This window comes from Amblyomma maculatum, chromosome 6, assembly GCF_055883805.1.
Source record: "Amblyomma maculatum isolate TAMU_Amacu chromosome 6, ASM5588380v1, whole genome shotgun sequence".
Lineage (NCBI taxonomy): Eukaryota > Metazoa > Arthropoda > Arachnida > Ixodida > Ixodidae > Amblyomma > Amblyomma maculatum.
Window position 1 is genome coordinate 79421755 of NC_139349.1, and position 144179 is coordinate 79565933.

General features: G+C 44.8%; 3 protein-coding genes across 8 annotated transcripts; 2 read left to right on the forward strand and 1 right to left on the reverse strand.

Moving 5' to 3' along the window:
• Nucleotides 1-8740: 8740 nt before the first annotated feature.
• Nucleotides 8741-11581, forward strand: Clp (Cleavage and polyadenylation specificity factor subunit 4). The gene has a single exon (XM_084606999.1). The coding sequence runs from the start codon at nucleotides 8877-8879 to the stop codon at nucleotides 9726-9728; it is 852 nt and encodes a 283-aa protein (XP_084463125.1). The 5' UTR covers nucleotides 8741-8876; the 3' UTR covers nucleotides 9729-11581.
• Nucleotides 11582-18493: 6912 nt separating this feature from the next.
• Nct (Nicastrin) lies at nucleotides 18494-58147 on the forward strand. The gene is made up of 15 exons (XM_084607000.1): nucleotides 18494-18572; nucleotides 18867-18980; nucleotides 19176-19299; nucleotides 19437-19558; nucleotides 20152-20300; nucleotides 25826-25973; nucleotides 26268-26374; nucleotides 26561-26722; nucleotides 27944-28171; nucleotides 30245-30423; nucleotides 35190-35355; nucleotides 39425-39512; nucleotides 48651-48808; nucleotides 50111-50219; nucleotides 53146-58147. The coding sequence occupies exons 1-15, from the start codon at nucleotides 18521-18523 to the stop codon at nucleotides 53349-53351; spliced, it is 2112 nt and encodes a 703-aa protein (XP_084463126.1). The 5' UTR covers nucleotides 18494-18520; the 3' UTR covers nucleotides 53352-58147.
• Nucleotides 58148-64340: 6193 nt separating this feature from the next.
• LOC146186085 (uncharacterized) lies at nucleotides 64341-83419 on the reverse strand. 6 transcript variants are annotated; one of them, XM_084607002.1, is made up of 6 exons: nucleotides 83291-83419; nucleotides 82939-83069; nucleotides 78533-78673; nucleotides 68779-68855; nucleotides 67536-68092; nucleotides 64341-66763 (listed from the first exon to the last, which is right to left on the reverse strand). In XM_084607002.1, exons 5-6 carry the CDS (start codon nucleotides 68053-68055, stop codon nucleotides 65634-65636), a joined length of 1650 nt encoding a protein of 549 aa, XP_084463128.1. In that variant the 5' UTR covers nucleotides 68056-68092; nucleotides 68779-68855; nucleotides 78533-78673; nucleotides 82939-83069; nucleotides 83291-83419; the 3' UTR covers nucleotides 64341-65633. The 6 variants fall into 6 exon arrangements, with proteins under 6 accessions (XP_084463128.1, XP_084463127.1, XP_084463129.1 ...); XM_084607001.1 differs by lacking the exon at nucleotides 78533-78673; XM_084607003.1 differs by lacking the exon at nucleotides 78533-78673 and having other exon boundaries at nucleotides 83267-83419.
• Nucleotides 83420-144179: the final 60760 nt, after the last annotated feature.

The window sequence follows — 144179 nt, forward strand, 5'->3', positions numbered from 1 at the left end:
CAGGGGAGAAAAGCCTGGGGTGGATATGTTAAGCTGAGCTGGAGGTAGAAAGGTATACGGGACTGGAGCTGGCGCCAGGTGATCTGCTCGAGTTTAGAGAGAGATTGGTGTGGGGGCGTGTAAAGTTCGGTGAACTTTCGAGCCATTTGGTTTCTCGCACAGAGCGTACAAAAACCGAGGTAGTAGATACTTTGAAATGTGCACAGCTGTCCCCGGTCGAAGGGTTACCAAATTGGTGGAACCACAACGCACGACGGAGGCGCTGTGGCAGCTCTATTGTTGCCAGCGCAGACCGCTCCTTCTCTTTGTGCAGTGTTCAGTGCTGAATTTCATATCGGAGACCCGTGGAAGTTTTCTTTTGTATGCATTCTCGTATTGCTACGTGCGCGTCTTTCCCTCTGCTCATGTGCGTACTGCCTTTGTGGCGTAGCAGGTGTGTGGTGGCCGACCAGCGCGCGATGAGGCGCAATGGGTCATTGAGCCACAGGTGTTGTTCACGCGGGATACGTTGGTCCCGCATGCGCGTGTGCGAAGGAAAACAAGGGAAGGCAGAGGTTCGGAATGCAGTGATGTCAGTGCCGTTCCTATGTTTGGTTGGGACCTCTCCTTTCCCAAGTGTTTGTTTAGTTAATATCCTTTCCCCAGTTTTTGATTGGTGAGAAAAGTTACCTGATTGCTTATTGGTTGCTGTCCCCGCCAAGGGCGGAGACCGATGGCTTAAAAGTAAGCGCTCTGGGTTAAGCCAGGGCTGATTTCGTCCGACCAACGGGTCAGTCATGTAAATAGTTTTCTCCTTGCTTGTGTCTTCTTGTTTTATTTATATGTAAACAAATAGCTAATCTTTCTGTCGTGCCATTAAGTAACGTGATTGTTGCGAATTTGAATCTTAAATTTATTACCAACATCGATATCATCAAGTGTTTCCTCACCTGGCCACCTGAAGGGGAAACTCAACTGGGCGGATACTGGAGTCGTTGCTCCGTGTAGTGGAGAGTAATTTCGTTATATGTAACCAGGCGTTCGCGTGCACTGCCTAGGTCTGTAGCTGACCCTGCTCGGTTGACGTGCGCTCGAGTTGTGTTGTGGGCAGCTTATTCTCAGGGCTTCCCCGCGTGAGCAGGTACCCATAGGAGTTCAACTGATCTGGTCAAGGGTTGAGTAGAATTGAGAATTTCGAAAGCACGCGTCTAGATCCTACCTCGTGCGAAATTGCGGCCACACGACAGGAGCGATAGTGCACCATCCAAACCTACTTGCCGGAGAAAGTGTGATAGATACTGCGCCTTTCCTTTCCTGCAAACAAATTAAAATTATATGTAGCTCTGCAATGAACGCCAATAAGAGGCAAATGATAGAGGAAGGGCAGGCTTCCGTCATTCTCTTCTTAAAAGACATCTAAGAGACCTTATATATTTTTTTCTTATTTCTGAAGATGCCATCTATCACAAGGACGACATCGACATCGCTGAAATACAAGTGTTCATCATCACATGGATTCCTGGAGCAATCGACCGCAGGAGACGCTGAAGGAGACATCTGGTTGAGTTGCTTTCTCACGCGGCATCTGGAACTGCCAACCATTTAGCACCTTGCCCTGTTCTGTTCTGCGACAATAGCGGTGTCATCTTTCGGAAACCCCACACTCACCAGCCACCTAAATACAGATGCTGCTCCCCTGCATAGCCACTGGGCCTTCCAATGAGCCTGGCAACGGTCACAACTTCCGCACCGGATCTTACTCACACCTCTGGGCCATATATGCGCGCTCTTTTATTACCAAATAAAGAAATCTCATTCACTATATACATATCCGGTTTACTTGTCTTCAGTACATTTTCCAATGAGTTGCACAAACAGCTGTATGCATTTGAATGCCTCCAACCAACGGATGGGTAGGAAAACATGAAACCAGTAAATAAATCCCGATACTAACATTATTCATGCCAGTAAGTAGGCTTGGCTTACAAATATTGCAGTTTCAATGAATTTGAGAGCATGAAAATATTTAGAAGCCAGTGAAACATCGAATTTCAAATATTACGAAGCTGACAAATACGGTTGGGTTGCCAGTATACAACTGTCAATCAACAGGAATACAGTCAAAACTCCTTTTAGTGAAATCCGATTTAACGAAAGTCTCGATTCAATGAAGATGTTCTGATCCCCCGTCAGACGCCCATATGGTCCAATGCTTTGAGAAACTCGAAATAATGAAACCAATTTTACTATCTGTCCCGATTTGACCAACTTTTTGTCGAAAAATGAAGCTCAAGAATTATATTTGTGGTCTATCTTGTTTAAAACACCCGAAAATCTTTTGACTGTGAGCCAAAGGTAACATCGTGGAGAAACTTCGTCCCGCGTTTGCCAAACTGTGCGGAGCAATACAGGAGATTTATTTATCTGAATTCGGGGGATCTTGCAAACGGTAAAAAGCCTGGCCCGGTGTAGGCATGTGGCACCGCTGCTGACACCGGATCAAGTTTTGGATACCCTTGATCTGTCGCGACAGTCTGCCGGAGGAACACACAAAAAAAGCGTGCAGTTCTTTCTTACAAACTACAAGCAAGCGAAGATCAGCCGCTTTGCTAGGAAAGAGGTTTGCAGTCCCTTGGCACCATTCTTGCCGACATACAATTTTCGTTGCTTCCTTTCCCACACGCTAGCTATCAATGTCGGTCTTCTACGTAGGCTGAAATTGCAATATAGCAACCTAGCGTAGTGGACAATCACTGCTATTACATTTCGGAAGAAGTAACGATGCAAATTCCCTGTTTCTTCATATAAGTTGCGCTGTTGCGTCTCTTCAAAACGCAATTTCATTTTTATCTAGCTTGCGCTTCGCAATTATGATGCCGTGGTACTTTCTTGACACCGGTACACCGCATAATAATCGATTTTATCGGATTAAATGGCCGAAGAATGTCCTCCCCGATTTAACGAAATAATACGCGGCTCCCCTTAACTTTAAATCGAGTTTTAACTGTATATATAACTATCGGTTTGAAACTGGAAGACCAGTATCGTAGGCATGCCGGATTTTTCAATGACTAGATATGAGTCCCACATCTGTTTTTAGTCTGGCTATAGTATATTGTAGAATTTGGGTTGAATTCCAAAAACGTTACGTCATTTGAGACATTTTTTTTCCCGATGGTAAGCCGGTATTAGTCCAATGCTGCTGCGCTACTTGGGGCGGCTCATAGGCGCAGGAAATTGATCTTGGAAATAATCAGTGCATGCAGCAGGGACTAACGTGCACGCAGCGCTCGTATGTCCATTGACCTTAGTCCTAGCGTATAAGCGCTGATTATTTCCACAATAAATTGCATCCGACTAGCCCAACTTTTTGTTCTATTGCAGGAAATTGAGTAGACATTGGAAACACTTATATGTTTAGCAACAGGCTTCTCTAAAAAACGTCCCCCCCCCCCTCCCACACATACACACACACAAAAGAAAGAAAAGTTGAAGCCACACGCCGATACTGGTCGTTTGCAAGTAGACCCATCATAAATCTACTGTCTGGAAGTGGATAGAGGCTGAAAGGCGAACGGGATGGATGCTGCCTACCGAAAGCCAAGCAGTCTTTTTTACCCGTCTCATCAATCGTGCTCCATTTTGGGGGTGATTATCGTATTCTGTGAAACCTAATCAGTACGAGTACACTTTACGCTGAGGACAAGCAATCAGCGGATACTGATTAAGTGCGGGTTGTAGAAGTTGCCGGCATAGCCTACAAAATGCGCCTGCAGACAACTGCTGAACACGTGGACAAGCTTGCAGAGAGCTTTATGTGGCTCTGAATTCAAGACTGGTGAAGGTGACACGTTTCCACAAATGCTTCTAACCCTCCCACGTCAGCTTCTCTGCAAGGTTTATTTTCCAGTCACAAAGTCTCGTTACCAGGCGGCAATCGCAGTCTTTGTTGAAATTAAAAGAAGCAGGAACCTTCCCACCTCGGAAATAAAGAGGGGGAGTGGATGGGGGCGCACAGCATGCCGGACCACTCGTCAGTGTACTAGCTGGGCATACTGAAAGGACGAAGGGTGTGGATAGGCGAGTTAGCGTCTTCCTTGGGGCTCCTACCACATCCTAATGCAGCCTACTACAAAACAACTTTAGCATACAAGAAATTCCCTAAGCAGCTTTCCAGTAACGCTACCGCACATGCGCGATACATCCTCGGCAGCCATTTTCTTTCCGGGATCCGGGATGCCAGGCGAAAAGGGGGGAATGATTTCACAGCATGTGCTTATTCAGGAAACAACGTCCCTCGCTTCATCGACGCGACGAACTGATTCATAATCGTTATATTACTTGGAAGCATTTTAGGCCCTCGAAAATGCACGCATTCAGTACACTTACACGAACCCGACAAAAGTATAATCGGGTCTTTTTTTAGAGGGAAAGGACAAAACGTAGAGAAAGAGAGTAAAAGACCAATCATGCGTTTCCCATTCAAAACTCGCTCTTTCTCTCGAATTATCGATTTGACCTGTATCCTATCGATTTCATTTATACAAGCTGTATTGTTCGCGCCTTCCTTAGCATCAAGCGAGAAGACACAGCTAGGTTCACCAGCTTCGTGTTATCATCGGTTAACCTGGGAATGGGGGTGCCAGAGTATGTCCACAGGTTACTGGCTCGTCTTTGCGCAGGCTTGGCGAGATTGCACTCCAGTACTGCTTGGAAAATAAGTCCTCCCGACTATTGGCGAATTGCTGCTGAAAATATGCAAGGAAGCCTCGACAAGTAGTCCTGTGAAACGTCCTTTGCCTGGTGACCGTATTCCGAAAAGTTACGCACGCACAGTAGCACTGCGGCAAGCAGTTGGAAGGTGTGGCCTCTGCGCCTGAGTAGGCGTCCGGTTAAACTGGCATAATATGTCTACGCTAGTAGGTCTCGTATCTGCCAAATCTCTCTCATATTGACACCATGAGGAGTAATCGGTTCCGGCGATTTGCATGGTAAGCTCGCGTTCATCTGTTACACAAAACATTGAGGTATCTCAAGAAAACACCCTTGCAGAATGCCCGAACTTGCAGAACCGTGTTGAATAATCAAGCCAGAGTTCGTCAGCAAAATTTTCGTACGGCAGAAAACGTGAAGCAAAACGAAGCAGCAAGTGCGGGTATGGCCTGTCGAATACACCCGAGAACAAAATTCAGAGCACGTAAGACTTCCCACGCAGAGACCACGTTTCCAACGCAGTGTATTTTGGCGCCTATTCGACGTGTTTACGCACATACCATTGAACACCACATTTTCAGAAAAGCACGGACAAGCCCGGATATCATGTTTGTCCAGTACACACACAACCTGGCTACCACAAGAAAACCTCTGAACCACTCGGCGCAAAAAGGAAATATTGCTTACCGTGAGCGCCTGGAGATCAGGTATCACAATTGGCAGTGCAAAATTTAAGCCACCTAATCGCCCAGGTCACTTTGCCCAAACTTCTGCTGCGTCGTCGTGTTCCCGATGCTGTGGCATGTAATCGATAACGGTTTCTTTTTTTTTTTTTTTTTTTTTTTTTGCGTCACTGCAGCCGATGAGGATCCGTGACCGACTGCTGGCGAGGAACTCCTGGCAGTGGCTACCACTGCAGCTGTCAGCTGAAGAAAATGTGAAGGGAGAAAGATCTACGAAAATCATAGCGGGGGCAGTAAAGAAGGAGGGGGGGGGGGGGGGGGGGGGGGGGGGGGGGGGGGGGGGGGGGAGCACAGAACCCTAGTACACGGCCGGTCTAGAGGGAGAGAGCGCGCGCTCTTTCGAAGAGAGAAACGCGCTCTCCCTCGAGACCGGCCGTGCCTAGTAGCGGAGAGAAGGACGCCCCGCCCCTCGTGTGCGATACCATCCGAGCATTTTCGTGGCATGCTTGCTTCCCTTTCAGAAAAAGAAAAACGGGGTAGGCTAAAGATACACAGTGGCTTAACTGGATAAGCTCCTCTTTCATTACGAAACGATCTGTTCCGGCGAACAGTTGCTTCTCTTGCTTCCACGGGGATTAGCCAATTAGCGTCCTCGCTTCGGTTCGTCCCCTTACTCATTTTTCATACAAAATAAACTAACAGCCGTACGTTGGCTCTACAGTAATAAGCACTAGAATATTTTCCAGCGAGTGTGGTTTTTTAAAGCTTATCAATACTGACAATGATCAAGACCTTTTTCAATCAAACATTAACGTAGTTGCAGACTCGTGGACAAAAGGCTAATGAAAATCAATGGAGGTAAAACTTCTTTTACGAACCAAAAACAGGAAAACGCCTCAAGGAGAGTAGCCGAGTCAGTTGGTTCATGATCACTAAAAAAGAGCGCACTTTCGACAGGACACATGGATGTGTGTTGTCGTGCTGTGTGTCGTCGCGCTCTGTGTTGTCTTACTCCCTGCGTCCTGTCGAAAGTGCGCTTTTTTTTTAAGTGAAGAAAAAACCGTTCCAGTTTACATGAATATACATTAAACCAAGAGAAATTAATGCAGATCAATAATCAATAATTATACTGTGGCATAACCTTTAACAGGAATCTCACTCACGTTAGTCATGTCAGCACAATTTGCCCTGTGGCTTCTAGAAAACGGCTTCTGCGTAGCAAAATAGAGCTTGCTTTGAATTTTTTCAATTTATCAACTTTCAATACTGATATAAGGACTAAACTGAAACATGTCTATGTACCTTGCGGCGCATGTAAAGAAAACATGCATTTTTTTTTTTTTTTTCAATATGGCTAAAGAAAGGCTATCCGGTTCATTACAGTCATCAAAGGAATGTTTCACCTTTCGAACTCATGGCCAGTAACAATTTCAAAGCTTAGTAAAAAAATACCCGAGCAAAACTTTCGCTCTCACGTTTCGACCAAAAGTTTGATTTTAACTCAGGCAGTGACCACCTGCGCCCACGTTTGACCTGGCAGCCTATAATAGGCACACTCACAGCCACAGCGTAACGCCATGCTTCATTTTATTTTTTTTTTTAATTCCTTCTTTATCCACACAATTGGTATTGAAACAGTTAGCCAACTCACATATTTGACGTCCGTGACGATGCCGGTTTATATGAACGCGCGTTTCTTCTTATATAAATTATTTCCCGGCTCCTTTCTTTTGCTGGCACATTTAAAATTTTCGCCATCTTTTTACTTCCTCTTTTTGTTTTTGGTAGTTCTGACTGCCTCAGATATGTGTAGCTATTTTACGCAGCGGCCTACACCTGTCGCTTTCTAGCTTTTCCTCTTTTTTTTTTTTTTTTTGCCTGGAAAAGTGCTTTGTTCAAACGATTTTTTTACCCCTGACTGGGTTCATGTCCATTGTCGTCATGTGCGAGTGGATGGTATCATTCATCGTGATTCATCGTATTTCCATCCCTCTTACCCCGTTTGCGCCTGTATTTGTTTATTTTGACTGATCTTGTTTTCTGCCCACCCGTCTTGCCCTTCGGGCTGCAGCATTCTGTAAAAAAAAAAATAATAATAATAATAAATAAACTAAAATCTCGATCAAAAAATTGTCACTTTTGCGACCCTTGCACTTTCACTTCCAGGAGAGCTGTAGGGAGTGCACCCCAAAACTTCACAACTCCAAAGGAGCTGTCTTCACAGAGGTCGGCGATATCCAGAGCCTTTGCCGCTGCTGTATCTTCACTGAAGCAACTGATATCTATCTACGAGACTGTGAATATGCATGTGCTCTTGCTTGTCGATCTGGCAGCTCTGCCGACGGCACTCATAGCTGTCGAAATTCATGTGACTCACTTTTTAATGGCTGATCCGCACCTTCGTGTCACGGCTGTTCCGAAACAATATCTAAGAAAAATGACTTGTCTGGCAAAAAAAAAAAAAAAAAATTATTGTGGGCCAGCTGGTGGACATGGTAAGGAATAATATACCGCGGAAACGATAGGATAGAGATATCCTGTGTCGTCTGCTTTCTTCTGTTCTGTCGTTTCCGCGGTGTTGTTCCCTACCTTGACTGATCTGACTGACCTGCACCAATTCTTCTTGTAGTTTCATTGGCAAACTCGGGCATCGTTCTCGTTGGGGAGTGGAATACTCTGGGTTCCTCGCCGTTTATTACAACTCACAAGCTATCTTCTCGCGAGCCGTCGTCTGCTGCCAAGGGAACGGCACCTGCGCCATTTCGGCCCTAACCCTTGAGGAGGTGCAGTTTTCCTGAACTGTGTCGTAAAGAGGATGCCTTGTTACACCGCTGAAACGAATGGGGATGTGCACATCCCAATAACTAGTTCATTTAGTGTAGTTGGCCTGACGTATTGATGCGCTCTTACGTTAACAAGCCTCAGCGACCAACTGAAAAGGTGCATCAGATTGTATTCCAAACATTTATTCCGTCAGAAAAGGCAAAATGCAGATGATCCGTGCTAGGCGCATACATTCAGTCCACGGCTGACAGCGGAGTAGTCCATTCGGTGACCCGGGTCTAAACTTCCAGATCTGAGCTGACCAATCTCCCATTGCTCGAGAGTAGGAACTTGTATTAGAGATTCCGGGTGCGGTTCACCTTTACAATTCATAATATGTGATCATAAGTGGGTACTTTACTACAGCTTTTCGCTTCAAAACTTCTATAAAAAACAGGAGACCACCTGGATGCGACTCTAGACTCGATCTTTCATGAATCTTGTCAAAATTCTACCCCAGTGATTACTGCATGACTTGTATTTTCCCGCCACATGTTTAAGCACGTGACCTCCCCTAGAGCCATTCGGCGAGCCAATAATCGAGCAACTAATGGCGGCTTGCGTGTTTGTTGTCTGGAAGACGCCGGAAGGTTTGTGGCCGAGAAAGTGCAACTAAGGTCGTAGTCTGCTTGTTTTTACTATAACTGTTAGCCTTGGCGGCTGTTTTCTACGGTTGTGATGGAGGAAATAGTAGCCAAAGTGGGAAATGTTGTCTTCGAGCTGGAGATCGCCCTGGAGCAGCAGCTCGGCGCGTTGCCGCTGCCGTTCCCTGGCATGGACAAGTCCGGCGCTGCCGTATGCTGTTTTTATGTGCAGGGAAACTGCAGCAAAGCATCTGCATGCCCCTTCCGGCACGTTAAAGGGGACCGAACTGTGGTATGTAAACACTGGCTTCGAGGCCTTTGCAAAAAAGGCGACCAGTGCGAATTCCTTCACGAGTTCGACATGACTAAGATGCCAGAGTGCTACTTTTACTCGCGTTTCAATGCGTGTAGCAACAAGGAGTGCCCATTTCTGCACATAGATCCGGAAGCAAAGATTAAAGATTGCCCGTGGTATGATCGAGGATTTTGCCGTCATGGTCCGAGCTGTCGTCATCGGCACACGCGACGCGTCATGTGCATCAACTACCTTTGCGGATTTTGTCCCGATGGACCCGAGTGCAAATTTATGCATCCCAAGTTCGACTTGCCTATTCAAGATCCTGCACAGCAAGCAAAGAAGGCTAACATTGTGTGTCACTATTGTGGGGAGGCTGGGCACAAGGCAATATCGTGCCACAAAATGCCAGCAGAGTTGAAGGAGGAGCAGCACCACACTCGTATGCAGTTCCATAACCACTATGGCGGCATGCACCGACGTGATCACGATGACGGAGGAGTTGCAAATCCCGGAGGCGGGCAACGCTTCAGGCCGTTGGATCAGGTTACCTGCTACAAGTGTGGAGAAAAAGGGCACTATGCGAATAAGTGCCCAAAGGGACATCTGGCTTTCCTCAGCAGTGCACTTCACAACACACCAAACGTATAGAATTGAAATGCATCTGTGCGTCCAAAGTTTCTCTCATTTTGTCAGTAAACTTCATCTTTTGCTATAAGGTGCATCAGTTCCCACCACAAAAGTGTTTTCTCTGGTCATTAAACCATTGTGTTGTATTTTACGACAAATATTCCTTTCCCTGCCAGCTTATTTTTATAGACATTGCAGTTTAGACTAATCACTATCACTTATCCCTAAAAGACTTAAATGTAGTAGACAAGCAGTAAGATTTTGCCAAGCTTTTGTATGGCACCCTGATATAGCTGCAGCTTATTATGCATCGCAACACTCGGCACAGGAACCGGCCTTTACGTTGTGTACAAATGCACAATTTTCCATTTTGCCATTCAAAGTTCTACAGGCTGGTGTGATTTTAGTGACTGGAAATGGAAACCATCTACTGGTATCTTTAAAAGGATCTTTCATCTCTGTTATCACTATGCTCAGCTTAGACATCACATTGACATGTTTGATTAGCTTGGATGGGGCAAACTACCTTATGTCTAACACTTTATTATACCCTCAAGGTACAGCCCACACCACCCTTGTCCATATTCCACGAGTGGTGGCTACTACTTGCTGTTTGTAGAAGCATGTAAGTAGAGCACATAGACCTAGAAGCAAAGTCTGTATGAGTAATTTGCCAGGAATCCATGAATGTCTTTATAATTTCAGTTTTTCATCTAATGCACACTACTTGAGGACTCTACTTAAGTGTGACACAGGCTATGCAGTTGTAAAAGGATGGAGGCAAAACACAAATCGTATAAACATGAACAAAAGGTACAAAATTTTGAACACAAATAGTTAATATAGTCGAAGAAATGGGCAGAAGCAAACAAAGAGTAGCGCAAAGAAAAAATTGTCTGAGAACTGTTGGATTGTCGAGAAAAATACAGTGCATAGAATATGTCAATTATTACAATGAGCTGTTATCGCAATAAGAGTAAAAAATTATAGGTGGCTGTTGTGCTAGGAAGTGATGTGGATAAGTTTTTGCAACCTTTGGCAGTTCTCCGGAGAACAGTATGTATGGTGTCAGTTGAACTGTAAATAAGAATGTAGATATGAGCTGTGATGAAATATTTAGTAAAAAAAGCGTAGGTGAAATATTTTCATTTGTGTTGATAAAAGCAAGTAGTGCAGGAGTGCATTCAGAATTGGGCTGAGCAGTTTTGTATTGCCTCAGGGGACAGTATGAAGGTGACATGCCTGGCATACCAAACTGGTGGTTGTATTCAAGCTGTGGCCACTTTGATGTGGTACCTAAGGAGAGCATGCCGGAAACTGATACAGTGTTCTTTTGTGCATTTTCAGCAAAACAGCTCACGAGTTCGGTCACTAGAAGCTCATTGGTCTTTAAAACTGAGTGGAAAAATTCAAACTGTAGAGAACACAATGATTGGTGAGTTGATGGGTTTGGCGTTACGGTGTATAAGCAGCTGTGGCTCGTGTGTGCCCAGCAAAGTATCTGAAACATCTCGCTGTCTTTAGGCGCACTACTAGTTTTTAGTGCATTACAGCATTTATACCAATTCCTTCTTTTAGGAACATAACACATTGTAACCTTACTATAGTAATATCTATTTTTCATGCCCCACCTCTAAGCACTGTGTCGCGCCTTTTTTACTCCTCATCAACTAGCTCCCTACTATTATCAAGCAACCTACTGTGTCACAACTTAGTAACACCATGCATGTTTGCTGTTGCGTGTAAGCATGAATGTATCAAAATATACCCCTCCGGGGTGGCGCAGTGGTTACGCCACTCGACTACTGTTCCCAAAAGGACGCGGGATTGAATCCCGGCCTCGGCGGCAGCTTTTCAATGGAGGCGAAAAGCAAGGCACCCGTGTGCTGTGCGATGTAAGTGCACGTTAAAGAACCCCAGGTGGTCGAAATTTCCGGAGTCCTCCACTACGACGTCTCTCATAGCCTGAATTGATTTGGGACGTTAACCCCCCCCCCCCAAACCAAACCAAACCAAACCAAACGTATCAAAAATTCTTCAGAGTTGTACTTGGCTGGGTTGTCATTAGCTGCGACTCAACATCCAAAGCATTTGCTCTGCTTGGCACCACTTAGTAGCCTATGTGTCATTAAACCCCACTAAACTAACTAAACTAACCAGTAGAAGGCGCACAAGGCGTTTGTTCTGCTTGGTACCGTTAGAAGGTGCACAATAAAACACTAATTAATACAAAATCATCAAGGAATATTGTGCATGTAGTGCACAAATTTGCTATGTAATTAGGTTTTATATATCTTAAATCTGATTGATGTGCACTATGTTACGTAAAACAAGTCAGACTCAAACTACATGGTCACTATCGTCAGCAGTAGCGTGAGTGCATTCACAACAAGACAAACATATCTGCTGTATTTCTCCAGTTAAAATGGACTTGTGCCTGCTGTGACTCATAAAAAAAAAAAAAAAAAAGATACATTCTCTGGCCAATTACTACACCCAAGTTAAAATTCACTTGGTAAGAAAGGAAGGACAAAAGTGCTCATCATGGTGTAACAAAAAAAAAAAAAATAGTGGCACTCTGCTTTGTACAAGTTTCAGAACTAAGCAAAGAGAGGTAGAAAAAAGGCAATTTTGGTGAGGTACTGGTTTGCAGCAGTGGTTTACAGAAGAAGGGCACTAAGGTTTTCATCCATCTCAAATGTTCACTACTAGCTTATGAGTTGAAAGCCAAAAAGCCAGAATAGGATTGATGGATGTTCTTATTGGAAAGCATACTACAGCATATGTAGTAGTAACAGTAGTAGAAGACTTTATCGAGGCGCAGCACTTAGGCGCCTAATACATCGATGGCTTGCTGGATGAGCAGGCGCTGTTCTTCTCCACCCTCAGCACCAAGCCAGTCCACTCAGGTCCAGATAGTATGGGAGGAGTTGGGAAACAATCCCGATTGTAATGCAACCGTACATGAAAATAGGCAGTGGGAAAGGTTGGCATAAGGGGAAGGGCAGTTGGGGCATGATGGATCACGACGGAATTTGTAGAGATATAGCCATGCAGGGGTTATGAGTGTATTCAGCTGTATCTTCCGAAGGATATGAGCCTCCTGAATGGAGAGATTAGGATGAGGGTAGGGGTAGAGCTTGCGGTCTAAGCGAGCAGCATTGTAATATTCGCTGATGGTGGTGCGAAGAGACAGTCTCTACCCGCCCTCCAAGGATCTTGGCCAGGGGATGAACGGTGCCTGGTTATGAGTTTCACGGCTCCTCGCGGGTACAGAAGCCAGGTCCTCTTTCATCCTCGGCTATCTACCCCTGTCACACACACTAGCGGCCTCTTTCTCCACCCTCCGGATATTATCTCGCTTGAGGTCCTCTCCATCATTCATGTCATTCAAAGTTTCCATTCTCTCTCACTGGAGCGTTAGTATATTATATACACTGACTCCCAGGCTGCTATCCGTGCCATTCAATCTAATAGTCTAACACATCATTTGTCCGTGAAGCTCGAGGCTGCACTTGTTGCGCTGCAGCCCTGCTCCGTCTTGCTCCGATGGATCCCTGGACACTCGGGGATTGACAGCAATGAACTGGCGAACCAGCATTTGTTGTTCATTCATTTACATACTGTGCTCTACTTTTTCATAGAATGATGCAAGTTTTTTCTAATGTCAGTTCTTTGTGCCATTCATCTCTGCTGCAGTAGCTTTGCGGTTATGGTGTTTTGCTATTAACCATGAGGTGATGAGTTCAATCCCAGATATAGAAATTGTGTATAGATGGTGATGAGGTATAAAAATGATCATGTATTAAGGTTTTTCTTGATTTTGAAGGATTCCAGGCAGGGGAAATTTGCTTGGAGCTAGAAATCAATGCATTTTCTATTCCATGCTTTATAGCTCACCCTTTCACTTGAGTGTTCATATCTGCTCATACAAAACTAATTCTCCCAGGAACCACCACATGAACCTTTCTGCATTCCATAAATGTGCATGCAAACATAATGCATTTAGAAAATGTTTCTATAAGAGCAGATCTGTCCAGTACGGCTTGTAAAATGCTCGAGAATATCATCCTTTAGCACTAGCAAGCTTTTTTAATACTCGCTACTTTTTATCATGAAACGAGCACGGATTCTGCTGAGGACCGTCATCAGTCACACAGCTTATAGACATTTAGCATGATCTAAAACTTAGCATCAATGACTGCAGCCGAACTGATATATAAATTGTACCTTTCAAAAGCATTTGATCATGTGAGTCACAAAATAACAATTTGCAGCTCTATGAGGTTTCAACAGGGATGGGGAAATTTCACACTGAGTTACAGATTTCTTAATAAACTGGAGATATTTCATACTCTGTCAGCATGCCAAATCTGCTGCAGTGTTCATCACATCGGTCGTTCCCCAAGGATCTGCGCTAGAGCACTATTACTTTTAATCTTCATTAACGACATTATCAACAGTATTGATTGTAACATCAAACTCTTTTCCTATGGCTGAATTAAATACAAAACTATTGTCATGGATGAAGATTATGTTTCTCTCAGCGACTCACTGGACAAGCTAACCAAATGATGCAAAAAAGGTAAATGACGATAAATATGGCTAAATAAATTTGCATAGCAATAACAAGAAAACAGCAACCTTAATACTTTTATGCTTGTATAAGTGGCAAATTAATGATGTAGTTGATGTACTTCAAGCTAACTTCTTGCCTTTGATGTGATGTGCCGACTGCTGATGTAACCTCAATAGCAAATTGTTCTTTCTCTGAAGAGGTCTGCGCGTTGCTCCCACGTTAACTAAGCAACTCGCATATACTATTTGGGAAATGCTCAGTGCACACAGATGAGGACAAAGACGAGTGGACAAATGAGCGCTAGCTCACAACTAACCTTTATTGTGAAGGGAAGCACATATATATACAGAGGATCGGCGGATGTGTAAAAAAAAAGCACGCAATGCATACAGGACAAAAGCAGGAGATACAAACCTGGAAAACAATTAGCCATACACACACTGCTATCTGAGCCTTACACACACTGCTATCTGAAAATGCCAAATCATGGATAATCTAAAAAACCTATCTCCTTGTTGCAGAACGTGATCGACGGTGAACATATAACTTTTTTCTTTTCAATAAAAGAATGCTTCCATGATTTCTCGTGTTTACTGATCACAGTGCTGGCACAGTACCCTTGCTTTTCTGAATAATAATAATAATTGGTTCACAGGAAAGGAAAGGTGCAGTATCTGTCTTACTTGTTCTGTGGACACCTGACCGTGCTGTAAGGGAAGAGAAGAAGATGGGAGTGAAAGAGCAAAGATAGAAAGGGGTGCTGTAGTGGAGGGCTCCGGAGTAATTGTGACCACCTGGAGTCTTTAACATGCACTGACATCACACAACACACAGATGCCATTCAGTTTCACCTCCATTGAAATGCAGCTGCCAAGTGTCGGGAACCCGGGTACTCAGGAACAGTATTCAGGTGTCTTACCACTGTACCACCACGATGGGACTAACGCTTTGCACACCTTGTTTTACCATTCACATTTAGTGCAATGTTCTGCGATGCTAGAACACATTGTTTCTGAAGAGAAGTTTTCATGCTTCATGATGCGAATGTTCAGTGTTCTGTCTGACTGGTATACACTTTTTTACACGAAAGTGAGACTTTGTACGCAATGCCGCATATTTCAAATGTGGTGACCTGTGACGCATTGTACGTACATAGGGACTGTCTTTTTCTCTATGTCGTTCTAATCCATCCTTGTTGTTCATTGCGTATAAATATTGCACTTTTCATGGTGCTGTGCAAGTAACGTTGACGTCAAACTTTCTGGCGACATTCCTTAGTTATGCCATGCGGTGTACATAAGGAATTACCAGTTTTTTTTCTTCTTACTGCTCTCTCCTTCATCGCCACCATCTGACTTTGTGGAATAATCTTTCTTTACCCAAACTAAGAAAGTAAATGTAACCTGAAGGCTGCATGATGTTAGTGCATTGTAAACTGAGAGATCAGTAGCATTCCACTTGGAAGAGTGCTTTATATACTAAACTTTACATACTAAAGCCTTTGGTGGGAGAATGGAAGTCACCAGGAGCACTTTAAGGAAGTGATTTTGTGTTGTCTTTGCTTATAGGACACACATGCACGTACCTTACGCATAACTTCGTATACTGAGAAAACAAGACAAACCCCTATGTGATACATGTGGAGATGACCTCATTGTAAACCATCTGTTATACTAGAGTAGAAAATTAAAACAATACTAAGGAAAGAAAATTTTATATTCCTTTTATCCGGCATTGGTGTTAGGTGAAAATGCTGTTGTTAACTTGTCTTGCACATTTAACTTTTTAAGAGGAGCAAATATTTTAAACAAACTGCAGATCGAAACAGTTGCAATACATAAATACAATGAACAGATAATTTGGCGCATGATAGCCTCATTCGCTTATGCACCATTCCTACGCTGTTGAACCACTGAATCTGGAAACCCTGCTCCAGCTAGCCGTACGCTGCACCTGAAAAGAAATGCCTTCAGCGACACAATACGTGCAGGTATTCAAGCTTAGTGCTGATCATGAACATGATGGAGTGACACTAGCTTTTACGAGCTTAGAATCTTATAAAAAAAACTCAAAATGGCCTTTTTTGACCTTGGATTATGGACATATTATGGAGCTTGATTGTTCATGACCCCAAGTGCCATATGAAACTCGTCTTATTCTGGGATACATTTTGTGGTAATGGCCCCTATCTGCAATGATACCACTTGAATTCAAGCCAGCCAGGTCGGTTTGTCTGTTCGTACAGTCCCATCTCACAGGAGCTGCCCCCGTTTGCAGCAGCTAGAGAGAGAGAGAGAGAAAACATTTATTGCTCTAAAAAGTTTCTGGTTTTAGCGGCGGGCCGATGTCTTCATATCTTCGGCCTCTTCACAAGGTCGGCGCCCCTATTCCAGGGCACCGCTGAGTCTTGCTGCTTCGCAGGCGTGCCGCACCAGTGCCCTTTGGGCCGTGAGCTCGCTGCTGGTCAGCAGACCCTCCCATTGTTCCGCACTCGGGTTATTTAGTTTGTGGAAGGCTCTGTTTCGTTCGCATTCCCATGTGATGTGGTATAGTGTGGGGGTTGCCCCGCACCACAGACATGTGTTCCTGTATTGTGTAGGGAACATCTTGTGTAGTATGTATAGATTGTGGAATGTCCCTGCTTGCAGTCTCCGCCAGCAGACTGCCTCGTGCTGTGTTAATGATGTGTGGGGTGGTAGGTATTTGAATCTCCGCCCTCTGTGGCAGTTTAGTATTTCTGTATACGTTGGTTCCACCGTTATGGGGTCCTCCAGGGCTTCTGACTGCCCGGCTCAATTCGTGATCTCGCGAACTAGGCTGTCTACCCTCGAGTTACCCTCTATCCCGGTGTGTGCCGGTATCCAGAAAATCCTGTGTCTTAAGGTCTTATTTGGAAGCCTTGCTTCGAGGAGGATGCTCAGCGCTTCCTTGCTTATTTTGCCCCGTGTGTAGTTCCTGCATGCTGCTTTGGAGTCTGTTAGGATTATGAGAGATTTGTTCCCACGGTAACCTTCGGCGGCCACTAGAGCTACGGCAGCCTCCTCCCCCTCCGTTACCGTACAGTTTCTTAACGTCGCACTGCTGATTGGTTCCCCCATGTGGTCTACCACTGCTGCCGCGACTCTGAACTTTCTGGTCCTGCGGTCCCATGGGTATAGGGCTGCGTCTGTGTATACCGTATTTTCCATTGTGGCTAGGTTCCGCTGCACATAGTCTGCCCTGGCCTGCCTTCTAGCGGCGTGGAGGTTGGGATCCATGTTTCTCGGCAGGGGGCTGACATCCAGTGTTTGACGGACCTCGTCTGGAATGGTGGCTGTTCTATCTACGATCCCTTCTACGTCGTGTCCTAATCTCTCTAGGAGCTTGCGGCCGGTGACTGTCTGTTGGAGCCTGACTATTTGCGCACTTAGCTGGGCGTCCGTTAGTTCTTCGAATGTGTTGTTTAGGCCCATTTGTAGCAGCTTTTCATTTGATGTGTTTTTTGGTAGGTGGAGTGCCGTCTTGTACGCTATTCTTAGCAGCGCCTCCGTCTGTTCTTTGTCTTTCTTGGTCATGCGGTGGTATGGCAACGAGTACGTGACTCTGCTGACTATCAGGCTTTTGACGAGCTTGATCGTGTCGCTTTCCTTCATCCCGCTTCTGTTCTGCGATACCCTCTTTATCATGCGACTAGCCAATTTGATGTCACGTGGTCTCGTGACGTCACTTTATCCTGCCAACTACCACTGCTTTTTTTTTTTTTTTTTTGCACATTGGTGCCTTTAACGCTGTGTTGTTAATAGATAAATTACTAGAACACTATAGAAAAATGGCTCCTCTTCGGGGGACATACCGCTATACATACTATTACATACGATTGGTGGGCAGAGAATGGTTTCTAGAATCTATTCTAGCACACTGTAGTTTCGTGGCGCCCGTTGTCTCTCCTGAATAATAATAAAAGAACACCATTACATGTGGAAGGTAGCGCAAGACAAGAAATTCAAACGTATGTATTTTAAATAAACTGTTCGTGTTTTTTTTTTTTTCTATGAAACCGAAACACTACGATAATAATAAAAATGAAGAACACTACCCCAATTTGTTTATTGCTTAGCATTTTACAGTTTTCTGAAAGTTATTGCTCTGAGTTTTTAAATTTATTGCTATCCTGTTGCTACAACAGCTACAGCAAGGCGTTTTTTTTTTCTTGCTGCCTCCGCTTGAAATTGCCAGACGGCGCTGCTGCCAAAGTATGGCGCTGTCATATCGGCTAAGAATATTTCTAATACAAGTTTTATTTATATGTGAGTACGAGTTTTACATTTTTGACTTGTTCTTTGAGCTGTTGATTCATTAGAGAATCAGTAAACAGAGCGTTGAGTCCCTGCTGCGTAAAGCGGTGTCTAAACAAGACTGCAGCCTACGTTCGCGGCATGACTTTGTGTATTGTGCAGTTGTGTCGATACTACATTTTTTGTATTTAGTGTGGCGGCTCAGCGATGAGCTGTCTTCGACGGTGTGCATTGTATGACGAACAGACGAGCAAAAGTTACTATATTTAGAAGTTTTACTGTTGGTCTCATGCGCTCTCATTTCAGCCCTTCTTGACAAAGTTCTGCCGGATAGGACGAGCCTGAAGATATATCAGCCGCTCCAAGCCGAATTCTACTGTTTCCGAAGACTTAACGGAACTCACGAATTTGGATGTTCGTGTAAGCAGGGTTTTTGTGTTGTTTTTTTCTTTCTGTGGAACCCCGTAAACTAATTTGCTTGCTTTCGTTATCTTCCTATCCGCCTTTCTAATATGGTACTTGATAACATAATTGTTATCAGACGTCGTAATGCCCACCCATCTGGTCTGAATCTTTCACTTTATCATCTTTCATTCGCCCTGTTGTTCTATTCAGCTGAAAGGAGCGGGAACGTTGGAGTAATTCACGTTGTGTCGAGCGAAGATGATGTCCAGTTTATTCTTGATGATGACAGCGGCGTCAAGTACATCGCTGCTCTTCGCGCGGATTTCTTCAACATGTAAGTTGAGTCGGCGCGCATTTGGCATAATATGATTCACTTTTAACTTTAGAGCTCATAACGAGAAAAAGAATGTCGTAAGATGTCATTCATGTATTATTGGATATCCTGTTTTTTTTTTTTCTTTTTTTTTAAAGGGGTAACATGACAAAGCTTCAAGACTCCGGCCGTGTTACTGGTGTGATTGTACTTCGCAGCAGCTTAGACCTTCTAGAACAAGGATTTTCACCGGATAGCACATGCCCAAATGACGGCTTTGGTGAGCATATGCTGCGTTTTCAATACTGTAGCAGCACTGAAGTTTGCTGCCATGCTGAAATATATATTGGCATAATGTGTTGTAAACAGCTGCCGGATAAAAGAGGTACTACCTGTAACAAGCGGAATGTGAAACAGTAGAGCTCTTGCTCACTCCATCTGCTTGTCGTCATCCATGTCTGCTTTGCAATAATTTTACTCTGTTGTTGTTTAGCTTTGTCACTCAAGCGCCACATTCTTACTTTCCACCTGCTTGGCATGCAGTGCTTCAGTTTTGCCTCCATCATCGCCTTGTTATCAGCGTCTGGTTGCACTCTGGCAAAATAGAAAGGGAGCATCAAAGAAAAGCAAAAGTGTAGCAAACAAGATAAGGGTGCTTATCTCTAAATAGGACATGCAGATGAAATGAACTGGACCTTTGGCCATGTGCTTTGCTGTTCACATTCCATTTGTGGCTGATGGCATATGATTTTTACTCTAAGAAGGTGTTTGCAGTAAAACCACTGCCAAGAGTGTCTGGTAACGACCGTTGGTTTGACAGAAAAATTATTGTGTTGCATGTAGAATGAAAATCTGATGATCATTGCATTTTAGGGCTCTATGCTGACCGCAGTCAGTATGCCAGCTGCAAGAAAGTTTCCTGGAATCCAAGGAACCCTGGTACTGACATGTTTTTCACTCGCTGGAACTTTCCCATCTTCATGGTGGACAATGAAACAAGCATCGACATTATTGTTAACAAGGTAGGTTTTTTTTATAACTGCTGCTTAATATAAATTGATTTTGTTTATCTGTTTTGCAAGCTGCATCATACTGTTTTGGGAATTATTAGCCATTGCAAAGAACAGTGTTGTCATCCCTCGGCGAATTCAAGAGTGCTCACTCAGGTTCACTCGCAATATTTTGGTCAACCTGTGGGCTCGCTCAGGCTCGCACATGCTCGCGCTCACCGAACTCAGGAACTCAAACTCATTTGGACTCCTAGCTCATTTTTCTCACTCCAACTAGCGACTCATCCAGAGTGAACTACTCGTTGCTACTCACGGCTCACTTCGATTTGCGACTCATCTAGGCTCATTCATTCATTTCACTCAACTCATTTGGGCTCGCCCACTCATTTCAGCTCATCACTCATCTGGTCTCGCTCACTAGTTTGGGCTCACTCACTCATTTCAACCCATGAAATTAGCTGGACTTACTCACTGAGCCAAGCAATCTGTGTGCTCTGGTTTGGTTGATGGTTTTTTGAGTGAATGCAGCGGCGAACGGTGGCGGCAGGAACGCGCGCTGCCTTGGCTGCGGAGCCGATTACAAGGGACAACGGCGACACGAAACGCAGGAACGGGTGCCAAAGAGAAAGAGCTGCGCTCTAATATAAATCGCTATGCTCGTTCCCTGAAGCCAAGCCTACACTGGGGTTGCATCACGGCCAGAAACACCCGACAGCGAAAGGGTTAATTAAGGCTATGCTTGATATTGACACATCATATCTGTGATCCTGTATTAAAGTCAAGTTACACAGATAGAAAATTATCCTGGTACAGGACTGTCCAGTTGGAACAGTCTTCTCAGTTAGCAGACAGACTACCAGCAGCTGTTCTAAAGCAGCACTGGAGAGTGAGTATGCTGCAGTACAACATTTCTTTCTTATGCTTGGTGCTGTGTAGTAATTTTGTTGTAAAGTTCAAGTCATTATTTTAGAATAGCACCAGCAAAAATGCACGCAGGGTGGACCTTCAGAACATTCAGAACTGCTTTCTCCGACAAGTTTGTGCGCGGAGGGCCACGCTGCAACGAGAGTGTAGGAAAGCCTAGGATGCGCAAATGCGAGCCAATCACCGCTGCTTAGCTGCGGGCCCAAACAGACTGTATAACTAGCTAGTTGCCTAGTTTAGCTTTTTTATTGTCCCTAATGCTCCTATGTACATATGCTGTAAAAAGTAAATGGAAGGCAATATCAGTGAAATAAAACTAATTTTCTACGCTTTATCTTTGTGCATCCTTGAAAAGATTATGCAGTTTAAGGTTATATGATTTATACGGTACACCAATGAATATCAATAATTTTGCCTTAGATTAAAAGAAATTGAATGTTGACAGAAGCATCCTGCATGTGTTCTGCTGGCACCTGTATAACTGAGAAAGTTGTCATGCACATAGCATGTGCCATTTTGAGATGATTTTATATCCAGTACATTGTTTTCAGTGGCTGGTGCTTGAATATTAAAAATACTGTCACCAATGATAGCCATCACGACAACTGAGGTCGAGTCTGGATAGAGTCCGAGGTCCCTGTCAGCTGTGAGCCCCAACAGAGTACAGTGTGAAAGAGAACCAGGGATCAACGTTTTCTTTCATATGCACTTAGTGCTTCAACACGTTTGCCACTGCCACTTTCCGCCTGCAAAGCCGAAGCCATCGGATGAGTTACGAAGGCTCATGAGTTTAAGGAGTTTCAAATGTGCAGCATGAGAATGTGCTGTTTTTGTTGAACAGCAGCCATTGGTGATGCAACATGAAGTCTCATATGTGACGTCATTGAGGTGTGCTGTAACAATGTAAGGCCTCTCATAATGTGCAAACAGTTTCTGGTGAAGGCCGCTCTGCCTGAATGGCCACCTAAGCCAGACTGAATCGCTTAAAGCGTAGGCGACATGCAGACAAACATTGTAGCATCCCTTTACACATTCATGTGAAGCTGTTATCTCCAAATGGGTGATTCGCTGAGCTTCTTTCAGCAGGGCATAGGGACTCTGATGCAGGGATCGTCATTGGCAGAAAAATGGAACGTGCTGCATAGTGCATAGAGTAGTGGACAGGCCTACAGTAGAAAGACAGGGTTGTACCCAGTTGTTTCTTCTTACGATATGAGGCCACACAAGTTGAAAAAATGTTAGTTATAGTCCTGTTTGCACATTCAGTCTAGCTGTTGGTTTGTCAGTGATTAGACATTGTCAAAACTGTCACAGCTGGGACTGTATCCACTCTCCCATGTTTCTTCAATTAATCCGGTCTTGTGCTAGCTCCTCCCACTTAGACCCCCTAATTCTCATCTGTCCACCTAATTTTCTGCCACCTCCTGCTATGCTTGTTGTTCTTGGATTCCAATTAGTTACCCTTTTCGACCAGCAGTTGTCCTCTCTTCACACTACATGCCCTGCCCATGCCCATTTCTCCAGGCAGCATAACATAGCAAAGCCAGCATAGGGCATCATGGTCCGTGACTACATCAAAAGAATGGCCGTAAAGATAAGGGCGTAACTTTGTGAGTGCCCAGACAATGGCCAAGCACTCCTTTTCTGTTACAGAGTAGTTTGCTGTAACAGAACACCAGTCGTACATGAGAGTACGACTGGTGTAAGCGACTATGTGTCCACCGAGGCCAAAAGAGTGCTGAGCAAGCACAGCGCCGAGGCCAACACTACTGGCGTCTGCGTGCACTTCGATGGATGCCTGAGGGTCAAAATGGCGCAGGATGGGCGGGGCTGTGAGGAGGCGGCGCAAGGTGGTGTAGGCATCGTCGCATGCTTGTGACCACAGCAAAATATCTGAGTTATTGCCGAGGAGCTCAGTCAGCGGGGCGACAATGGAAGCAAAGTTTCGTATAAAAGTATGAGCAAAGGCCCAAAAAACTCCTTAGTTGCTTGGTGGTAGTAGGTTTCAGAAACGCAGTCACAGCTTGAAGTTTGGTGGGATCAGGACATATACCCTCCTTAGACACAACGTGGCCTAAAATGGTCAGCTCATGAGCAGCGAAATGACACTTCTTCAAATTGAGCTGCAGACCGGCGTTCGCAAGACATGTCAAGACCTGCTTCAGACGAGAGAGGTGGGTCGCAGTCTGGCGAGAACACCACTATGTCATCAAGGTAACAGAGGCTTGTCTTCCACTTCAGGCCTTGCAGAATTTTATCCATCGTATGCTCGAATGTAGCAGGGGCATTACAGAGATCGAAAGACATGACTGTAAATTCAAAGAGGCCATTAGGGGTGACAAATGCAGTTTTAGGGCGATCTTCCGCAGCCATGGGCACCTGCCAGTAACCGGATCATAATTCGAGCGAAGAAAAGAGTTCAGCACCTTGTAAACAGTCCAATGCATCATCTATAAGCGGAAGAGGGTAGACGTCTTTCCTCGTGATTTTGTTTAGGCGATGGTAGTCAACGCAGAAGCGAATAGAACAGTCTTTCTTCCTCACCAGGACAACAGGGGAAGACCAGGGACTGTTGGAAGGCTCAATCACTTCATTCTGAAGCATAATGTGAACTTGGGCTTCAATAACTCGGCGCTCGGTGGCAGACATTCGATAGGGACGCTGACGCAGAGGAGCATGGGAACCGGTGCCAGTGTGGTGGGCAACAGTTAACGTGTGGCTCAAAGCAGGCTGATGAGAGTCTAATGAAGAACAGAACTGATGAAGCAGTGCAAGAAGTTTAGAGCGTTCAGGCCCAGGAAGACTGGCGTAGATGGAGCAGAGGAAAATGTTGACAGAAGACTGGTCCAGTGCAAGAACAGCCAGTGTGAGTGCAGCCAAGTCAGCGGGCTGCGAAGCGGGTGTTGCGTCACCGGTGAGAATAGAATCAATGAGCTGGATGATGCTGAGGCATTCACCGCGACACAGGGATACGGGAAATGAGAATGGATTAGAAATCCAGAGCACGGTGAGGCCAGCTGATATAGAGGCAAAGGAAGATTTTTTGCGGTTTAGAAAGGTAAGCGATGGGGAGAAAAGTACATCGGTACTGCGGGAAAAAGCGCAAGCGGTGGGCACAAGAATGCAAGAGCATGCAGGGAGATCAGTATCTTCGGCAACAACGACCTTCGGGAAAGGAACGTCCGGCGACGGCTAGTCTAGCGCAAAAAACTCCAGTTCGGCACGAGCACAGTTAATCACCGCATTATGATGCGCCAGAAAATCCCAACCCAAAATAAGATCATGAGAGCAGGAAAGCAGAACGACAAACTCTATAGGGTACACAACTTCTTGAATGATGACTCGAGCTGTGCACACTGATATAGGCTCTACAGGCTGGGCACTTGCCGTGCATAGCTAGAATCCTGAAATAGGTGTCGTCACCTTGCGCAATGAACGGCAAAGATTTGCAGTCATGGCAAAGACAGCAGCACCGGTGTCGACCAGAGCCAGTACTACTACGCCCTCAACAGAAACTTCAAGCAGATTTGTGGGAGACACGTGAGGCCTTTTACAGTTCGCTTGCTGCACAGTTCTCACCTCGGGAACTGTGGCAGTGCAGTTTTCCTCTTGAGCAAGATTGGTATGCCATCGCAAAGAAGATAGGCAGCGGCGACGCGGCGAAGTTGAGCGGCGAGGAGAATAGATGGCATGGTCATTTGCGATGGAACTTGCTTATGGATCGGCGGCTGCGTACTGATTCAGACCAGCACGATGATCTGCGCGATAACAATTCTACAGACTGCTTCTTCTTCGTCAGCGTCCAGCAAAGGTGTCCATCTTCTTCTTCACATTCTTTATTTCCACTAGAATGTCATTAACTTGAGTTATTTCTCTGACACGCTCTGCATGCTTCCCATCTCTGAACATTACACCTACCATTTTCCGTCCCATAGCTCTCTGTATTGTCCTCAACTTCAGTAGAACACTTTTCGTTAACCTCCACATAGGTGAGTACTGGTAAGATACAGCTTTTATATACTTTCCTCTTGAGGGATACTGGTAAGCTGCTAGTCATGATCTAAGAGTGCTTGCCAAATGCGCTTCAGCCCAATCTGATTCTTTTAGTGATTTCCCTTAGGCTATGCAGGCATGTTTGTATCACTTGGCTTTTTTTTACAGCAGGCTTCGAGCCTTATGCTCATGTCATATGGTCACCTACGACTGGTAGATGGATAACATGGTAGTAGGACTATATGCAAATAAGAATGCGTGAGGTATTAGAGGCACAAATTAAGGAATTGGTAATTAAGCGAGCAAGGACTACATGTTCACAAATAGGAGGTGCAAGGGAAGCCACAGACAGTAGCTTTTAATGTGATTGCGTCATACCCTTAAAGGTAGAGCATAGGTGTCTCTCATAATCTTGTTTTTTCCTATTGGATTCTTTCTTAGAAGAGTGCCTGAGAATGTTGCACAGATTTCAGCATCAGAGTTGATAACTTGAGCACCTTTAACCTTCTGCTTATTTATAAACTTCTTGTTCTTGATGACATAATTGTAGGAGCGCCACTGAGGCTTTCTTGATGTCTAATCAGGCTGTGGTTCCTTCTTTTTTTTTTTTGTTGTTGCAGTGCTTCAAAGAACACAACTTGCCGCCCAAGGGGAAGCACGAGCGCACTTGGCCACTGTGTGCGGCCCAGTTGAGAAGTAGGATGAGCGCTGCCAAGGACAGTGTCACCTGCATCAGGCGAAGCGAGAACTTGGTCACCATGAACCCACGTGAGAGGGCCTGTTTTTCTGCAGCTGTGGGATGTTTTCGTGGCCACCAGCATCGGCCTGTGCAGCTTTTATGTTGATGCATTTGCTGCTCTAAGAATTGATGCTAGTTTTACTGAGCACGCTCTACTATGTTAGCACGCAAAAGTGTTTGTGAAAGTTGAATAACACATTGTGGGCTAGTTGATTGATCATCACAAGGTAAAACAGTGCAAAATCAGACACCTGTGTGTGATTTTGTGCATTTTACCTTGTGATTTGTGAAAGCTTTTTTCTTATCTTTTTTCACTTTTGCAGTGCGTTACTGTGATCCCCTGACAGACAGAAATATCATTTCCACATTGTATGCCACATCCAGCGAAACACCAGTGAGCAACCGTTCTGTGGTCGTCGTAGGAGCAAGGGTAAGTATATCCAGAGCTATGTGATGCAGTTTGTAAATAAACCCCAATTTCTTTGGTATTTGTGTGCTGAGACAAAGGTCGCGGGAATAATTTATGGCAGCAGCACCAAAATGTTAGCGGAGAACTTTTGACGAAACATTTGAAGTCTTTCTAACTGCTCTGTGTGGCCTTTGATGCTTTTTCCAGCTGGACACTTTCTCAATGTTCGACAGCATCGCACCAGGGGCCGACTCCTCAGTCTCCGGTTTTGTCACCTTGTTGATCGCAGCACAGATGCTCAACCAGCTCAAGGTGGCCCAAAAGCCTGAGTTTATGAAGAACAATGTCCTCTTTGTTTTGTTCAATGGAGTAAGTACCAAGATACCAAATCGTGACTTCTTTGCACATAAGCAAGAGGAGAGTGCACTGGCTAGGAGATTTCGTTGAATTTCTGTCTACTAAATGATAGTAAGCATATGTAACCATTCCATGGGATGGAAATTGGTGCAACATAGAAAGTAGTACACGAACTGGAAGAACAATTGACAGTCTGGTTTGTAGTGGCACAGTTTTGTTTTACGCTAAAATTGTTAGGGAGTATAGCACTTTACACTGTTCAAGACCTATCCATTAGAGATGTAGAGACTTAGTCATTATCATTAAAGAGCAACCTAGTCTAAAATAGTGGTTCTCAGCCATGGATGTGTGTCGGGAACCCCTGAGACCGATTGGGGAGTGGAGAGGGGGAGGGGGATCTTGTGCGGACTGCTGTCGCAGTTCCGGGAGCAGGTCTGGGAATTGGGAATGAGTCGAGGCAAGAGGCGACGCGTCGGTGCCGGTGTGCATGCTGCTAGAACATATTTGACTAGTCTCTAAACTGCACTGCTCGCTCGTTGGCCACCCGAGACACTTCACATTGCAACCCCATCCAACGGTGCTGCTAGAGCTCGAGTTTCACCGATCTCGGCATGAACAAACGCCGTAGACTTTCTCGCACGCTTTGTGTTTCCGCAGTCCTCTCTCGTTCTTCTGGCTTTGAGAAACAAAAGTCAGCTTAGAATTTTTGTGCTTTTAACACTGCAAAACAGTGTCTGGGCAGGCCAGAGCTATCACACGATCTTTCTTTTTTGTATGGGTTTGGGTTTCACTGACCCTGAAAATCGCTCTGTGGACCCTTGTTTGTTTAAAACATTCAGCAAGAGCTACGATGACTTATTTTCGCCCTCTTTTCTACTTTATCTCGCCCTCTCTTTATTTCGTCCTCTACTCTACAATTATGTCATCAATTGCCTTCGTGTGCAGATTTCTGCGACAGTTGTATTACATTGGGTTTCAGTTAGACAACCACATGGGTTAACGAGTGTGACCCCAAGTACTTGTCACCCCAATGGGTAACAATGGGCAACAGGTGCTGGGTAATGGGTGAGGTAATGGGTGTTGCACATGCTGCACTCAACCTGCTGCTGTACTTCCTGTTCTGTCTAATTTTGAGGAGTGCCCTCAACAAAAGGTATTATAAGAGGCCTCTTCAATGTGTTTGTGCAATTCTCAACTCTGTGCCACGTGTGTTGCTTTCACTGGCATTTTCAGGAAGCTTTTGACTACATCGGTTCTAGTCGAATTGTGTACGACATGGGGAAGGGGCAGTTCCCACTGGCCAACCCACCCAGCCCTGGCAAGGCACAACCGGCCCAGTTGGACTTGAAGCACATCTCGCACTTTGTTGAACTAAGCCAGGTGGCACCCCTGGGCAACTCGAGCACCATCTATTTGCACACCGACCCTGTCTCAACGGACTCTACTGCTGTGAATCAGACGGTGAGCACCGCTTCTCCTGTGGGTTACAGTGTGCATGTTGTGAGACTTGCCCTTCTTATTGCTCTATACTTGCATCACTCAAGCAAGAACATGAGGAGCTACTTGCAGGAAGCAGTGAAGTAAGGAAGCCGAAGGATGAAAAAGCTATCCTTCCCGAAGGCACTTCTAACCAGCACTCGGGAATTTATCAGCACAGGCATAGGATCAGAAAGGATATGCACAAGATAGAAAGCAGTAACGTCATGCCCATTGATGTGAACTCCAAAGTAGTGGTGGTGTTTGAGTGTATAGAAGTTTGAATCTATCAAGTCAAACTAGGCAAAAGCTTTAGGTCAAACTAATCGTTCAGTTATGAAGCGCTTAAGCAGGTATTCTATTTGCTGCTAGTCCGTATGGAATTGTTGCGTAGGTCAGGCTGCATTATTTTAAATGTTTTTGCATGTTTTGGCCATTTGTTTTGTCTTGTTGGAGATGCGTGTGTAGTCCAAAAAGCAGTGAACGTTGCATAAAAAGGAATCCGATTGGAGATTTTGTATGTCACCTATAAACATGCTGCAAGACTCGTTTTATTGCTCCAAAGGCACTCCAGAATGGTGCTATTACTGCTTCTTGAGCTGCTCCGAAATATTCAAGCCTGCTTCCACCCTTGCGGATGGTAGTCGAGGGACAACGAGCAAGAAACAAGTGAATAGCGGCACGAATTTCAGTCTGGTGTTGCAACACCCCCCCCCTTCACAAGCTGAATGCTTAAATTATCTTCCTGAAGAAAAGTGCTTTTTGCTTGTTGAAGCAGGCCCTTCAAGTGGTAGTGCAGTTACTGTGGAAATATAACTAAGGTTGAATATAAAAAAGGTCAAGTAAACACCGCATTTAAACCTCAATATAATGAAGTTCGCAAAATTCGTTGTTTACTTCGTAAAGTTGAAATTTTGCAACAGAATTTTGTCTCCTGGCACGCGGAGAATCCTCCAAAGCTGTTTGTGGGTAATTAACAAAGAAAGCTTCTTAATTGCGGTGAAAGTGGACACTACGTGAGTGACGCGGAGGGCGCATCCATATAGCTATGGTTTCGCCTTCATCATAGCCCTTCCAAACTGTGAATCCGCTTGATCACGTCGCCGGTGCAAGGGAGCCAGGTAAACAGGCCAACAGCAGCAGACCATGACAGCTTTTCCGCGTTGCTTTCTCCACATCGGCGACAGTTAGAACAGTCCTTTCCTCTCACCAGATGTAGTCAGATGGTGTCCACTCTGCGCATAGTTGCTTTCCACTGCAAGCGTAAACGTGTCTTTGTTCGCGTGCGCGCAGCGTCTGGGTGGGAAATGAGGTTTTCTGGCGGACAAGTGTACCGACCCTTCCGAACAATTTAATGAGCTTAGGGTAATAAATAGGTACAATATTTGCATCGCGGATTCTTGTCAACAGACGTTGCATTCAACACCTGTTTTGGGCAAAATTGCGAAAGCTTCATCGCTGCGTCTCGTCTTGCTAGCTACGCATTGTGTAGGCACTTGTGTTGTCACCTGGATTTGACAGACAGTATGTTCATGAACCTTGCCCTTGCCGCCCGAGATGGCGCAGCAGGCAGCATGCTCTACGACAACTCGCATTTAGATCTGCCGGCCCCTCATCTGCCTTCTGGGCGTCTTCTTTAGTGTACCTGCTCTAGTGTGCTCGTTAGGTATGTGCCCCGCTGAATTCTTCGAGCTCACGGTACAATTATTCCTCGGGTTTATTTCGAGCCAGGAATAAAACTTTGATGCATTAAGGCTATGAAAAGGTTTCATTACAATAGAGTTTGTTACATTGACTTTAAGTGTACTTGAAAAGGTGCAAATGCGTCTATCCTGTCCTTCACCTATTGCTCTTTTCTGATTGCGATGCACATAGTGAAGCAATATCAAATTGTCTTCAGCTTGTGGTTTTTCCGTGGACAGGAGATGTAGTTATTGGCATAAATAACACAGCTGCCTCCGATGCTTCCTAGGGCTAAAGGATCCTTCAAATCCACATACTTGGCTAATCGCAGTTCCATGCATTCATGCATATTGCTTTTGTTTGTTTTGTTGTCAGGTCAACAACCTAATTGAACAGATCAAGAACTCTGCTGCAGCGGGACCTTTGAAACTGCCAGTGGAGGTGTCGGCCTCTGGACAGCCATTGCCTCCATCATCGGTCCAGCGTTTCCTCAGGAAAGACCAAGAAATTGCGGCTGTGGTCATCACGAACCATGACAAGCAGTTCCAGAACAAGTATGTTAGTGTATTAAAGATTAGGTAATCTCTAAGCATGCAATGCCTGGTGTCATTGTTGCTCGTATATTTAAGAAAGATGGTTTCCTTGAAGCAGTGGCAGCTTCAGATACTAACAGGCTCTACCACATTTCTGTCTGTCTTACTTTCTCTTAGGTTTGGTTTGGTTTACAAGGTTTGATGCTCCAAAGTTACTGAGACAATGAGGGACATTTGTGGTGGCCTGTGGAAATTTCAGCTACCTAGACTGCACATTAACTCTTTCGGGACCGCGCCATAGGCCATCGTGTAAAAATGCACGATCAAATCGCGCGCGCTCTCAAGCTCAAATATCCGCTCATTGGAACACGTGTCGCCATCTAGTGAGTAGTCTAGTATCTAAACTTTCGGTTTTGGTGTAGTTTGCCTTTTTCACGGCAGGCGGCGACGCGGAAGAGATTTTAATCTTTGGCGCGGCGGCGGCGCAGATTGAGAACCATGGCGTCAACCTCGCGTCAGGCCGCAAGAAAGCACACACAAAAAAAATGTACATAAGCCTCCCACTTTTTTTTGTCTTGAAGTTAGAAAAGAGGCATTGTATCACATTTTGTATATTCTGAAATATTTTTATTACTCTTTTTTTCTTTCCATATTCAAGAATTTCCTTCTTTTTTGTTTTTTTAAGAAGAAAAGTTATATTTTGAGATTTTTTTGTGATATCATGTATATTTTTAAGGCATCTCAATTTTTTCTCGTGAAAGTGCGTTCATTTAGCTGCATAACAATATATGTTACAACAAGCTAGCAGAAAATGTCATTGAATAAAAAAATATTTTCCAAGTTGTATCACAATTGCCTTCTTTTCGGGCGGTCCCGAAAGAGTTAAAGAACTCAGGTGGTTAGAATTTCCGGGGCCCTCCAATATAACGTCCCTCATGGCCTGAGCCGCTTGGGGGTGTTAAACCCTATAAACTAAACCAAACCTAAGCAGGAGTTGATCGGATAGAAAAGTGGTAGAACGGAGGGTCTGTTTGTACCTGACAGTGCCAGCACTTCAAGGAAAAAGGTTCCAAGTTTGTTAGATTGTAGAGCAAAATGTCTTTTATGGCTGGACTATTAATGAAAACAGTTTGCTAGTATGATCTCTTAGTAATTCAGTTGCAAATGAGGGCTAAAAATTTATTTGAATCATTGCAGAGTTGGAATTGAGGGGTACCCTTTGAAAATATGTAATATTGACGTGTCCATAGTTTAGACCAGTGCTTTTTAATTGTCTGCGGTCTCTGAAAATCTGAGTCTACAAAATCTATGTCCTCAAAAAAACTCGTTTTTGCAGAGTTAAAAGCACGGAGGATCAAAGCCAACTTTAGTTTCTCAATGTGAAAGAAATGCGAGAGGAGTGCAGAAACAGAGAGCATCTAAGTCGAACATCGCTATAACAAACGCTATAACAAACACGGATATAGCGAATTATCGGATAAAACGAAATAAAATCAGTTTGGTTGGTCTATGGTTTATTCTATCGGAGTTGTCTCTGTATAACGAAAGAAAATTTTGAATATTTGGCGCTAGATCGGTTATAACGAAGCAGTTATTTTTTGCATTAAAAAGACAAAAAATGCGTAAACGAGCTGAAAAAGAAAACATCAAAAACACAATTTTTAAATTAATCAAATTGCCCGTTGCAAAAGTTTGTTTAAATCACTCACGCGTTCGCATGCCGCGTCGTTTAGCAGCGGCAATAAAAACTACTGCCAACGGCTTATTGCCTTCAAGATCACACCCTCCCGTGCGGTGATCTCGGAGGTCATGAACGCCATGGTGCTAAGACCATTCTGTGGAATACTGCGCTACTTGATATGCAGAGACAAATGGAAGACGACACACGAATGAGCGCGAACTTACAACTATTTATTTTTATCGACAAAACACGTACATATATACAAAAGGCATTCTTGTCAAATCACAGACACATCATTCATGCATGTGATCACGCACGTCATCATTTCGACCACAACTCCGCATCTGCACAGCTATCATATCTAGCTCCTCTTTTGTGAGAGCCACAGAAGATGTACTAACACACGTATCTTTTTCTGCTGACTCGATTAAGAAGGCTTCTAATATTTCTCTTTCAATTCTTTCCTTTTGTTTACCTACAATTTCAGTCCTATGGAATAATGGTTTGCAGCCATTTACGCATCGCAAGCAATGTTGCGCAAGATTTCCAGGGTGGCTGATTTTGGAAAATCAGCCACCCTGGAAATCTTGCGCAACATTGCTTGCGATGCGTAAATGGCTGCAAACCATTATTCCATAGGACTGAAATTGTAGGTAAACAAAAGGAAAGAATTGAAAGAGAAATATTAGAAGCCTTCTTAATCGAGTCAGCAGAAAAAGATACGTGTGTTAGTACATCTTCTGTGGCTCTCACAAAAGAGGAGCTAGATATGATAGCTGTGCAGATGCGGAGTTGTGGTCGAAATGATGACGTGCGTGATCACATGCATGAATGATGTGTCTGTGATTTGACAAGAATGCCTTTTGTATATATGTACGTGTTTTGTCGATAAAAATAAATAGTTGTAAGTTTGCGCTCATTCGTGTGTCGTCTTCCATTTGTCTCTGTATATCAAGTAGCGCAGTATTCCACAGAATGATCAACCAACTGGCCCCCGTGTTTGCATTATTGCTAAGACCAGACTCTAGCGCCGCCGCCTAAGTGTGTTTAAATTGCCCGATGATGATGATGATGATGTCACGGTCATGCCCTTTCATAGAGTGCCCTTTGCAATGGGTGGACGTCGATTTACACGAGTCCAACCAAAACCGTGCGTTCGGGTGCCGCGTCATCTAGCGGCGGCGACAAAAACTAGTGCCAGCGGTTCATGGTCTCTGAGATCACATTTCTACACGTGGTGATCTCGGAGGTCATGAACGGCCATGAACGGACTCTAGCATCGCCGCCGCCGCCACTCGAGTCTGGCAATGCAACGGCTGACGGGCATGTGACTGGCATGCCATCGCCATTGCCTCATCATGACGTGAGCCCCTGCCGCTCCTCTGCCACTGCAACCTACCCGTGAGCGTGCACTACACTTCCCGAGTCCTTTGGCTTTGTCGTGCAAATTGTGCGTGGAGGCAACATCCCAAACTAGTATTCATTTTTGCTCACGAGATTTTATACTTATACCCAGTTTTTAATTAAAAAGTTGTGCATTTTCGCACCTTTGTGTTGTCCATATTAGTGCACATTTTGTTTCATATTAGTATCAAACTTGTTTACAGGAATTTGGGCAAGCACTTTTATAACGAATATCAGATATAACGAACAAATTTTCGTGCCCTGTACTACTTCGTTATAATGAGGTTCAACTGTACGGCGTTTTTTGGTGTTGACATCGGTGAAACTCGAGCTCTGTGTGCGCTGCTGGATGGGGCTGCAATGCAAAACATCTTGGGTGTCCGAAGAGCACGTGGTGTGGCTTTGGGAGGAATTGAATTCCTTTTAGTGGCATGCATACTGGTGCGGACGCATCGCCTCTTCCCCCATGTCCTCTACAGGCCGTGGAGTGCTAGCTTACCAAGTACATATTTTTTAGAGGCCAGTTCAGCCTTGACTTAATCCCTGTTCTGCAACCTGCTCCCGGAACTGTGGCAGCAGTTCGTACAAGATCGCCACACGAAGATCCCACCCCAGTAGTCTCAAGGGATCCTCCACCACTTAAACTGGTCTGCAAGGGCTCCCCGACACATCCATGGCTGAGAACCACTGGTCTAGATCATTAGTTCAAGTAAACCAGAATTCAAATTAACTAAATTTTACATCAGAAGCACAACTGCATTTCCTCATTACGATCCACATAAGTGTTCGTGCAGCTACAAAGGAAAGCTATTGAGCATTCTCAGAATCTTTGCATTTGAAGAAAGGGATCACCCTGTCTGCAGGTATGAAAAGAATAAGCAATTGTAAGGGCCCCTAAGTACCACTTTGGCTCATCAGAAGTATGATGTGATTTTGCAGCCCTTATGACAATTTTCGCTTGCACGTTACCTGTAGAACATAAGCAATTGGCATTTCACACTTCAGAATTATTTATTAACATTTTATCTCCAGTTGAAAAAATATTTCCGTCTGTCTGAAACCTGGATTTGCAGGTGGCGAAGTAGAGGGAGCCTGGATTTTTAGGCGGCAACATAGAGGGTACCTGAATTGGCAAGTGGCGAAGTAGTCTGAGGGGGAGAGGGAAGGCAGAGGGAGGATGGGAGGCCATTTGTGGCAGATGAGGGAAAATGGAAATGGATTGATTATCAGGAGAGGAGAGTAGGGACATGACATGTCACAGGGGATTGACAGACTGGATCAACTGCACTGGTAGTCTCCAGTTTGATCCTCTGTAAGGGGGTTGGGAGGGGAAAGGGGAGGGAAAGTAGAGGGGAAAAATGCTGCTTTTCTCTGTCAGGGAAAGGAAAGTCAGAGAAGACTATGAAAGGGCAAGGCAACAGGAAGGTGAGGGGAAAGAGTGTAGAGAGGGGCTTAGTAAGCACACTGAAGAGAATGCAAAGAGAATACACCCAGTGACTATGCATTTGTGCCGCATCACTTGCATTGGGGCAGTCCGTGCTATCTCTTTTCTAGAGATTTGCAGAACTGTTCAGACAGGAAAATTGATTGTTTTTATTAGAAATGGTGGACAGAATGGTAAACAGTTTACGTGATGTTTACCTGATGTTTACCTACGCACAGTGAATTTCATGGTACCTGTTGCTGTTCTGTCTGGCTGCAGGTACTACAACAGCTTCCTCGACACCTGGCAGAACCTGAACTCTACAGGCAGTGACCTGCAGGCAGTGGCTGATCACCTGACTAAACTTGCGGCCACTGTGGCCTCTGCGGTCTTCAAGGTGGTCACGGGCGAGGATGCCAAGGGTTTGGCTCTGGACAAGTTCAGGGTGTGTTAATGCTTTTCACCCATGGGGAGTCAGGTTTGAAGTAATACGATTCAGCAGTTGTATTAATTCATCAATTTTGTTTAGGTGCCGTAAGTTCTGTGGTTATGCGAACAGCATTTTTGCCAAACTGAGTTGAGTACATTGTTGTCGCGGGAAAAAAGGTACCGGGGCCTTGGGGTGGACGTAAAACGAGATACGGATATAATGAGTGGTAACTAGCAGTGAAGGTTTACTATTAGAAAAAATGTGTTTAACAGCAAGGAACGTGCAGATTCCCCTGTTACTGCTAGCAGTGTTTTTCTGAAAAACCTTAGTTGCTAGCTATTGCTCATTTTCTCCACATCTCTTCATATGTCCTGTCCAAACAGTTGCACTTCTGAAATGAAAGATTTCTGAGCTGACTATCCATAGATGCTATGTGCATTGTATGCATAATGAACTCAAGCTTATTCTTGGTGTGTACTGTGCTTAATTAGCTATGACCTCTTTGTTTCAGACAAATTGAACTCTCTTGATATTGCAGCCTGGGAGGAGTTTAGACACTAAAATTTGGTGGAATATTTCTTTTTGTTAATGATGCATAAGGCATTCCTGTATGTGGATCACCACGGGGTTTTGGCCTGTGACCACTAAATAATTTATAATTGAATTTCCTCACCAGTTTCAGTTTCAGCAATTGAGAGATTTGTGTGGCGTCACAATGAAGTCTGGGTCATGCAAGGCAGGAAAAAACAGCAGTAGTATAATAGCTGACTTTTTAATTGTTGTGATTCCTGTTCTTAAGGTAGGCTGGCTTTAATGTTATAGCGAATTCGAATGACAGAGGAACTATTATATCTCTGTTTTTGTTTTTTTTTTCATCCCTCATGTGACCTAGACTTGACTTTGACGTTACAGCCATCGCTTGGCTGTAGAAACTGAAATAGGTGAGAAAAGACATTTTAGCGATCATAGGCGAATATCACGTGGTGGTCTGTAAGCAGTAACGTTTTGCGCATCATTGCAAAGGATAAAATCAGAACCCAAAAATTACATCTGTATACTCCTGTAACTACTGAATGCAGTGAATAGTATTTTCCATATAATTCTGCATAGTCATTCATATTACAGTGGAATCTCGATTAGTATACGCCTTTCAGGGGACCATGCGATACTGTCATACAACCCGGGTGTCGTGCCTGTCGCAGCCATTCCACAGAGTCTCCTCCATGACTGCAATCTTTCCTTCCTTCGCGGCTTTCCCTTTGACACCAAATTTACTTGCGTTTAGTAAATTGCTTTACTCTTTGGCCAGAATAGTTTTCAGCGGCGACTCCGGAATGTTGAGGTCGCAAGCGATGCTGGCCTTTGTTGCACCCGCTCTTTTCGGCTTCTTTGATAATTCGGAGCTTATCTCCGAGGGTTAGCAGTTTTCGACTTCGCGACATGGTCAACCGCGCCGCCTAATCACAGCCAAAAATTTCGTAACTGTTTTGCTTCGGAAGATGCAGATCCCGTTCGAATTAATCGGCGCGAGTGGATTACCAGCAGCGCCGAGCAGAATGATCCAGGGTGGTCGAGTGATGACGGTTGCGTATCTTAGAAATAAAATTTAGGTGGGCCTAAATTTACTTTTTTTTTTTTTTTCGTACTAACATAAACGCAGCACATTTTCGCCACTAGAAGGCTGATTGCTGGCTTCCAACAACAACAACAAACAAACAAAATAAAATGGCCGTTGAGCTTGCGGTTGCCATTCGGTAGCGGTTCGCGCGCATACAGTACAACCTCGATAATTCGAACTCGGTTAATTCAAATCCCGGATAATTCGAAGGTTTTCTGCGGTCCCGTATTTTCCAATGTAAATTTGGCCGGATAACTCGAACAGGCAGCCTGCGCCAGCCCGGTTAATTCGAAAATTTGGACTGCTATGCGGCAATGCCTGATCCATGTTTCGCCGCAAACCCGGCGAAACGACGGCCCTAAGGAGCCGCGAGGCAAAACCACATAGTAATGGTGATGATTTATAGGCGAAGCGCCCCAGCCGGAGCACTCTGCACAAAAATCGGTCCACAGTGCGCCTCGCGCACCGCCGAAACGCACCTGCAGAGGAGAAGACGTGCTTCACTGCAACACGGCGGGCAGACCGGTTTTTATCACGTGACCTCGCCCCCACTCCATCCCTTGGTGTGCTTCGCCCACTCTTCCCCCGTGCCTCCGACGCTGCAAGTACGCCACCACCACCGCCGCGCCGGTCTCGCCTGCGCCATTTTTTTGTGTTGTGCGCTGTGGTTAGGGGTCGGCTACTGTGCCGTTTTTTTGGGCGGGACTGTGCAGAAGTGCTCGCTTTGTGACCGTAGCAGTGCAGAAATGCCAAAGTACAGGACTTTAACGCTGCAGCAGAAGTTCTGCTTGATCCAGAAAGCAGGCAAGAGCGCTTGTTCGAAGACCGAGTTGGCCAAAAGGCATGGCGTGCCCCTCTCGACGTTGTCCACAATATTGAGCAACAAGTCAAAAATACTAGAAGCTTACGGCAAGACCTATTCTTCGAAGCGGTCACGAGTGCGGGCTCCCACGTATCAAGATGTGGAAGCTGCTCTGCTTCGCTGGCTGCAGAAAGCAAACGCTGCCCACCTTCCCGTCAATGGAGAAGGAGTACTCCATCGACCTCCTCGGAGCCATATGCCTCATGGTGTACGCTTGGAAACAAGTGGAGCCCACATTGATCAGGCGGTGTTTTGAACACGCTGGTTTTTCCAGTGAAAGCACTGTTGATGCCGATGCAGACCACCCATGTACTACTACTCGACGAAGAAGGAGCAGAGTATTGCGACCGCATCAATGCGCTCTGCGCAGAGGATGAGTCCAACGCAGTCGGCTTCGCCGAGTATATCAACATTGAGAGCGAAGAGCAGACTGGCTACTCTGACTTGGAGAGTGAGATCACTGCTGGTACGAACATGCGCGATGACAGCGACGATAGCGACGACGACACCGACGAGCCTCCCCGAGCACCTGCTCTTGGTGAAGTTATCGGATCGCTGAACGTTATCCGCAGTTTTGTTGAGTGCCGCGGTGGAAGTTCAGAGATGTTTCGTCTATTTGACCAACTCAAGAGCATGACCTTAGGAGCCGCAAACTACCGGACGCGGCAAACCAGCATCTCTGATTACTTTCAGTAGTAATTCAAAATATGCCGAATAAAGGTAACACGTTCCTGCAACGAATTTTTTTGCCTAAGTCTTATTTCTTGGTGTGTTCGGTTAATTCGAAAACCCGCTTAATTCGAAGATTTCTCGCGGTCCCGATGACTTCGAATTAACGAGGTTGTACTGTATCTTGATAGGTGGAGTGATAATGCGCAGGTGTTATCGACTGGCTGCAGTGCACCTGTATGCCGGCCTGCGTTTGCGGAAAGCTTTTTTTTTTTCTTTTTTTTTTTTGATGGATGGTACCAGCCAGCTGTCGTACGAAGCTGGGTTCGTCTAAAATTATCGTATAATCGAGGTTTTTGATACATTATCTCTATGGGGATTTTGCCGGGGCTGCGCAAATTCGTTGTAAAATTCCGGTCCTCGAATGACCGAGGGACTTATAATCGAGGTTCCACTGTATTTCAGCCTGAACCTATACTGTCATGCATGTGTCAGTTTGATCTGCATCGTACAGACAATACTATCTTCCAATGCTGAGCATTACCACGCCTCTTGAATGTTCTTTTTGCTAATACGTACTAATCCTGGCAGATTTAATGCATAGATTTGTTGGGACCAGAACATGAGCTCGTTTTTTGAGCATTTGTGCGGCCTGTTTGGGCGATAAATGTTCATGAGACTTGTGACTTCAGATCGAGAGAGGTTGGATTTTCCTATATTACATTTTGTATAAATTTACAGAAAAATAAGAACCTTGAGCCACAAGGAATGCATTGAAAATTTTTTTACCAATGGGCTATTAAATTAAATCACACATTACTGCCCTGTGTGGGGCCAGAATTTCAATGCAGCAACACTCATCTCGCCTCAAAAACCTCGCTGCATTGATTTGATTTCCTGCTTTGTTGTTTTCTCTCTTCGAATTGCACATGCAGACAGCTGAACTTCTGGAGTGTTACATTCTGAATGCTTCTTGTACCCTGTTCGGCGAAGTCACGAACAAGGCCTCAATGTCAGCCATGAGTAAGTTGTATTACCTTGTATTGCGCCCTCTTGTAGTGTGGTTGTGTTTTGTACACTTCAGAAATCAGTCATTGTGCATACCATATACAGTAAAACCTCATTACAAGAGACACTCAAGGGACCCGAAAAGCACATCTGTTGTAAGCAATGTCTCTTGTAACCAAAAATTCTAAAAGCACTGTGTTGATCAGTTTACTGCACATCAGCATATAAATGCATTCACACGCATTAATAGGAAATTGTTCAGGAAAGCTTAAAGAAGTTATTCATACTAGTATGTATTTTTGTGAGTGCAGAGTGTATTCCTTCCCAAATTCTGGAGGTAAAGCACTTCACTTTGCAAGCCTTCCTGTCGCTCTAATAGCTTTGAAGCACTCTTACATGCTTGTCATCCTCAGATGCTTACATGCTCGTCACCTTCAAATGATTCACAAAGAGAAAGACATCAGGATTCTGAGCGTTCATCTTGTAATCAAATTTTAACAGCGAGGAGTTAAAAATTCTGGATGTCATTCATGCATTTTGATTTGCTTCGTAGGTGATAGTAATGCGATGTCAGTGGCTGAAACAACGGGGTCGTTTTGATTTTCCGATCATGGGGAAGCACTCCTCAGTTCCTGACATATATACAACAAAAAGGACACTGATATGAAACAGAATTGAGCTAAGGGAATCTGAAGTGCATCATGTACGAGTTGGTATGTTCCAGATGCATTGCATGAGCATCTCCTAGGTTGTCTCTCTTCTAAATAGTGAAGAATTTACTCCAGGTGCCTGAAAAAGTTGTCCTTAGTAACCGAGTGTATCTTGTAACCATGTCTCTTGTATGTAGTGTTGTTAACATGGCAGACATAGGAAAACCAACCAAACCATTTTCAAATGTCTTTTAAAACCGAATGTCTCTTGTAACAGTGTCTCTTGTAACGAGATTTAACTGTACAGTGAAACTTCACTTGAACAAACTTCAAGAGAACTTAGGAAAAAGTTTGTTAAAGTGAAAGTTCACTCAACTGAAATAAGTGTATGACAGCTTATTACCATTAGGCAAAAAGTATTGGGTGGTCAAACTGTATATCAACCCGTTTATTTGTCATTCTGCTCAAGTTCCGCTAACTAGCACTTTGCAAAGAATGCTGTAATCTTCTGCTGCACTTTTACACTTAGGGCTGCAGCAGTTGTGAACTCAGTCATTGTGTCTAAGCAGTCATACAATTCTGTAGCGCGCCCGAAAGCGATGCAGCCACCCACTGCTTGCGCCAAATCCACTGATGTCTGAAATCGCGGCGAGTTCCATGGCCTTCTCTTGAATCATGGGTCCTGAAACCAGAATGTTCCTGGATCGTATATCCTTTACCCGTGTGACAACAGCGTCGTCAACTTTCGTGAACTATCCAGTGCACAGTCTTTTGTGCCGGAGAGGCCAAGCTGCACACTTTAGGATGAGGCCACAATTCCTTGGCGCTGGCTTTTAATCGTAGACAACGACGATGGAGGGATCTCAAATGCCTTCACAATGTCAACTTGATGCTGCTTGGAGTCCAGCCTACGCAAAATGTCCTGTTTTTGTCGATAGTCAGGTGCTTTCGTTGGCCGCTCATAGTTGACCAGCACGCTTACGCTTCCTCGAGGCTAGTACGACTAGGCATAGTAGGGCTGAAGCTGGGGCTATGGCTGGCTGTGGTTAGGGCTAGCTATGGCTGTGGAGCCAACTAAATGCACTAAAGGTGAAAAAAGAACAGCCAGCAATGGCTTCGGCTGGCTACGAACTTACTTAGGTAGCCAATTAAGTTCAAAGCTAAATGGCCACTTTTCGTAGCACGGTAATGGAGTGCGGTCGACACGACACTGAACGTAAAGAAGTGCAGCAAAAAGGGCAGGTTGCACTTTGTTGAAGTGCTCAGTATTACCCAGGAGACATGGGATGGCGCCTCAGAAACTGTTTGTAGAACTGAAATGCGCACTGCACTGAATTTCGTTAAAATTAATGGCGTTTGCATTGGGTTCAATGGCGCTAAGGTGGGGGGTTTAAAAAGAAGTTCGCATAACTGAATACTTCGTTTAAATGAAGGTGTACAAGTGGTATTTTACTGTATATTCCTGTGCGGGCCGCACTTTTTTTGTAGATTTCCTGCACGTTTGCGAACAGGCGAGGTAGCGCTGCAGTTGCTAGCGAGTACATGGTAGACAAAAGACCTGGGAGTGGTGGGAAAAGACAATAGGTGGGAAACAGCGCTGGCATCGTCTAAACTGAGCAGATGCTCGCCCGGTGTTTGTAAACACACTTGGCACGTGGCATGAATTGTCAGCACTGCTCTTAACCTACTTAACCTGAGGCTCAAGAATGGTGCAGAAACAAACCTCTTTTCTCACTTTTAAAGGAATTTCTAATGTGTGTGCAAACTGAATTGAAGCTTTTCCCAGTCATATGTTCAGCTTTTCATTCGTATTAAGTGTGGCAAGATTAACATTCTTGTCTGCACCGCCATCTTGCTGCTTCACTCGGCAGTTTTAGCCGGTGACTCCCTTGACGAAATGGTTGGTGGGCTACACAGGCACTTGAATTAGACGCGACGGCTGAGGTCACAAAATATAACTTGTCTGCAAACTATGTGCAGTGGACTTGACTAGAGTGCTTGCGCTTGTTTCTTCTAGATCTGCGGTACTATGTATTCTGCGTTACTATGTACTGGTAAAAACTCAAGGAAGGAAATGCTCTGGTACTGGCGGATGTCTTTATTGTGTACCAGCTAGCGATCAAACATCGCTTTATAGCATATCGTGAAATCACATGGTTCAAGAAAAACATTATGGGAGACACTTAAGCTCCGCCTTTAAGGCTATGACACGACAGCCTTGGCTATGAGCCCACATATAAAGCACCGCTTTAACCCAGCCATAAGAATGTGCCTGTGTGGCCTAGAGGTAATGTAAATGCAAGGGTCCTGGCTGGCTGATTCTGATATCACCTTCCCATATGAAAGGAGAGGCTAGAGGTAATGTAAATGCAAGGGTCCTGGCTGGCTGATTCTGATATCACCTTCCCATATGAAAGGAGAGGCCCAAGTTGGCAGCTCCTGCCAAAAGTAACGTCAGGAAGCTCTACGTCTAGTTACTAGTTCGACCATGTCAGCTGCCAGCTACCGCCTACTATCGCCATGCTCGTGATTTTTCGCTCACAACGCCAGCACCTGCGGACGGCCACCGACGCCATATTTTCAGTGAATGGGGCCTTTGACACTATCGCGTTTAAAGCAAAATGTGTTAGTGTTGCCTTTTGCATTAAATTGTGTGTTCTTGCCATGCTGAGGTAACTGCTTAAGAGTGGTACTATATTTATCAGAGCTCACTACAAAAACCATTTGCAAGTCTGTCATACAGTAAAAGCTCGTTAATTCGAACTTCACGGGACCGGGAAAAAAGTTCGAATTATCCGATGTTCGAATTATCGAATGGCCTCGAAAAAACTGGCAAGAACCATTTGAATTACAGTAAATGTACCGTATTTAGTCGCGTAATGAACTCGCTCACATAATGAACCCACCCAGTCCTGATTTATGCCTACGAATCTGAAAAAAAAAGAGTCTGTGGTTAGCGCGGCCCTCCGTTTCGCTTCGCGCCACACGGTCCACTCCACAACACATTTCTTGGCAGTGCGCCAAGATGCTGGGCAGCGATAACGGCGTGTTTATCTTTTGACTTCAACTCCAGCAGGGGGGAGGGAGGGAAGCAAACTTGGCTAAGTGCCAGCACTTGTCCGGTTGTGCAAGCCTCCTTTTCAGTACGTTTGCTTTATGCTATGAGCGACTGGGGCAGGCGGGCGCTGTCCTGTCTACTGCCACTCCACTCACCGGAACCGCATAGCAGCAAGCTAGCAGCAAGCGGGCTTTTGAAGCGAACGGCGTTAAAGCTGCCCTCACGATCACGGCTGACTCGCTAGCTTCCCTTGATAACTGATGGGTGGAAGGATGAATGGCTATCGCAAAAAAAAAAATAATAAATTAACCCATAGAGCTCCTCCGAGATCATAGCCTTTCATGGGCGTTGGCTGGGACCGCGCCGACTGTACTTATCCCTATTTCCAAGTTAACAGGGTTGGAATTAACGAGTATTTAGTTTCGAGCTACGGAGGTTGCGCAGAAGAGAGAGCTAGCAGCCGCCGCCGCGGCCATGCACTGACCTTGCCGCGGCCGCCTTCCCCTCTCTCTAAACACCGCCGGCCACCGCGCCGGTCATGGCGCCATTTAAGTTTTACCCACTCTTCCATGGTTTTACCTCGTTCCATCATCTGTCCCCGTTTCGGTCGTGCGCAACCTCCAATTATGCCTTCTAATCGCGGAAGTAAGTGTTTTTATTTTTTTTTTTTGCATGATTTGTGCCAAGCCACCCAGACGCGACGGCGCGTAATTCGAATTATCCATAACGGAACCGACTCGCTTTTGAATTAACGGGCTTTTTTATACACATATCTCTATGGAGCTTGGCCGGACCAAGTAGTCTAGTTCGAATTATCGAGGTTCGAATTAACGAGCTTTCACTGTAGTATGAAATAATGCTACAATAAAATAAATGCCATGGACGCAGTCCTACATGCATTCGTGTCGCTTCCACATGCATTAAATCATGCCACGCTTGCCTTTAAAGAATAGACTGCTTAGCTGCGAGTGGGCCGGCTGACTTTCCGTGCACACGAAAACAGCATTGAGAAATAGTTACATTGTTGCAAGCCATTTATAAAATGCAGTGATGGAACTGCTGCGCCAATTGCGCCAAACTGCGCCAAATCAGAAATCCTGCTACATGCTGCTACAAAATAGATTTTTTGCCTACTTCTGTGCCACGCCTGCATCAAAAGTCGCTGAATTACTTTGCCTACAGCGAACCAAACTATCGTGAAACCAAAACTGACATCTGCTGGCAATACTGTGCAAGGTGGAAGAATATTTTTGCAGGTCCTGTGCGGGCAATCACGCAGGGGAGTGGAAGCGCTGCTCCATTTGCTCCATTCTGCTTCAAACTATCTTTCCTGCTCCATACTGCTCCAAAAGCAAAGTATTGCTTCAAAACTGCTCCAAACTGGCTGCCTAAATGTATTGACGTCAAATTTAGCAGAAGGCTGGTTTTTGCTGCACAGTGAACCATTGTATTGCTTGCAAAAAATGTGATCCAGTCCGCTTAACCTGCCATAGTATTGTAGTACATTGTAACCGTGAGAAGCACAGGAGGCTGATGGCATGTTTTGAGTTGTGCATCCTTGATTTGGGAGCTGCCATAGTTGAAACGATGACAGTGCACTGGCGGCAGAGGTATAACACACCTCATGCTGTGCCTAATAGTACAAATAAAATTTTTATTATCTAGAGAAGCATATTTGGAGCAATAATAAATATTTGTTTGCAAGTAAATTTAAAATGAGGCTCAAGCAGTTGAAGGGAATTGTGGAAAAATCTTCATGTGATGTAGCATCTCCTCCCAGCCTTTTCAGTTCTTTGTGGAGAAAGAAGTGATGCAGTTACTGCATTACCACGAGCCGTTGGGAAACTTGTCCAGCTGCATAAAACTGAGTTCTAGTGCTTCTGCTGTAAAAGCAAGAAGGTACTCCACCATTGAGCCTGTTTGTCAGTAACAATTGTGCGAAGCCTACGTCAAACAAAAGCATACTTGAATTGTTTTGGGGGTGACGCACCGAAGGTGGCAGTCACGACTCACTAGAAACTTTCTTAAGGGGTTTGAAAGCCATACAAGGCTTATCGCTAACATGCTGAAATTGAGGAAGTTCTAGTGTCTGTCAAGGAAGAAACATCAGGGCCACTGGCTGAAGGAAGAAGAGACTACCCTTGAGTGCCATCTATCCTTCTTAGGGACACTACTGACCAATGTTCAGGAGTTTATTGGCTCGGGCATGGGATTGGAAGTGATATGAGTGAGATAGAGAGCGAAAACATGCTGCTGATGTATATTCCAGACTTTTAGCAGTGCTTGAGCACATCTAAGTGGCAGACTCCACATTTCTCTGTCAAGCCAAGTAAACAAAAGTCCAATTTTTTTCAGTCATATTTTGTGTTTCGTTATGAAGCGGACAGGCAACCATTGCATTGCTACTAGTCTGTTTGGAATCATTTCTCAGGCCAGCTGCTATTTTAGACGTTTATACATGTTTTGGCAATCTGTGTTGTCAGAGATTTTAAACTTTGAATAAAAAGGAATCAAATTGTTTGTTTTTGCATCTCAGGATTATAAAATTGCAAATAATCAAGGCATATGACCTTAGAAATATGTTTCAAAACATAATTCATGTGCTCCAAAACTTGTTTTATTGCTCCAAAGCAGCTCCAGAATGCTAGAGCCTGCTTCCACCCCTGATCACGTGACACAAAATTGACGTTTGTTGTCTACGTCACTTCTGCGTCTCCTGCCAGTGCTTCTTTTTTTTTTTTTTTTTTAATCTACTGGGAGGGAGTGAGAGGGGGCTTCAAGATATCTCTCAAGTCCAATGCGCGGGAAGGGTGAGAAGAGGGGCTGGCAGGCTGGCCGTCGAAGGGTCGAAGCACGTTCAAACGCGTGCGGCTTCGAGCTGCCCTAGGCGTGTGCGTGCGCGCGTGTGTGTGTGTGTGCAAAGGATGTGCGAGCAGGCTGGTTAACGCAGACGGCGTGGTTTCAAATGAATGACGGTTTGGAACTGCCCTCGGCAAAGCACATCTGGAGCAGTATGCGCGCTTGCTTCCTTTTTTTTTTTTTTTCGTACCAGTGAGGTATGGGCTGCGATGGCAGCTGAGTAGCAGCGGAGAGAGCTTTAAGGATTTGGCTGCTTCTGTGCGCGCGCACTGGACTCTGTTGGCTGCTTTTGTACCTTAAGTTCAACCCCTGATGAACACCTTGTATAATTTCACTGCTTAATTCCAAGCGTCAACATTTACGCGTCCTTTATTATCTCAGTCTTGACAGTTATTTCTTTTCCGCTACTACAAAACTATGTGTGTGGGCGCACGCGTGTGCAAATAACTCTTGCGCAGGTACTCAATGTATTTGCAGCTTCACATACTGTCAGTAAGTACCTTTAGACGTCTTCATTGCAATGAGGAAAGCATACGCAGAATCCCTGCAGTGCGCTGCGAAGAAGCAGACTCACAACTCCGAGTCCCTGCTTCGCTTTGATTAACCTGCCACCTCGCCAAACCACCGGAAGAAAAAGAACGAAAGCAAAGATTGCGAGCGCACGGTATGGGCGCTCACTCTACATCCCCGCGCATCGCGCCTTCTGACTGAGCAACGCCAACAGCGTGCCTTTCTTGAGGGAAAAAAAAAATCTCCACCCAGGACCTGCAAAAATGTTCTTCCGAACCCTTTCCCTCCAATCAGCACGGGTCTTGATGGAAAAGGCGCCTCAACGTTACCCAAATGTACAGCATAAGAACACCCAGAAAAGAGGTCAGAATCAGGAAAAGGTACAGGAAGAGATCAGGCTGGCCAGGAATATGAGCACCAATGCTGAGCTGCTTTTCTTGAGAGGCGTCAGGTCTAAACATTTTGCAGATGTTGTGAGTGAACAAGCCCTTCTGAAGAACGGGCAGGAAAGGCTCGCAGAGACACTGTCCAAGCTGGAGTCAAGGCAAGAGAAGAAATAGTGCCTTATAGTTGCAGGTTTAAGAAGCGGAAGTTCTGAATTTCTGCAGAGAGTTTTTATACTAAGACAGCTAGCTACCTTCTTTCCAAGGCTACAGTGTTTATAGTGTAGTTACATATCTTTTTATGCCTTCTTTTTAATAAAAACTACTTTGTTTTAGCCCCTGTCTACTTAATTAGGGGCTTTTTAAGGAAAGAACAGCACTTTAGACTGCATTTAAGCTTGAAGCTTGTTTTTGCATGGCTATGGTCATTATAAACATATGAGCAATAGGGTTCCATAAATAAAACACGCCTTCTTTATTTAAGCGTCTCGAGATTTGAAATTTAACTACAGCATGATTTTATTTCTGCTACAGAAGCTCAAATATTTGCTACAAAATGCCATTTTTCCTGCTACAAAACTTGAAATTTCTGCTGCAAACTTCGATTTCTTCTGCTACAAAAGCTGCTTTCAGTGCCAGTTTCACCACTGAAAATGTCATTTTAAGTACCATGCTGATATATTACACACATCCTTCCTGCTATGAAAATGTAGCTGCATAATTATATGGCAAGGACTCGTATTATTACCATGACCCATTGACTACTGCAGTATTTTACTGCTTCAAACCTTTTAGATTATTCCTTAACTTCACATTTTGTTCAACTGGGCGCATCCCACAATGACCCCCAACTGGTCACTGTCATCTTTGCCGCTCCTTAATTAAAGGACTCTGGAAGGGAAAAGGTGGAAGGCATCATCAAAGCTGCTTTAGAAAGGAAAAAGTCTTAAATGGCAAAATCTAATTGGCAACCTTTGGAGGGAAGCTCAGTGTGTAATACAGTTTTGTACCTGTAAGAAACCTCTTTACAAGAGATCTTTCGAGAGGCCCTTATGAACTGTGTCAGATTACTTTGAGAATTGTGACAGATACTGCGCCTTTTCTATCCTGAAAATCAATTTCAAATCCAGCTGATGCCTGCTGTGCTAACGCCTCGTAGACATCTGGGTCTGCTTCTGTTTGCTGTGTGGTGCGACGTTCGAGGATGCGCCAAATGAAATACGCCGCATGGACGGCTGGATTGGACGCTCGGCAAGGTCTGCTTTGTCTATGCATGAATCGCCTGGTGACGTCATGACCAGTCGTGATGGTACATGGCGCGCCCCTTGCTGAACACAACCAGCATTCCATTGAACGCATCAAAGTTCACCGGCGTTCTATAATTCGTCTACAGGAAATTAAAGGCGCTGTATCTGTCACTCGCAGAATCCCGCTATCATTCTCACGATGGACAAGGGTAATTATAATGAACATTTCATGATCAGGGGCATGGCGCAGTTGGTAAAGCGCTCGGATGGAGATCCAAGGGATGGAGGTTCGATTCTCAATGGAGACAAGGCTTGTTTATTTATTTTTAACTATCTTTCTCGAAAGTGTGACACCCTCTGCCGACAGCCTCTGCCGACAGCTCCTGCTTACAATGATGAGACATTAAAGGCTTTCACCTTAAAAAAAGTTTTCCTTTCTGTCCCAGGGAGCAAACCGTTCCCGTTATACGTGAGCGTGGACCCCAATGGCCGCACAATAAATCCGTCCACTGTTCTGACTCGTCTGATCATGGCTTACCTCACTGGGGAGCACCTCAAGAAGGTCACAAAGGATAATTGTACCTCCCTTGCTGATAATGACAAGGTAAGGAGCTGGCCTCACAAAAGCAAGTTTCTCTTTTATCATGCTGCAATGCATATCGTTATTGAGGAAGAGTGGTTCTCATTTAGCTAGCATAAGTTGGAGTAATCTATAAACGTATTTCTGATCAGATAAGAAGGCGCAGTAAAATCTCAATTGAAACGATTCTTCTTGACACATTTTTCGACGAAGAATTTTTAGTTCTCAGCCCACGCACTAAACGCAATACATTTTTGTGCATCCAGTGCGATTGTATTTTATCATGTCGGTTGAGATGATACAGTTGTGGAAATATAGTTAGTCACGTGATTTCCATGAATTTCCCTCCAAGAAGCAGCGAAAGTTCTTTGCTGGAGGGGGGACTATAGTAGCGGCAGTAACGGTAATGCTCGTGGCCGATGTTTCAGCACAACTTGCTCATGTAATTAAATTACTCTATCCTCTCACTTTTGTCATTGAGAACCTGCTCTTTTCTTTTTTGGAAATATTCTTAGCGGGTCCCTTAGTTTCATGCCCTCGCTGTCGCAGTCTGCAGCGCTGGCCTTAGCAGCCTGCCAAGATGCTTGATGCCGATAACCTTTTTGCATGTTTATATTGACAAGATCTGTTTCGGCGGTGATGCTCTTAGCGAAGTTGGCAGACCGTTATGTTTTACACACTCTTCGCAGTTTTGTCGTGGGTGTAGAGCGAAGCAATGAAACTGACTTGGTCCTATGAGTTTCAGGAAAGGTTGCTTCTGGACACTGAGAAACGAAAATCCAGCACAGAACGACAGGTTATTCAAAACGCAGTAATAAAATCAAGTTCTGTGCCAAGTATGTTTGATTCTCTACCTTTTGGGTCTTGTAATAATACGATTTTCGGATATGTTTCAATTGTCTCACTTCCCGTAAGAATCATATCAACGAAATTCCACTGTATATTAGGAATGTTTAGGTCTAAAGTGTAATGCTAATGGTGTCTAGTCTATTCATATTGCACTTTTTGCTGCACAGAGAATTTAGCCCTCTTAGCAAAATGCTTAGCGAGCTTGTTTAACTGGAGAAAGATACTGCTCCATGTCGGGCAGCAACTTCATGCCAGCTTTTTAAAAAGTCTTGATGAACAGCACTCTAAAAGCGTGACTGCTTAGCGCGACGGTGCATGTCAGGATTCCTGTTGTGAAAGTGAGCACTAACCAGGAAAAAGTACAGAAAACGTGGAAATAGGGTTCATAAAGAAAAGTCTTTTAGGCACCTGGTTTGTTATAGATTCTGTTTTTGGATACGGGTGAATTTGTTTTCAGTAGAGCTGGTGCTTTTACAGCTTCATCAGTACAGTTGGATGGATGGCCCAGATGTCAACGAGTCAGGCTTATGCGTGCGATCCACCGCAGTGATGACACTTGCACGCTCCCCAGCACATGAGCTGAAAGGTGGGTGTTATTCGTGTTTGCGGCTCGATCACATATGCTATGACATCCATGTCCATACCTGCCAACTATCCTGATTTACCTCAGAGACTCCCGGTTTTTCCTTAAACTTTTTCCTTAAACTTTTCAATTGTACGACCACTGCCGATAATCTGGTTCTGCCCACGCAAGAATGGTTTTTGCAAAACTGGCATCGTGGAACCTGCAGCCTAATTGTGATTGCCAGCCTCATTATCAACGGCTACACGAGTACCATTCATATCATGGGCTGTGCAGCCGATCAAAGTCAAATCAAGCCAAAGCCAAAGTAGCTGGGGTTGGGGCTGGTTGCATTTCCTGTTTCAGGTTACAGTGACTTGTGTGTACATTCGTGGTCAGATAGCCCACCTATGTGCCATGCGCAGTGTAAAGTTGGAATTCTCGTTTGCTTGAAATCATGGCACTCTCAGAGCCCAAGAAGATGTATTTGCAAAAGTTTTTGCGATTTTGTACTTCTGAATATCCATGCTTCGTGACATTGTGACATGGGAGCATGACCATGTATAGAGGTCGCTGGCTGTTCAATGTTGGGCTTGCATGAGCCAGGTCTGCTTGATGTACCATATATATAAAAATTTTTAGACAGTTTGTTGGTTTCAGAATGCACCTCGCATTTTATTCAAAATAAAGATATGAATTGTGTTTTTTTCACTTGCTATGGGAGGCAGCGACAGTGACTCTCACCACAAGGTTCCCGAGTTGCTAGGTGAAGCCAACTTTTTGGCAATAGGGACGTGTGGCGTGCACGAGCAAAGGTGAATGTAGCAGTAAGCATGGAAAACGGGTGGCATAGGCCGTTAAAAAAGAGAAAGCAACAGAAGAGTTGAGTGAAGTAAGTGAAGGAAAGAAGGGTGAGCAGGCACATAACTGGACAGCATGACTCGAGAGCAGCAGTGTCTTGGCAGTGACAGTGAACTCAGCCAGTTGTGAGACCACATGCATTAATGCGTTGGATGCTTTATTGCACTCGGTGATGTTGTGCGCTTTGCCGAAGTTTTTCTCTCCAAATAATACCGATTATACCCATTTCTTACTTATTTCTGCGTGCTGTCTCCGTTTTTCACTGTTAATGAGCGCAAAAATACGGGAAGGAAGATGACACAGCAGGCGTGCTCACTCACAACTGAATGGAAAGAAGCAGCAGCGTATGTACCCCAAAGGGTGAAGATACAAAGAAAACAAAATTACTATTACACCCGCACAGAAGTACACTAATCGCTAGTGGTGTGCAAATTTTGAAATTTTCTAACATGAATATGGGAAAAAAATATGCCTGTGAATATTGGAATCAAATATTGAATATTTATGTGGGAAAAAAATGAAAATTAAAAATTAGCAACCACTGTAAGACTTGTTTGTTTCAGAATTCATATGGTATTTGCAAATAAAATTAGACTAGAATTGCACTGAAGTGTATATAACCTACTGAAAAATTCAGAATATAAAATAAAAAAAAAATGACTTGCATGAAAACAGGTGGAGCTGTCGTATCACTGCTGAATACAGTACTCTCTCGTTAATTTGACCTTCAAGTATGAAAGCTCGAATTATCAAATGGGACCGAAAAAACTGCCAAAAACCATTTGTATCACAGTAATTTTATCTGAGGAACACCTGTGTGATGAGTTAAACTGACATTTTTTTTTTCTTTGTTTCGTTAAGAGCATCGCTTTGTGCACACTGTCGTAAATGCCCTCTTCACAAAAATGAGCTCCCTCTCCAGTCTTTAAAAAACAGCCCCGTCACGTTCTGAGGATGCTTCACTGTATGGTCAATGTGTTGAAGCATTGCGGTGAAGCGCGATGTGCAGAGAAGCTGTAGAGAATTCGAAAATGTCTGGTGTGTTCGGAAATTCCAAATATCAGTTTTTCAAATATGAACCGAATAGCAACCGTAATTGATTCATATATTTGAAATTTCCAATATTCACACACCTCCACTAATCATGGAAGGTAAAAACAAAAAGTCAAGACGTGAGGCAAAATCCTGTTCCTTCAAGAAAGGGAATTTCATCCTGCGTTAGTGTGATCAGTGGAATGCTGATACATGTTTGGTTTGGTTTGTGGGGTTTAATGTTCCAAAGTGACTGAGGCTATGAGAGACGCCGTAGTGGAGGGCTCCGGAAATAATGACCGCCTGGGGTTCTTTAATGTTCACTGACATTGCACAGCACACAAATGCCTTGCTTTTGTGATGTGAGGTGTGATGTGATAGCATAGGCTGCCAGCCCGCATATAAATCTGTATGGACGTGCCTGCGTGGCCGAGGGGTAATGTGAATGCAAGGGTCCTGGCAGGTTGAATCTAACATCACCCTCTCAAATGAAAACAGAGGTACAAGTTGGCATCTCCTGCCAGATGTAACATCAGGCAACCCTACATTTACTCAGCCCCCGGCAATGTCATCTGCCAGCTACTGCCTGCCCTTGCCATGTTCGTGAGTCTTTGCTCACAACGCCAAAGCCGGACACTGACGCCGGTGCCGACATCGCATTTTTCGTGAACGGGGCTTTAACCATTATTGTATTAAAAAGGGAGTGCTTAGAATTGAGTAGATGTGGTATCAGTAAACATGTTAAAATGCTTAGTAGTACATTCTGTCGTTCCTGAAGAAATGGACAGAGGGAGAGAAAAAATTACACTCTCAACATATATAAGGGGTTCCAGTCGTGTGCTTTCTCTCCTCCTGTCTTTTTTCTTTCTTGACTGGTGTTCTTTCTGAAAATATGTACTAACTTGCCCAGAGTTCCACTCACCTGTAAAGTGTTCCATAAGCTTCAAAAAGTGAATGATGCTTGCTAAAATGATGCCCTTGTGGCCTACTGTTGAGAAAATATTCCGCCATAAGTCTCGAGATGGGCAGCTTCCGTAACAGTGACTTTCTTCTGCAGACTGGAACACGCGGGAGTACTCCACTTGGACCGAGAGTGTGTGGGAGGAAGCCTCGCTGCAGGTGTTCCTCATGCCCAGCTTCCGACAGGAGGTCTCTGTCCTGGTTGGGGGCATTGCCGTGTTTCTCGTCTCGCTGCTCACCGTGCACTGCCTCAACCAGCAGGCTCTGGTGCTGTTCACGCCGCGCGCCCTCGTTGGCATCTAGGGAAACGACACAAATCACATTGCTTTGGCCGACTGGAGCCCCGTTGCCTCGGCAGGCAACAACGCCCGCCACCTGCCGCCCCCCACTGAGCTCTAGACGTACGCACACACATACAACCCCTCGGACAGCTGTTGTCATTGAGCATGATGCGGTGAACTGCTGTGCCCCTTGCTTGTCCATGCTCTTCTCTGTTTTGTTTTAACCTCTCCCTACCTCCTTTCATCACAGGTCTTATTGCTGTTCTCATGAAACCGAATTTGTGTGGCTGGACTGTGTTTTTTTTTTTTTTTTTTTTGCCACAGGTGGCGACAGCAAATGACTAGGCCGCCATCTCACTTCAGCATAGGTGTAGCTTCAGTTAGTGTTTGCTTTGGTGGGAATGCATGACCACATGCCAAAGACACGAGTGGAGGGAGCAGAGGCTTCCAATGGGAATGGTGTTGTAATCATTTGCCAGCCAGTATTATGACTCTGCACTAGGATGGTGCGCCCTTCACTTGCTCGTGTCTTGGCACAGTGCCCAGAATGTTTGTCGCAACCTGCAGGGATGTAGACATCGAAGCTGCTTACCTTCTTCTGTTTATAATCTGAATTTTTGTGGCGAGAGGCTGCAACTCTGAGAGCCATTGACAACACTGTAGTGACCGTAGCCATTTGGAACCTAGCAACTTGTTTGTTTTTTTTTTTTTTTTTTTTTTTTTTTTTTTTTTTTTTTTTTTTTTGCTGCTGCTGCTTTTGAGTGGCTTTGAGCAGCTTTTTATGTTCATGTGAGTTATTAAATTGAACTGGCTTTGCATATATAAAGGTGGAACATGACTGAATCTGTAGTTCGGTTTTATTTTTCTGGAGACCAGTGCTGCATAATACTGCTGTGGAAATTAATTGAACAATGGAGCACTTTTATGTTGCTTCATTAATAGTTTAACTAAACAGCAGCAAAATTGTACTTTTTTCATGAAAGATAATTTCAGTGCATGTTCAATAAGTTTCTTGCCTTTAAAGCGAAGCTGAGGCATGTTTTGGTCTCTTGTTACAACTATACTAATCACTCCTTCATTTTGCTGCTGAGGAATGCTAGATTTAAGTTGATTTCTCTACTCTTTTTGATACTCTACTATTCTTTCAGTTACTTTTCTTTTCTTTTTTTAACTTTTTCTACTTTTTTCACCAATGGCCAGTTTTTGCCTGGCCTAACACAGAGAGTTGCTTCCACCTTCAATATTTGCTTAAATGTATGTGGCAGTCCACTTAAATCATGCATGGCTGCTGTGCTGCTGCTTTTGGAAAGTTTTTAGCTAGAAAATATTCAGGCACGTGTGCTTCATATGTGTTGTTATGCCTTGCTATACTTCAGCGGAAAACCGTTGCGCTTTAGAAAGTGGTCAAAAAGCAGTATTAGCAAACGTCTTTACTTTTAAAAGTTCTATTTCTGTACTTTGATGGTCAACCTCCTTCAACTGTGTCTGGCTTGTTTGCTCGAGCCAGATGTCTTTAAGGTTTGTGCTGAGCGCTACGATTGATGGTGCTGTGGCTTTGGGTACTACAGTTCGTCCGTCGGGGTTGCCAAAGGGTGTGCCTACGTCAACATGTGGGCTGTGGAGGGCTTTTTCCTGCCATGCTTGGGCTCAAAGCTGCTGCCCAGTTCGCTTTGCGTGCTTGACAGCAATCACAGTTGCAGCAGTGCCTCGTTCCCAAAATGACGACGATTGCAGCTTGCTAAAGGACATCAGCCAAACAGCATCTTCTGTCTTCAAGTTGCGAGGAGCCAAAGGCTCTTGGCGGGCACCGAAAACTGTTGTCTTGGGAACCAAGCTGAAGTCGCTTCGAGGCTTAACATGCCAGGGAAGGGGCCACTATCAAGCTACTACTGCTGCTGCTTCTGCCGTGACCGGCCCCTGCCCGCGAGCGCAAAGCAGCTGGGCTGCAAAAGTGCCTTTGTCTGCCAAACTACTGTGATTTGTGTGAAACTCCGATGCCAACAAGATGACGTGACTGAACGGACAAAGCTCATTGTGTTAAGTCCATTCCATAAGCATTGCATTGCGTATAAATTCAGTGATCACATCTTAACAGGAACTGCTTGTGCTCTTTCCCCGTGGTGGAGCGTGTAATTTTTGCCTGTTTTCGTTTCTTTTTTTTTTTAATTTTGAGATGTGTATTTTCCAACATGCATGTTTTTTTTTTTCCCCTAAGATGATTCCGTATGCATGTTGAATAGTGTATAAAGTGTACCATAAGAAGCACATTTTTTTTTTTTCCTGCAACTATGCGCGTAGTGCAACAAAGAAAAAAAAAAGTGTGATATTTATTGGAAATTTTTTGTGCGTGTCGAGTACTTAGTCTGCAGGCTGCAAATGAAGTGAGATGCAGCACTGTTATTAGAAGTATGTAATACTGTGCTTCCAAAAGAGCACACTTTGAAGAGCAGGGCAAGATCCCATCATGTGGCAAATAAGGTTTACTTAAGGTTCAACTGAATTGTATAGCTAATTTCATTTTAATATTCTGTTGCCTTTGTTCTCCCATTGGCAACACATTAGTCAGTAATGCTTGTCTAAAAGACGGTTATAACATCTAGTCCAAGAGAGATGCTTAAATAATAGGTTAGGGACATTCCGCTAGCAATTTTTCTTCTGGCCAGCTGTAATTATAGTTGCATCGTTATATGGCAAATCAGGGCTTTTACCAAGCTTCCCCTTTCTTTGCTTTTTTTTTTTTGTTATATGGCTAAAGGCTGTGAGTGCCGTTGCCAAATATTATACGTCACTAGTTACTTTTTATAAGAGTGTGCAACTTCTCAGGCTATGTGACATTCTGCTATATAGACTTTTTGGAAAAGTGTATAGACTTTTATGTGCTTTTTTTAGAAGCGCAGTCCTAACCATACTTGTTATTTCCTTTTTTGGTGTTATAGTCTCTTTTTGGTTTGTTTCAATATTAAACTTGCCTCTATTAGCGCATTTCTGAAGGCAAATTATTAGTGAAAATTATTGCCACTGGTGTAATATTTTGTGATTATATCGTGAACAGCAAGGTGAGCACTGATTTGACTCAGGACTTGTATGTTTTCTTGTTAACTCTTCTGTTGAGATCAAATGTAGCCACACTTCAAATGCTTTTGTGAACCATTTTTTTGTTGCAAGTCAGCCTCACAGATATGACACCCTCTGCTTTAGCAAATCTATACTCTCCTTTGCATTGTAGAAGAATTAGTGCTGAAAACCAAAAGTGACATCAGAACTTGAAATGACCAGAAATGAGTTTTTGTAAGGACAGGCTTGTATGCTACTGTTATATAAAATTTAAGACATCCTTTGCAAACATGACGCCTGCTGTTCCTGTTTCGCCACATGAATGGCTTTACCAAAGACTTGCAGGGGTGACTTATTGCATGTTGTAACTGTCATTCAATCGCATGTTGAAGGTGACCCTAGGCAAGGAAACCAGCATGTTTGAAAAGTCACTGTCATGTTTTTATTTGCACTCTCTGCTGAGCTGCAGCATGATGTAACATGACATGGTAGAAATGCTGTCTAATGTCTGTACACACTGCGTCTTGTCACAAGGTGTGCAATGAAGGGTGAGACATATTGAGTTAAATCTCAGTAATTTTTTGTAGCATTTGCTATTTGTGCATGCAGGCAGTGAGAGTAACAAATCATTTGAGTAAAGTTTTAGGTGATGCCAGATTAATTTCATATGTATTGTAAGTAAACAACTGTAGAAGAATGAAACCAACACATGAAACTGATCCGATTTACCATTTGCTTTGGTATAATGCTGGCTGTTTCATATTTAAATTATGTACGCTTGGTGTAACGAATGCTTTTTTATGGTTGGGTAGCGACTGGCTGCCATAAATGGACACTGATAATTCCATCCAGTTCTTGTTCTAGGTAAAAATCAACTCCATGGTTCTTTCTCTTAGCGTTGATATTTCTCAACTACAACGCTAATTTATTGCCGAGAAAACGAAATTAAAAATTTTTGCCGCCACTTATTCGTACTCATGACACCAGCACGGAAAATAACTATAGTCAATGTTTCAAAGGGGATGTGGCTGGTGATGGTGGCAGCGACAGCTGCATTTTTGTTCTGAAGCTTTTTTTTTTTTTTTCAACTTATAATGTGCTCAGTTTTCTCTGCAGATAAGGTCTGTCATTACAGTGTGGTAATCTGTCAGTACAGGCAGACTTCAGGTTGTAATGAGTGTTCCTTTACTGTACTGAGCAACTCTTTCATCCTCATTTAGTGCTGCTAGCTGCTGAACTGACTTGCCTGTTGTCACCACTGGTTGCTGCTAGCAATTATACAACTGAGACATCGTTTTGGATGTGATGGACTTAGGTGCTTCACCACTTCTAGCTGTGGTGAAGCAGTGTTGAGAGAAGCGACCTCTGCAGTGATGCTGAGTTTTTGCTTAGATTGCAAGAGGCTGTATGGTGCAGGCTGATGATGGTGTAAATGTATTATTTTTTTAATGGCACTTGAAAAGTGAGAGTTTGCATCTCTCAGCATCACACTTGCTACTGGTGCAGGTGTCCTGTATTAAGCAGAGGGTTACAATTGCTGCATGTTTGCACATGAAAAACCATGTCCCATTCAGTCTTCTTTCATGCCCTTACCGAGAGAAGGCGTACTATTGCTGCAGTTCTTTTTTTAACAAATTACCTTGCTTCCACAGGGATTTACTTTTACTGCGTAGCAGTAGCTGTGCTGGGAATATTCAAGCCTATTCACAAGTCACAGTGCTGTTTTGCTCATCCCGCTTTGTATTAAACCTGCATGGAAAACCATTTATTGTGCCGAGATGAATGCTTTCGTGCAATGCAGGGAAGCACTGTGATGGCCAGTCACCATTAACGGGCCAAACATGGCTGCCATGCTTGCAGTAAGCCTTTTCTTATTTTGTTCTTCAAACACGAGTTACACATGTGTAGCTTGAAGTCCGACAAGGTTGCTTGCTTTACGGCATCCTTTTAGCGAATACTCCATTCCTTGGCTGAAGGTTGTTATCAAGGAAGTAGTCATTATAGGCAGATAGAACTACAGAAAAAATGATGCGGGCCCTTCTGCAGCAAATGGTGTCGACCGATTCTCATGATGTGAATTAATTACTTTAGGTCTGCTAGTGTGAGTCATGAAAATCAGTCAATGCCATTGGCTGAAGGGCCTCTGTTGAGTGGCATCAGCCAGTTTTTTTTTTTTTTTTTCTCAAATTGTATGAAACTGTAGCATCAAAGGCTGAGGCATATGCACAGGTCAACTATCTGTAAGCATTTCTTCTTGAGCAGAGTGCAGGAAAAAAATGGTATATGATGCTCTGAAGCAAATAATGTGGGCACCGTAATGGAGGGACCCATATTAATTTCAACCACTTCAAGATCTTTAACATGCATCAACATCGTACGCCACTTGAGCGCCTTTTTCCATTTTGCCTCCATTGAAATGTGGCTGCAGTGGCCGGATTTGAACCAGGGGTGCTTTGGCTGAGCCACCATGGCAAGGGCTGTGTGCTGCACGTGCTTGAGTGGTTAAAATGGTGAAAGTAAAGGAAGCAAGAAGCTATTGAAAGTTGGGTTGTGCAAATATTGACATATTTGAATATGTATCGAATATGAATATGAAAAAAATGCCTACGAATATCGAATACCTGATCAGTGAAAAATAAGAGGGAAAATTAAAAAAATAGCAATCATGGTTTGCCCTGTTTATTTCAGAATTATTTGAAAATAAGATAAGGCTGTCTGCATTTGGTTTGGTTTGTGGGGTTTAACATCCCAAAGCGACTCAGGCTATGAGAGACGCCGTAGTGGAGAACTCTGGAAAGTTTGACCACCTGGAGTTCTTTAACATGGACTAACATTGCACAGTACACATTTTGATTTTCACCCCCATTGAAAAGCGGTCGCCGAGGACGGGATTCGATCCCACATCCTTGGGCACAGTAGTCGAGCGAGATTAAACCGAAGCAAGAACGTTTTTTTCCAGGTTTCATAAAGTGCTTCGCTTTGCGCACTCTTTTCACAAAGGGGAAGGTCCCTTTTCGTAAAACGGCCCCGTCCCGTTTTGTGGATGCTTCATTGCACAGTTAACACGGGAAGGCATTGCAGTGAAGCATCCTCAAAACGTGATGGGGCCGTTTCATGAAGAGAGACCTTCCCAACACTGTACTTCCAGGCGGTCAAGTATCGCAGTGAAGCACGCAGTGCGGTTAAACAGCAGTGAATTCGAATATTTTCGGTGTGTTCGGTTTTTCACGAATATTCGAAAATTTTGAATACTGCAGTTTTTCAAATGTGAATCGAATAACAAACATATTCAATTCATATTCAAAATTTCTAATATATTCGCACGCCCCTAGTTGAAAGAAATTAGGCATTTAAAAAGAAAATAGTCTGAATTGAGTGATGATTTATAGTTTATGGGATTTCATGTCCCAAAGCAACTTGCGCTATGAGGGACACCATATTGGAGGGCTTGACAAAATGAGGAGCTTTAGCGTGCTGATGTTGTACAGCACATGGGCACCTTGTACACTTATGTCCAGTGAAACGCTGCTTGGATCCAGGTGCTTTGGCTCGCTACCTGGCTGCGCTTGGCCGTAGTGGTGGGTGCGGCATAAAAGGAAGGAGTGAAAGACGAGCATGGTTTACACGACAACTTTTATTGATGAAGGTACACACAGTGATGAGCCTACTTTGCATGCACGTTCTATACATCTGGTACTAATTGTGGGCCAATTTTGTCTAGTCACATTACCTACACACCACCGAAAATGTTGCGGGAAACATCTATCCTCTGCTCGGAAGTACATGCGTATTGGATGACTACAGTTGTAGCATGCATCGCCATATTCGACCTAATCAAGTGATCTGATCTCTCTAAAAGAGAATTGCCCATTTAGACAAATGATTATTTTATTCACCAGGCTGTTCTGACGTGGTCACAGCTTGTGCATGTTTTGTTTAGTCAGTTAACAAAAAAAATTTTTTTCTTTTAGTTGCTATTGTGCTTACTTTTCAGTCTTAAAAGCAGAGCTTTTGTCCAGCAGAAACCTGGAGCATGTAAATGTCAACATTCCAAGCATACTTTTCATGAACTAGCACTCCTGAACAGCAACAAAAATTTGTGAAACATTTTGACACCTCTGTGTAGGTGATATCCTTGCATTTAGCAAAGAGCATGAGGACGTGTAAATTATACTATTTCAATTTTTTACGCTGCTTAATGCTTCTTAGGGGGTGGTTCAGAGGTGATTAATTGAGCAAAGGACTATTTTCTGAACACATTTTCTCACTGAATTGTCATCTGAACTGCAGAAAGGCTACAAACAAAGCATGCCGTGAACACTACCTGATTAATTAAACAAGAAATCAGGCTAAAAAGATTCAGCAAGGAGCTGTCATGCTGCCTGGACAGAGTAATGTTATCCATACAAGGTTGCGTCTGCAGTGATGCATACTTCAGAAGTAATTGGTGGGCTCAATCGAACAAGAATCCAGTTCTTGTTAGGCCAAATACTGGACAAGGTCCTCGAAGTGTAATTAAAAGCAGTTCAAGTACATACACACACACAGGCCACAAACTACGCCACACGTCCGACCAACTGGCAAGGTCTCGCAAACACTGGCAATAGGAAAAATAATCGTCTTCAAACATTCCAGAGGGCTACTACAGTTTGAGTAGGTATGAAAAGCACACCATACTACATAGGAACTTTTCTTCTCTGATAGGTACCCGAAGGCCCACTCACTGGGCTGTTCTCCCTCTCTCCACTCTAAAGCACAGCTTCCCTGAGAGGCAAAGCTTACACAAAAGCCTGCCACTTACAAATGCTATAGCTGGAATCGCCTTCAGCAGCTAGCGCTATAGCAGTTCACCACAGTCATATTGGTACCACAAAAATATACAGATGCCACCAAGTGGTGGCAAACACGTTCAAGCATGCACGAAAAAGCAAAAAGCATGTTCAGTGAGCAGGTTCTATTAAATGAGGTCACAAGTGTAGTATGCTACTTTGTGAGCAGGAATACGCATTTGTTTTAATGCCTAATCTTGGGCACCCTGACTAGTAGTACGTTCGAAGCAAAGCTGGATGATTCAACAAAAGCTTGTCAATCCTCTTCTAGAAACCTGGGGTTAATGTACTGCATGGCACCTAATGTAAACATTCCCGGGCAAATCCTGTCTACTTATCAGCAGAAACATGAATCAGTATAGCACCACAAATTCCTGAAGTAGCTTATTCCAACTGGCATACAGCATGCTTCTTTCTGGTTTGAATACTGCAAGCCTCCAGTTGCTTGAAATTGCCTGTTTAGCTGGTTAGAAACGTTCGCAAGCATATTTTGTTGTTTACTTTACTTCAATACTCTTTGCAAGGAACATCAAATAAGCAAATAAATTCGGTTTTTCAACACTGAGTAATGCATTCTGACCTCTTGAAAGAACAAGCTTTGAAGGTCAATGACCCAAGGACGTGTTGAAATCTGAAATGGTTCCAGCAGTACTGCCACGAACAAACCGATTATTCTGCCTGCTCGCAGTAATTCTCTACATAAGAGAAGCAAACCATACATGTTTACAGGTTAAAGCATGGCACACAAAGCTTCCTCACTACAGCAAATGACACACACAAAGAAAGTGCACTTCACACAAAAAGACGATCATGCAGCGAAAGAAAATGAGCTGACAAAGGCATCTAGCAAACGGCAAAGGAACGACGTTTGGCACTACTAACTATATTCCTATAGCGTCAAAAGGGACACATTTATCGGAACTTTCATGAGGTAGAGCTGTATCTTTGGTCGGTATTCTTAACCTTGTTGCCATAGGTTTGGCACATATAGTACACACAAAACGGCACAGTTAGTAATGGACGCAAGTCACACATGACTAGTGAACAGAGATCGACACTAAACAGGTAGCGAGATAGGACACACCATACTCTAAGAGGAGCATTTACATTGAAGTAAACATTATCAGGACTAGTGCAACATAGACAGAACTTTTTGTTTCTCTACACACAAACACGTTCAGCTATGCCATTGTCTGTAGAGCACCGGAAGATGTTCTGATAGTAGCTATAAATCCAGCCCGTGATAAGCTGTAGCTGTGAACAAAGACACCAAATTACATTTTGTTGAGCACTGATATTTAGTTTAATTTCTCGGAGTGGTTAGTGGTCATGTGGCTATGTTTATGTTTTGCTCTTGTAGCGCAAACTATTTTCTATTCTTTGCTGCTGGTGCCCTTGCAATCAAAGCTTAGCTAAGGACAAAAGGGTAAACTGTTGTAGTGCATGCCAAGCATGCAAACGGCACTAAGGTAAAAAATATTTCCTACGAGATTTCACAGCCAGAGCGACTCTTCCGGTGGATCAAGTCTGCTGACTGAATCTTACAAAAGATATTCACATTGTTCTATGGGTCTGCACACTTCTTTTCGATTTTATGGCTAAAATTTTATTCTGACAAGCAGCCTACTAAACGATGTTTCATTTCTTGAGAACAATTTGCTTCAAGCAAATTGAACGTTTGTTTCAGTTGCAGACATATATTATGGTGAGGCTACCCAAAAGTAATAGAAAATAATATGCCTCTGCCCGTGACAGTCGACAAAACTGTTCAACACTACACATAGTAGGCCGCACTAGGGACTGGCTCATAAAAAACAATTTTCATCCACAGCCAATGTGATCAACTGGCTGTGAAAGGCCATCCTTGCAATGAAATTAGCCTTTGCCATATGCATAATTAATTAGAACATGCTGAGAGCATGGTTGTATGCACAATAGTGTTAACGACAAAATCAACCTGGATAGCAGACACTTCTGGTTATAGATGAAGGTTACACGACTTAGCTGACACACTAAATTATAAAATGAACTAGGTTAATTTAAACTTTGCCTCCTCTGCATGGTAGTAGCCAGGAAGTATAGCTTCTGTTGTCAAAAGTGGCTAGAGACATACAGTGGAGAACAGTCTGAATTTTAGTACTGGAATTTAACCCAACACAGAGTTTCGATCATAACTCAAGTCACCAAATGAGATACACAGGACACCAGCAGACAGTGTATGTGTCGGAGCTCTTAAATATGATAACACACTTGAAGCATTAGAAATGTCATCAATGCTCATGCCAACTGCTTACAGACTGGATGTAGTTTCTGCAATTCCAGCAAGGGTATGTAACTTAGCCCATGGCCCTGTGTACTAGCTGCGCCAGCATGACCAAGATGAAAGAGCCAATGGGTTTAGTCATCGTAAAAACGCATGGGAGGCTCTGATCCACAACTCAGACCCAGAAGTCCAAAGAACCGTCAATCAAGTTTTGGCCGTCACCAAGTCCCAGAGAACTACGAATGACGCTTAGCGAGAGGGAACAGGGCGAACCCCTGCGACCCTCTGACTGATCGACTCTGAAATAAAGCTTTTCCATCCTTGAAACTCACTAATCACAAATTCTATAATAATGCAGCAGATAGCATCACTATCACATGAATGCAAACAGCTTTACTGACTGGTATGTTTCACCTGAAAACATCAATCTAAACAAACACAAGACAAAAAAGTGAAGTAAACTGTGAACATTCCTTTCCTGAAGCAAAGAAAGAAATGAGAATCTATAAAACTGCCTATAGTATTTTCCTCAGCATAATTATAAAATTCTGGAAAAATTCTTAATCCCAAAGTTATGAAATAATTGCCCAATTGCTCTCTAGCAACAATCAAAGCCATAACCACTATACCACGAAAACTGATGATGATGGTACATCAAGGAAAGCACTAAACACCCTGCATGATAGTGAAGCAGACTGCCAAAGATAAATTTGAAGCTTGTCTGATACATAATACCAGTAAATGTTGATTATAAGTGCTCCTAGATGTAACTTACTGCTACAGTGCTTATGGGCATATCTTGTTCACACAGTTCAACACCCTTAAAGTTACAACAAAAATCTCCAGTCCTCAACAAGTTTGAGAGTCGATATCTTTGTTTATTTCTTCGGAGTTACGAAGTACTTGAAAAAAATTGATGACCACTTTTTTTTTTTTACTTCGCATTCTTTCCACAATAATCTAATGTGCTCATACTGAATGGCTTATCTGTTTGAGGCATGCTAAAACAGTACACCGTGTAAGGCCTTTAACAGCTCACTCAAGACCAACACACATTTGGACACGCAAACATTCACGCTAACACAGGCTCACAAGGACGAAAGTTGACAAGACTGACAAGTGCTGGTTTTCACATAAAGTACCCTGAGTAACATGTATGTTGCGACTGCCTCCACACCTCTACAACTCGCCAAAACTATGGAGCATATTTCGCAATATGGAATTTATAATATAGCTATGCCAATCATGACATAAAACTTGCAAGGATAAGTTGAAGGATGCTTTGCGCAGCAACAAGATTTCAATGCCAGCAAATGATGTTTGCAGCAGCTGTAGCCAAGAAATGAGGTGCACAAATTCAATGCCTGGCGAGCTTTCGTGTTCAGGAGGACAGAAATATCAATGGCAGCATTATTCGATGCTCGGATGGTTGCTCACGCCAGGATAGCTGCTTATGTACTAAGGAACAATATAATATTCAGTTTCCTAAAATTCTCAATGGAAACTGAGCATTATGAGCCGGAAAATATGAAATAATGTTGCCATGTGGTTGAAGACCAAATTTTTTTCAGTCCAGTGATTACTTTTGTGTGTAGTGCATTTACGCTGCACAGGTTATGATAGCACTAAATTGTATCATGCAACTAAGTCAGAATATTACAGGGAATAGTGCACTCTGCCAGCAACGACAGAAACTGGTAAACTCATACTGAACGCCCTTGCGTTAACAGAGTACAGTAAGGTACTGAAGTATATAGTATGGGATAATATAAACATATGAGATGCACTCCCTGAATTACACCAAAGCTTCTATAGGCTGCAAAAACTTAGAATAGACTAGGTGGAAGTGTTTTCTTTTTTGAAACCACAGGTTTACTTTTCAATGATTTTCTATTCTTACTGTGCTCTGCATTTCTTCAACACAAAAAAGAATATGTAAATTTACACAAACACATGCCAATTCCTCTTACAAACTGAAGATTTGAAAACTGAAACTTTAGAAAAAGAAGTGTAGACTTGTAAGCGAGTAATTTAATACACATATATATTGGCTAAATTTCTGGATCAACCTACATTTGGGCCAATTTTACTTGTGTGACTACGGTGTTTCCCTGTTTCGGCAATTCAGCGCAGCGTAGAAGCATGGCAGCTACAGTGCCTAGTCAACGAGTGCCTTCTCGTTGCTGTGCAGCGCCATGTGTGCCTTCAGCGCAGCAAACTGCAGGAAGTGCTGGCCACATGCTGAGCACGAGTACGATGGCTCCCCCATGTGCACCTTGAGGTGGCTCTTGAGTGTCGAGAACTGGGCAAATGCCTGGCCACATACCTCGCACTTGAATGGTTCGGGGCCCAAGTGCAGCTTCATGTGGTTGCGCAGATGCGTCTGTCGCGTGAAGGTCTTTGAGCAGATGCTGCAGCGGAACGGCAGTGCCGCCTCCGGCTGTGGGGACAGCTCCCCGAGGTGAATCTTGGAGTGGGTCTCCAGGTCTGCTGCCTGCGCAAAGGCCTCGCCACACAGACGACAGGCGAAGGTTGCCCCCTGCTCGTGGATCTTGACATGAGTCCGCAGCGTGGAGGCCTGGGCGAAGCCAAGGCCGCAGACGCCGCACGCAAAAGGGCGCTCCCCCGTGTGGATGCGCATGTGCGTCTTGAGCTCGTACGGGCGCGAGAAAGACTTGGCACACAGGGCACAGCGGTGAGGTCGCTCACCTGTGTGGATCTTCATGTGGCCTCGCAGCGTCGAGGCGAGGGTGAAATCCTTACCACAGACGTCGCAAGAGAATGGTCGCTCACCAGTGTGGGTGCGCAGGTGGTTACGCATGGCCGAGGACTGGAAGAAGCCCTGGCCACAAACGTCGCAGACAAAGGGCCTCTCGCCAGTATGGATGCGGAGGTGGCGCTTGAGGTCGTATGAGCGCAGAAACTGCTTCTGGCACACATCACACTTGTGTGGCCGGTCGGAGCTGTGGGTCTTTCGGTGGGCCCGCAAACTGTTGCTTGTGGAATAGGTCTTGCCACACAGCTCACACTCGTGTGGTGGCTCTGAGGGGATGCCGTGCGGCAACTCTTCTGCGTACAGCCGCAGCTCCTCCTCGTGCTCTTTGAGGTGCCCCTGAACTGAGCAAGGCAGCGTGAAGGGCCGGTCGCATATGCGGCACAGGGAACTGTTCTCCAGCTTGTGTGTCAGCTGGTGCTTCTTTAGTGATGCCAAGTACAGAAAGTGGCGGGGGCAGAATGGGCAGCGGTGTGGTCGTCGCTTTCGGTGGAACTTTGTGTACTTCTTTGAACCTTGAAATGGGAGAAAATGACAACAAATGTGGGAAGCGTTGCAGCTAATTACGAACTTACTCTAAGCTAGACGCATAAGCTTAAGGAGTTTCTGCACAAAAATATTCAGAATGTGTTAGGTCTATGTCCGCAGTGCAACTTGCAACACAGCCACTGCAAGGAATGGGCAAAAGCAACAACATCATGATGGCATCTGCCAAATGCAAGACACTGCTCAAGTAGATGCACTTGTGAACAAGCATTTCTTCTAAAACCCAGCAGCTACACTTTTGTCACTCACTTTCTTTGTTTCACAGCAAGCTGCTTGCATGCTTCAGACGACTACGCAGTGTAATGGCTTAGAAAGGATTTGAGCCATTTTTTTAATGACGTATTCGGAGCTGCAGTCAAAGTACTGCAACATGATGGATGGTGTGCACTCAATGCAAACTTGATATGGCGTACATTTTATAACAGCAACAACTTTTTTTCATATTGCTACATTAGGCGGTGCATGCACTGGTATCTGCATAAGGACGGAAGAAGAAGAAGCTCGTGAGTTTTGGTGAAGACGACGTGCGAGCAGTGCCGGTTGGTGCCCGGTTAACGCTGCTATATTTCTGTGTGCTGTGTGCGGAGTCATCTTGGACTAATCTCTTGGCCTTACCTTGCCACGTATCAATATATTTCCAGCTGTAAATTGAATATTGGAAATATAATGCTTTAAACCTGAAGAAAGAACAAAAAGATACTGGGATTCTTTATGGGAATTCACCTGTCCCATGTTACTCACCAATCGCTGCTTGATGATAAGGGCCACTGTGCCGCAAATGAAAGACGCTGTGAATGCTGATGCTCTCAAAGGTAGGGAAGAACCTGCCACAGACATCACACTCATGCTTCTTGGAAGGCAGGTGAGATGTCCGCGCATGCTGGAGGACGTCAGACGCAGAGAGAAAGCCTTTTCCACAATAGTAGCAGTAATGCAGGGTCTCCAAAGAGGACACAACTTCGTGTTGGCAGAGCTCCAAGCGAAAACGAAAGTCACTCTTGCACCTGTCACAGTGAAGTGGAAGCTTCCGTGGATGCTTCCCCATCAGGTGACTTCGCAGAGTCTCAGGAATGGCAAAGCGCTCTCCACACTCAAAGCAGCAATATGGTTTGATGCCAGTGTGTATGAATAGATGACGAAAAAGGATGGCTGCACTTGTGGTGGAATACAAGCACAGGGGACACAGGTAGCTTTCCTCCTGTTCGCCATTGAGCTCATCACTTGGGGATGGTGGAAGCATTGAGGTGCTTAGGTCTTCCATAGCAGGCTAAGGAGGGCTGGAGTGCCTCAGCTTTCTCCTGCATAGCCAGCATGACACAAAAAGAAAAGGAGCAATGAATGCAGTATTTCACAGTGCAGTTAAACTAATTATTCTTAAGGTCAGACATGTCTGGCTGCACGAAAGCACCGATATGCCCTGGTAAGTAACTATAAAAGTAAAAAATATGCAAAAAATTAGCTGCGCGTGCACTAATTATTGCACAACCATTCGCTGCACAAAAATATACACCAGAATGGTTACTGTGCAGCTGCTCATAACTAGCACATTAAGTAAACATTTTTTTTTTTTTTTTTTTTTACGAATTTAATGTACGCATTTACAACAATCGGTAAATTAGTGCACCACTCAAAAGAAGTACACAATTGACAGTGAATTGCAAAAGGTTGTAAACCAATGGTATCAACAGCTCACTGTATCTGCACTCAACGACGCCGGCAGCATAGCGCACGCAGAACGACGCAGAACGGTTACTGTGCGCAACATGTTTTTTCTAGCAGATTGCACACAACCAAATTACACAAATGCGGAGGAAAAACTGACGAGATTGCACCTAGGCGCGCGGCCATCGGCAACCGATACAAATTGGCCGCATGCACACCGAGATTGCCGGTGATCACCAGACCAATCACAGCAGCCAACGCACATGAAATCGATGTGAGCCCGCGAAGAGGGCCAAGCGAGCACAAAGACAACGGTTCTTACCTGACGTGCACGAGAAGAAAATCCGCCAAGTTCGAGTCGGAATAGAGTTTCATCCTATCGTTCGCTTCCACGCGATGCTGAAAAATGCCAAGAATGAGCAAATTCGTGGACGTGATACCAAATTTTAGACGCGCTTTTCTTAAGGTCCGAGATCAAAAAGCAAGAAGTTGCCAGGGCACCAGAGCGATACAGTTTCGTCGCTTTGCTCAAATTCTATCTTATCTTCGGAAACTTAGCGATAAGAAAAGAAAGAAATCAGTTGAAAGGAACAAGCCAAGGTGCCAATACCACACAGAAAGAAATGACGCGCTAGATGCCTGAACCCCCGCTCCCGCTAGGAGTAAAAAAAAAAAAAAAAATTATTGGAAGGGAGACGCAGGAGAAAAGCAAAAGGAAAAGCGCAGCAGAAAAAGGGAAGAAAAAAAGGACGTCGGGAGGCTGACTCACAATTTTTGTTCTTGCTTACCACACGCTGCGCCGTGGTGGCGCTCTTACTGCATCTTTAACATTATTTGCATTTTGCCTAGTATTTAAATAGATGTGTAAACAAAACAGAGTAAAAATTTTACGCTTCAGAGATTCGATAAAATCAACAGCACTTCTAATTCAATCGGCAGCGCGTCTGATCGCCATGACAACTGCTCGCGACGCTCCCTAGCGGTACGCCTGTGTACTGTTCCGAGAGAGAAATCGGGAGAAATCTCCTCATCGTCGAAAACGAAACTGCTCGGGCACGCGAACGTACAGCGATTACAACAATGCTATAGAACTATATGGACTGCAGTGCGCGATGCGCGTCCACACCCACGTAAATAGAGCATATGAATAGTCCACCTACTTTCCTTTATGGAAGCAAAAGCATGAAGCTTGCAGTGCACGATCGCCTTGAAGGAGCAAGCCGGATGGCTGCAGTCAATGCATGTTTCACACGCACGCATTCATTCGTAGTACATTCCATTGGATCCCTAGATTAATCCATACATATGAGCCCGATAGCATGGTAGAACCTCGCTATAATAAAAAGGCTTATTTACCATACGTGCCGACACATGCGCCCCTTCGTACGCCTTTGCGGACGTTTTCTCCTGGAAAGTTGCAGGACTCGCAGTACAGAGTCGCGATGAGTTAATGTGTTTTCTGGATCGAGGCAGCTTGTCTGGCCGCTTTTACGCTATGCAATATTCAACGTTTCTTGTTAGACGGCGTCTAGTAGTCTTTTGCAGGGACCTTCTGATGCTTCTCTCTGGCCCTGGGCCGCCAGACCAACGCTACCATTGGGACCCGCGAGCACCTTGCAACAGTGCATGGTCATCATCAATCCAAATCATCAAGCAAAGTAGAAAAAGAAAAAAGAAAGGTACTCGCGGTGAGGTCGGAACACAAATACAGTGCTAGTTATAATCAGCATTGTAAGGTCCCTATTAAACTGAATAGAATCACTTTAGGACATGTAGGATTCATTGCGTTCTTTACGGGTTCCTGAAAAATACGATTTCGGTATGAAGGAGCACTGAACAAGGGCAAAGGGCATGGGTAAAGGGAGTACGCCTCAGTTCGCAGGTCGAGCCAACGTTTCAACAAGTGGACTTGTCTTCGTCTGGGCAAAGCGATCATTATTGCGGTGTGGCACTGAGACTTTTTGTTGGTGATTGCGGCAATGAGTAATTAAGAGTGCTGGTTCAATCCATGGGGAGCGATGATTAACATTATGGCAGGAAATCTTATGAAACAGAGAAATTCGGATGTGTTTTCGGCTGGTAGCTAGTGGCACGAAATTTAAGGCCGATTTCATTTGGGTAACGCTTGCTGAATGATGGTAGACAAAATAAAACGCGCTGCACTGTTCTGCTAAGATTCCAACATGTGTGCCGTGACGTGTTCAGAATCCCATAAAGATGGAGTATATTTCATTTTGTGGTCGCACATAAATGGTGTATAATAATAATTTCAGTGATGGAACAAGAAAAGAGTTTCTTCAAAAGCAACCCATGTTTTTGTATTGGATGCACCATATTCAGTATGTAATTTCCGGGAAAGTGTGTTAGTAATGTGGATGCAGAGATACCGGCAAGATATGCGATATTAATGGCATTACTGTCAAGAAGGTGAATTGGATATGTTGCATTCGAACGAGAATTCATCATAGACTTGCATTTTTAATGTTTAGTACAATTTTACAAGTATGACACCAAGTTTGTTATTTAGATCGATCTGAAGATAGTGAATATTGGAATCGTTAGTTATTTTATGGTAAAGCACAAAACCATGCATCAGCAAATAAACAAATTATAGGGGTAACAGCAGCAGGTAAGTCATATATATAGATTCCTGAGGTCGTGTCTGACATTACAATTTATAGGGCTGGTATTCTTAATATCCTTTAGGAGCTGAAACAAAAATCTGCTCCTGCTCTGGACGGAATACCGAACTTTGTTCTTAAACCTTGTGCAAACATCATATCTTATTATTTATGCGCACTGTTCACAAAATCTCTGGCTACTTCTTAACTCCCTCAGTAATGGAAAATAGGAAATGCAGCGCCAATTGACAAGAACGGATCGAGAGACAGCGTCTCAAACTACAGACCAATTTTTTTTAACTCGCGTTCCCTGTAAGACACCTGAACATGCTAATTTACACTAATGTTTTTTCCCATCCTGATAATCATTTTTTTTTGTGTGAAACATCAGGTTTGATCAGTCAAGTCTTGCGTAAAACAGCTAATTGAATTTTTTAAAGACAAATTTCGCTCATTTGATAATAATTTTCAACCTCACTGCACTCTTAATTCTACTTGATTGATTTCACTTGATTCACTGCATTCTTAATTGACAAAGTACCTCAAAATATTTTTTCTGGCTGGAAAATTATCTAACTGACCGTTAGAAGAAAGTACTCATAAATGGAGGCGAATCTGCTACCGCTTCTGTGTCATCCAGAGTACCACGGAGTCCTATTCCAGACCCTTTTCTTTTCTAATTTATATCAATGAGATTGGCCCTGTAATAACATCAAAAATCATATTGTATGCTGATGACTGCATTTTACACAGGAAAATTATTATTGATTCAGACAGACTAGCTTTACAGTCTGATATACATAGTATATCCCATTGGTGCCAAAAACTGCCTTATGTCTCTAAACGTTTCCAAATGCTGCTATATCCGTTTCACCAGAAATCGTAACCCCATTCAATCAAATTATCACAATAACAGTCAGCCCCTCACCACACTTATCGCAGCTAAATTCCTAGGCGTCACCTTTCCTTCAGATGTAACATGGAATCGTCATATCCAATATATAATCCAGAAGGCAGGTCGCATTCGTAACTTTATTAAAAGAAATTTCGAGCAAGCTCCACAGAACGCTAAGGAAACCATTTGTAAACTAATTTCCGGCCCATCCTTCGATCAATATGCCCATATTGTGTGGGACCCCTACATACAGCACCTCATTAACAGCTTGGAAGCTTTTCAAAACCGTGCTGCTTGTTTTGTAACTAGTTCTTACCAATTTCTTAGCAACATCTCTGCTATTGAACGCCGAATAAACTGGGTGGACCTCTCATTGCGCCAAAAGCGATTTCGCCTCGTATTTTTGAGGGACGTATACTCTGTAATGAAACACCCTTAGCTATCGTACTCGTACATATCTACAAGCACATAGTTACGTGTCTGACCGGCGAGATCACAGCTGGAGTGAGGAAAATTTGGCCCGCACGTCTGCTTTTAAGGATTCGTTTTTTTCTTTTTTTTTTTTCATGCATTATCAGTAAGTGGCACCGGCTGCGTCCCGAGATCGTTGAAACTGCTAATTGTGCAATATTTTACGATGCGCTTAGTATCTGTAGCTTTTTTCATTTTTCCTCTTGTTTGCACTGATTGATTGCCCGTGTTTGTTGCCTGTGTTTATTGATTTGGTGCAATGATTATTTACCCGTTTTTGTTGCGTGTGTTTATTTGTTACTTTGGTGCAATTAAGTTTTTGTAACGCCCCTTACTGTAATGTCCATCAGAACGCTGTATTTGATGCCTGTATTAATTCAGTTAACGACTTCGGTGCTGTGAAGTGTTCCTTTTGTGTGCGTTTTTTTTCCTCGTCCCCGTACTGCAGTGCTCACCAGGACGAGACGTAGGTACTGTAGTAAATAAAAAATCAGAAATAGCAGGGGCCAGGCACCGATCGTCACCACGCCGATGCCTCCGAGTAGGCGAGAATTGAAAGAACGAGCTCGTTGAATAAGCTTCGTGATTTGAAGAAAGATATGCGATAAATTCATAGTTCGAAGAAAGTAGAGAGAACACGTCATAAGTGGGAATCTATTACTCGACTCTCGTGTGTCTGCATCCAGGGCTCTTCCAACTAAACTATACAGATGGTGGGCATCGTCGCCGTTTGACAACTGCCACCATCGTTATGCCTACCAAGAGTACCCACGAACCGGCCGGACCCTTTACGTCGGCTGCACCACCCCCTCCGGCTGTGGCCACACGACAACGCGACCCGCCGCTGTTCGCTGGTCGTCGCGATGAGGACGTCGATGACTGGCTCGACACCTATGAACGCTGCGGTGCCTACAACCGGTAGGACGATGCTCTGAAATTTCTGAATGTTTCCTTCTGCCTCATTGAGGTCGCCAGAAACTGTTTTATTAATCGCGAACCCCACACCACTAACTGGACCCCATTCAAACAGCAGTTCCGCCAGTACTTCGCCGACCAGGCAGTTCGGACTGAGATCGCGAAGACCAAGCTCGCTTCCCGCCTTCAAATTCCCGACGAGTCATATGCGTCTTACATAGAGACCATGCTTGGCCTTTGCCGGTGTATTAGTCCCACCATGCCGGAACCTGAACGAGTACACCACGTCTTGAAAGGAATCAATTATATGGCTTATAACACCCTAGTTGCCCATAATCTTTCAACTGTTCATTACATTATTACAACCTTCCAACGCCTCGAACAGCTGCAGGATCCTCCCAATTGCAGCACGGCATCACTACTGGCCCGACCTCTGCTGACCTCGATCTGCGGGCACCGATTCCAGCCATCACCCGCGAGGAGCTTCCAGCCCTCAATCCTGTCTGTTGTCGACACGGGTGCGATCATTCTTCTGCACCTTCTAATGACGCCGTTCTCCGCAACACCATTAAGGAAAAGTTAGCAACCATCACCCACCCTATGGCATCCGAACCTCCTGCCACCCGGCCAGCGCCGACCAACGCGCACCTCGCTGCATCCCACCTCATTTGGTTCCCCCGCCCTGACCGGAAGCAACCTACAATCACGTCAACGCAATGGCGACGGCTGAACCTGCACCACCCTATTACGCACCTTGGCGCCCCTCCCGACCAGTTTGCTATTACTGTGGCATTAAAAGACATATATCCCGCTTCTGCCGTTGCCACCTTCAGAACGAGCGCCGTGGTTACGACACTTTAGAAAGTGACATGCCTTCAACTTCATATTATCAACGCCGGTTTATTCCAAGCCCACCTCGACGATCCTTCCCACCTCCAGAGTCCTCGTCTGAGCCTCGTGGGAGCCATATATACCGACGCCGGTCCCCATCTTCATACCGCTGCTGAGTTTCCCCTCTCCGACCCGCGACAACTCTCCCTGTCCGCCATCTGGAAAACTAAGTGTTGCAGTTTCCGGAGGTCAAACTGCACTCTGCGAACTTACTAAAAGTCCTTCTGATCGCCCGTATAATGTGATTTCTGTTTTCGCTGAAGGATTACCGGTCGAAGCTTTGACTGATAACAGGGGCTGCAATTTCTGTCATTTACATTGATCTGTGCTACCGCTTGCTTAAAGTGACGACACCATATGATGGGCCTGAACTCCGTTGAAGCCAATGCGCCTTTGCGCCTTTAAGCGAAGTGCACTGTACGAGTTGTTATCGACGGCGTCCGCCATCATGTGCAGTTTGCTGTGCTCTCACATTGTGCGCATCTGATGATTTTTCGATGGGATTTTTTGTCAACCGCTTCGGCGTTGAATTCTTGTGGCGACCGTGTTATCCATATGAAAGACGGTGATTTTTCATCCGACTTTTCTGAACGACATCATCCCCTCGTTGCCGCCGCTGATACTGTTTTGCCTCCTCAGTGCGAAAAACTACTTACTGTTATTTCTGACCACATCACTGACGGGGACGTACTCATCGCACCATCTTATCGTCATCTTGCACGCGGCATCGCCTTCCCGCCTAGTCTTGTTGTTGTTGTTGTTGTCCAAAAAACTTTTGGCACATACTAACAGAAAGAACTGGGTAGCAAAGAAAATTTTTGAAGTATACTTGCTTTAAAAAAAAAAATGATTTGAGGGGTAGAGGAAAGGAAACCAAAACGGGAAATAAGTGAAATATAAATTGAAAAGTGGTAACACACACGGGAGATTGACGCTGCAATTGTAGAACAAGTGATGCTTAAATACTTAGCAAGGCAAACGATTTGATTCCTGTAAAAAAATTTGCATGGCGGTGAAAACAGACCTGTGACTGTGCCCAAGGATGGTGGCGCCAAATGATAACAATATCGGGCTACTTAAACTGAGGCGAAGCTGTTGCAATGGCATTTCCATCAACTGTCTTCTCAACGTAGTGAAGCGGCGGCAAAACAATAAAAAGTGATCTAATGATTCCTGTTCACCGCAAAATGCGCAGACTGGCGAAAGTGCCAACCAGACCTGTAAACATAGAAATTTAAAGGCGGGATACTGCATCTCAGCCTTGCTAGAGAAGTCTCAAGTTGCCGTGAATGACATAATTTTATATTCCAAGAATAATATAGATGTAGGTAGTCATCAGATTTAATAGAACTTTTCTCCGAAACCTCGCTGCGGTGATGTACGCTGTCGCCGGAAGAATAGATAATACGGGGCCATTGAGGGACTCTTTTGCCAAACAATCAGCATATTCATTTAAAGTCACATTGCTGCGGCCTGGTACCCATACCATATGTACAATTTTCAAATGTCTAGGGATCAGGGAGAGAAAGGTTTTTACTATTGCAGAATCCACTGACGAAGAGAGGGATGAACACAAGGATAGCGAGTCGGAAATTACAGCCACTTTAGAAAAAGAGGAGTCTAATTTCCGTAAAGCGAGTGCCACCGCCAGAAACTCTGCTTCGAAAAGTGGGGTGAAGTCCGGAAGCCGGACAGAAAAAGACCAGTCTAAATGCGGACAATATATACCCACACCCGACTCTTCATTACATTGAGATGCGTCAGTAGCTAACACAAAACTAGCAGAAAGGCTTCTTAAATAATCTTCTAATAATCCGTTTAGAATAACGGATAAGTCTTTAGCGTTATTCGGGAATATGTCGTCAAAAACAATTTCAACAGAAGAACCGCTGGTTTGTATGGGTAGAATAGTAGGAAGGGAAACATTTAATGGGTCCAGCAAATTTTTGACCATAACTACCTGCGGGGTGTGAAATTTAGGCCAATGGACATCGAAAAAGGAGGTCGGTTGACAGCAAAAAATAGACATAGATCGGTGAATAGATAGATAGATTCATATATCCTTAGGTACGTCTGAACAGTTAGAATTTGTAATCTACATATCAAAGGAGGAATCCGGCTTCAAGGTAGAGCACATTGTTGGCAACAAATTTTGGAAGTCCAAGACACAACCGAAGCGCTTCTCGCTCTAAGAAAACAAGCGGTCGATCTTTATAAGCTGCTGAACCAGAAAACAAGACTGAACCGAACTCTAAAATTGAACGCCCATACATAACATAAACCATTAAAAGCACATCTCTCCGCATTCTAGACCGGGGACGACTAATTAGGTGCAACATGCCCACGGCCCGAGCCCCTTTCGTAGCAATATGGTTAATGTGGGGCTGCCATGAAAGATTATCATCATAAGTACTTTAATGATTTAACCTGTGGCATTATTTGCTGCTGATACATTACAGACAGACTTACAGGATCTTTTATACTGAATACAAGGACCGCGCTTTTGTTAGCATTTAATGTGAGACGCAAGCCACACAACCAATTCTCAATAGAGTTTAGGTGCATTTGTAAGCGGGGAGATAAATGGATTGAATATCCGATGCAGTTGCAAGAAACGCAATATCATCTGCATATACGTAAGTGCGAACGTCATGGTTAACTGGAATTGAGCTGAGTAGTATGTTGAAAAGGACTGGTGAGAGGACTGCTCCGTGCGGCACTCCCCTGGCTTGCTTATATCTGCCAGAATGAACGCCATTTAATGCACAGTAAAACTCTCGGTTTTGGAGGAATTCAGATATGCAGGCTACTAAATAATGTGGAAACTGAAGATCTTTTAATTTTTGCAATAGAATGCTATGTTCAAGATTATCATAGCCTTTGGCTATATCTAGCGTTATCAAGGCAGCGTGCATTTTTTGGCGCCGCGCTAAAAAGAACTCTACTCTCGAGGTCAACATGCGCGTTCCAGATGGAACACTTTTCACGAAAACCAATTTGACAAGGGCTGAGGATATTTTATTGATTCATGAAGTCCAAAATGCGTATAAGTATGACTATTTCAACTAATTTTACAATGTTTGATGTTAATGCAATTGGTCTAATATTATCTATGAAAAAGGCACCACCTTTGTTCCTAAGTAAAGGAATTATTTTGCCAAGTTTCCATTCTGGGTGTATCCAAGCATGTTTGATGGAATAATTTACTAGCTCTAATAACGTCCCAGGTGACTCGACAAAAAGAATTTTTAACATTTTTGAAGTTACGTTATCAAGACCGGGAGCAGCGGCTGGTAATCTCATAACTAGAAAGCTCAGAAACGGAAATTTGAGGATCATAATTAACTTGATCCATTGGCATTACAGATATCGAGCATGAAGGAAGTGCGGACGAGAAACGCTTCGCCAGTCCTTTGGCAATTGTTTCAATTGTGTCTATTGCTTCATGGGGAGTCAAAATAAGGGAATGTGGATTCTGTGATTGCGGAATCTTTTTCCGCGAGCGTAAACAAACAAAAAGAGCAGTTAGGTTGCCAGATTTAGAGAGGAAATCAAAATGCCTAACATCATACTCGTCCTTCGCTTTTGCAACTGTACGTTTAAAAGTAGCTGCAATGAACTTATAATCATGCCAGTTTTTCGGGCACTGGTTGTTTAGAAGCTTTTTCCATGTCGCCTTTCATCGTCTGTAATCTCGGGAACAATCAGCATTCCACCAAACAGCTGAAGTATTCCCCTTTGAGCTCCGTGCCAAGATCTCAGACTTCTTACGGCAATCCTCAATCACCGAGCATAAGCGTTTTGATTTTTGTTCATACGTGTTAGTCACTGACTAAAGATTAGAGCGTAACGTTAACTGAAAGTTATTATAGTTAATAAATGACTTCAACTGAGAAGTCGCTGGAGTTACAGGGCGATTAACATAAACGCAATCGGTATGTGGTCACTAGAGGTGCCACAATCAAGTGTCGACCAATTATTAACAAAAAGGCTGGGAGAGCTAAAAGTTAAATCTAACACAGATTGACGTGCTTTCTTATGAAAGTGGCTGAACCCGAATTTCTACAGGAAAAGTTGTGTGTATACCCAATCCCAAAGACGCTTGCCACAACTATGTCTTGCAGCCCCATGACACATGATGCGAATTAAAATCACCAGCAAGAAGAACTGAGTTTCAACATTTAACTAATAGCAGATCTAGAGGTTTTGTATCTTGTACACCGCTAGGAAAATAAGCATTCTTTCATTTGCGCATGTCATGATCTTCTTTCATTTTTACATACCATCGTCATCGTCCCCCGGCGCCGGCTCCGGCAAGCGCCTGGGTTCGTGATCGGAATAAAACGCTAGACAAGGCATCGCTGGCCTTTCTGTCACGACCTTGCCGTCTCGACCTAGCCTTCTTTCACAATATATCCAAGTATCTATAAATAAAAATAAAAATTAACACGTCAATGAACGAAATAAGTGGAATTCATAACGTAATAGTCCGGACATTGCGCAGGGATCACTTAAAGTTAAAACTTCCATACTTGAGAAGCACTGGTAAAGGCTCAGTTGGAATACGCGAATAATATCGTATGGGACCCTCACCAACGCTAAGAGACAATTTTGAACGAATATGGGACCAGGCACATCAAGCATATCTAATCACTGCATTGAAATCAGTCCAAAATCGTGCAGCCCGGTTCATTCGTCATACTTATATGACACCAGTGTTCCAACTTTGAAAGCAAAACCCGGATTGCCACGGCTCTCTTCATCGTCGCACTGCGAGCCTTGCTCTTTTCCATAAGTTTTTTATTCATTTTTCTATCAAGCACTGTGTATCAAAGCCGCAGTGCGCATATCTCATCGCACCAGTCATCCACTTCAAGTTGCGCGCTCACAACTGCACCCTACTACCTTTTATTCTTCGCTCTTTTCTCGAGAAGCTAGATTGGAAAGACCTAAACCTAGTGTATGGTCCTTATCGCATCGTAATTTGCTTTTCAAGAACGTGCACCAAATCGCCTTAATTGTTAAATAATTACCGCTGTTTTTTTCGGATTTCAAGTTTATTCCCACCTCTTATGTAATACTCCCTAAAATGGGAGCCTTTAAGAAATAAAAAGAAATAAACTATAATTATACGGCATTCAAGCTCAAGCTGTACTTCTCATACAATTACATTTATCTCAAAAACAGTACGTACGGATCAATAACTTTAAATGTACGTTCCGTAAACCGTGGTGTCCCTTAGGGCTGTATCCTTTGTCCTTACATTAATGATATATCTACTATTGACACACTTCTACCCACTTTATAATCTACGCAGATGATATATTTCTATGTATCGGGTGAACCTTGTAATCATCTAAACGTATAAGGTAATGTTATGCTTAAGAGTCTAGAAGGGTGGTCAGATGCAAATTCACTCGCAGTGGATGCAGCTAAAACAAAGGTTGTGCCTTTCCGTCCTAAAAGCAAAACGTGTAATACAGAAATAGTTTTTTATTATAGATCACAAGTTAGTTAAAGTTAGGTTCTGGAGTTTAACGTTCTAAAGTGACTCACGCTATGAGAGACGCTATAGTGAAGGCCTCCGGTCATTTCGACCACCTGGGTTTCTTTAACGTGCACTGGCATCGCACAGCACACGAGCGCCTTGCTTTTCGACTGAAACAGTGCAATCATTTAAATCACTCGGTGCCTACTTTCAAGATGCCCTGCAATTGCATCATGCTTCAAGGAATCAAATGTTGTAAGTTTTGTTTAGCGACAAAGAAATATCTTACAAAAAGTAACACTTTCTCTATAAAATGCTTTATTTTTATTCCACACTAGTGTGGGTAACAAAGACACCAGCATAACTTACACAAAATAACCGTTCTTTAGGAAATATTGCATATATTGTCCAGAACTTAGCAAGTAGGCATACCACGAAGGATTTGATAACTGACTTCAATATTGTATAGCTATGCCCACATGCATTTAGCCTGTTGCGCTCATAAAATCTAGCAAAAAACGAAATGTCGACACTATCTCTAATCTAGCTATGTTGCAGTTATCTGATTCGCCCTACCCTCGTCGTAATATACTAAAGTGCTCTTTACAAGAACAAATTATGGCCGTCAAAAAGTTAATTAGAAACTGCTAGTTCAGCTTAATAGTTTAATTTTTAAATGGACGTAATCTATCCCGAGATTACTGTATGCCACCTCCATTTACATGGGTTACTTATTGTTCGCATGGGAGAATGACTTTTTTTACACCACGTTGTTGTGATTTTTACTTTTTTTACATGCTTGGCTGCCTCATATGTTATGTACTGCATTTTTTTTGCATTGGTTCTTCAACCTTTCATTGGTCATGCTGTATTCAATCTTGCCACCTGTCGCTGCCAAATGTAGCAAGGCAAAAACTTCATCAAACGGACTGACTGCTGTTTTTTTTTTTTTTTCACCTTCTCCATCAACTTCTGTTGTTATGGCAGCAGTGGTAGTACTAATAAAAAATATACAATGGACGATATATAGCTGTAGGTGCACACGTACCGGCAGGTTACCAGTATGCCCCAAGAGAAAGTGTGTGCAAACTATCTCATACCTGTACTGACCAGAACGCACATTCTAAGAAAAAAGTTCAACTGCGCGAGCAATAGAAATGAAAATTATAGGTATGGCTTTAGGAGCCCAAAAGCGGGCAGATTGGATCAAAGAAAAAACGCAAGTTGCAGTTGAAATTTTGGCTTTGGCACGAGTAACTTATCAAAGCTATCTCACACAGAGCTGTGTCGTATTTAGGAGTGTCCTTCAAATTCTTCTTCAGAAAGTCTGTGTACTATAAAAAATACCTCTTCGAACCAGATCTCGAATGCTTCCGCTGGACTTTGTCCTGAGGGAAGCTTTACAGTCTAAAACAATTTGAAGGCGACTGTTTGAGGTCTGATGCACTCGAAATGCATACTATACAGTGCAATACCACACGAAGACTAATTGAAACACAGCGGCTTGCCTAACCGCTATGCTCATTTGTCTTGCACCAGCATTCGTTTATGCAATTCGACCTAAACGATGACGAACTCTCACTTCGCGCAGAAGCAAATTAGTCGTTGTATGGCATACAAACAATTTTTTTCCGTCTAATCCGTGCCGTAGGGCTCCGTATAGCTCTGTGGTAAGCCTAGAAAATTTAGTACGTGAAGACAAGAGCTCTTCCCTCTGCAGAGTGATTTCGAAGTCCAAGGCGAGCTGTACAACACGAGTCGGAAGCAATCTTAATGCTGTGTATTTTATAACAATATCCGCAAATATCTTGCACTTGCATACAGTTCAGAGCAATGTGTAATGCTAGGCAAAAAACAAAACAAAACAAAACAAAAAAAACCTGCCATATTTCGCCAACTTCTTGGTAATTTCTGAAGGCATATATACGCAAATCGGAGGAAATGAGAATGCGGAGGCAATGAAAAACAATTCTGAGATAAAAGTTAAAGTAAAAAATAATTAGGGCTAAATCAAGAAGCAGAAAATGGCTCTGCTTCTTGATTTAGCCAGCGCAAAAAGGATTAAAGAATGAAAAGTGCGCGAACTTTTACTAAACGAAAACATTCATCACCAACCTGTGCGACATGCAGTACAATCATATGTAGGCTTTTATGATGAGTTGTAAATTTTACGTTATAAGGTGATGATTGCGCAGCGAACGCTGTTTACTTTTCCTGGACCATGGTTTCCAATATTAGAGGTGCTGTCTCAGATGTGCGAGCATCCTACTTCATGCTTAGGCCTGAAAGCTGTCCTTGTTAATCTAAAATGTTGCCAAAACTTCCCTAAGTTACTTGAAACAATTTCAAATCGTTTCTCTGCCTATGCGCGCCAAGTCGGGGAACATGAACGCACCCCGAAGGGAGCCAGTGGCGTGCCCTTCAGAAAACCTCTGTGTCGTTTCTTCACATTTATATGCCCTCATGCATCCCAACTGTGCAGGGTGGCAGACCAATACCGCATTAACCTTCATGCCTCTCCTACTCTCCATTTCACCGGGCCCCCGCCACGGTGGCGCAGTGGTTAGGGTGCTCGACTGCTGTTCCCAAGGATGCGGGAAGGAATCTCGGCCGCAGCGACCGCTTTTGAATGGAGGCAAAAAGCAAGGAGCCCGTGTGTTTCGCGATGTCAGCGCACCTTTAAAAAAAAAAAAAAATCGGGTGGTCGAATTTTTCGGAGCCCTGCGCTACGGCGTCTCTCATAGCCTGAGCCGCTTAGGGACGTTAAACCCCACAAACCAAGCCAAATAATTTCATCGGCCGATTTTAGTTCCCATGAGTAAAACTTCGACCCCAGCATTACCGGAAAAACAAGTCTTTAAAATTCAAATCATAATAGAGCAGTCCCCGAGCAACATTTCAGCGCTTCCTTCTCTGCTTTTTAGAACATTCGACATTGTCGGGACATGTTTTTCACGTGTAGATCGACCATAGATTCGCGACCGTCCCTCAGTGACACACGATTTCGTGTTGCCTATCATTGCCTGCATCGACAGCTCTGCAAATGGTATAACAATGGCCTGGAATAAAGTGGGTCGTTACGGCACTTTTGTTTGAGAATTCAGCATATAATCCACGTTATTAATAATATCATTGGGGAGTGCAGAACTCGTTGATTCAGCAGCGGGAGTTGGAGAACCGAAATTTTGAGATCGCACTCACCGTTATTTCTCCAGCGCTGAAGCTGTGGGAAGGATTCGTCCGAGTTACCATTGATGAAGTGACACCGACAAAATCTGACTTCGAAGACAAGCGGGTAGATGTACTACTTGCACAGGCAGGAGGTAATTCGTCTGTAATAAAATCGATCTTCTGATATAGGTGACGACCAGGCGACCAGCTAGCACGAACGCGATTTTGTCAGAACAGAAATTTCTGTTAAGCTGTAATTCGCAGAAATTCTACGGCCTCAGCTTGCAGGGTACCACTTCTACGCGGGAGGCAACAAACATTTCGTTAGACCGCTCATTTGGGGGTAGTTCTTAACGACCTTACGAATAATTAAGGAAATTACCGCCGAACACTGGCGAAAGTGCGAAGCCATGCTGCTGCCTTGTCCTTGCTGTCCGGTAGGCTTTGTCTCGCCAAAGCCCTAACGCTAGCCGGGAAGAGTGGGCCAGCCTTATCTTCACTGTCAAATCGAACGTGCTGCAAATAAAGCAATAACTACATTTTCTTTTTTTTTTTTTTTTTTTTAGGTGGCGGACAGTGGTGTGATATCTTGATCTTAGGCTCTCGCCCTAACCCGTCCCACTGCTTGTTTTTTTTTTTTTTTCAGGCCGACGCATGCGAGTATTGAGTCACTTGTTCATCGGAATCAAAGACTGCGTAATAGTGCGGTGCTCATGCGCTCTTCCGCGAGGCGTCCAAAAAGCTGGAAAGACTGGCCATGTGCAGGACGCGCGCTCACGCCAGTGCCGAATACGCCCATGTGGCTTGCAGCCACTGCGCAATTCTCTGGCGCGGGTGCCATTTTGTGGTCAAGAGAACAGCTTCAGCAGTGCAATCGAGACAGATAACGATAAGCCGATTAAATTTGCCTGCAGCATTTTGCTGTGCTTCAAGTACCACAAAATCGCCGCCGCTGTGACGTAGGTGAATACTACCTGTTCTTCGTTCTTAGTGCTCGTAGCGTGATGTGATAAAACGCGCATTACTGCGACGCAGTCTGGAATACAAAAGGAAAGTCGCCGCAGGCAACGTGTTGTACAATTAGAGGCTAGTGATTCAAGTGCTCGTTCGATCGCTTTCGTCCAACAGGACGTGAGATGACGATCAGTTCCAAATTGGTGGCCGCACACTCTTTTCAGAAGGTTAAAAAGAGCCACTTTAAAATATCATTATGTCATAATTTATATAAGCCTGGGTTGACTAAGGAGTTCTGCTACTTGAAGTCGCATCGCAAGAAATCGGTCAGCGAGTGTTACTGGCGACTCGTTCTGGTCTCCCCCTCCGTGACTATAATCGCCCCTCCGCGACGAATCGTGTCGCGATGCCTTCGCGAGTCGCCAGTGTGAACCAGCCTTTACTGATATCAAGCTCAAGGAAGACAAAAATAAGTTTACTACCATGCAGCAATCAGAATCGAGTGTTTTATGCACTACAGTCGCGAAGTGCGTTCACTACATATTCACTCACGCACTGAACGTGCGAGTACTGGCACAACAGATATTGGCAAGTGTGTGCTGGCTTCAAATAACATAAAATCTGAAATAACATTTAGAAAACATCGTGAAACTCGTGCTCATCTTAAAATTCCTGCTTTGTGCGCAGGGCCGGATTAATAAAAAATGGTGTCCCGGAGTTATGTGCAGCAGGCCCTCCTCCTCCTTCCTTCCGTCTTGACAATGCCCATCCCCTCCTTCGGTACTACACTACGGGAATATATCTGAAGTTTGTCTTTAACTGCACCGATTACAAAAAAAAAACAATAGCGTGCGATCAGCCGGATTCACGCAACAATAATGCATTAGCATTTGTTGTGCAGCACACAGAATTCAAACCAACGACTAGCACTCAGACAAGGAGATAACAAATGACTTGTCCGGAAGGTACCCGGCCTTTCTATTTCCCTCTCCGAAAGCGGAATGAAGTAAACGATGGAAGAAGAAGAGGACGTGTCGCTGTGCACCGTATACCTGCTTCCTGTCCAGCAAGATTCCGAGTTTTTGTCAGTAGTTCGCGCACCCAGATGTCCTCGATGTTCAGATGTTCGCGCCCCCAATGTCCTCTCTTCCTCCCGCCAAGACGCGCGTCGCCATTGGTCAGCTTCGGCGGAACTTTCTGGAGGCCACCAGCTGTTTCTCTGCTGGTTGAGTCATCGCCTGCACCGAGGGATGAGGAGGGGGCGACTCCGAGGCGCGCAAGGTTACGCGCTCTCCTCGCGCGGGATAGGGGCCATCGGGACATATCTCCAATCTTCTGGTACCGTCTATGCGACACCACGCGCGCTTTTTCGCGCGGCACCGGCTTAACAAAAATATGCGCTGATTTCGTGACACAAGATCACCTGTGGCTTTAACGAAACAGTGACTATAACGAGGAAAAAGCGGGGCCGCTTCGAGTTCGTTATAATGAGATTAAACTGCGGTAACATTATTTAACGCTGCATTTAAACTGCATGAAATATCCCTCTTATTATCTATCCTTCTTATCTTGATGCGCATCAGGCAGAATTTCTCGAAAACGAGTTGGCCCTCTGTAGTGCGCTCATTCATAGTAGATAAAATAGACTGTAATCTACGCGATTAGATAGACGCTAGCATTCTTGCGACAGTAGCTACTGCAACCTCTGTTACGCCTGGCTGTGTAACATACCTGCTCTCATACAAATTCACATCAGTTGCTTTAGAAACAGTAAACTGTATCTTTCATGCAACCTCCACATCTCCTTTTTTTTTGGCGGAACCGCACATGTAGCTTATTTGCAATTGTGTCCGTGAAATATCTCCAGATTTTATTTACTAGAAAAATAGATTGTCAGTTTTCCTCTTGCAATGACATGTATGGAACTGAAAGGCAAGCAGAAGTCCTTGTCACACGCTCACTGAGCCATGCATGTAATTGTCATCGATCTCTTGTCTGAGAGGAAAGAATCCACGCGGTGAAGGCTCAAAGTCGAAGGTTAGCGGGCTCGATATCGCATTTGCATTGGATCTGTGCAGACGGTCGGCGAGCGCTCGATTGCAAATTGTTTAAAGCTCTACCATAAATTTTAAGCAGTACAGTTGCCATGTAAATTCATAAAACATGCTTTCAGGCTGCCTGTCTGGAGCTTCCGAGGCGGCCATTTTTGTGGTTGCTTAGCTGCAGTCGACCACGGCTTACACTCGGGCGTGTGGACGAACGCGGCGCATTATACCTGCAGTCATTATGAAGGCTTTTTGCGGTACTCCAAGAAGGTAAGATACGAAGCATGTGGCGATATACGTGACGGTTGCAAATTTCTTCATGTGCGTTGAGAAAAAAAAAAAGCAAATCAAGAGGGACAAAAAGAAATGCACCACTGGTGGTCGCTCATGCAGTTCTGGGACAGCGCCCACGCGAAAGTTGGTCCAACTGCTGATCAAGGTCGGCTGCTTCACAGGTTGCGTCCTTCAGTCGTCCAAGATCATCCAGTCATACTTCGAGCACGGCTCATCTGTCGTGACATCGGATGTTGCTCGGCAGGGGATACTTTTCCCCTCCGTCACTATCTGCGTGGATGCGTGGTACGTTATATTGCTGATTATTAATGCAGTGGGGGGGGGGGGGGGGGGGGGGGGGCGCATATATTGAGTTTAGGAGTACGCAGTCTAGAAACTGCTAGTCTAGGTGCAGATAAGCTCCACCTGTGACCGTCATTATCATTTGCTGACTTAATTTGTTCTCACAGGTCGTTCCGCACCCACGCATAAAGCAACGTAGTGGGTGATTTTTTTTTTTTTTACTTTTAACAGATCGTTATTTTACGCACTGCCAGAAATACGCCGCTGAGGTCTGTGCAGGTGGATTGTATAGCAATACGCACATTCTGTGCGCAATGATTATACGATTAATTAACTAAAGTTACCTATCCAGCTTTTTACTTTAGATTTTAGCGGTCAACATTACAGGGAGGAATTGAAGGCCATCAACATAAAAGCTTAGTCCAGTTTATAATTTTTTTTTTATCGGCTATGCAGTTCGTTCGAAATGTTAAGCGTAAAAAAAAAAAAAAAAAAAAACCCGAAATTTTAGCTCGTAAAGTTGGCTTCCTGCAATTCCCCCCCCCCCCCCCCCCCATCCCCTCTTCCCGGGTAAAAAAATGGCGTCACTCGCATTTTTATTGCAGCAAATACGGATGCTATCTGCCTATTTTATGGCGTAGAAGCAGTTAATGTTATTTCCGCGGCAATACTCCGCCCAGCAACACCGTTTTAAAAGTATGCATTGCGGGAAGTCAACATTATGAGCTAAAAAAAAAAAAGGCGGACTTCTGAGGTTAAATATTTTGAAATGCATAGCCGGAAAGCAAATTAAAAAAATGCATTCAAAGCATATGTTGAAATTTATCTTTCAATGAAATTTGGTTCTTGTAACCAAAAGTGAGAAAAAAAATGTTTTTGTTTAGTCAAACAATGGTTTCACCACTGAGGTCTGACACGTACATAATGTCCGCTTCGCAGTAAAATCAACCTGCACATAACCGCACCAACGTATCTTTCACATGGTTCGAAGTAATTATCCGTTTTATATCCGGTAAACAATTAAACAAAGCACTCTGTATATTAATGGGAGTAAGCCTTTGTGTTATTTGTAAAACTGTGGCCCTTTGGAGAGTTTTGCTTGTAAGCGAAATGCTGAAAGCTTTGGCGGCGGTTGTTGTTATGGCGACAAAAATAAGGCAATTATTACGATAGACCGGATCTTATACAGGGCAGGCATGTTCAAGAATAACCTTGACATGAGCATGATACACATCCTCCTTTATCACTCTTTTGGCATCTATTAGATTACATTGTAAGAAGTTGAGAACCCTCCTGCTGTAGCTAATTACCTTATTAACACTAGCCTCCTTCGAACCACCTTGTTAAATACAAAAATGATCCCAATATAATACGTAGATGTTTTTTCGTCGGGGTTTTTCTTTAGAGAATACTGATAAGTTAATTAGTGAAGTTTTAGCATGCACGATCCGTGAGCACACTCCTTCACATTCAAGATCATATGATTTTTACCGCACAGCAATGCGGCACGCTTCATATAGCTAACTGCGTGTGATACCTTTTCCACAGACACCGTAGCCTAAAAAACACCGTCATTGGCAAATAATCGTATCTTACATTGAATGCTGGAAGAAATAGCATCGATGGAATAAAAAAGGACTGATCCTTGTGGCACTCCCGAAGTAGTAGAAGACACATTTGAGTTTGCCTATGAACGCTTCTTATTTTTATAATTCCGTGTAAGTTCTCTATTCATGTGGGGACGCCAGTGTCGATGTTAAGATCTTACAGCTTTCAGATCAATATGAAGTAAGAAGCAGTCTCAAATACCTTTCATATCATTCAGGAAACCACGCTAAGCCAGACCGGTTCGATCAAGTTTATAAGCGATATTATCGTAGAGTTAATCTACTTTGTACTTATCGTTTTCTAAAAGCACGTTGCTGATCGTTCGAGAACTTTAAAGACTTGATGTCGTTCATTAAAACCGAGAGTACATACATGCCCACTGAGTTCACAACAGAAGGGGATAAGCAAATTTTGTCTTCGTTTTTATACTTTACATTTATATCCGGTATGAAATACACACACTGCAATTGCGACTTTCCAATCAGGCATTTTTATTCATTGAAACCAACTTTTCATGGCTAACTCCCAACTCCTTTTCATGGCTAACTAAACGTAGGCTAACTCCTATAGCGGCAGAACCATTTCTGGAGACCCTTGTGGGAGTCTTCAAGAAGAACCATAAGTTTTCGACACAAAGCACACATTAAGCGTCGCCGTTATTTCATGTTTAGTATCATGATGCTCAAAATGAATAAAAATACAAAACCTAAAAATTAAACAATAATTTCTGGCTCAAAAGGCTTCATCTTTTGTGCTTATACCACGGGAAGAACTTTTCACGGCTAAATTATTAGCCTTTTCTCACAGCCTTTAGTGTAGCCTGCCATTATTGGACAAGATCTACATGATTGTCACTTATCAGCTACACCTTTGCGGCGCGTGCTTTTAAAAACTCATAGTTTTCATCCAGTGTATCCTCCAGAAGTACCCGAGTATAAGTATTCGCCGAAGGGGCCACCTTTGAACGTGAGTATTCATTGTTGAAAATGGAGGGACGGAAGTGCCGCTGGCTTTTGATCAGGACTGGAGAAAGGACATCTTCTCAATATTTCTAATCTTTTTATGTCGGAGGTCTACCTAGCCGGTCAATCCAATGGGAACAGGAGGTCTGCCGGCCTAGCATTCGGCTCTGCAGGGCAGCGCCCCATGAGAAAGGTGGCATCGACCCCTCGTTCCCAGTCGTTTGTGAGCAACATGGGACTCCCAACCAGTGGGAACCCGCAGCCATAGGAAACTCCTGTGTTCTGGAAAGAAAAAAAAGCCACGGAAGGGATTTACAGCACGAGGCAGATTCAAGTTGTCTGACGGTGGAATGAATCACTTAGCTGTCAGTGCAGCGGTTTAAAAGATTGCCACGCCTACAAATGGGGCACTTTCCAGAAGGCTCTCTTTCAGAGTGTTAATGTCCCATGAGACGGGTGCTCTACCGCAAGACTACTCTACTGTTGCACCCTGTTGATGCATTGATCTTTCAAAACAAAGACTCAATAAGGATTGATAAACAAAAATACCTCCATGTTTCACATTATATTTCAAACAGGAGAGACCACAATTTTAAAACACCTGAATGCCTGCAAAATGAACTATGTGTAGTACTAATTTTTAGCGCGTTTTGTTTCTTTCTGGAATAAATTACAAGTTGCAAGTGTAAGCGTTCATCGATATGCAATTTTAAGGTAAAATATATGACTTGCGACGGCGCCGTTCTTTCAAACAAAGCGTTGCAGACTGAGTGTATGGCTGTTAATTCCTGTACTTTAATTCTGTTCACAGTTTTGTTTCGCTGGCGTTGATACACTGGTTCATTGCTCACTTTTCCTGTTTGTGTGCGTGGCTGTTTAATTACTCCTCACTTCGAAGTTTTATCGACTTTTCAGGCCTGCGGTGGGGTGCACTGAAAATAAATAAAATCAAATCAAATAAGTATATTTCCCCTCCTTTTTTTTTCACGGCAAAAGGACGAACAAGACAAGACTTTGCGAAGTGAAAGGAAAGTGTACAAGGTCGTCTATGGTGAGCTATTTCCGTTTGCGTCGTTGTTTAGCAACACACGTTTACCACAGCCCACTGCAGCTTGTGATGCATATTACTAACGGAGTCGATCGCACTCTTGGTTACGTACATCGAAAGTTGCGACTTGACTCTTTTTCGGTAAAAATTTTAACTTACCTCCCTTTTGTCCGGCCTAACTTATAATACACATACTAAATTTGTGGCCGGCACCGTCTAACCGTACCAGAAACACCGAATCGATTAGAAATCGCGTAGCCAGATTTATCTTTTCTGACTATTCCTATAACTACCATGTCACCAAACTAAAACCATAGGTTAACCTTACCAACCTCGAACAGAGCTGTCATGTTTACAGGTTCTGCCTTTATTTTAAGATTTTATCAATGCACCGCTTGATATTTCCGCCATTATACCAGTTCAACACATATCAAGCCGCACCAGCCATCTGTATGCTGTATACCCTACCCCAGCAAACAATACCGCGCAACTTAGCTAATATTTTGTAGAAATTGCTTGGGACTGGAACAGCCTGCCTGTTGACGCTGTCCACAACTCGGAACTACTTCAATTCGAGGCTGCCATTGAATTTGATTTCACTTGAACTTTTAGTTCATTTTTCATGCAATTTCTGAACATAGTTTTTACTTATCCCCACTGCATTCTGAAGTTTTGTTTTCCTTTTTCTTTTTGCGTACGTTTTTTGTGTACTTGTACTGTATTTTTTCTGTAACTTTGCTGTACTTTCATATACTTTTATGTATCCCACTCTACTCTGTAATGCACCCGGGCCCTGAGGGTAAATAAATAAATAATAAATAAATAAATAAATAAATAAATAAATAAATAAATAAATAAATAAATAAATAAATAAATAAATAAATAAATAAATAAATAAATAAATAAACAAATAAATACCTTTTTTTTCTCGGGAATCTGAGGCATTGATAATAAACACACAGCATGTCCCTAAAGTAATTTTGACTTGTTGGTACAGAATGTGTCATTTTCACTTTTATGTTCTCGAAGCCAGGTTGTTCAAATTGAAAACATTGTTTGGGTTATTTGCAACAGCTCTCTTCAAGCTCTATTACAATGCGATTCTTTTTGTTCTTGGCTTCTGACTGCAACAGTGTCGCGCAGCTCTTATCATCAGGAGTGCTCAGCTCAAGAGCAAGTTTACAAGGGAAGAAAAACTACAAAGAAAATAATGGCGCTAATATATCGGCTCTGCCCCTTTGCGGTGGCTAGATGGTTAGGGCGCTTGAAGGCTTAACTGGAGGACACCGGTTCATTTCCGGTTACAGAGGCCACTGTTCGATTGAGGTGAAAGACAAGTATACTATGAGATGTCAGTGCCTGTAAGAAACTTTAGGTGGTTGATTGGAGGGTGCTAAAATTTATAAACCATAAACCACAAAATGTCGATTCCGTTTTGGTATGGGTTGCCCATTACCCCCCTGGGGAGCAAATCAGGAGCAGTGTTTATCACCTGTACTTAATGTTAACTAGATGCAGCTGTAAGCGTTATACATTCTAGCGCAACTAAACTGGCATATTCAACCCCATGATATATACTGGACTGCAATGCTTTCTTGCACTATTATTCGTTAATAGTAGTTATTAATAGGGGGTAGTTATTGGAAGTGGGGGCCGGGGCCTTAGAGGCCCCGGCCCCCACTTCCAATAACTACCCCCCCACCTCCCCCCTTCCCCCCAATAAGGGCTGTGCAGGTTCCTCGGAATCTCTAGCGCACCAAATCTTTAGAGCGTCAAGAGAAGTTTTCTCATCGCTCCTACTTTGCTTCCAACTGCAAACGGTGTTCTTGTGGCAAGTAGTCCGGTAGCCTATAAATTCTGGAGGGGGAAAGAAAATGAACAAGTGATCACAGAAATCGATAGCCTCGCGCTTCATCACGTGCGAGTGCTGGACTTTTCACTAGTGGTTCGCACTTTCGACACACACAGGGTTGCCTCGGTTAGTGATTATCCCTCCCCCTCTGCACTTTCAGAAAATCGCCATCGGTGCGTTCCTCCAGACGTACGATCTCGAGCTTCGGAACCAGACTGCATTCGAGCCCTACGAGCTCTTCAACTGCAAGATGCTCTCCAATGGGGGTTGCAGCGACTTCGACTGCTCACGCATGTACGTTGGCAACGTTGTAACTCATCTTTCACTCGAGTGGTAAGCGCGTTTAACACTGAAACACCTGCCTCCGCGGCCAGCGTGGAGCGAGCAAAAGTTGGCGACCCAAATTGACGTCAGCTAAGGTCGTTTCAGGAGATGCGTGACATTGCGAATTGTGGAGGCGAGAACGTGCAGAGAGTGCTTTTGCCAGGACACTGTACGTACAGTGCCATTCAATATTAGACGGCCACGACTACGCTTTATGAAGCCTCAGTGCGTCCGACCCGGCTGCGCATCTCAGCGGCACGACGCGAAGCACAGCATTGCGAAGCCCCCACAGCTGGGCGACTTTGCGCGGCCGTATTGGGCGCACTGGGGCTGTGCGGAACACGGGCACGCGCTGATGTGCTCACCCCAATAGAGGGCGGCCCTTTATGCATCAGTGATCCGTTTCCGCTGCGCAAAGCGGCTAGCGTAGGCAGCTCAGCCAACGCCGGTTGTCTTTTGAATGTAGTTGTAACAGAAGTATGATGCAGAATAAATGGGTTGTTGACGGAAAATTAAGCCATTTTGTATGTCACACCTTCGTCTTCCAGGATGAGAAGAACGGTGTTTAGAACACCCTTACAGAAATGCTACACGCTGGACCTGAGCCAACCCGCTGAGACAAACGACAAGGCTCTACAATGCAAGGAACAGTGGAACTGGGGTGATTATATGCTCTTACATTTTTCTCCATTGCGGATGGTACAACACGAAAACAGATGAAGGGCTAGAGAGAGAAGACATCAGACGAGCGCTCGTCTGTATAGTCGTCTTCATCCTGTCGTTCGTTGGTTTTCGCACTGTACAGCCCTCCATGAGCCATTGTGAATTCGCCCAGCTATCCATCCTCCTTCACTTTTTTGCTCCGCTCACATGAACCACTTCCGGTTGAAGCGTTTTGTATACGGTCATAACACGTATTTGGCATCCACTTCAGGCCTGCTGTTGGCTTGTTCCCTCGCTTGAGGCTTGAAAATCCACTCGTTGCTGTCCGTAACGCCGTTTAGCGGTGGTTCCGGTGTTTTTAATAGGCTTGCGAGCCATCACTAGCACAGTGACTTCGTAAACCTTCAAACTAAACAACTAAACATATTGTAATGACGAAGAAGAACAGGGAACATTCCCGTCAGTGGAATTGCTGACGCTGCGTGTGTTCTGGCCGTCCACGGATTGTTTTCGCCGCTAGTCCTGTGGTCCCAGTGCCTCTAAAGAAACACCAAACTCATAATCTCATAATGTAAAACTCCCACGCAATGGACGGCTAAAAAATCCTCGTGCAAATATATATATATATATATATATATATATATATATATATATATATATATATATATATATATATATATACTTCTGCAACCTGCGTTTCTATCATGGGTGTTACTCATGATGTAAAAAGAAAGAAAGAAAGAAACCCCGTACACGCGTTCATTTTTCTTCTTGCCGAATGTATTGTGGGGCTGAAAATGATGTCACAATTTTTTGGTTCAAGAACGCTTGCTGCGGGCTTATTTTATATTTTAACTTGTTGCAGAAAAAGAGTCTGGACGGGCTAAGGAGAAAAGCATACCGTTTTTGTTTCAGCCATTTGAAAGTCGTAACATGTACACTCAGGAAGTTCGTCCATCTGCATTTTACGTTTCTGACACTTACTTTTTCGAGTTGTTGTGTTAAGCTCGTCTTGTTCTCTGACGTATGTTTTTTCAAGAAGATGCTTCTGCTTTACATGTGTAAGGAAAGAGTTATAGCATGCTTTTTGTTTCCTTGGTCGTAAACCGCCACCGCGGACAGCACCGGCGGGGACTTCATTTCGTACCACGTACCTCTTCACCTCCAATCATGATTTCGCAGTACTGCGTCTGGAGTCTAAGCTGAACGCCAGCAAAACCATCGTGTTCATGCGCACCAACCTGTTCCCGTTGATCCTCAAGGCACCATCGACGGCTCCGTTTTCCACACTGACTCAGATCGCGGCTCAGACTGGACGCGACATCACCATCAGTCTGAAGCAGGTGACCGCTTTCTTATAAAACGCGCGTGGCCACGGCGAAGAAGTTCCCCCAAAAATGGCGCGAATTGAGGGCTTTCTTCCTCATTTCAGCACATGATAAAGCGATTGCCTGCTCCATTTCGCTCACGGTGCATGAACTACACGGTGAGAGGCATCCAGGCAAGTTTCCTCGGGTACCACACACTGGAGGTAAGCTCTGAATTCATCACACGATTACGTGTCTTGCAGCTTACGGCTCGTAACTATTGGCTCGTAACTTTTGCGTCAAGGTAGGACTGTTAGCACGCATTGCACGTTTCTCGTGTTCCTTTCCAACTAACTAGGCCGTTTTTTTCTCCAGTCCTGCGTACAGGAATGCCAGATGAGGGTCGAAATGAGCGTCTGCGGATGCATAACTTGCACACACGACTTCGCCGACTTCGCAAATCTGCCTGTTTGCGTCGACTTCGCAAAAGGTAAATGAATCTGTTTTCTCTTGCTTAACTACGTATTCTTCATTGCCTTTTGTCCAGTGATGACAGGGTATATAACGTTACAAAAGCTAATAATGCACTTTGAGGTTGTGATCTAAATATTGCGGCACGGTGACTGCTTAACTCTCGTTAATCATTTCGATAATAATGATAGCTTTTCACTTACTGCTCGGTCTGCGTTAATAGGAAGAAAATTGTTATGTATTTCACTAAAAAGGCGAAAGGTAAGCCCACGTTCTGGGTACCATTAGAAGGGGGCTGTAACAGGACTATAAGGAACAAAATAAAAGAACGAGTATTGAGCGGGCACACTTGGGCTATGAAGATGAAAGTATATAAGCACCTACAATAATGCAATAATACTCCATAACGTTTGCGAAACGCGACGAAATTGCCGAGATTAAAGTAAATACTTTCAGTTACTAAAAAAAATAGAAGGAAATGAAAAGATACATCCCAAATTGGGTGTATCGTGTTAGCGCATTTACCAAAAAAGAGAGCTAATTATTTTTTTTTCCTTTTTCATTTGTGCTCTCTTTAAATGGTTCACTCAATTCCGATGAAGACCAGCAGTATGAGTTAATACAGCAGGTAGTTTATCTGATTTAGACAATTTACACTACCGCATGCATAGGCACCATTACCATCCGCATTACTCACGCAGGGCAAATATTAATTAGATAATTAATGCCTCGATTCCTCAAGGAAAGTCTACAGTATTTAGTGGACATTTTCTGGCTTCGATAGCAGCACATTTCTCATTCGCAACTCACTGCCCGCGTACAAATGAAGAACGGGGGAAGCTGGTCGAGTCATCCGTATTTGCCAAACTTCTCCGCCTCTTTCAGGCAAGATATCGCTCAAGAAGAAAGCTATATAGCCTTTGTGTACAAACGTTTTCGACTTCCGTGCAGGTATTGAATACTGCAAGGATGTCGTGTACCGCACCCGCGAATACCGCAACTGCCTCGACATCTGTGGCCCACCCTGCGAGTACGTCCTGCCCTTGTTTATATTGCTAGCGTTATTACGCGGTCTGTCGCTCATACGAATATTCCGTGTTTCCGCAGGGAAATAACGTACGATGCCAGGCTTTCCAGTGACACGGAATATCACGTGAGTATCACTATGCTGGAAAGTTGCAACGCACGACGTCACAATTTTATCCCGTTCAGGTCAAGTTCCTGAAAAGCAAGCCTACTAGTATTAAGCGATAAGCTACCTATTGAAAGCTTTTTCAATTAGGTTATCGCACAAATAAAAATAGCTGCTGTCATTGTAGACAAAACGTACAAGGAGAGGATAGCAGCGGAAATAGAGATGGCAGGAATAGGGGAGGAGCGACAGGGTGAGTTATGCAAATTTTTTACAAAATGCAAAAAAAAAAAAGTAAACAAGTTTGCTACGCTCGAGCGCGAATGTCCAGCATAGTTTTAAATAATATTTAAAATATTTAGAATTGCGTGCAGCATACTGCACAAGCAGCCAGAGCGTTGCGTCATACTGCATATCGTAGACAGTAGCACGGAGCATAAAAAGAGAATCATAAAGTTAGCTTATGTTTTGAGATACTGAGCCCTGTAAATATAAAGCGATTCGAACCTCCTGTGCCTAATTTTACAATATTTTTGTTTTACACTTCGTGATTTCGTTTACCACTTGCTAAGACAACTCACTGTAGTGTGAATAGTACACCTGCACTGGTGCAATAGTAACACCTCGTTATTCGCTTGATTTGGACGCAAAATGAATACTTTAGTGCGCAAATATTGTTTGTAAATATTTTACCCCTCCTTCTCCTCTGGCCCCTGTGCAGACCGGAGATCCCGAAGACAAGTAAGTGGCTGACTACTTGTGGAAATTATTTCTAATAATTAAACGGGAACATGTTTTTGTCAACAGGAATCGCTTCGCTGTCACGTTTATGTTCGCCTCAGATTCTATGGACTTGATGGAACATCACGAGATGATGTCGGTGAGTTAACTCTGACGGTTTATCTCTTCTGACTTAATTACTCAGCACAGCTCGCCCACTGTTGTCAAGGGGAGCAAGTCTCCACTCTGTGAAAACTCTTTGAAAACTCTCCGTGAAAACAATTCCTTAAGAGCAGCTTGTTCGCTGCTGTCAAATGGGGCATGCCTCCACTCTGTGAAAGCTGAAACTTTTGGCTTTAGGTCAGTACGTACATAGTAATAGCCCTCAAAAACTATGCTGTCTTTGAGGAGGTAGTCGCACCTCACCAATTCTGACATTAAAATGTCATAAATTTGGAAAAGCTCATCATCAACGCCAACATTCCAACTCGTACCGTCATAGGTCGTCGCCCTCAGTTAACGTCGGTTCTCGACGTTTCGCTCCTTTACTCTGTTCGAGTGAGATCCCGAACATCTTTCTTTTCCCTCTGCTGTTAAATCGCTTATGTACGTATTTCTCCCCTTTAGTTTTGCCCTTTACCTGTGCTGAATCCTATCTAGTTCGAGATCTGACTGTCCTATGGTGACTTCATTTACCTTGCCCCCCATCCAGCACTTTACCGCTATGGCTGCAAGATATGAAGTTTTTTTTATCCTACGTTACTGTTCAGGCTCTTTCGAGCCCAGGTCCTGGCTTCCCCGTTTTCGAAAGGTTGTAGCCGTTGTTCCTCAACAATTTCGTACCTGCGGAAGCTACTAATACTTCCGCCAGCTTGTCATTCCAAGGACCTATGTTTTGGTCCGATATGGCCTGGTCGCCTGCTGGCGTTTTGCCTGCCTTGATATTAAAGCTGTCCACTAGTACAGAGCACTGCATTTCGGTGCGTAACAGGCCCGTGGTGAACGCAATAAGAAAAGAAAGAAGCGTAAAAGGTGTCCGCAGAATTTATCTGCAGAAGCTGTGTACAAAAATTGTGTCTTTGCACCCCCCAAAATTTGCCCTCTGGGCCCCCGAAATTTGATTTGGCCAAATCTGGTGTCCAACTAATTCGAGTTTGGCAACATACGGCGACCTCCAAATTTGGGCAGGCCATCCACAAAACTTCGCCCCCAAGGTCGCCAAAGTTTGACTTTGTCAAAATTCGACCAGAGTTCATGCGTAACCTAATTCAGGTATGGTCAATTCATTCGTGACGTCCAAATTTAGGCGGGCATCCCCCGGACGCGTATTTGGGTTTGCTCGGTACGGTGGCTCCGCAAGGGACAAAGCAACAGAAGAGACGAAGAAAACGGGCTGTTCCGACTAGCATATATCCCCCAGGAGCCGAGCAGCCTAGCGATTAGCGGCGCATGCTTTTTCAATGGGCGTCATGTTGGACGCGGCACTAGCTTGAGAGAGCCTATAATACTACTACTACTACTACTACTACTACTATTAAATAATAATAATACACAGTAATATTTCTCTGCTAATTACTATTATTATTATCATTATTATCATTAGTAGTAGTAGTAGTAGTGGACACCTTCATCCCTTGGTGTCCACAGACACAAGTGTGACAGATACTGCGCCTTTCCCTTCCTGTGAACCAATAATATTATCATTATTAATTAAAACTATGAAGATAATATTTAGCCAGTTAATTAGGCCGTTACCTACAGACAATTCAGCGCCAACTTAGTGAAACAAGTCTTCCTCTATACTACTACTACTACTACTACCACTACCACTACTACTACTACTACTACTACTACTACTACTACTACTACTACTACTACTACTACTACTACTACTACTACTACTACTACTACTACTACTACTACTACTACTAATAATAATAATAATAATAACAATAATAATAATAATAATAATAATAATAATAATAATAATAATAATAATAATAATAATAATAATAATAATAGTAGTATAGGCTTTCTCAAGCTAGTGCCGCGTCCAACATGACGGCCATTGAAAAAGCATGCGCCGCTAATCGCTAGGCTGCTCGGCTCTTGGGGGCGGTAGATGCTAGTCGGAACAGCCCGCTTTCTTCGTCTCTTCTGTCGTTTTGTCCCTTGCGGAGCCACCGTACCGAGCAAACCCAAATACGCCCCCCGGACCCGCAAAATTTGACCTGGTTCAGATTTGACCAAAACTAGTATCCGACCTAATTTGACTACAGAAATATCGATGGCTTCTTCGAAAGTTAGGTGGGCCACCCCTGAAATTTGGCTTCTTCCTAATTTGAGCGAAATCGGTGTTCAACCTAAATTTATCTGTGGCCAGCAAAGGGGTGGGATCCAAATTTCAAGTAGGCCACACCGAAAATTTGGCCCATCCAGCCCCACGAAAATTGATTTTGTCCGAATGTGAGCAAAATTGGTGTCCGACCTAATTTCACTATGGCCAAGTCAGAGGTGTCTTCCAAATTTAGTTGGGCTGCCCCCAAAATTTGGTCCATCGGATGCCCAAGATTTGGCATGCTTACGTATTCTTCGCTCGTGGGAATCTATATGCACACTTGGACTTCTTTTTAATTTTTGTTCTTGGCCTGTTTGAGGCCATCAAGAGCATTTTCACCATCCCTTCACCGCAAGCGGATGTAGGTGCGCCGACCTGTCTGGAAGCCTGTATCTGAGCTTTACTAATTTCAGCAAAATCAAGCAGCCGGTGTGGTTTTATCAAATACCGATATTTGTTTGGTGCTTCACTTGGTTTAGATTGCTTCGACAGTATTTTATGCGATTTCAACGTACCTATATATTAGCAATTCTCTTAGTGAAAATTAATTGCATGGATTAGCACTAAACCAAGCCCAGAAGGGATGCAGCTTATATCTGCAAAAGTTGCTGAGCGCATTCTTTCATTGTGCAGAACTATCTGACACCTGAGGAAGGCCGCCTCCTTCGTATAACAATTTAAGTACATGCCCCAAAGTGGGCTATTGAACATTACGCTGTATGATATGCCAACCTTCGTGCGCAGCATCCTTCGGTAAGCTAGTCAGGAACGGGAATTTTATTTTTCCACTGAATTAGAATGCACGTTTTTGTCTGCCCTAGATACCATCAGCAACCAGTGTTTGCTCACTTTTCATTCATGTGCACAAGTGCGTCGCTGCTCGAAGCTGCAAACAATATTACGTCATCTTTGCTCAACCCTCCGAATGGTGCAGTGCCTTTCTAGCATGCCTACAAATAGTGTTCGCTGTCGCGAAGGGCGTTTGGAAGCATACGTGAGCCTGTTAGTAAACGGTGTAACGACCTAAGCTGACGACTTTGTACGGGCAATCTTCTTTGGTCTGTGTAATGGCTGTCGTTACGACATGTTCGATCGGCGCTGTCGCTGCCGGCTACGGCTCTCCCCGTTCCTCGAGCTTATATGGGATCGAGCCCTCGCTTTAACGCTGTCCAGCTGCAGCGGCGCTCGTCAGACAGCCGCCGTTGCAAGATGTGGGCTGAAGGCGAGCTGGTGGCGGCGGAGGGGGAACCAGTGTGGCGATCGAGTGCTGGCCGCCCTTTCCTTTCTCTGTCGGCTGCAGTGGCGTCCATCGATTGCGCAGGTCATCGAAGTGCTCGCCTACTTGGGCGGCACCGTGGGCACTTGGCTGGGCTGCAATCTCCTCGCGCTTCTCTCCGACTTCGGCAATTGGCTGCTGGCATCGATCGGTCGGCTCTCGCGCTGTACACTCGGACGCACACGGCGCGGACGACGGCAACCCGCCGCCACTGCTGCTGTTGCTGCTGCTTCTCGTGGGGCGCTGCTGCTGCGCTCCGCCGCCGCCGCACGCTAGACGAGCCCGGCCGGCCGGCCGGCCGATCGCGGTGCTTGAGCACACTACCCCCAATTCTCCTTCTTTTATTCTCCATTTCGATCCCCTACTTTGCCATCTCCCTCCTCTTCTTGTCTGCGGGCCCCTTTATTTTTCCTACCATCCCTTACAGTCTCATCCACCATGGGCTCATTCCCGCTCCCTTTCGGGCTCTGGGGTGGTAAGCAGGGCATTGCGTGGCGCTGACAGCGCGGCGCGCGGCTCCGGCTACCAAGGGGCAGCACCGGCAGCAGATTGCCCCCGCCGAAAACGGCCTGAAAACAAAGGAAACGAGAACTACACATAATCCAGCTATAACGAACTAGAAGTCCAAGACCCTGTAACTACTAGTAGTGGCTGCGCTTGCCTGAATTTTTCTTTGCACTGTGGCACTGTGATTTGACAAAAAAAAAAAAAAAAAAAGAAGACGCAGAACGAACTAGCTGACACTTGCATCAAGGCAACCGAATGCTTTAAAGCCCTCAACACGTCGCCTCAATTTCGGGTATTATATGTTTGGTTTGTGGGGTTTAACGTCCCAAAGCAACTCAGGCTATGAGAGACGCCGTAGTGGAGGACTCCGGAAATTTCGACCACCTGGGGTTCTTTAACGTGCACTGACATCGCACAGCACACGGGCGCCTTGCTTTTCGCCTCCATCGAAGAGCGGCCGCCGAGGCCGGGACTCGATCCCGCGTCCTTGGGAACAGTGGTCGAGCGCCGTAACCACTGCGCCACCCCGGCGGGGCCATTATATGTCTAGTCACGAATCTGTTAAGACGCTTTCTGGCACGAAGACTTTCATTTATTCATTTTATTACTTGTCCCATCTCACATATTCTCAATTTTTTTTTTCAGATATTTCCCGATTAAGCAGGAGTCACCGTAACCTTAACGTTAAATGAACCAAATTTCACCTTACTGAGGATCTCAACTACATCTTTATCGCCCACAGTTTAACAAGTGACAATTCCTGGAATAATGACGTTTTTTACCGTTGCAGTTATTTTCGATATTAGCAATAGCACATGACTTTATGTATTTTGTTCTGCCTGCAATGCAATACTCCAATTTTAACACAATTGCGTTAAAGGCTCCGTTCGCTGAGAATCCGTCGCTGGTGGCGCTGTGAGCGAAAAATCGCTAGATCAATAGAGTCACTCGATAATTTAAAATTATCGAGTGACTCTAAAAATCACTAGCATATCGCTCTTGCCGGTGATAGTTGGTACTTGACATGGCCACGCGTATTGATTGGCTGGCTGGTTGTGAAACGTCACGAGAGCTTATGACATGGAAAGGGCTGCTAGCTCAGGCTTCGCCTTAAAATGCGTGGGTGAGACAGAAATTGAACCTTGCATGGCCATTGAAAGATGAGTAAGAAACGCTATTCCTAGATCACGCAAATACGTCCTCACGGCTTGGTCAATGTGAGGCTTTATAGGTACCTACAACGCGTGGTCTTTCACATACGTGGTTGGCGCACGATTGTATTATAATGGTGTGAGGTTACACAGGTGCACATTACGGGATTTGTGATTAAGGGACTAGCGAAACTGACAGACGCGAACGAGGATCTGCAAGAGGCGCTGGTGCAAACAGCAGCCGTTAATGCTACCGCGTCAACTCCTAAAGGTGGAGCTTAAGTGCATGCCCAGTTTTGTCTTGGTCACTATACATATTTGATGTAGTCTGTTTACTATAAATTTTAAATTCATTTGTAGTGGTGCAGAACGCCAGGTTATACAAAAGGAGGTTGACAAAATGCTCGCGCAAGACATCATCGAACCCTCGACGAGCCCGTGGGCGTTTTTGTCAACTACATATTTGATGTAGTCTGTTTACTATACACTTCAAATTAATTTGTAGTGTTCTGCCACGTTTTATATCAATTCCTTTTTGATCACTTGTGTCTAAGTTTGTTGATCATTTGTTTGACGCACACCTTCAAAACCGCCACATATGGGTTGTACTATGTGTAAACAAAAAATAAAACAATTATTAATTAGTGTACTTCAGGTGATTACGTCTTTCAGAATCTCAATAGTGCTGGCAAGATTCAACAGCATATACCAACCTAAATTAATGCTTTCTGGTTAAAGGTGTGAGGCTATGTGTTCTTGTTAAGTAGGCCACCTTGTTCGGTTGCTATGCAGCCTCCGTTACGGCGTGAAGCGTTTCCTTCATGCACTAAACAATTCCTTACCAGTACATTTGGTCACCGAATAAAAGACGGAGGTGTAAATGTTTTTCTGCTCTGTTGCATTGCTTTAGACGCGTTCTCTCTGCTTTTTCTCAGCAACTAGGGCGTGACATAATAGCTGCGCTTCAGAGTAGAACGCAATGACGTTTCTTTTAAGATAAAGGGAGTAAAAGGTGATGCTAATTAACGTAATGCCGCTGTATTAGCGCCGTTGCCTCCTTGGCGGTGTGAGGTCGTTGCACATGGCTTCTGAGATATCGTACTGAAATAACGGTCTTTGATGATTTAGTTAGTCCCGCTCACGATTGACGGAATAGACAGTGGTCCGATTCCCGAATAGACCTCCTTTTCGTTTCAGAAAATTTGCGATTAATTACGCAATGGTGATCGAGTGACTCATGACACTGCAGAGACGAACGAGGAATTGTTTAGTGACGTCATCCTTGTTTTACTGGGTGATCGCCGTAGGGTGTTTGAATTACCCGCGTGAGATTCCTGTGCGCGCGATGTCGCGACCTTCTAGATTAGTTAAGAATTTTGGTGATATATGATTCGAGGTTCACTACTCGGTGACAGCTGAAATTCTGTCTCAATCGCTAACCGAATTTATGCAAGGTGTAAGGTGCTATAGTGCCACTATATTACCCTTTATCTGCCGCCGCTTTTTAACGTCGGTGAGCGAAAAAGTTTGCATATACATGCAAGTTGACTTCGTCCAACATAAACCGGCAGCCAACGGCTAGGCAGTTTGATGTACTTACCGTCAGCGTTCAATGAAACACGAAAATAATGACTGAAACATGAACACAAGAACACAAACGTTTCGGGTGCATGAGAAAAAATGAAGCCGCGATAGTTCTCCTAAGCTGCATCATTTTCTCTATTGAAGTAAACATCAAAGCAGGTATAATTCACCGCTCTCAAGCAACACCTACTCATTTTGATCCCCTCGTTCCCAAAGTATCGCTTGCGTTTCATTTCACGCTGATATTACTGTGCTTTCTGTTTGGTACATGATGGCATTAGTTGCTTAAGTTATGTGCCATAAAACCTGACACAACTCAAAACACAGTTCGGTGTTATTGCTGTGTATGCCTTCCTATTGCTGGCCACATATGTAAAATTCCAGTCTGCAGGCATTGGTCTCATTGCCGCTTTTTTTTTTTTTTGTCAGCTTATTTCCTCTGTGTAGCATGTAATCAAAGGCACAAAGTGATCCGACTTCTTTCACCTTCGTTTACGTTCTCTAAATTTACGATTTATTAGAACGTGCACGTGCATAAAAAAATGTATGCTGCATCAAGGTCTGCAAATGAACTGAACTTTGCACCTCAGGCATGAAGTAGTATGGGCTCTGTTTTTCTCGACACGAAAAGCATCACGTGGACTGTTTATTTTACGCATCGACCACCCGGAGTTCCTGAATGATTTGAGGATAGCTAGTATACCAACTATTTTCAACCATTTCTTTTTAATTTCTTCTACCATCTTTTTCAGCGATTGCCCTTTATGTCGTGAACATTCATACTTTCGAAAGGCAGAAAGTCAACAGAGTGCAAATGCTTCTATGGGAGCCTAAGCGAAGCCATAAAAATCCAAAAAAGCCCATTGAAGCCCCCGGAATTCTCCACAAAATACAGCCTGCGCAAGCTGGAGACGTCAGCTATACTTTGGTAATGCCTCCTTCGGCCTATGCAAATGCATGTTTGAGTACAGCGATACATTTGTGCTGTTTTTCTGGCGACACTCATAAACACGGACGACTTAAGTTTTGCTGCAATTTTAGAAGGTACGTATACATTTGCGCACAGAAGAGCACAAATCCGACATCGGCGGTTAAAGTCTTCTGTCGCGTTCCATTGGAAAAAATAATTGATATCTGACGCGTATGCAAGAACTGTTTTCTTTCGTTCTTGTACATAAATTCAGCAAACATTTCTATTTCAACTAGGCGACGCAGCAGAAGAGTTTTCAATGTTGTTCATAATATATTTTCTTACATTTTGATGTTTTTCCTCTTATAAAGTTATTGGATGCACCGAAAGTGATGGTCATGCGCACGCACACGAGGGAAAGCGATGAAAACAGCCACCGTGTCATCGGACGCAGAAATTCCGGCGGCAATTTAACCATATATGACCGATTCGGCCCCGAGTGCAATGCACGCGAGCGATTGCAGTCGCTGAGATGTGACCGCAGAGGAGGAGAAAGTATACTAACTGTTTATTTATATTATATGGTAAAAACGTCTTATTAACGCGATAACATTAAAGGCCCTGTTACGCAGAAAAATTCGACTAGGGCGTTGTGAGCGATAAATCACGGGCATGACGATGACGTGACCGAGCACTGATTGTTCAATAGCTCGTGCGACATAACGAGATCACGCGATATAAGAGAGTCGGGAGGAGCTGTCAACGCGGGTTACTTATTTGAGGTGGGAAGGTGGAATAAGAAGTAACCTTCCAGTACTCTTGGATGTCAAGTGAGGAACGTTACTCCTAGATATGGCCACGCAGGTACGTTCATATGGCTTGGTTAAAGCTGGGACTTATATGTGGGCTGGTAGCCTACGCTAGCGCGTCATACTCTTAAAGGCGGAGCTTAAGTGTCCTCCATAATTTTTTTTCGCACCTACTTTGTAATTACTTTACAGATAGGCCGACACTCCTGTACATCGACAGCTGCGTTTCGAGCTGCAATCACCATGGGGTAGGTGCGAGACAAACTTTTTTTAAGGCGAAAGCCTTTAATGACTCATGCTCTCGTGGACAAAATGTGTCCCGCTTTTGCGGCGGCTCTGATTGGTCGAGGCGGTATGACGTCATAAAGGTCTCGACCAATAACAGAGCACCGCCAGAGTATGCGCGAATGCGTGCCTTATATGGCCATATGTTCAATGAACACTTACTAATTAATTACTAATTAACAGTTAATTACGTAGTTCAATAATTACCCAATTAACGATTATTATTATTATATAAAAATTACCTGCTTGATGACTAACCAATATTTATGAACGGTAAATTATCGATTAATTACTAATTAGTGCCAGTTGCGTAGCAGAATGCGGCACTCAAGCTTTCGCCTTTCGCTACTTTAGTCGTTAAAGTCCCTCATAATTTTTTTAACTAAGAAGAGAAGAAAAGTTGTAGGGAGAAGCTACACAGGACATAGGAGCATATTTAAGAGGCTGGGGAAGTGCGTTGCGAGCACGATACGTCGTGGAGAAATGAATATAAGTTCTGAGGCCCATATCCGGTCAACGCCCGATGCTCAAATCCCAAATCCGGGTCTGGCTGGCAACATCATCGGTCTATTGAGCCCAGGCATGGCCCACCAACCTTATCGCAAGGCCATGGTCGTTCGCGCTGTACCTCAAGGAGGTAAATTACCGTTGTGTGTGGGTGAATGCCTTGCAGATTAAAGAGCTGGCCAAAAAGAAACTAAATCTCAATAGGGCTTGGGAAAATTGGTGTCGTAGGCAAGATAAAAAAAAAAAAAGGGGGGGGGGGGGGGTGAGATAACCAACGAGCCTTCGTGGCGAACGATGGATCATCATGCAGTCCCCAAGATCATCGAATTCTTTATTCCCAGAGCAGCGTGCTTTGGTGCGAAAAGTGTATGCTGCCCTAGAAGAGCCGCTTAGTTGGGATACCACATCTCGATGCTTGTGTGTGCCTTGCAGAATTTGGTCATTCGTTGTGGTGAGGAATTTGTGGGCTTGAAGTATACAGTCCGGTGCTCTGAGACATGAGCTCTTCTAGTTTCTCTTCCTTCTGACAATACAAGCGTTGTACGTTTGATTCTTACCCCACCCAATTTAACCAAATTTTTTTCTTAGGTCAATTAAATCTCTTTGGTTGCAGGAACCTGCCTGGCAAAGGTTTCGATTCCAATATTTTCCACGTTTCCTAAATACATATGGCCCTGTTGAGATCGTCATTTCCTCGAGGTGTGATGCTCCAACGGACGAGATCTGAGGCGAAAATGTAGCCGGCAAACGCATTCCCAGCTCGAAACTTCACACTTCACAAAATACTAGCAGCAGGGGTCAAACCAGAGGATAGGAATCATTCTTCCAGTGCTCTTGAATATCGAGTCAGAAAAGCTACTCCAAGGCCATGCAAGAGCATTCTTACGGCTTGGGCAAAGCAAGCATTTATACCTATGTCGTGTGGTCGCATACGACCGATAGCTCAATGGCGTGGTAGCTGAGGACTGTATGCTAATGATAACGTGCATAATAGAGAGTTAATTTAAGGGGATTGTAACTAATTAAGCGAGCAGAAACTACATGTTTACAAATATTGAGCTGCAAGGGGAAGTACAGATGGTGTTGGGAAGTACATTAACTCTCGGGTTCTACCTTAAATTTCCCCATATTTCCCATCCTAGTTCCATGCATTATGGTCCATCCATTTATATTTAACCGAAAATTGGGCGCTACGCTAGGGTAAGTCAAAGTAAGGGGATGGGTGAGGCTACCAATGAAGTGAATAAAAGAATGAAAATGATGTCACATATTGTCGTTCCGACTTATTTGCAACCGACTAGGCAGAGTTCTGGACAGTTGATTCCACTAACACTGAGTGTATAATATCAGCAGCACAGTATATGAATACGTCTTCGTCCCGGACTTTCCCGATCAAATTGCTTGCCCACAGTTCGGGTTATAAAGGGTGAAAATGAAATCTCGTGCATGCCATATCACTTAATCCTGTGCTCGCGTCCGCAGTCGCGTGTCGGTTTGAAGAATTTTTTGGTTTTGTTTTCTGCTTGTCAGCTTTACTTACCAGCCATGCGAGCCGTAACCAGCAATGTTGAACAAATTCAGTAATATAAGTTTGAGCATAATGCTTTCACGTACTGCATAATTGGTGTACCCCAAGGAAGCGTGCTTGGTCCTTTGCTTTTTCGAATCTATATTAAGGATTTACCTGCCTGTGTAACATCTAGAGTTCGTCTTTTCGCAGATGACTGCGTAATTTACCGTAACATTATTAATGACAGTGACCGCCAATTCCTACCATCTGACCTGAACGCAGTAAGCTCATGGTGCTCATCCTGGTTAATGACTTTAAACGTTTCTAAAACTAAACAAATATATTTCACCAGTCGTACAGCTCGCATTTCAACCACATACTTGCTCAATGCTGTTGAACTAACAAATACTTACAAATGCCTTGGCGTGCACCTTCAGTTTGATATCGACCTCATCCTAGCTGCTGCTAACCGTTCACTTGGTCTTAAACGTACTCTCAAACACGCTCCAATTCATGTTAAAAAACTTGCTTACATCACTCTAATACGCCCTAAAATTGAATATGCTGCGGCTATTTGGGACCCTGATCAAGCCTATGTTATTACCAACATCGAATGCTTGCAGAACCATGCTGTGCATTTTATTTTTTCAGACTACTCACCTTTCACTAGCGTCACAGCATTAAAACAACATGCTGAACTGGAAGACTTATCATGTCGTCGTAAACACGCTCGGTTAACACTTTTCCATAAGCTTTATCGCCACCCACTGCTGCGCAGTGATTTGTTTCAGTCACCTGATGTCATTTTTCCACGACTTGATCATGCCTTCAGAGTTAAACGCGCAAAGTGTCATTTATCACCTTATTCCAATTCATTCATACCTCGCACTATCATTGAATGGAATAACTTGCCATCGCACATCGCTACAGAAACTAACATAAAAAAATTCCAAGAGCTGCTTCGCTGCGACGGAAATGTGTAGAATATTTTGGTGTTGTTTTTCTTTCCTTTTTTGATGCTATATTTAATGGTTCTTATTGTAATTGTTGCTAATTGCATCGTGTTGTTTACAATTGCATCCCCCCCCCCCCCCCTATATAATACACTCCTTTGGAGGGCCTTTAGGGGTAACCTGAATAAATAAATAAATAAATATACCTTCTGAGCAGGTGCAATGCCGCTACAACCAACGTATGTTGGCTCCAGCAGTGGCTCACTGTCCTCTTCGTCGCCATTATAGCGCGCACTGACACACACGGCCACGACCTCATGCACTCGCAGAATGTGAAAGAACAGTCGCTCGCTTTATCGTAGCAGTATTCATTGCTACATGCGCAACAGTCGCGTAGCAGAATGCAGCCCTCGGGCTTTCGACTTTCATCACTTTAGTCGCCAAAGCGTCCTCGAATTTTATTTTAAAAAACTTATACCATTGGTGTTCTATGAAAGTCCCAATTTCTCTTTCCCGGCGCGACACAAACTTCACAAACGAAGTTTTACACACGTTGAAAATTAGATCATTTCTATCAGTAGGTTCATAAAAGTATCTTACAATATCCGACATTTGTTCCAGAGTCCTTTTTAAAGGTCTAACTCATTACTCTTCTATGACAGAGCTACTCGGTGTGGGCGCAGAAAAAAAAAAAGCCCTTTAAAATAAAAGATTTGCTGCGCATCGAAATCTTAGGCCCTCAACTTAAGGCAATGTGCATAGCTGTGTGTTGTATCTCACAGTTGCCTCACAGTTAAAAGGTATCCCCCCCCCCCCCCCCCCCCCCAAAAAAAAAAAAAAAAAAAACATTATGGAGGCCACTTAAGCTCCGACTTTCAGGGCATGAAAAGATAGCGTAGGCTACCAACCCACATATAAAGCCAAGCCGTATGAACCTGCGTACCTGAACTCAGGGTAACATCGATGGAAGGGCCCCGAAATGGCTGATTCTGATATCGCCCGCCCATATGAAAGGAGAGGCCCGAATTGGTAGCTCCTGTACCATACCATATCGTATAATCCTCTGCCTCAGTGAGAACCACCCAAAGCGTTGTTATCGTTGCCCTCATAAAAATGGCACATACCCGCAAGGGGGATTAACCTGTAATGACCAGGCGGTCATAACAGATTCGTAGATTGCATACGGCAGAAATTAAATATCAGAAATTTGAGCAACTCAGTTTCAGTGACAGATATAGTTGAGGGAGTCACCGACTGGGCTTTAATTTGTGAGTTTTAAAGGATCCAGCGGGAAAGCGAAAGAAGAACGCAAAGGGAAAGGAAAAGAAGAAGAAGAAAGCAAACCAGAATGGCGGTGCCAGCACCCGGCTACGTCGAAGGCTTCCCGGCGGGGACAGCACCTTCCCCAGTGGAGGCTGCACTCTACTATGGCGGTGGACCCCCGGCGGCAACTCAACCTTCCTCAGCGGTGGCCGTACCGTGGTCGTACTGCCAGTGCCTGTGTCACACCGAGCCGGAGCTGTACGCAGCGATCACGCATGTGTGCGCTTGCCAGGGGAGCCAGAACTACGACTACCAGCGTGGCACAGTGGACAGGCTGCGGTACAACGAGCCCTTCGACGACGCCAACCCCGAGAACCAACTGCAGGACATGGATCTGCACACCTGGGACGTGTGCGATTCCTGCCGTTGGGCCAAAGAGCGGCTGCAAAGGCGCAAGACTGAGGTAAGTTCTGAGCGCAATACCGTTGAGAGACCGCTGGTCGACTGCACCGCTGATATTACAAAAATACTGATGCTGCGATTTCCTGGCGTCTTCCGTTTTAGGACAGTACATATTAAAGCGAAAGCTTAAGACGAAGGGTTTGTGTAGTTCATAAGCAACTGACCCGGCTTTCCTTAGCACAAAAGACGGTACCGAAGTTTGACCCTTGTCAAGCAGGACTGTGACATCGTCCCCTATTGACCCGCGTCACGTCGCAGGTCAAACATATTGGAATTGACTAAAAATTTCTCACGCGGTTTACTGTAACCAAAAGAAAGTAACTGAGCTGACAAAAATCATATTAATTTGGATAGGATATAAATCTAGCCGAGGACATTCGGTTTGTTTGAGAGAAATGGTGACTAAAGGCTACAAACACTCTTTTTTCTTTATTTTAAGGGACAAAATCTCGTTCGTCCGAGCTGATTACAGGTGCACCTTGTGAATGTATGATGCATGATGGTGTGATAGTGACAATAGCGACAGTGTGGAAAAATAAAGAAAGAAAAGGAAATAAAGTAAATTATATATAAAACATAAAGTAAAAACTGATACATAAAACCATATGATAAAAAAAAGAAACAAGCCTAACGAGGGCACATTTATATTTTCGCCTGCATGGAACGACGGACTATGACAGCACGCAAGCAGTCTAAGTGTCCTCCGTATATTTTAGCTCAAGATTCAAATACAGGGCGTACGGCGGCGTAGTCAATGTCACAGCACGGAACACCACGCAAAAAGCGAGAAAGCAGAGTAGGAATGAAGGCCTCGGGGAAAGTTCGCGTTGAAAGAGAGAGCGGAGCTGACGCCGGTTCATGTGGAAGCAGAACTGGTCATTGCTCTTGGTACGTAGCGCTACACTGGTCAAACTGTGGTGACAGCGAGGATAAAGGTGTAGTTGCTCTCAGTTACTCGCGAGTATCAGCCGGCGCTGGATCGGAGCTGAACAATAATCCGGTTACGCTGATGTAGTGAGTGTTGTAAGTAAACTATGTAACACATACTTTACAGGCTGTATCTGCAAATCATCCGCGTCGTGGCATCTGCTGTTTTGCATGTTCATGAATGCAGTGAATACTTCAGAACATGTGGTTGGACTGAGATACATGGAATTGCTTATTTGCCTGACGAGAGCATCATGTGATACGTTTGAGGTGTTTTGTGTGCTGATGTCATGGGTGCCATTGTGTCGGAAGACAAGAAGTCGGCGACCGATAAGCGGAAGCTCAAGAGGACGTTAAACCCCACAAACCAAACCAAACCAAACCAAACCAAGAGGGATCATGTTCAGGCGTACAGCTCCGCCGCAATAAAGACTGCTACTTAGGACAAGGCCGCGAAACGCAAACAAGACGTGGCTCACATAGCTGCTGGGCTTAATCGCTTAGTGCATTAAGAATCAAAAGCTTGTTGTCAGTTGTGGGAAACGTATGTCGGAAGTGGTAGGCTTGTTTTTCCATCTTTATGCTAACGCAATAACACACACTTGTTCCCCTTTGATTGGCCGGTTAGATCGCGCTGCCGGCGGATAAGGTCGGTCTTGCGGATCCTAGCGACTAGAACGGTAGCTCAGGTACTTGGAAATTAAACTTACATTAGGCATTAGACTTAGGGCTGTCACCAGAAGCTGTGGACATAGCGTGTCCATGCAGTGTATTCTCCTGAACTCATAAGGAAAAGAAACCTGTCTAGGCCAGGACTCAAACCACCATCCTTCCATGTCTCCCCCTAGCACGCTAATCACTACACTGCATCGACTTCCGGCAAACGTGCCCGTAATTGTCCTTGTCTATCACAACTACGCCGGAGGGCGCTGAAAGATGTAGACAATGAAATGAAATTAAATAATAAAAATATAAAAATATATAAAACACGATGATGTGCCTATAGTGCCGCCGCAGAAGCAGCAACGCTCGAGCTTTCATTTTACGCCGATGCAGGTTCTGCAGTGCTAGAAAATATTTGTTTAGTTAGAGAATAATAAGAAACGAACCGGGTCTGTAAGTGGTCTGAAGCCAGGTTGACTTTTGGGGGCATTTTGCTTCTGTGCCGCACTTCCGGACTTCTAGTTCTTTCATCATTTCGACAATGCACTGCCATCATCGCCATACTCAGAGTTATGCAGGAAACAAACGCCGGCTGAGTCATCCCAGGGGGTTGATATCGTGCCATGCTACCTGATGTATCCCACTTTGGCCTCCTAGTTGTAGGCCTGCTGTAGACCTGTACGCCTGAATATAGCTGTGTTATGGCTGTGAGCCCACATTATTCCGACTAGTGAGAAAGAACGAAATAAATACGAAATGGTTAGTGTCTTAAAAAGTTCTAAGACACAATCGCGGATCACCAAAGAGGTAGGACGTATGCTCGCGACAGCGCTCTTCATTTGTGTATACTGCGGCCCTTCACAGCTTTACGTTCTCGCCAAGTCAACTGATTTGATGTCAATAAATCTGTCAATAAATTTAATCTAGTACTGTTTCAAAGTGGGAGCAGTCAGATTGTGAACACCTTTCTGTGTGTCTCGAGAAATATATGGGAGGTTGTAGGATTCTTCTCTGGCATTCTTGTACCTTATGTTTTCTTTCACCTTCCATGGCAAAAGAAAATTTTGAAACATTTCTCGCGCCCTGGCTAGGAGAGCGAAATGTGCAGTTGTAGTTAGCGTCGTTCCTGCAACTACGGCCAAGGCTGCTCCTCATATCCACACAATCTCATTTGCTATCTTAATTAAGAGGCGAGGCTTTCACCACGGGTGCTGATTTCTCACCAAAATGCTGGATGTAGTATTACGTCATTGTGACGTTCTTGAGGATCTCTAATGAAGGAAGGAGACCGCATTTCCGCAATCTGTCTCTTACCACGGGCATCGTGGTTCTGTCAAACAGTGAACAAGTCTATGGGGCGTTTCAAGTTACTGGATAGATTTTTCTTTCTAAAGTCGTTAAAGAATGGTTGGAGTGGTCTTCTTCATGTGGAGTGCTTGACACCGTGGACATTATTTGCTGCGTAATGTTCAATGACAAGACAACTATTTAAATATAATTAAATAATCAAGTTCTAAGTTTTGATTTTATGGCACAACACTATACTTCAAAACTTAATGCCTTCGCCGCTGAAGGTAAGCCAGTCCACGAAATTTAGGAATCAACTTTCCGAACAGAAATATCGAGCGTGAAATATCTCGTTTCGATAGTTCGCTAAGTTTGCTTTTCCGCAGTGCACATTGCCAAAATAGCGTCGCTGGGCTCGGTATTGTAAAGAAAATCAAGTAAATGTATTTTGAGTCATGGAGGGGGTGAACCGCAGCTGTATTTTATGTTATCAATGTTGTGCAGCTTGGCGAAGCGATCTTGAAGAGCTAAAAAAAAAAAAAAACGGTTTCTTAACGTTGATACCGATATACACAATGCCGATCCTGAAAGTCTGCAAACTTCCTTAAGTAACTGAAAAAAAAAAAAAATCATCATTCAATTATGCAGTTTATTCATGTGCATAAAGTCAGAGATTAGTCGTGCGTGCGTGAGGCGATATAATGGACCTTTTGTAACTTCTTTATTGCAGACAATGCACGAAGGTTTCGTCACAACACATGAAGCGCAAACGGCTGTTTGTTACTAACGGCTTCTTATTTTAAATGATTTGACCTTGCAACTGCAAGCTGCAGCGACATTCGAAAACTAAAAGTTCAAACTCGGAGAGCGTCTGCGCATGAACATGCTTCATAATCGTTCTACATAAACTCCTTGTCCCAAAACAGTGTCTGAAATAACTTTTCAAAACTGAAAAAAAAAAAAAAAAAAAAAAACTGCGTAAAACTTTTGTAAAACTATGCTATCTACCGCAGTTTTTAAAAGTTCAGTTCAAACCTTCCTCATTTTTGACTTAGCGAGATAAACTATGCTAGCCATAGTGATGAAATTGATGATGGCGACGAAGATGGCGCCACACTAGTGGGAACTTCTTTTCCTACTCAGCTTTAGCCTCCTAGGGTTCAGTTTTAACCAGGCAAGCCCAAGAACCACAAAAACAATATAGCCGTCAGTGGACACTAGCGGTGAGATAAAACTCCGTATCAAGATGTTTGATATATGCATTTGTTGTGAGGTATATTGAACCGCCGGTACGTCAGGAATAAGAAAGAGAACATGGCCAAGACGTTTTGTGCTGCCTTATTCTTCCACTTGCTATGGGCTGCCGCGCTGAACTGCCTTTCGAAAGTGAATCACAAATGACCCTAAAACAGAGCCCTGCTAAAATATGCGTCGGTTACAAGTTTTTCCGACCTACAGTGATCGAATTTATAACACGCCCTTTCCTATAACTTGCAACACGTACTTCGAAAGGAGAGAAACAACGGAATGGTTTAGCTTGCGGATAATCTCGAATTACTTTCCACTAGCATGGCTGATCTTAGTTTCGCGTGGTTTACCTCTACTTTTCATGCTTTTGCTCCATTTGAACTGGTTTACTTCGGAGGCCATATAATATGATTCATGTCGCCCAAGTTGGCAGGGCAGCAGAGATGGCGAGCTCCACCTATTTCACGCTGTACAACATGTCTGCATGGTCTAAGAGTAGCTTCTATAACTCGGGGTTCCAAGACTACCGTTGTGTTCGAGCCCCATTTTAAACGTGCTGCCCAAGTATGCAGCCCCTGCCAATTCGGCTATAACATGTGGTCTCGTCACGTCACGCAACCTGCCGACCAATCGGTGCAAGGCAATGTCACGTGCCCACTATACGACCTGCCAAAGGCAGGACAGGCAGACAACGCCTTTTAGGCAGAGTATAGTGATAGCACACTAAAACAAAATCTCAGGCACTTCGTTATTCCGCCTGGTGAGCAAGGGACAACGATAGCTGCACGAAAGCTCGCTTTTCCTAGCTTACTTCAAGCAGGGCCACTTACCACTTTCAACTATCAGAGGCAATACGTTAGGTGTTACTGCTGGCCCCTTCGTGACGCATGTGTCCACTGAGGCTCACACCAAGTTAGAGAAGGTAACTTTTGCTATAATATATGTATGATGAAACCGGATAAAATGTCATGTGGATCCAGCGGTGAAAGAAAAAAAAAGCTATGCACCCCCGTAAAGCCCTGGTGGCAAATGCTGCAGAAATGCGTCCTTCATCTTGAAAGGAGCTCCTCTCTTCTTTCGAGGCTATCTTGGTTCTGTAGTGCTTTTTTCCTTCAATCATTTCGTGCAGTTGTGCTTAGTTGTGCGAAGTGTCCCTTCACTTCGAGCGTGTCCGTACTTTTCGCTCAATTATGCTTTTTTATATTTTTTGGAATAATACATTTAATACGATAGCACTAAAGGACACGTTCATCCGAAAATACGTTGTTGTCTGTGGTGTGAGCTCCAAGCTATAGGGAAAACTAGAATGCAGTTTGGACACGCGGACTCGGTTGTTCGCCCGGTTCGTGAACATTAAGAGTGTTGCGTGCTTAACACATGTGTATAAAACACTATCTGATCCACTACAATAGATGTCTCTGCTGGATAAATTGGTGTTCTTTAAACAAATTTAGAACCGTGTTGGCCAAAGTGCAGCTGAGATGTGTTATTTTTTGTAACCTATTGATTCGAATGTTGAAATCGGCAACAAAATAAAATCGGCGCTCGTTGTCAGCAAGAAATCACTAGCATGGCTTTTGGCATGCAGCAGCTGGCAGGTGACACAGCCAATACTGATTGGTCGGCGGGTTTGTGACGTCACGAGACCACAAGGCATGATTTGCGCTCAAAGTGTATGCACCAGAGCGAGGATCCGCTGTAGCTGCCTGCGTTGCCATAGATATTATGCATGTTCATAAAGGCATGGTGACCCTGTATTATTGCCTAGGTAACCTTGGACCTTAATTTCTGCACAGCTCAGTAGCTCTCAGGACCGCAAACTAAATTTAAAGATGAATGCAAATCTGGCGCGCGAGGCAGAGGTAAAAGCACGCTCACTGGCGCAGGCGAGTGACGGCTCGGAGGATACGGGAAGCTGGAGTCCCTGGCAGTCAACCGAGCACTGCATCATGCCAGCGATCACGATGCTGCTCTTGATGTTCGCCTTCCTGCTGGTCATCATCGCCACGATGAAATCGCTGCCTCCGAAAGATGACGACTATACACCCACAGTGGACGTCACGCCGCTGCCGGATATGTATGTGCTCCACACGCCCAGAATGGACTCGACTAAAGGGGGTGTTGTCTCGACCCGGACCACGGACAACAGCTCGGCCTACTTTGACGTTACGCCCTAGGCGCGCTTTCGCTTGTGGCGAACTCGTGTAAACGTCGTAGAGTTTTCAGTGAATTTTGAAAGTAGAGTGTCACCAGCCCATATTTATGAACGATATTTATTGCCTCAAGGCATTAAAGGGGTATGTGGTAAAGGATGAAGAACGATTGAATGATTAACATATTATTGCGTATGGGCATCGCAATGTGGAGGAAGGAAGAAAGCATACAGTGATACAAAATAAGCAGATTTGCAGATGTAGGCTAGGTTTTGAAATAAGGAACAAGAATTATGTCGCAACTGCAGAAAGTGCGAAAAATAACAGCAGCGAAAAAAAAAATGGCCCGATATGCGCAGGATAAAAAATATTTTGTGATACACGGAACAAATTTATTTCAACTGAAAACACAACTGTGTCGTAATTATGTTCACAAGAGATATGTGAAGCACGACCATGTCACATGAACAGAAAACTGAGTAATGTCCCTGTCCAACCAGGCTTCTAACTCGAAATGGTTAAACCCTCTCTCAAAAATATGCAGCCCACAGTTAGAAATCTACCAATCTGAGACTTGGGACCGCCATGGATATTATACCAGAACTCTTATTCTGGTCAGAAGCATAACCTTTGGGCTGTATATATTTGACGCAAGCTTTATACCTAACTGGCCTTCGTAAGCGGCAACAGGTGTCACTGTACCAACCTATTAGCTGCCTGTAATCGCGGAACATTCAGAGGGACACCAAATTACTTTCTATTTACAGATTGACTGTTGACAGCTGTTGATACTTTTGCTACAAGGTTTGCGCCATTGTGGGATGATCGTGTTTGCGGGCCCCTACATGCCTGTATGCACACTACCAGACTTCCGATGGTTAGAGTTACCCCGGTGGTCTCTAGGCATCGGAACGTGGTCGCAGGATGACACATCGAAACGAATAGTTGTCAGTTCCGGTCTGCCGACGTCACTTCCTTGTGGCAATCAATTGTTTGAGCGAAAGCAGATTAAAAAGACGGCATCGAATAAAACATAGATTGAACTGCGAAACAGAATGCCTCTATTGAACTTCGAAACATCGAGAGCTAGCGTCCTTCCTAAGCAATTTTCGCTTGTAGGGATGGGGCATGGAGGCAGTGAAAGAGTGAGTTGCTGATGTAACGCTATATATGTCGTGGATCTACTGACGCTGTGCGGTCCGTTGACAGGTCGAACGCAGTTAACGAGAATCTGACGTTGCGGTGATCTGATGCTCTGGGATCATAGGGGTATGTACGGCCTGCCGTGTCCCTCCCTCTACAAGAAGGAAGAACGCCAGGTCAAGTCCAAAATTAGAGGCTCGTACAAGATCACTCTCAGTCTCCCAGTCCCATCCTCGAACTAGCGGTCAGCGGCTCTAGGACTTAAGAGTTTTTGCATAGCTGAAGGAGTTGGCTTCGTCCTCGAAGAATTCCAGGCTTCAGAACACCGCGACAGGCAGATCCATTCTCCATAAGACTAGAATGGTAGAGAAGCTGCAGGTCCTGGAGGCGCAACAATCGCTTCCTGCGGAGGAAAGGGGGTAACGTACGCCGCACACCGATGTAGCAGGGAACTCATCAGGTGCCCTTTGAGTCGCTAATCCCCTCCTAGAAACAGGTGTCAACATCGAGGCTGCATATTTTGCTGATTCACCATGTACCTCGCACTGCGCTTTTCTCTGCTGCTGCCGATTCTTTTCTTTCTTTTTTCAGATCAAAGCAGCATAGGCTCCAAATTCAGACAAAGCTGTATTCAAAGACACATCGCTTCATTCCTTGAACTTTTCCAAATTTATTCTTTTTCGGGCGCAAAAATGTAGTGTATAGAACCCCACCAGTGGCGACCGCGCTGCCCAGATAAGACGAGGTTACTTGTCGAAGCGCTGACTAGAAACAGTAACTCAGAGACACAGGCTCAAGAGTCCGCAGTCCTAGCCAGCTAGCTGAACCACGCGAGAGTCTCCAACTTCGTCCTTCAAGCGCTACCTCAAACCGCCAGGTGGCAATATGAAAGAGCACTGAACAAGGGTAGAGGGAGAGCCTCAGATCGCAAGTCGAGCCAGCATTTCGACAAGTGGACTTGTCTTCGTCTGGGGAAAGCGATCATCATTGCGGTGTGGCACTGAGACTTTTTGTTGGTGATTGCAGCAATAAGTAATTAATGGTGCTGGTTCAATCCACGGTGAGCGATGATTAACATTATGGCAGGAAATCGCATGAAACAGAGAAATTCAGACGTGCTTTCAGCTGGTAGCTAGTGGCATGAATTTTAAGGGCGATTTCATTTGGGAAACGCTCGCTGAATGATGGTAGACAGAATAAAACACGCTGCACTGTTCTGCGCAGATTCCAACATGTGTGCCTTGACGTGTTCAGAATCCCATAAAGATGGAGTATATTTCATTTTGTGGTCGCACATAAATGGTGTATAATAAGAAGAAGAAAAAAAAAAGTGGCAGCAGCAGGAAAAACTGCAATGTGGGTTGGATGATGAGTGAGCACCTAAAGCAGATTCGGTGCTGATACGCCTATCTTGAAAATGAACAGGTATTCCAAAGTGTCGTGATAAAGAATACATCTGCAGGGGAACAGTTCTCAAAAGCTTTCGGCAAGGACGGGACAAGGGCAAAGAAACCGAATAGTAACAGATCAAGTGAACCATGCCTGCCATGTCCTGAAGAAAAGGGTTCAAGGGCCAAACAAAGTAGGAAGTGTTAAAAAGGAATTATGTTTAGAAAAATATGTGCAGCTTATGCTATTGCGGAGAAGGGATAAAGTGTACAAGTGTTGTGAATAAACGGTACGATTAACGCTATATGGGATTGTTTCCCTGACTAGTTATGGAGCAGAGGGAATATATTTTTTCGTTCCTTTCGAGATATTTATTCCTGCTGGTTCCAATATTCTAAATTTATGGATTAGATATGCCTATATATATTTCCTACCCCTCGAAGCCTGTCAGGCTTTAAATCTGGTTATTGGCCACGGCCAGCCGGTGATCATACAGATTCGTAGATTACATAGGTACGCCAGAAATGAGATATCAGAAATTTGAGCAACTCAGTTTCAGTGATAGAGGTGGTTGAGGGCGTTACCAACTGAGCTTTAATTTGTGAGTTGTAAAGAGTCTAGCGGGAAAGCGAAAGAAGAAATCAAAGGGAAAGGAGAAGAAGAAGAAAGCAAACCAAAATGGCGGCGGCAGCACCCGGCTACGCCGGAGGCCTTCCAGCGGGGACAGCACCTTCCTTAGCGGTGGCCGCACCATTATCTTACTGCCAATGCATGTGTCACAGCGAGCCGCAGCTGTACGCAGTGATAACCCACGTGTGCGCTTGCCAAGGAAGCCAGAACGACTATTACCAGGGTGGCGCCGAGGACTGGCTGTGGTACAACCAGCTCCTCGAAGACGCCGACCCAGAGAATCAGCTGCGAGACGTGGAGCTGAACGCCTGGGACGTGCGTGATTCCTTTATAGGGACCAAAAAGCTGCAGCTGCAAAGGCGCAAGCATGAGGTAAGTGCTGTGCGCAAGACCGTTGAGAGACCGCTGGTCTACTGCCCCACTCATATTGCAAAGGTGCTGCTGCGGCAATATCTGGGCATCTTCTTTTTTAGCAGATTACAGACTAAAGCGAAGGGTAATTAAGACGCACACCTTATGTGGTTTATGAGCAACTGGACCTGGCTTTCCTGAGCTCAAAGGATCATACCGAAGCCTGAGATTGGTAAAGCAGGACTGTGATGTCATAACGTCGAAGTCAAATCAGCAACCATCGCTAAATTCGAAAAGGTCTCTTTACCCACGTGATGAAGTCAGCCACTACCGATATATGTCTGCCCCTAATACTAACCGGTTCTTGCTTATTAATGTGCAAAGCAATTAGGCAGAGCTATATTGATTTTAAGACAAATTTTTTTTCCTACCTCATGTGTGGCGTACGTGTACAAGGTGCATCGCCAGGAGCTGTGCACAGGGCGTGTCCCCGCAGCATATCATTCTTAACTCAACGAAAAAAAACCGTATCAAGGCCAGAAATCGAATCACCAACATCCCGTGTCTCAGCTGAGCACGCTAACCACTGCTCTGCGTAAACTTCTTGCAAACGTGCCCATAATTCTCTTTGTCTATCTAGCGTAGCGACGCTGGATAGCGTTGAAAGAAATTAAAAAAAAATGAAAGAAAATTAAATAATAAAAATATAAAAATATAAAACGTGACGACGTATCTAGTGTCGCAACAGCAGCAGCAGCAACACTCCGACTTTCGCATTACTTTGTTGTAAGTTCTGCAGTTTGTTTAGTTAGAGAATAACGAGAGACGGACACGATCTTCAAATGGCTTGAAGCCAAGCTGTCTTTAGGTATTTTGCTTTGTGCTGCACTTCCGAACTTCTTGTTCTTTTTTTCATTTCGACAATTGCACTGCCATCATCGCCATACTCAGATATGCGCAGGAAACAAACGCCGGCTGAGTCATCCCAGGGAGTTGATATCGTGCCATGCTACCTGATGTATCTCACTTTGGCCTCCTAGTTGTAGGCCTGCTGTAGACCTTTAGGCCTGGATATAGCTGCGTTATGGCTGTAAGTTCACATTATTCTGACTAGTGAGAAAGAACGAAAAAAATTCGAAATGGTTTAGCCTTAAAAAGTTCGATGACGCAAACTCGGTTCACCAAAGAGGCAGAAGTATGCTTGAGACACCGCTCTTCATTTGTGTATACTGCCGCTCCTGAAAGCTTTACGTTCTTGTCGAGTCAACTAATTTCATGTCACTAAATCTGCGCCAGTTTGCGAGACATTTCATCTAGTACTGTTTCAAAGTGGGAGCAATCAGTACGATGAGAGTCGCTTGAATGAGGTTCTGAACGCCTCTTTGCCTGTCACGAGAAACATATGGGAGGTTGTAGGATTCTTCTCTGGCATTCTTGTACCTTATAATTTCTTTCACCTCCCATAGAAAAAGAAAATTTCTGAAAGAAACATTTCTCTCACCCTGGCTATGACAGTGAAATGTGCAATTGTAGTTAGCATAGCTTTTCTTCATAGCTACACGATACCCTTTGAAATCTTAATTATAAGAGGCGGCGCTGCACGAATGCTGATTTCTAACCCCAGTGCTGGATGCAGTATTGCGCCGACAAGATGTGGTAGAGGAGTTCTAATTAAGACAGTAGGGCCGAGCAATTATGGGCTGTGAAATGGTAACGCAGTATATGGGGCGTTTGAAGTTACTGGATGCGGATTTTTTTTTTTTTCCAAAGTCCCGAAAGATACGGTGGGGTGGTCTTTTTCAGGTGGGCTGCGTGGCACGGGGTACAACAATTGCTGCGTAATGTTCAATGAAAAAAGAAGTATTCAAATAAATTTATCTAATCAACTTTTACGTATTGATTTGTGGCAAAAAAATTATACTCCAAAACATAAAGCCTTCGATGGTGAAGGTAAGTACAGTTCATAAATTTAGGAATCGAATTTGCGAACTTAAATATCGGACGCGAAAAATTCCCTTCTGATAGTACGCTAAGTTGGCTTTCCCACGATGCATGTCGCTAAATGGCATCTCGGGGCGCAGTATTGTCGATAGGACTATGTAAACGTCGCATGCGTCACGGAAGGGGTGAACCACATCTGTATTTCGTTTTATCAGTGTGCAGCCTGAGAAAGCAGACTTGAAGAGCTAACAAAACCACTTTTTTTTATCTTTTGATGCTAATATACTCGATGCCGATAACGAAATCTCCAAAAAGCTTCCTTAAAAAGCAACAGAAAAGAGAAGCAGCATTTAACTTTCCAATGTATTCGTGTACCTAAAGCCAAGGATAACAAAGTTCATTAAATAATTTTCATCTTCTATTGTACTTTGCCGCATAATGTCCACCCTACCGTATAGTCATCCGGCACATACTGTACTGAAGTATCTTGCGCGGTTTTGAAAAGACAGACCTGTATTGTGCAATGGGGAACATCAGGTATAGTCAATCAATATTGTCATGCTCGGTAGAACTGCAAGGAGGGCGTAAAAATGAAACGGCTCAATGGTCGACCGGAAAGAGTCCTGAGTTGAAGCTTCCTTCTCTCCCAGCCTGCCGCTCATTGTCCCAATCGCCATCATTTGCGTCATCCATGCGGCATTTGACCCCCTCCTTAGGCAGCGTCGTCCCGATGACAACAAAAGGGAGTAGGAGGTCAAGATCAGTCCGAGTCGTACGGCTTCATACGTACAATATGAGCGACGTCGGCTTGATGCAGGCGTCGCTTTGATGTCGACACCCCGTCTGGCACTACCTCATACGTTACGTCGTTAAACGTCACTAGGTATCGCTGCAATAATTTTTCGGGGTGTCCAAGGCGGTGAATAGGCGTCCAGACATACGCTTTGTCGCCAGGTTCGTACATTGCATGTCTGTAGCGAAGATTGTAGCGTCGTGCATCATACTCTTGCTGATTTCTGATCCGCACACGCGCTAGTCGTTGAGCCTCCTCTGTGCGTTAGGCGAATTCCTCGGCGTCCTTATCAATATCATCGGCATCGGCATTCGGGGGTAACATTGCATCCAGCATAGTTGTCACTGGTCGCCAGTGAAGGAGGCTGAATGATGCCATGCGAGTGATGTCTCGTCGTGCCGTATTGTAGGCAAATGTTACGCAGCGAAGAATTTCGTCCCAAATTCTTGCGGTCCACGTCGACGTACATGCTAAGCATGTCTGCGATAGTCTAATTGAGGCGTTCCGTCAGTTCACTGGTTTGAGGGTAATAGGCCGTCGTTTTACGGTGACTGGTGCCGCTGAGGCGGAGAACGGTCTCCAAAAGTTCGGCCGTAAATGCAGTTCCTCAATCAGTTATAATGAGTGCGGAGCGCCATGCCTGAGGACAATATTCTCAACAAAGAACCGAGCTGCTTCAGTGCCGGTACCCCAGGGCAGAGCCTTTGTCTCCGCGTAGCAGGTTAGATAATCGGTGGCTGCAATTAGTCATTTATCCCGGCTGGAGACGTGGCAAATGGTCCCAGGAGGTCCATGCCAATTTGCTTGAAAGATGACTTTGGCACTTGAAGAGGTTTGAGTGGATCGGTTGATTTTACAGGGGGTGATCTACGACGCTGGCAGTCTAGGCACGTCCGTACCTAGTGCTTCACTGTCGCCGGCAGTTTCGGCCAGTAATATTCGTGCTGTATACTCTAGAAAACGTGCAGGTGGCCTAGGTGGCCGGCGGTTGGCTAGTCGTGGCACGCTTGCAAAACTGCAGTGTGGAGAGCCGTTGGGACTACGAGTAGATGACTGTTCCCCCCAGGAAGGAAGTTCAGATGTTTTTCTTGCAAATTACGTCGTTGCGAATAATGAATGAGGAGAGTCCTTTTGCGAAGATCTTAAGCACAAGCGTAGTTCGCTTCTCCGAGAAATCAATAAGAGAGCAATTCCTGGTCCTTTCTCTGCTGTTAGTAAAGAGTTGCGTCATCCATGACTCCTAAAAAGGCATTGGTCGTGGAAGTTTCGACCGGTGCTCGCGAAAGGCAGTCAGCATCCATGTGCTTCTTTCCGCGTACGTAAATAACCGCCACGTCGAACTCTTGTAGCCGAAGGCTTCAACGCGCGAGTCTCCCTGAAGGGTTCAAGTTCTTCAGCGAACAAAGAGAGTGATAGTCGCTGATGACTTGATGGGGGTGAGCGTACAAGTAAGGGCGAAACTTCATAAGCGCCGATACCACTGCAAGACATTCTTTTTCTCTTGTCGATTAGTTCGCTACTACTATAGACAGAGTTCTGCTTGCGTAAGCAATCACGTTTCCACAGCATCCTGGTGCAGCACCAAACACAGCACCTAAACCCACTTTGTTCGCATCCGTATGAAGGAGAGTAGGGGCGTCGTCATCAAAATGTGCCAAGGCAGGTGGCGTCTGTAGACGTCTCCAAAGCTCACTAAAAGCTTGGCGCTGTTCTTCACCCTAACGGAAGACGTCGTTTTCTCGTGTCAGCGAAGTTAATGGCCAGGCAATTCGTGAAGAGCCAGCAATAAATTGGTGGTAATAGGCACAAAGACCCAGGAAGCGCCGCAAATTCTTTATGTCAGTAAGTGTTGGCAACATGGCGACTTCGGATAACTTTTCAGGATCAGGCCGAGTACCTTCTTGGCTAACGACGTGACCTAAGAATTGCAGCTCCTCGTAACCGAAGTGGCACTTTTCGGGTTTTTGTGTGAGGCCCGTAGATAGTATGGCCCGAAAAACAGCTAGCAAACGGCGTAGATGCTCCTTGAAGGTGGCCGAAAACACAACCACGTCGTGGAGATACACCAGGCATATTTGCCACTTGAGTCCCGTGTGCACAGGTTGCGGCTGTTAGATCCCCCGGCGAGGGCTCGGGGTCCGCTGTCCGCTAACGTCAGCAACGCTACGATGCGCCGGCGAAGTATCACGCAGTGGAGACGGGGAGTTGTGGCTGAAAACCGGTAAGTCGGTTTCCCTGCTGAGCTGAGGGTCCTCTATTTGGGCAGAGCCATCGTCAATTGGTGACGAGCAGAAGCAGGCGGAAAGGCCTGCCCCTCTTCGCGGTAGCGGCAGTACCGATACACATGGCCAGGCTGTCCGCAGTGGAAGCAGAGTGGTCGGCTGTCATAAGAGTGCCACATGTAAGTTCGGCGCGGTTGAGAGCGCCGGGAAGGTGCCCAGTGAAGCCTACGGAAAAATCGCGTCTGCTGACGGCTCGATGACTCGGTGGGATGTGGTCTGGCGGCGGGCGACGAAGGACAGCCGCATAGCTCGCAGATTGCGACTCGTGGTAAAGTGCAATAATGGCGGCCGTGTAGCGTACGGGTTGTGGTGCGTGGTATGGCTCTGAAATGGCTGTCGCGTTATCGATGGGGTGAGAATCGTGGTATGGTGTAGACGGTGACAGGGCATGCCGAAGTTTATTGCTCAGAGCTTCTGTGACGGCTCTGGTGACTGAACCTTCGTAGCTGTAAATCGCTGCAGCTCCTCAAAAACAATTTCTCGAATAAGCTGTCGAAGAGCGGTCGCATTGGTTGCAGTCAGCACCTTTGAAGTCGTCGGAGCACCGTTGAAGGGTCGGTAATACTGGCGGCAGCGTTCTTGGAGGGCTCGCTCTATAACTGTAGCGTCTTTGACGAATTCGTACACGGTTTTAGGTGGGTTGCGCACGAAGTCGGAAATAACCTGCGCTTTGAAACCGCGCGTGAGATGCCGTAGCTGCTTCCTTAGCTCACCCAAATCAGGGTAGGCACGGCGAAAAAGGCGAACCATATCTTCCACAAATATGTCTACACTGTCATTCGGCTTCTGGACGCTCACGTCAAGCAAGCGCAGAGCCTTGTATCTTCGATTAGTACTGGCAAAAGTGTCCATCAGCTGGCGGTGGAAGTCTTTCCATGTAGATAAGTTGGCCTCGTGGTTTTCAAACCGAGTTCTCGCACTATCCTGAAGGGCAAAATAAACGTACAGAGCTTCTGCTCTGTGCTCCTCTAGTTGAACTTTGCCACCCGTTAAACCTGATCGAGCCTCCTCCCCTCCCCGCTCCACGCCCGGGTTGCACTCTGGTATCCTGTGGTTGTGAAGAATCAACGGCATAGGGGTGGAATGTGCCGTGGCTTGGGAGACCTGGCAATCGTTCGAGTTTGAAGAGCCGCCTGGCAGATGGTTCTACTCCGGGGCTACGCCTAGAAGGCGGCGGCTAGCTAGATGGAGAGGCTTGAACCCGTCTGGGATCCGGAATGACGGAAGGAGTCCTATGCATACACAGCACGCTCCGCCAGTGTCGCGCCTCGACAGAACCCCAAGGAGGGCCTAAAGATTAGAAGGTTCAATGGGCAACCGGAAAGAGTCTTGCGTTGAAGCTTCCTTCTCTTCCAGCCTCCCGCTCGTAGTGCCAATCATCATATTTTTCATCTTCTTCTATGCGGCAATAGGTTATCGGCCAAGCTCATGAAAATAAAAAGAGAGGATGGGGAGTTGTTAAAGGCCTTTTAAGTATATTGCGCATCAATTTAGCTCGCTGACCATTTATATTACTTTGTGCTGTACTTATTTTGTTCGTTTATTTCTTTATACGCCTATTGTCCCCAACAGCGGTGAAGCTGCTGAAAGTGCAGAACCTTATAAAAGCTAACGTTCGAAACTAAAAGACAGACATACGCGGGGTTTAGAATTGCCCAGGCCAAACCAAGAACAACTAAACCAGTATAGCCATCAGCGCACGCTAGCGGTGAGATAAAGCTCTGCATCAAGATGTTGGATATATGTATTTGTTCTGAAAGGGAATCTTCGACACGTCAGCATAAGAAAGAGAACATAGCCAAGGCGCTTTTTACTGACTTATTCTCCATCTTGCTATGGATTGACACGCTGAACTGCCTTTCGAAAGCGGATCACAAATGGGCTTATACACAACCTTGCTAAAACTTGCGTCGGTCACTTACTTTTCCTACTAAAGTGACCGGATTTATACATGCCTTTTTCTACTTTGCAACACGTATCTCGAAAGGAGAAAACAACTAAACGGTTTAGTTTGAGGATAATCTAGAATTAGCTTGCACTGGCGTGGTTGATCTTGGTTTAGCGTGGTTTACCTCTACGTTTCATGCTTTTGCTTCAACTGGTTCACCTCGGAGGCCATATCATATGATTCATGCCACTCAAGTTGGCAGGGGCAGTACAGACGACAAGCACCACTTATTTCACGCTGTACAACGTGTCTGCATGGTCTGCAGAGCCGCTTCTATAACTCAGGGATCCAAGAGTACCGTTGTGTTTGATCCCCATATTAAAAGTGCTCGCCAAGTATGCAGCTCCTGCTAGTTCGGCTATAACGTGTGGCCTCATCACGTTACGCAACATGCCGGCCAATTAACGCCAGAGATTGTCACATGCCCACTACGACCTGCCAAAGGCAGGACCGGCAGACAACGCCTCTTAGGCGGCGTATAGTGCTAGCACACTAAAACAAATTCTAGGGCACTTCGTTAATCCGCCTGATGAACAAGAGATAATGATAACTGCGCGAAAACTAGCTTTTTCTAGCTTACTGCAAGCAAGGCCACTTATCACTCTCGATCAGAGGCAATACGTTGGCTGTTACTGCCGGCCCCTTCGTGACGCATGTGTCCATTGAGGCTCACAGTAACTTGGAAAAGGTAGTTCCTAGCCTGCCAGCCAAAGAGAAAACTTTTGGCAACATCATAGGATATATGATGAAACCTAAAAAAAAAAAAAAAAAAAAAAAAACGTCACGTGCAGCCAGCCGTGAAAGAAAAGAAAAAAAGAAAAAGAGAGAAAGGGCCGTTGTATTCACGTTCTCCTAGGCAATAGCCTTTAATGGCTCATGCTCGCGGATCGTGTCCGTTCGTTCGTCCGTAACGCTTTCGTTACGTGGAAGGCGGTACCTGGCAGCTGACATGGCCGAGCACTAACTGGACATAGGGCTTCCTGACATTACGTTTGGCAGGAGCTGCCAACTCGGTCCCCTCCTTTCATATGGAATGGATATATCAAGATCAGCCTGCAAAGACCCTTGCATTCACGTTATCTCTAGGCCAAGCAGGGACGTTCATACTGCTCGGTTAAAGCTGGGCTTTATTGTGGGCTGGTAGCACGCTGTCGCTTCATACTCTTAAAGACGGAGCTTATGCGTCCACTATATTTTTTTCATGCCCCTAAATTTCCAAGCTCAATCCAGTCACAAAAGAAAAATCAAGTCTCCTGCATGAGTCGCCATATATACTATGCATATTGTCACGTAGCCGTTTAGGCCCGTAACCAGAAGGTTGGTTTTAATAGGGGGTTGACCTAGTAGGCCCAGAAGAGCAGGTCCGGAGAGCACTGAGTGACAGCAGCCGACTTCAGCTTCTTCTCGAACGCCACGGGGCCACTTCTTCGAGTCCGCGCACGGGACTCTCGATGAGCAGCCGCCTAGCGGCTGCTGTTGCACACGCTACAATATTCATAAAGACATGGCGGTCCTGCATTGTCAAGGTGACCTTGAGCCTTAATTTCTATGGAGGTTAGTAGCTCTGAGCACTTAACTTAATAAAATATAGCTGAAAATCTGGCACGCGAAGCATAGAGTGCGGTTCTGTATATATAAATTCTATTGTGGACACGGTATAAAAATTGAATTGAAAGCGCGCCCACTGCGCAGGCAAATGACGGGTCGGATGATACTGGAGGCTGGAGACCCTGGCAGACCACCGAACACTACATCATGCCAGCGCTCACGATGCTGCTCCTGTTGTTCGCCTTCCTGCTGGTCATCATCGCCACGATGAAGTCGCTGCCTTTTAAAGATGACGACTATACTTCCACACCAGATGACACACCGCGGCCACTTTTGTACGCGCTCCGAAAGCCATCCAGGACGGACTTGCCCAAACGGGTTGTTAGCTCGACCCATACCACGAACAACACCTCGGCCTATTATGATCTTACCTCCTAGGCGCGCTTTCTTTTGTGGTGAACATGTGGAAACGTTGTTGGGCGTCGGCAGCGTCCGGTGTCGATAACTGGACGATTGCAGCGGGCTGTTCGTCTGTGGGACATTGTACATCAACGCGACCTTGTTTCTGTCGATAGATAGAGCATGAGAAAAAAAAAACATGTAGTGTTTCTCCGCCGTTTCAATAACAACAGATGGGAAATCGGTACACATCCTCTGGAATATCGTACACTGCAGGCGATTCCCCACTGTTGCTAACTGCGTATGGGCGCATCGCCTGGCTGCTTAAGCGCAGGTCAAACTGCGGTTTGCGTAGACATAGCATTAGCTGCAATGTCACTCCGCACTGAACTCTGTCCAGAATTACCTTATCACTGACTGGGGAAAAGTGAAAAAATTTAAAAAGAAACAAATGCCGCCAAAGCGTACGCGCAGTATCTTACACCACAGTCTCGATGCGTCGAGGATATGGTTTTGTTTATCCATTTTATCGCTGATAACGAGCTATGTCGGCAGTGGGCACCGTTCGGGAGAATAAAAGACTTTGTGCCAACAATAATCTCACGCGTATGCTCAGCGTACTCGCGGACGAAATGCGGACATAACGAAACCCATTGTCAATGCAGGATCTATGACAACAGCGAAGTACGTCAAGCCACACCGTGGACTTCCATAATGCGCACACACACTGAACACCACTTTTTGAGCGTTTATGGAGCAAGAGTTTTCGATGAATGTTGGGAGTGGACAAATCTGCTCACAAATGAACGATATTTATTGCCTCGGGACATCAAAAGGGTGAGTGGTAAAGGATGAAGCATGATTATTTTATTAACGAATTATTACGTATTGACGTCGCAACGTGGACTGAAGAGAAAAAAAATCATACAATGCTAGAAAGTAAGATTTACAAAAGATGCGCTGGGTGACATGAGGAGAAAGAATTTCTTTCGCAACTGCAAAAAGTGCGAAAAATAACGACTACAGCGAAAGAAATTACCACGACATGCACATAATAAAAATATTCTGTGATGCATTGAACAAATTTATTTCGACTGCAACAAAAACGATATCATAATTAGGTCCACAACAAATATGTGAAGCATAGCCATGCCACATAAACAAGCAAACTTCGTCTTGAGTAATGCCCCTGTCCAACCAGGATTTGAACTCGAAATGGGTACACCCTCTCTCAAAAAATATGCATCCCACCCTGTTTTGAACCTTAGAGTTTGGCACATAATGCAGATTAGAAATCTACCCGTCTGAGACTTGGGACGGTCATGGATATTATACCAGAACTCTTATACTGGTTAGAGGCGTAACCCTAGGGCTTCATTTATTTGACAAAAGCTTTATACTTAATTGGCCTTCGTAAGCGGCAGCAGGTTTCAATGCACCATAGCAGATTATAATGTAACTGCTGGAATGGGGGTATATATCAGCGTATGCGCAGAGGTGAAGCCTGGTCGAGCGCGGGATTAGGAGTGGATTTATGAGTGACTCTTGGAAGGGGTGTGTAGAGAGGTGGCTTGTTTAATTCAAGGAATGAATTTAGTACTTTTATGAAAATAAGTGGAGTTTTTTGCGGTGTTTCAACGCATTGCTTTGTTGTGAGGGGGAGGGGGGGGGGCGGTTGCTCTATTTTTAAATAAGCCACTGCCGTGGATAATCTGGAGGAAATTTCCCCATGGCAAGAGGATTTACGATTACGTTAGAGATTTTCTAGCCGAAAGAACAGCAGAAATAAGCCTTGGAGACAACAGGTCTGAAACAATCAAGCCAGGAGACAAGGGCACCCCACAAGGCTCAGTTCTTTCCCCTTACCAGTACTGATATAATAAATCAGTCAACGTGGGAAGGCTGGGAGGCGGCCCTGTCCAGCTCGGACCTCGATTAACAGCGAGTCCTCTTCGAAAGAGCACGGGCAACGGCTTTTACCAACGGTGTCCCGGACTACAGATCCGACCAGCCTTCCCTTAATCTAATCCAATGTCAATCAATGTTTTCATCATCATCATCATCATCATCATCATCTTCTTCTTCTTCTTCTTCTTCTTCTTCTTCTTCTTCTTCTTCTTCTTCTTCTTCTTCTTCTTCTTCAACCTAGCGTTAAAGAGCCTTCCATAATTACTGAAGACTGTGAAAGGGGTGAAACATACGCTATATGCTGATGATGTCACGTTATGGACATGCACAGGGAAATAGAAAAAAATCTTCGACAGGCAATTGACACTGTTGAAGAATATGCGGAATGGCAGGCCTGAAATTCTCACCAAGAAAATCGGAACTTCTGGTAATCCGAGGAACAAAAAACGCAATGTCAACGCAGAATACATTTCGTTAGAATTAAATGGCACACCGATAACCAGAGTGGGCAAAATCGGGATCTTGGGACTGATAATCCAAGACAATGGAAAGAACACAGAAATAATAAATCGACTTAAGTCAACAATTAACATGGCAGCCAGGTTGAAAAGGCAAATAGCCAACAAAAGACGCGGGGTCAAAGAAAAAGATTTGTGCCGAATTTTTTTAATCGATATTTATTGCCTCAAGGCATCAGTAGGGTATGAGATATATGTATATCAGTAGGGTATGAGAGGGTATGGGATAAGCAGAATAATGTACACCATTCCCTACCTCAAGCTAGGGGTGGCAGAAGAGAACAAAATTGAAACAATCATAAGGCAGGCATATAAAGCAGCACTTGGGCTACCCCGCCCCTACGGAGACTTCTTAAACTGGGGGTCTACAATAACACCATGTAACTATGCGAGGCACATATAATAACACAGCTAAAAAGGCTCGCCACCACATCCACGGGATGGAAAATCATGGGTAAATTAGGACTACAAGATAGAATCCCGGAAAAAAATGCACAAGTAAAACTGCCGACCAAAGTAAGGAATGCACTCACTATTAAGCCGCTACCAAAAAACATGCGCCCTGCTTTTCATGAAGGCAGGAGAAAAGCAAGAGCAAAGGCCCTTGAGGCCAAGTTAGAAGGCTCTGTATACACTGTTTATGTAGACGCGGCGGAATACGAAGGAGGCAACTATTATGCTATCGTGGGCGTGAACGACTCGGGTAAAACATTAATGGCAGGTTCGATAAAAGCAAACAACTCAAGGACAGGGGAGGAGGCGGCTATCGCCATGGCGATGGTCAGCACCAAAGCGGTTAACATAATTAGCGACTTTAAATCTGCTATAAACAATTTTGCGAGGGGCATTACCTCCAAAGAGACAGAGCGAATTTTAAGATGCAAAGACTGGAACCAAAAAGAAGTAGAATTAATATGGGTGCCAGCACACTCGGGGAACAAAGGAAACGAGTTGGCTCACAGTATAGCTCGAGGTTATGTCAGCCGAGCAGTGAGCCAGGTTATTCCCTAAATTTCTCGAGAGATGCACTTATCTCATTTCATGACTACACTAATCATTTTAAACTAGAAAGGCGGATATATCCTCCACCAGACAAGAAACTTGACAATATGCAGGAAGTAATCTGGCGTCGGCTCCAGACGCGTGCCTTCTTCAGCCCATCTAAATTATCACACATGTACCCAGCACAATACAATCCAAATTGTAAACACTGCAGCGAAATAACCGGGTACGATCATATATTATGGAGCTGCAAAAAAGCGCCGCAACCGGCGGACCTACAACCAGTCCCTTCTCTAGAGCGGTGGGAGGCCATACTGGCCAGCTCAGACCCGTTGACGCAAGTTCGGACTACTGAGTAACGGCCATCTAAGTGTAGTGCCCACAATTCACTCGCTGCTGACAATAAATGTTTTCCAATCAAATAGCTGGGGTTTTAAACTATGTAAAATGGGGCGACCTTAAAGCTCGACTAGAAAAGTCTTGAAGAAAATAAATTAATATTGTAAGTACTGTACGTGAACGTACTCCTCATTTGTACATATTCATCATTGGTCATCACGTCCGAAGAAGACGAAGTGTGAACGAAACGCTACTATTTAATAGCTGGACCACCCAGACTGCTCCCCTGAACTGCCTTTTCCGCGCAGCTCCTGCTAAGGAGGCCACACTAGACCACTTCCTAACAACTTGGCCCAGTCTTCGCGTGGCCCGCAAGGTACACCTCAGAAGCTACGTTTACCACCCTACCAGACCGCCTAACACAAGAGTATGGACACATGGGCCACACCACATGGGCCACACCACCACACATAGGTCACTCAGTTCCCGTCAGCGCGACCCTCCTGTTTTCACTGGTCTCCGAGGTGACGACGTGAACGATTGGTTACAGCAGTACAATCAAGTGAACGCTTTAAATAGCTGGGATGCTTCTATGAAGCTAATCAATGTCGCATTGTAAGTGACATGACCAAGACGTGGTTCCTCAACCTTGAGGAAGCCATTCTGACAGGTCCCATTTCACCTCGCAAATCCGACACATCTTTGGCACTCTTGGTACTGGCACAACAGCTTTCCAAAAGAAGCTTGACACCCGCAATGGTTGAAGGCGACCGTGTTCGCAATATTTTGAAGGAAATTGACTCCTTTGCCGCTGCTCTGGCAGTCCAGAATCCCTCTACCGTAGCTGACAATCGCGCCAGTTGCCAGCGCATTTCGCATTTACTACCTCCTAGAGTCGCAGCGGCTCAACAACACCTTGGATCCAAGTCTAACTCCCGAGGCCGATGTGCGCACCATAATCCGCTCCATTATTCGTGAGGAGCTACACAGTGACCTTTTTTCAGCCCCTGCCTTTTCTTATCCACCTGGTCCCTCTACTGAGTTGCGTGACATCAAGGACGAGTTTGTTTCCTTCACTCGTTCCATGGCTCCAGAACCACCACTCCCTTCCTACGTCCCGACGCGCGCTGAAGTAGCTGCGACCGTTGCTACTTGTCCGGCCCATCCCGCGCCTGTGCAACACAGCATCGCCGCCCTGTCCTCGAGACCACCATTGTATGGTGCTTGGCTGCCACTCCGACCCCGTCAAGTTTGTTTTATTGCGGCATCCGTGGCCATGTTACACGTGTCTGTCACCGACCCTACGAGATGACCATGCAAGCTACGTATACATCCGACGTGACGACGGATACGAGTTTCCTCCTCGCCAGTCTTACAACGACAATGAGCTCCGTCGCCGCTATTCCCCGTCGACTTCTCTTGACTGGTCTACGAACGAACCTCCATCGCTTTGCCGCGCTCCATCAACCTTCGTCGGACCTCGTCGCCCCTTCGCCCACCTTCGAAATTTGGCCACCGCAAGGAAAACTGACTTGTGCAGTCTCTGGAGGCAAACTTGCACCGCCTGCCGTCACTATAATTTCTCCTCTGCCCCCATCGAATATGTTGACTAGTCGTTGAGTCGTTGAAGGCAATGGACTAGAAGCTTCAACTGATATCGGCGCCGCTATTTCCGTCATGCAGCTTGGCTTGTGCTTACGACTACGAAAAGTGCGCACTCCATACGCCGGTATTTTATTACGTGCTGCCAACGGAGAGCCTATCAACCCTTCTGGACTATGTACAGCCCGAATCACCATTGACGGCATGTTGCATTGCATTGAGTTCATTGCGCTATCATGCTGTGTCTCTCTCGTTTTCCTATTGCTTTGCCGTCGCAATACCACCCCTCCCCTTCCTTGCATGCGTCTTCGGAGTCACACCGCTCAGAGCCTACAGTCATGCAGCCTTTTGACTGCCGTCTCCCATTGCTCTCGAGCCACAAATAGACTGTGATCTCGCTCACTACCAACGTGCTGACCCATACTGCCGAAAGCTGACTGGTGGTCTCAGTGGTGCTACCAGACCTCCAAATGCCCGGCCCCATCGCCAGCTCAACCATTTAAAGCTACGGGATATACGCTATTTTGGCACAACTACAGCCAGCTAGGCCACGCCTGGGTCCTCGTTTTTCCCCGTTACCTAAGCCCTCAAATTCTTCAAGCCTTTCACGACGATTCAATCGCTGGCCATCGTGGCTACCAAAAAACATACGACTACATCAAGAGCCGTTTCTTCTGGCCTGGACTTTAACCTCTTGAAATACGTCGCGTCTGCATCCCTTAGTCAACGACGCAAGTGGTCTACATCACTTCAGACCGGTTTCCTGTCACCTCTCCCCTGTCTTTTCACGCCTTTTGAAATGGTCAGCATTGACCACAGCAATACCACTAAGTTGTGCATTTGTGTTTAGCAGTTTTAGTGCACCAGCACTAGTGCCCTCATTCGCCGATTTTGCCACCCCTCTTTCGGTGCTTTCCTGGTGGCAGATAGGATATGGTAGCTGGCGCTGTGAGCGGTACGTTGCATGTCATCGTCCTTGTAAACTTCCATCAATGCGTAGTGGATCAATAATGCACCACCATTCCATATCCATCATAACGTACGTTAGGGGCCCCAAAATGTTTTAGCATGCTACTACGAGGGACTGCAGTCATCCATTTCACAAATCTTTGTGTGAAGCCAGCTTGTCCTTGAAAACCGAGACTCGAAACCGAAACCCAAGTGAAACCAAATGCTTTTGATCACTTAGTTGACATTTCGTCCAATCACGCTAAATCACACGCCACTTTTGATATTGTCAAGCTGCTGCGACGTACCCAAATGACAGTTGCTGTACATAAATGCGCGTAAAAAGAAAGGAACGCCTGCGTGGTCTGCGGATTACTTTCCTCAATCGGGGGTCCAAGAAACCTTCTTCAATTCGCATCTCACCGTTTGTAAGGCTTCTTTTCAGCGCTATTCATTTACTGCTCAAATTTACCCACCGTGAATCCACCACTCCACGCGTGATGTCATACCTTTTCGACCAAACCGGAGTCGACTTCACGCGCTTCCTGGTTCTCCGCTGAACGGAAGCATTAACACTGCCACCTCAATACTCGATGAAAGTACTTCGTTAGTGCTGCTGTTCCTTACGACGTTTCGGAGTTTATAACTAACCAGAGACTAAACTCTACGGGACAAATACCTTCGACATGCAATGGCCTCTCACAGAGCTTATCGATTTACACTAGAGGACAGCTTTATTTGGTCATGCAACAAAGGCAACGCTGCAGAGCTTTTGTTCAGCCAGTTCAGACATATCAGGTGCCCATTATGGTGTTGTTCAGTACCATCTGAATTGCACTGAATTGCATTTTTATTTTATTTTGCTGCCGTCCCTTACAAGGTTTCGGAGTTTGTTATGGATAACCAGAGACTAAAATTTACGGGACAAGTACCTTGGACATACAATGGCCTCTCACAGAGTTTACCTATTTTTCACTGGGGGACAGCTCTACCTGGCAATGTAATGTAGGCTACGCACGCAGAGCTTTCGGTACAGTATTGCGATACCAAGTAGTTCAGACATATCAAGTATAAGTTATGGTGTCGTTCAAGACACTACTGACACTGAATTACATTTTTGTATTTTACAATAAGCTTAACCCATGAAGATAGCAGGATCAGGCTCGAGCGAACAAGGCGCCAACCATTTAATCTAGCGTTGCTGTATAGACAGCTTACGAAAATACGATTTTAGCACAAATAGTTGCCCAAGCATACCCTACAATCACTGCAACTTTCCAACGACTCTATCGTTCTTTAGAGTGCTTGATAGAAGGCTCCTTCAGCACGATGACGACATATTATTCGATCGGAGAAGCCATGTTGGGTCAGAAGGAAGCCAGAACTTGGGTGCTTACTGCCCTCCTTCGTGGATCCAAATAGACTCCAAAAGCCCGCCAACCTCACTTTCAGTTTGAATACTATATTCGGCGTGTATGCGGGAAGTGAGGGGGCATTAGAAATTATCTTGACTACTTGACCACTGAAGGGATTTCAGTGCATCTCATGGTTGTAAACAGATTAATTACCGGTACCTCTGAAAAGAAAACTTTATTTTATATTTTTTTATTGCCGAAATCGCACTCACAATGGCAACGTCAAAGGCAGGTGATTAATGAAATAAGACTGAACAACATCCGCATACTATTGAGAGAAAAACAGCCTGAGTAAAGGCAGCTGCATGGAAATTCTCCGTAACCGCTAATGAAATCGCAGAACAGAGTTTTGATGGTTATTAAACAGTTAGCACCAAACAACTAAGAACATTTTGTGTGAAACCAAGATGTTAAATATGTTCTTGGGATGGAGTGAGGGCTGCAGTTTGAGTAGTATGGATTTGATTAGATATTACAAGCTGAGCCCTTTTCCCTGAAGAAGGCCTGGCAGCTGTTTGTGACTAGTGTGAAAGAAGGCTATGTTGAGACGGCAAGGTCGTGACGGCAAGGCCAGCGATGCCTTGTCTAGCGTTTTAATCCGATGACAAAACCCAGGCGCGTGCCGGAGCCGGCGCCGCGGGACGATGATGATGGTATGTACAAATGAAAGAGGAAGATCATGGCATGTACAAATTAAAGAACATCCACGGAAGCCTCACACAATCTGCCCGGGGGGTCGGAAGCGGCCAGCCTGGCCGCTCCTAACTAAGTGATGCATCGCGGCGCACAAACGGTTTCAGGCGAGACACATGAACAATTTCAGTTCCACGGTGGCGTCGATCAGCTGGGGGATCAACAGGCGTCACTATGTAGTTCACTGGGGAAGTTTGGCTTATGATCTCATAGGGACCTACGTAGCGGTGGTGGAATTTGTCACTAAGGCCAGAGGTGCGCAATGGTGTGTAAAGCAGTACTTCGTCACCAGGACGAAAAGAGACCACTCGATGTGTAGAATCATAGTGAGTCTTGCGGACTTCCTGGCACGCTGCCGTGTTGAGTCGGGCAAGATGACGGCATCTGGCCACACGAGATAAGAACTGGGTAGGTACTGATGTGGAGTAGTCGGGCGTAGAGAAGAAGGAAGCGTCGAAAATTGTAGTGGGAGGACGGCCATAAACAAGGAAAAATGGAGAGTAACCGGTAGTTCGCTGTACTGCTGTATTATAGGCGAATGTGACGAATGGTAGAATAGTGTCCCAATTTCGATGATCTGGTGTGATGTACATTGATATCATGTCCGACAAGGTGCGATGAAATCGCTCAGTCAGACCGTTAGTCTGGGGATGGTAGCTTGAGGTTGTCTTATGAAGGGTGGATGAGGCGTGAAGAACTTCGGCAACGACTTTCGATAAGAAGGCTGTACCGCGGTCACTTAGGAGCACCCGAGGAGCGCCATGTCGTAATACAATTGATCGCAAAAAGAAATTTGCTACTTCTTCGGCGGAACCAGTCGGTACAGGTGCTGTCTCAGCGTAACGTGTGAGGTGGTCGACAGCTGTTATAATCCAATGGTTACCCCCATAGGAGAGAGGTAGGGGACCATATAAGTCGATGCCGACTACGTCGAATGGCGTGGTGGGACAAGGAAGAGGTTGTAGAAGGCCAGCGGGCGAAGAAGTCAGCCGTTTGCGACGTTGGCACAGAGGGCAGGATGCGACGTATTTGGCAACGGTGGAAGATAAGCCAGGCCAAAAGAATCGTTTTCTCACGCGGTCGTAGGTTTTGTCAAAACCAAGGTGACCTGCAGTAGCGTCATCGTGGAGAGCCGCCAGTATACGTGGGCGAAGCACACGCGGCGCGACTGGGATCCAGCGAGTTCCATCAGGGCAATACACGTAGCGGAGTAGGATGCCATCTTCGAGCTTGAAATTGCTCAGCTGTCGGCGAAGCCTAGCATTGGGCGGGTCCGAAGCGCCGATAAGGCGGTCGATGATAGGACGGCAGTAGGCATCGGCTAATTGCTGTGAGCGGAAAGCGTGCTTGTTCTCAGAGTCGTCAAAACAAACGGTTGTGATATACGTCGGGCAAAGAGATGGTCGGCTCTGGTCAGAGGTGGAAATGAATTGTGAAGAAAAGCAGCAAGCGGATTCCGAAAGGGGACAGCGAGAGAGAGCGTCGGCGTCTTGGTGTTGGCGACCAGATTTATAAGTGATGTCGAAATGGTATTCTTGCAGGCGTAGAATCCAGCGACCAAGTCGGCCTGTCAAGTTTTTGAGTGAAGACTACCAGCAAAGAGCATGGTGGTCGGTCACAACTGTGAAGTGCCGACCGTATAGGTAAGGGCGAAATTTTTGGACAGCCCAGACGACAGCAAGACACTCCTGCTCGGTAATGGTGTAGTTTTTCTCAGCTGGAGTGAGAGTCCGACGTGCAAAGGCAATCACTTTCTCACGCGATGTTGCATCACGCTGCAGAAGTACAGCGCCAAGACCGTGACCACTGGCATCGGTGTGCAGGATAGTTGGAGCGCTGTCACTAAAGTGGCCAAGAACAGGATCTGATGTGAGGGCGTGCTTGAGGTCCTTAAAAGCAGTTTCGCACTGCTCAGTCCACACGAAAGGGCTGCGTGCTTTAAGTAGCTCATGAAGTGGTGCAGCAATAGTTGCAAAATGCCTTATAAAACGCCGGAAGTAGGACGCGAGGCCGAGGAAACTGCGCAAATCTGTAATCCGTTGTGGACGAGCAAAGTTCAAGACCGCGAGTATTTTTCAGGATCTGGGCGAATGCCGTCATGGCTGACCAGATGTCCCAATATTCTAATTTCCTTCTGTGCAAAGTGGCACTTCTTGGTGTTGAGCTGAAGGCCTGCCGAAGCGAGACAGGTGAGGACTTCATTCAGGCGCGTGAGATGGTCATTAAATGTTGCCGAAAAGATGACAATGTCGTCCAAGTAACACAAACAGGTTCTCCATTTGAGGCCACGAAGTACAGTGTCGATCATTCTTTCAAATGTCGCTGGTGCGTTACAAAGTCCGAAAGGCATAACATTAAATTCGTAAAGGCCGTCGGGTGTTGCGAAAGCGGTTTTTTCTTTGTCGTCCTCGTGCATAGGTATTTGCCAATACCCTGAGCGAAGGTCCAAGGTCGAGAAATATTCGGAGCCTTGGAGGGAGTCAAGGGCGTCATCAATTCGCGGCATCGGATATACATCTTTGCGGGTAATTTTGTTGAGTGCGCGGTAATCAACACAAAAGCGTACCGAGCCGTCCTTTTTTTTAACTAGCACAACTGGGGAGGACCATGGGCTTGTTGAAGGACGAATTATATTGCGATGAAGCATGTCATTTACATTTTCTTCAATTACTTTTCGTTCAGAGAGGGAAACCCGATAAGGCCGTCGTCGAACGATAGAGTTACCTTCAGTAATGATGCGATGGTGCGCAACACTAGTCCGTCCCAGTGGTGTGGAAGTGGCATCAAAAATGGCTTGGTGGTGTCGAAGCAATGTCAGCAGTTCTTGGCGTTGGTTCGGCGTGAGTTTAGGATTAATAGTCTTTGCGAGAACAGAAAGAGAGACGTCTGACGAAACACGTTGCTGAGGTGGAGGGGCGGTGAGCACCATCAGGGAAAAAGGTTGAACATCCACCATACAATTCAGAGAAGTTCCTTTTGGGAGCACGAGGGATTCACGGGAAGTGTTAGTGGCCACTACTGTCGCTGAGCCGTTGTGGAACCGGACAAGACTTGACGGGAAGGCGATGCCGCGTGCAAGATGACTATATGATGGTGCTATGAGTACGTCCCCGTCAGTGATGTGTTCAGAAACAACAGTAAGTAGTTTTTCGCACTGAGGAGGCAAAACAGTATCAGCGGCGGCAACGAGGGGATGATGTCGTTCAGAAAAGTCAGATGAAAAATCGCTGTCTGTCATATGGATAACACGGTCACCACAAGAAATTAACGCTGAAGCGGTTGACAAAAAATCCCATCCGAAAATCATGAGATGCGCACAAGGTGAGAGCACAGCAAACTGCACATGATGGCGGATGCCGTCGATAACAACTCGTACGGTGCACTTCGCTGAAGGGCGCAAAGGGACGTTATTGGCTCCACGGAGTTGAGGCCCATCATATGGGGTTGTCACTTTTCGCAAACGGTAGCACAAATCAGCGTGAATGACAGAAATTGCAGCCCCTGTATCAATCAAAGCTTCAACCGGTATACCTTCAGCGATAACACCAATAACGTTATATGGGCGATCAGGAGGACTTTTAGTAAGTTCGCAGCGTGCAGTTTGACCTCCGGAAACTGCAACACTTAGTTTTCCGGATGGCGGACAGGGAGACCGGTTGCGGGGCGGAGAGGGGAAACTGAGCGGCGGTATGGGGATGTGGACCGGCGTCGGGATACATGGTTCCCACGAGGCTCAGAAGAAGATACTGGAGGTGGGGAGGATCGTCGAGGTGGGCTTGGAATAGACCGGCGTTGATAATATGAGGTTGAAGGCATGTCGCATTCGAAGGTGTCGTAACCACGGCGCTCGTTCTGAAGGCGGCGACGACAGAAGCGGGATATATGTCCTCTAATACCACAGTAATAGCAGACTGGTCGGGGGGGACGCCAAGGTGCGTAATTGGGTTGTGTCGGTTGAGCCATCGCCATTGCATTGATGTGATTGTATGTTGGTGCCGGGTGGGGGATCCAAAGAAGGGGGGGATGCAGCGACGTGCGCGTAGATCGGCGCTGGGCGGATTGCAGAAGGTTCGGATGTCATAGGGCGGCTGATGGTAGCTAACTCTTCTTTAATCATGTTGCGGAGAACGGCGTCATTAGGAGGTGCGGGAGAATGATCGCCCCCATGTCGACAGAAAGGATTGAGGGCTTGAAGCTCCTCGCGGATGATTGCTCGAATCATTGCCCGCAGATCAAGGTCAGCAGAGGTCGGAGCAGTTGCGAAGCCGGGCTGTAGTCGAGAGGACTGCAGCTGGTCGAGGCGTTGACAGGTCGTAATAATTGAATCGACACTTGAAGGATTCTGGGCAACTAAGGTGTGATATGCCATAGCATTGATCCCTTTTAAGACGTGGTGCACACGTTCAGGTTCCGTCATGGTGGGACTAATGCGCCGACAAAGTGCAAGAACAGCCTCTATGTAAGACGCATATGATTCGTCGGGACCTTGAAGGCGGGAAGCGAGCTTGTTTCTCGCGATCTCAGTCCGAACTGCCGGGTCGGCGAAGTATTGTCGGAATTGCTGTTTGAAAGTGATCCAGTTAGTAGTGTGGGGTTCGCGATTAATGAACCAGTTTCTGGCGACCTCAATTAGATAGAACGAAACGTTGAGAAATTTTAAAGCATCGTCCCACCGGTTATAGGCACTGCAGCGTTCATATGTGTCGAGCCAGTCGTCCACGTCTTCGTCACGACCAGCGAACAGCGGTGGGTCGCGTTGACGTGTGGGCAGAGTCGGAGGCGTCGGTGCAGCTGAGGTAGAGGGTCCGGCCGGGTCGGGATTGCTCTCGGTGGACATGATTATGGTGGTAGTTGGCAAACGACGACCGGAACGTAGCTCCAGTGAGAGGCAGCAAGGGGATCGAACTCGACCTCCACCACTTGTGAAAGAAGGCTATGTTGAGACGGCAAGGTCGTGACGGCAAGGCCAGCGATGCCTTGTCTAGCGTTTTAATCCGATGACAAAACCCAGGCGCGTGCCGGAGCCGGCGCCGCGGGACGATGATGATGGTATGTACAAATGAAAGAGGAAGATCATGGCATGTACAAATTAAAGAACATCCACGGAAGCCTCACACTAGGTTGAACATTGAAAAAACGTTAGGATATTTCCAATCAGCGTTTAGTCAGAAAGAAATATAGGGAACTGCAAACAGCAGTAGTACATCAAATCTAATGGTAATGAAAATGTAACGCTTTTATTTGGGCCAAGGTTTTTACCTACATTTTTTTTTTTTCGTTTATTTTCTCTCGTATCAGTTCTAACCTCAACGCTGTCGAATCTGGCCCATACTCGCTGTAGCTCTGACACTTTTTTTATACAGCCCTCAATTTCCCTTGCTTGCACATGAATACACTCTAATCTAAATATCTTATTTTCCTTAAACAACAATATGGTCACAACCTCCAAGGAAAAGATATAGGGCAAGAGGTGTGAATGCTTTCTTTCCGTGACGTCACGGCAAGCATGGAAAATAGGTCAGACATTCGAAAGTTACGAGCCTATAGTAGCAGCGTGCTCGTATAGTTGCCCAATCTTTTTTTTTTTCTTTCTGCTCGAGTATTAAAAACGATCAGCAAGCACAGTTAATAGTAAGGTTGAAAATTCGGCGAGTTGAATCTTGTTCATTTTGAAGGTGGCGCAAAAAACTAGGATCAAGGAGTAGAAGGATGGGTATGTATTCCGTGTTTTTCATTAAAAGGTTTTGTTGCGAAAAAGCGCTCGTGCTGTGTCCTTCTACTCCTTGGTCCTCGTTTTTTTGCGCTACCTTCAAAATAAAGCACAGTTAAGGCAAAAACTATATCTTTAATTATGATGTGTTAATATCTATTTGCAGCTCGCCATTGCCCTCTCGGACATGCTTGATATTTTACCATTGAAAAAAATCTGGAATTTGTGTGTGTACGTGTGTTCAGCTCCCCCTATTACATGAACAGCCTGAATTGCAGAAAACGTGTAGGAATTGACTCATCCCGCACCCTCACACGTTCGGAAGTTGATAACTTTATTATTTCGTCAAACATATTTATACCCAAATAATTATTTCTCTTGTCATTCGAAACCGTTTCGGCGAAGAAACCCAGGTGCAGTGTCAATAAAACGTTCTACTACCTCAGAGGAGAAATAAGTGGCAGCACTTCATAATCTAATCATAGCATAATCTAGTACAATATTGACACAAAAGTCAACAACAACGTTGCGTTCCGTAGGCGTGCCTTAGAGCTTTGTGATGTCGACCTCTGTTGCTTGTTTTGGACAACTGACATAGTATTCTAGACATTAAATCATCTGCTGCTCTATTTAGCAGAAATGTCACGTTTCACAGACATCACTGATTCTGTACAGATGGCGTTTACATTTCAAGAAAAATTTGGAAAAGTCATGCGTAAACGTAGACGCTGTGCCGCAAAGGGATAAGCAAGCGACCAAACATGTTGCAAAAAGGTCTAGACACTGCACATGGATTTGGCGAGTCTGGCACTTGTATTCTAGGCTTAAACGCCACGCACGATTCACCGTCAAGCAGTAGAAAGGCGCTACCGCGTGCCTACCTAGAAAACGACACGACATAGCAACTTACTCCGCTCGCATATAGGTGGCGGGGCAAAACCAGATCAATGTTCGTGCGTCGAAGTTTTTCTACTTGCCATGCTTGCTAGTTGTACGGCACCGATAGTTCCGCGAAGAAAATGTTTTCTTGTTTCAAGACAATTGACTAGCGAAAATGCAATGCTGTCATACATCCATACCTGTGAGCGGTGCTTACAAATAATATCCAGTCAAACATGGGACGAGTGTCAGACACATCGAGTCAGTGCACACTAATCCGCCCACTGGACGGATATAAAGTATCTTTTCGAAATAATAAACAGTCTTATAGACATCTC

What these genes read in the sequence shown, in the direction of transcription:
- Clp (XM_084606999.1), top strand. Translation starts at nt 8,877, where the DNA reads ATGGAGGAAATAGTAGCCAAAGTGGGAAATGTTGTCTTCGAGCTGGAG.
- Nct (XM_084607000.1), top strand. Translation starts at nt 18,521, where the DNA reads ATGGCGCTGTCATATCGGCTAAGAATATTTCTAATACAAGTTTTATTT. An exon ending in TCGACATTATTGTTAACAAG is followed by an intron (nt 20,301 to 25,825) that starts GTAGGTTTTTTT and finishes TTGTTGTTGCAG; the next exon opens with TGCTTCAAAGAACACAACTT. An exon ending in TCTTTGTTTTGTTCAATGGA is followed by an intron (nt 26,723 to 27,943) that starts GTAAGTACCAAG and finishes TGGCATTTTCAG; the next exon opens with GAAGCTTTTGACTACATCGG.
- LOC146186085 (XM_084607004.1), bottom strand. Translation starts at nt 68,055, where the DNA reads ATGGAAGACCTAAGCACCTCAATGCTTCCACCATCCCCAAGTGATGAG. An exon ending in TTATCATCAAGCAGCGATTG is followed by an intron (nt 66,764 to 67,535) that starts GTGAGTAACATG and finishes TCCCATTTCAAG; the next exon opens with GTTCAAAGAAGTACACAAAG.